This window comes from Panthera tigris, chromosome B4 (genome assembly GCF_018350195.1).
Source record: "Panthera tigris isolate Pti1 chromosome B4, P.tigris_Pti1_mat1.1, whole genome shotgun sequence".
In the NCBI taxonomy this organism is placed as follows: domain Eukaryota; kingdom Metazoa; phylum Chordata; class Mammalia; order Carnivora; family Felidae; genus Panthera; species Panthera tigris.
This window is the reverse complement of record NC_056666.1, coordinates 44154033-44298211: the sequence shown is the minus strand read 5'-3', so window position 1 is coordinate 44298211 and position 144179 is coordinate 44154033. Positions and strand designations below refer to the sequence as shown.

Below are 144179 nucleotides of genomic sequence, written 5' to 3'. Positions count from 1 at the left end.
TATATATATATATGTGTGTGTGTATATATATATATATATATATGTCTTTTAAGTCTTTTAAGAATATAATATGAGAGGAAAATAGCTGGGTAAGGTAGTCTATCAATTAGTTGTTTGAGAATAATTTTCTAAGCAGTGAAACTTGAATAATAATCTCAAAAATTTGTTCAGGGTTGTTTTGCTATGTATGTACGTACATGTGAGTAGGAGGAATTTATGTTAATAGCAGCTCCAGTGTGTTAGATGTAACCTTAATGATACGGATTTGTTTGCAGTCTTTGTTTAACAAATTATACTTTTTAAGTTTGAGTGAAACCAACAAAAAGGATATGAGTTATATCTATAAGATTTTGAGATTAAATTTAGTGTTAAAATGCAAATAATAAGTGAAAAGTGTCCTCAGAGACCGTGTCACTTGTATTATATTGATCTTATATATGTACGTTGCTTTCTCGAGGTCGCAAGATCAGAATTATTATGTTTTTCACTGCATACATATCTAGTTAGTATCCTGTTTTGTATATGTTTTATGAATTAAAACGTTGCAGGGCATTTCAGAGAATGATTTACCAAATCAATTTAGTTTCTTCTCTTCAGAAAGAGGTATCCACAAATTGTTATAAATTTGTTTTCACCGGAAATATCATTTTGAAGTTGAAAGTTCGTGTATGTGTTTCTTCACCAAAGTGATGTGATGCTCTACTATTTTTCTCTTCAACACTGATGTACTACTTTACTAAGGGTACTGTCTTCTTATGGTGTCCCTGGAGAAAATGGCAACGTGGTCTGGCAAAATCTCTTTTAATTTTGGAAAGCTGAATCATCTGTCTCATACTTTACCTCAATAGAAGCAAACCAAAAATATGACAGTCAAAGTACCTAATTGGATGTTTAAATATTTTGCTGATAAAGACAAAAATTGGCCTTAGGTACATGTTAAAGCATTTTAGCTATTTTCATAGTACTATAAGGACTAATTTCAAACATAGCCTTGACATGTTTTTGTCTCCCTCATTCAAAGTTGAAGGTTTGAACTGCTTTTTCCTGGTCATACCATAACAAAGTCAGTGACAGTGGTCTAAGTCTATTAATTTCAACATGTTTAGTCTACTTACCATTATTAAATATTTTTCAGTGTCTTCAAATGACACATAGAGAGGATAAACATGCACATTGATAGTGCATTTGTAATTTATGAAGGTAGATTTGAAGTGAAGCATTACCTCGAAATGCATTCTACTTTTAAAATTTTAAACGGTTGAAGGAGTTTCAGTTGAATTGACTTAATACTGTATAAAAATGGCTATTTTACCTGATGGATTAAAATATCCCATGTCCTGTCCTACGTGGGAGCTAGTAACCGTTTGGACAGAATTGAATTATCTCTATATTGGTCGGCTGAGAATCTGAGTCTTGTGATCCTATCTCTTCTTTCTCCATGTCCAATACTATAGCCCTAGGTTTTCTTTCTCCAAGGATACATTCTACGAATTGGTCTATAATCCCCCCTCCTCCTTTTGCTTTTGTTTTATGGACCTCTGCAAAGTCTGCATGCCTATTAGCTAATTTACAGAACAGGATCCATTCTGCATGGAACTATCAAGATGTAGATGGCAGTCTAAGTCAGACACGTTGGCTGATCATAGGAGCATGTTGATGTAGAACCACTCTTAACTATAGTAACGTCTAAGACAAAACAATTTTGAGGCTATTTCCCCTTTGTTTACTTCGTGAAATGATGAAGGTTTTAAGATTGTGTGATATTAGCCTTCCAATAAACTGTAAAATTACCTTAGCAGTTTGCTTAAAACCTAGGATAATTGTAGTAATAAGAGATTACAAGGACAACAACAACAAAATAGTTCTAAATATCCTGAAGAAAAAGTAACATTTATCTGATATTTATTAGTAATTTCTTTAATATTTTCAGTTAAACTATCCCTAGATATTAACTTTAGTATTAAAATCTTAAGAAAGATTTTATAATCTTTTTAATTAGATGTATAATAAATAGATATTAGATATAAATAGATATAAAATAGATATAAATAGATATAAAAAAGATTTTATAAATCTTTTTAATTAGATGTATAAATAAATAGAGATTAACCTTAGTATTAAAATCTTTAAAAATATTTTATGAATCTTTTTCATTAGATGTATAAATAAAGATATTAAATAGATATAAATAGATATAGATATAAGTAGATATAAAAATATTTTATAAATCTTTTTAATTAGATGTATAAATACATCTTCTCTGATGGATTTATAGGAGAATTTGACTGGCTTCCCGGTCACTTCATGGACAATGGAAAATTATACCTTCCTTTCCTTCATAATGACATTAAATAAAACCTAAAGGCCAAATGTCCTTTCCTTACAGTGAGTGTGAAATATCTACTAAAGTGTGATGTGAAACATTGGATATACTTTTACCGCTTTCCCACATATTTTTTTTTTTTTTTTGAATGCAAACTTTTTCTTTTAGAATTAACCTTAGGTCTGTTTCATAGTCCACATTCTCTGTGGTAAGACATGAATAAATGATTTAAACACAATGGTCAGGTAGAAAAACAGTAAGAAAACATTGGCATTGGAATTGTCCCCAGGAAGAGAGCTTGACCTTGGGTGAGAGGATTCTCCTCAGAGGAGCCCAATTCCGGATAGGACCACACCCGTGTGCGTCTACCTCTCAGATTGCTTTACCTACAGCGTCCTGAGTAACGTCTTCTGTCCTGAAGGGGAGATCTAGATGGTTCAGTACAACATTTGTGGCAGGTAGCAAGCCTATCCTTCCGTCACCATTTAATCAACACTTAGTGTGTCTACATTTTCCTGAATTTTATGGTTAACTGTTGAAGGTGAATAAAGCTGTTTCCTCAAGAATCTGAAAATCTAGTAGGAAAAACCCAATGAGAAAACATAATGGCCTGTAATGTAATGAGCGTCATTGTCTGTATTTATCCGCGTATCATATAGATTTACTACTTGTGAAAGTAATGTGGTCTGAATTCCCTTTGATATTTCATCTTTTATAGATTATCATCACAAGGACCGGATTGTCCCATGAAATAGGGGGAGGTTGCTGTACTTGGCAATTTTATTAACTGCATTTGGGGAAAAATATGCACAGAATCTTGCTGGCTTTCTGATTTAGAGAAATAACTGACGGTGTAACTGAACTGAGTTTGCTCTTCAGTGAGTCGCAGGGAAAGACTACACCAAGTGGAGGTGTCTCATAGAGGAAACTTTATTTGCAGCAAAGGAGATCACAGGGACTTACCTTCCAAAAGGGTGACTCCCCACGTAGGAGTCAGTGGGTTTCTTTTGTTTAGAGTTAAGATGAATATTCAAACAGGGGAGTTGTGTCATCAGCCATATGAAGGCAGGCATAAGATTGCCCAGGGGTACAGAGAGAACAGGCCTATACATGCATTCTATGTTGTGTTAATGAAGCTTGTGTTCCTTTTTGGGGGGAGCTTTTTAACGTTATAACGAGGCAGAAGTAACTGTGGACAGACACCCTGTGGTCTATCTACACTGCGCAGGTGTGAGTTGGTGGTCAGGCTCAAACTGGTTTAGGCTAGAGCTCTGGTTGTTTGCCTCTAAAAGCTGAGGTTAACAGTCCCATAAGAAGGGGGTCAGTGGGCAGCTTGCTGGTGACACTTTTCACCTCATTGACTCTATGGCTCATGGTGGTAGGTGAGGGTGGAGGTTAGGAGATAGGCAAGCGAAACAGTATTTATTCCAAAATGACATCTTTTGTAAAACATATGCCCCATAGTTTTATGTGCTCAGGAGCAACAGATTTTATTAAGGAAAGCATCTCAAAATTCCTCTTGTGTTAACTTCTTCATTTATACATTCCTAAACTATCTCTAAAGCATTTGCTTTATAGATATATTGCTGTATTTTATTGAGCCTCATAGAAAGACAATGTAAATTAGAAGAGAGACAATTATACATTTTATGACCTCTTAGAGTTTTAGACATCACTAATAGATAATATAGTGGATTTTTTTCGTGTGTTTTCCACAAAATTGAAAGTATTCTTTTCATTCCACAGAGGTTTTCCAGATGGATTGGAGGATGTGTAAGATACGGTCACATAGTGAAACACATTGGTGGAGATTTCAAGTAAATGTGATAGCATTTCTTAAGTTTACGGTGAAAATAAGGCTAAAATTCTTCCTATTTTTATTCAGTTGTACTATAATTTCACATTTCGTATATCCTAAGCAATTACAGAACACTGGCAAATGAGTCTTGCATCAAAAGGGGATGCAACTCATTGGAAAGAAGCAGTAATTTCAATTCATTTGTTCCGTTTTTCTCAGCATTAAATAGTACCTTTTAAGCATCCTATTGAGGTTAGAGTAGGAATACCAGATAAAACACAGGAGGTCCCGTTACATTTGTATTTTCAGATAAACAATGAAAATTTTTATAGTGTAAATATTCCTCTGAAAATTTTTTTATTTATCTGAAATTAAAGTATTCTGTATTTTTATTTGCTAAATTCAAAAACCCTATAGTGACGCTATACTACAGAGATTAAGGGGAAACGTTACAACCTTTGCCCTTAAGAGGTGTATTTACAACATAGTCACATATGACAAGTGTTATATAAAGATATGTGGGAAATTATCATCTTTGTCCTCTCCTGATTTATAATTCAGAATATTTACTGATGAAAAAGAACTTTAAAATATTATATATAGAAAATTCCTTTTGGGGCATGTAGGTGGCTCAGTTCGTTAAGCATCTGACTCTTGATTTTGTCCCAGGTCATGATCTCACAGTTCCTGAGATCTATCCCTGCCTAAGGCTCTGTGCTCACGGCTCAGAGCCTGCTTGGCATTCTCTGTCTTCCTGTCTCACTGCCATTCCCCTGCTCACTTGGGCATACTCTTTCTCTGAAAATAAATAAATAAACTTAAAAAAAAGAAAATTCCTTTAACATCTAGTAGATATTGCAAAAACAAACAAACAAAGAAATCTTACCTTAATATTATGTTACTAGCATTTTGTTCTGTGAAGAATAATGAAATGGTGTAATTCCAATGTCAAGACAAGTTTTGCTGAAAGAGTTGCTCTGATTACTAAAGTTAGCCAGCAAATACATCACAATAAAAAAAAATGGGGTATCTAGTCATCCTAGAAACTTTTAAGAGAAATAATTCATAATTATTCAAATTCAGAGTTCACTGTAGGTCTGGCTGGAACAAAAATTAATTTAAAGTTAAGTGGCTTCAGAAGGACCACATATGCTTAACTTCAAGAGTATGTTAAGGATCATTTATTCTTTTTTTGGCAAGTTTTTATTTAAATTCAAGTTAGTTAATATACAGTGTAGTATTGGTTTAAGGAGTAGAATTTAATGATTCGTCACTTACATATAGCACCCAGTGCTCATCCCAACAAATGCCCTCCTTAATACCCATCACTCATTTAGCCCAACCCTTACCCACCACCCCTCCAGCAACCCTTAGTTTGTTCTCTATATTTAAGAGTCTCTCATGGTTTGCCTCCCTCTCTTTTTATCTTTTTGTTTGTTTGTTTGTTTGTTTGTTTTTAGGTGCAAGGCAGTGGAGCAATGGATAATGTATCTGACTATGGATCAGAAGGATTATTCATTCTAATTTATTATATTCTAGATGGAGAAGCGTGCTAAATGGTAATTGACTAAAACACTGATATTTCAAAGCTACAAAACTTGGACGAGAATTTAACTATGTTGACTCCAGTACCTATTTTAGGACTCTATTCAAAGTTTTTTCTATTATATTATACATTTTTCAATTCAGTTCAATTTGGTCAGGTATACCTTAGATTTTCAATCAGAAGGTGAAGCAATTGTACTGTACGATTTAGGACTGCGTATAATTAGAACAAATGGGTTCTTACAGATGACATCCTTAACTGAATTTAGGTAGCAATTATTAAATATGAAAAGGTAAACAGGGAATAAAAACAAATTTGTTATCCATCTATGATTTTGGAATGACAAGAGAAAAAAATGTACTAACAGAAGAAAAATTGGATAATGATGCCTGTGCTGAGATGAAAATGAAGGATGATGAAGAAATGATATACTGATTTGTATTTTATTTAACAATTTAAATAGTTTTGTTGTTATATGTTCTTACAAATGTAGAGCATGTTTCTTATAGAAAATTAAAAAAAAAATGATTAGACCGCAGAGAAAATAAGCGCCAGGCATGATCTACTGCCTAGTGGCATCTACTAGCAACATTTTCAAGTATATTCCTCCATTCCTTTCTATCCTTGTATGCTTTTGTTTCCCATCTTTTATTTTCAGCTTTATCGAAACAATCGTTGGGGGGGGGCGTGAAAACATTTAAGTCCCATCTTTGCAAATTTCAATTATATAGTACACTGTTATCAACTATAGCCTCTGTATTACCAGATTAGTTCCTCCGACCTTATTCGTCTTATAGCTGAAAGTTTGTATCCTTTTAACAAGCTCTCCCTGTTTCCTCTACCCCCCAACCCTTGACAACCCATCTTCTACTTTCTGTTTTTATGCGTTTGATCTTCTTTTTTAGATTCTACATAAATGATGCCATGCAGTATTTGTCTTTGTCTGTCTGGCTTACTTCACTTAGCACAATGCCCCCATGGCCCCTCCATGTTGTGGCAAATGGCAGGATTTCTTTCTTTCTCATGGTTGAATAATATTTGTGCATGTGTGTATGTGTGTGTATCAAATCTTCTTTATCCATTTGTTGGCAGACACTGAGGGTGTTTCCATATCTTGGCTGTTGTTAATGATGCTGCAATGAACATGGGGAGGGCAGGTGTCTCTTTGAGATCTTGTTTTCATTTCCTTTGGATATATCTCTAGAAGTGGAATTGCTTGATCATAGGATAGTTCTATTAATTATTATATATTTAATTATATATCAATATCAACAATATATCTATTATTATTTATTATTTATATATTATGTAATAATTATTAATTATATACATAGAGAGAGAGAGAGAGAGGCAGAGAGAGAGAGAGATACTTAAGGCGGTTCCATGCTCTGCATGAAGCTTGATGCAGGTCATGATTTCATGACCCTAGGATCATGACCTGGTCCCACTTGCCTATGATCACCGGTGTAAATCATTATTTATGCTCCTATGAATTAAATAAGTATATTTACGTATATTATTTCTTCTTCTTTTTTTTCATCCTCTCCTTTCTTCCTCTTGTTGCTCATTTTTCTACCACTTTTCCTTTTCCTATGCCATGTAACTGCCCTGTAGTCTGCAACTTGATTTTTGTTTTTAAACAACAGAACATGTAGAACCTTCTTCTGGTTTATTCTTTAAAGAATTCTTTCTTTTATTAAAAAAAATTAATGTTTATCTATTTTTGAGAGAGAGAGAGACAGACAGACAGATTATAAGCAGGGGTGGGGCAGAGAGAGAGAGAGGGAGACACAGAATCTGAAGCAGGCTCCAGGCTCTAGCTGTCAGTGCAAAGCCTGACGCGGGGCTTGAACTCATGAACCCCGAGATCATGACCTGACCTAAAGTCAGATACTTAACTGGTTGAGCCACCCAGGTGCCCCAAGAATACTTTCTTAAAAATTCATGGTTATAGGGGCATCTGGGTGGCTCAGTCTGTTAAGCGTCCAACTTCAGCTCAGGTCATGATCTCATAGTCCAGGAGTTCGAGCCCCACGTCGGGTTCTGTGCTAACAGCTTAGAGCCTGGAGCCTGCTTCAGATTCTGTGTCTCCCTCCCTTTCTTCCCCTCTCCTGCTCATGCTCTGTCTCTCTCTGTCTCAAAAATAAATAAAAACATTAAAAAAATTTAAAAAAATGCATGGTTATATAACTACTCATGTGGAGAGGTGATTAATCATATCAAAAGGCTATAGTATAGTCAACTTTATTTCGTTCTAAATAGAATGAATATGGGGCGTCTGGGTGGCTCAGTCGGTTAAGCGGCCGACTTCGGCTCAGGTCATGATCTCGCGGTCCGTGAGTTCGAGCCCCGCGTCGGGCTCTGTGCTGACAGCTCAGAGCCTGGAGCCTGTTTCAGATTCTGTGTCTCCCTCTTTCTGACCCTCCCCTGTTCATGCTCTGTCTCTCCCTGTCTCAAAAATAAATAAAACGTTAAAAAAAAATTAAAAAAAAATAAATAGAATGAATAGATCCATGAATGGAATATTATATATGCCCACATGATATTTTTCATATTTGCTTATTATAAGTGATATTCAAACATTAATGATTAATACTTTCTCTTTTTTTCCACTTATATTTATCTGAATCCTGATCTAATGGAATACAATGAGAGTTTCATATTTAGAGTCAGAGAGTAAACAAAATAAAAATGAATCACAATATAGGCAGAAAGTTAATGTATGATATCTTTTGATTAAGTCTGAACTCTCTCCATCCTGAGATTTACTGAGATCTTTGAGCAAACAATAATGTTATAATATTCTCATTAGCCAACCTTGTATTTCATATACTAAAAGATAAAATGCAATATATTTTTAAGATTACTTGTAAGGCCATTTTGAACTGGACATAGAAGAATGGAAAGCATGACAACCGCCTGTGTCTAAGGTATCTTGTGTGGTTTCAACCAGACTGGCCTAAATATATATTCGTTTCTGTGAGGTTATAACACCAATGATGAGAAAGAGTCTTATGCCTATTTTTATTTATGTACAATATCGATTTCTACGCACTCCAGATATTTATTTTTTTCATCTGAGTTCAATAAATAGCACATGGTAGATTGTTAGTGGTTACCCAATTTTATTTCTATGAATAGAACTTGTTTTTACTTGAAAAAAAAGTGGCAGAGGCGCTTGGTACCAAAAAACCTTAAGCCAACCTGTCAATATCTTGATCTATAGATTTTATTATGTGGTCTAATTCTTCAATAGACATTTACTATAGGGTGTCATTTAAATCTCTCTTTAACAGATATCCATTATTTCCAATATTTCCTTCTTATCCCTCTAGCTGGCTCAACCCTGAGTTCCATGTACCTATGTCTTCCTTTAGTACATACCCAATTCTCATGAAAATTTTCACTGGGACTACTTATTTACAATTTTTTGTTATGACAGTGGCTTTTCCTAATTTATTTTCAGACCATTACTTGCACAAACCAGATGCTATTAAAAGGCTTGTACATAATTTAATGAAGTAGGAACAGTTTTTATGTTTGCAAAACTGTTAGAAATATATCCAGTTGCTTTCACATTTCCTTTGTGGTTTTTACCAAAGTAAGTTAGTATCTTACACTGTAAGTAGCCTCCCATTTAGGGTAGGTCCGTACTTTTCATCAACTCTAGGGTAGTGGCAGAACAAATCTCTTCATTCACTTACCACCATCTTTGTGGATTTCTTTTCAGCACGGGGCTCAAGGAATTATCCAGAAGGCTTGATCATGTCCAATGCTCCAGACTCTCAGCAGCCTCCAGGTATTTTTTTTTTTTTTCATTCAAAATCCTATACCATTTTAATGAAAATAAAATTTTCATCATCTTTGTCTATCATCATTGATGGTTATGATTATAACAGGGGCATAAAGGCCTTATATTTTCTTTAATATTTTTCAGATATACTGAAAGGATGCTTTTAAATAAAATTAACAGAAATAATGATGTAGTTCCCAGCTCAACCAAAAGCATAACCAATCATTTAAATAGTTTTAGCTGAGTGGGCTGTTCGATTGAAATGTGATTTGACTGCTTCTAATTTCAGTACTACTATAATCATTTTTCTAACAATTTTTGAAAATAGTCATGAATCTCTACATTAAGTTCTAATCTTATTTGCTTTAAAAGAATATAAATTAATGGTGGATGGGAGATAGGCTAGATGGGTGATGCGTATTAATGAGGGCACCTGTTGTGATGAGCCCTGGGTGTTGTGTGTAAGTGACGGACCTCTTAATTCTACTCCTGAAACCAATATTGCATTGTATGTTGACTAACTAAAATTTAAATACATTAAAAACAACTAATTATGTATTTTCTATGCTAAAAGAAATCACAGAGCAGACAGAGACAATTGTGGACTTGAACCTTCCTCTTCCTCCTCCTCCTCCTGCTCCAGAGGATGAATGGGGCCCAAATCCCGAGCCTACTCACATGAGTGGTACAGTATATATACCAGATTTTATGGATCTGTGTTTTCTCTTTCTTATCTTAAGGTACTTCTTCACCTGATTTTACTTTTCTCTGGCTGTTACTATTTTGGAATTTTACAATTTAGAGAAAATATAGAGATTAAAAGTTTTTCAAAATGTATATAGTAATTAATCAAAAGCATATTTTCTCACAAAGACATTTGAAAATTTCATACATTAAGGAGAATATTCAAATACAAAAGAAGCCATTTGTCCAAATTTTGAATTGTTTCCTGGCATGAAACGGAGAGACTTAAACATGATCAAGGTGCAAATTTGAAATGTGATCATGATTTAAAATTCAGCAGATTTATAAAACGACGAGAAAGGTAGAACCCTACTATATGATTGCATCCTTTTGATCATAATGAAACATTAGTAGAGCACGATCTCTCAGCTTCAGCACCACTGACATTTTGGGCTAAATGACTTTTTGTTGTGGGGGATGGTCCAGTAATTGTAGGATGGTTAGTAGCATCTCTGGCTTCTAATCACTAGACACCAGTCACACTGTTCCTCAGTAGCCCTTGCCCCTCAGTTATGACACCAAGAATGTCTCCAGACAGTTACAAATGCCTCTGGTCGATAACCGCCATTACATTATTCAGAAAGTTAAAGAAGTGATTTGGACAGTAGTTATTAACATAACCATTTTCTTTATGGCAGCGTTTCACCTCATTTCAGAAGTGCAATTCTTCAGAAATATAATCGTTTTTTTTTAAACTAGAGTCTATAAGTTTATTTCAGAAGAAATAAACATACCAACAAAAGACTATAAACCACGATGGCTAAAAGTTTGGTTTCTAAAATGTGGCGATGTAGCATCTTATTGTTGTGAAACTGAAGAAATTATAGATATTTGGCCTAAATCCAAAATAGTCCCCAAGACTTATTATAAAGTAATTCTTTCTAAGAAGAATGTACCACTAGTGAGAACGATCACAGAAAGAATTCTATTTGAATAACAGAAGATATTTAAAATAATTAACCATTTCTCCCATCTGATTATATTAATGAGAATAAGGTAATCTGAGCTGAAATTTTATACCTGTTATTTAAGGGTATTTAATACCTGTACATAAATTTTTCATCTGACCATGACTAAACCAAGATCATGCTCAGGTTTGATGGTTGACTGGGAGAACTCACATAGATACTCATACTTATAGCTAAGATTCATGACAATGGAAGGATACCAAGCCCAAACAGCAAAGGGAAAAGGTAGATGGAATAAAGAACGGGGGACACTAGACTCAAGCTTGCAAGGGTCTTTTCTCAGTAGAGTCACACAGGCCACGCAAATTCCCCCCGCACGTTGTGACAATGTGTGTCAAATGTTGCCATGCCAGGAAACTCATTAGACTTCATTAGACTTTTGGTGTTCAGGGTCGTTATTGGGGCTGATTACACAGGCAACCTCTGGCTGGCATGTAACAAAACTCCAGACTTTCAGAAGGAAAGCAGGAGATTATCATGAACTACATGGTGTGCATAAACAGTTCAGGAATAGTGAGCCACTCTTATCAATGACTGTTGTGGAAACCCTCTTGAAATCTAGGTTTCCAGAAGCAAGCCAAGGCCAACCTTACAAGCAGACCTTTCAAAGGATGGTAGTCAGGTCTGCTATGTTAATTCGTTTCTGCACTTCCTCTTAAGTAGCTTTTGTTCCTTTCTCATTCAGCCTAAAAGTTCATTGGACAATATGTTTCAGAAAATTTGGGATATTTTAAGAGCAATAGCCAATGGCTAATAGTGGTATTAATCTTTCAAACAATAGGAGCTCAGAATATCTCTGATTATCACTCACTCTGTTTCTTAGCTTCTTCTATTCCCTTTTTTCTGTATGGAATCATTCCTGTGGTCCTGGGAATCTTCAGCTTGCTGCTCTTGGCATTATGTGGATTCTTTGGTTATCAGTGTAAGTCTGATTTATTAGGGGAAAAGATTTCTCAGATTATCATATTGTTTTAAACCGTTTTCAGATAATAGTTTTTGGTGAATGTTTTAATGCCATAAGTAAAAAAAGAACAGATAAAAAATGACATGAAATTATCACAATTTTTACCATATGAAATAATTTAACTCTGTGAGCTCTCAGTAACTGCACCTGTTTTTCCAGGGAGGTGATATTATTGCAATTGCTGTAGGGATAGTAATAGCAATGATTATTATTGTTATTTGAAAACTACAACTAGCTAAGAAATAAGTTCAATGAATTTACAACTGTATTTACTTTGAAAAGAGAAAGTAATTTCTTCTGTAATTTGCTTAAATTGTCAGTGTCTCCAGCAGCCTAAATTAGATTGGCAGAATGTTTTTATCGCTACTAAAATTATTCACAACTGGTGATTTGAAAATAAGTGTTCCTCTTTGATAATATCAGTTCGAAACTCAAAATTCTGTAATTTTGATCAGGAAGTGAAATTCTACACATTAAATCAACCATTCATGATGCCAAAAGATTTATTCAAGACTATGTTTATTGTTTTCGTTGTCTGTTTTGAATTGTACCATTTTTCTATTAATAGAAACGTGCATTCAAACTTCTAAGGAAATTAGGTTGATATTTTAGATTTCGTCATAGACTTTAGAAATGATAGTGGATAAATGAAAGTGTATTTAGCCATAGATCTTTTTGAAGTCTTGGAAAATATTTATGGAGACCTTTATTAGGGAGGAAACTATAAAAATTATACCTTATAATTGAACACACTGCTACATCATAATTAAGAATGTGGTTTATATGTATTGGGAATTCTTGTTCTTAGACTTTCATACTGTTGAGGCATCAGCGACCAAGATGAAGAGCCTTAACGCATTGATTGAGTCTTTTCAAAGCAAAGCAGACAAATTTCTTCATGTCCAAAATGTTCTTGACCAAAATAAAGGTAATATGAAAGCTAGAACAAACTCTTTTTACAGAATGCTAGATTGTTCTTCTTGTTGCGGTCCCGAAATGGTTGGTTGCATCATGTAACAGGAGCCCTCTGACACAACAGCATGGCTGTTTTGACGACTTCTTGCCTCTTAGTTCCTCACATAATCTTCTGAAACTGAATGAGTCACATATTTATGAGACAAGACTTCCTATATTAATTAATTAGCTCATTCACTCATTTATTCATCCACATTTGTTCAATGCACACTAAATGCCAGCCACTAGGCTAGTGATCAGTATGAACCCTACCATTGGGAGGCTCAGGAGAAAGCATATAAACCAAAAATAAATCAAAATGTCCAGGTGTGCATAGAGGTGTGCAAGATGTTCGTGGAGCATAGAAATGGAAGAATTTAAATATCTGAAAAGTCATGGTGTTTTCATAGTTTCAAACTCCTAAGAATAAGAGTTGAAAATACTAGAGTTGTCATAAAGCGTCTTTTATGTTAAGTAATTGTAACATAAAATAGTCCATATTTACAATAAATAAGTATTTTACAAAGGCCATGCATTAGAATGTTAGTTTGTTTCCTGTGAGGTACCAAATCTATCTTGAATACTTAAATCAACCATGTGGGAGTCCTTTAGTGACAGGCTGTGATAAAGGACTGGTTTCTTTCTTTTTCTTTTTTTTTATTGAGATATGCTTAACATCTAACACTGTGTCTGTTTGAGATGTATGAAATGTTGGTTTAATGCATTTGTATACTGCAGTATGATTACTACAGTAGCATATCATGTAGCATAATTACCATTTCAATTCTGTATTGAGAACAATGAAGATTCAGTGCCTTAGGAGCTTTGAATTTCTTTTTTTTTATAAAATTTTTTTTTTTCAACGTTTATTGATTTTTGGGACAGAGAGAGACAGAGCATGAACGGGGGAGGGACAGAGAGAGAGGGAGACACAGAATCGGAAACAGGCTCCAGGCTCTGAGCCATCAGCCCAGAGCCTGACGCGGGGCTCAAACTCACGGACCGTGAGATCGTGACCTGGCTGAAGTCGGACGCTTAACCGACTGCGCCACCCAGGCGCCCCAGGAGCTTTGAATTTCTAATACAGTATTGTTGATTACGATCGCTAAGTTGTGCATTTTAAAAGGCTGGTTTCTAAGCGATTGATTATTTCAGCTAAAGGTAAAAGTAATTCAGAAGAAAGGGGAATTGACCAAAATTATTTATGTATTTTGCCGCGTGGTAATTTCATTATTGTGACTTGGTAATTTTCATTATTATAATTTCCTTATTGTGACTATATCTGATATAATGTGTCTTCTCGTCTATTACGAAGCCTTATTGTCCTATGTGGAAACCCTAGAGAGGCTGCAAAGCCAGGAGTATCTCCTTGAGGCTTTACATGAACTAAATCAGAAACAAGGTAATTTGGAAATGAAAAAATTCTGAGTTGATAATAATCCTTAATAACAGTCTTATTTATCTGAAAAGGGAAAGGTATGAAGCAATAAGGCCTTGTTTGTGGGTTCTGAGGGTCTGTGGGCTCTGAGTTGTAAATATTTTCTTTCCTGGGCACATACACCCCAATGTTTATAGCAGTGCTATTAACAAGGCCAAATTATGGAAAGATCCCAAATGTCCATTGACTGGTGAATGAGTAAAGAAGATATGAGGTATGTGTATGTATGTGTGTATGTGTACATACATACATGTGTGTGTGTGCGTGTATAAATATATACACGTGTGTATATATATACACAGGCACACACACACGTATGTATATACACACACACACGTATGTATATACGTGTGTGTGTTTATATATATATATATATATATATATATACTTCACAATGAAAACGAATGAAATATTGTCATTTGCAAAAATGTGGGTGGAACTAGAGGGTATGATGCTAGGCAAAATAAATCAGGCAGAGAGAGACAGGTATTGTATGATTTCACTCATGTGTGGAATTTGAGAAACTGAGCAGATGAACATAGGGGAAGGGAAGGAAAAATAAGAGAAAACCAGAGAGGGAGGCAAACCATAAGAGACTCTTAAACACAGAGAACAAACTGAGGGCTGCTGGAGGGGAGGTGATGGGTGGGGGATGGGCTAAACGGTGATGGGCATTAAGGAGAGAACTCTTTGGGATGAATGCTGGGTGTCCTAGGTAAGAGACGGATCACTGGGTTCTCCTCCTGAAGTCAAGACTACTCTGTATGTTAACCGACTTGAATTTTTAATAAAAAATATTTTCTTTCCTAGGAGTCAGGTGTGGGCATCCTCTGAAACACTGGGTTCAATCCAATGACCACTGCTACCACCAAACCATGGAAATGGTTTCTTGGTTAAACTGTTCCGATCTCTGTGTCTCTTTGAATGCTACATTTTTAAAGACAGAAGGGAGTAGGTTAAAGGTGAGATTGTATTTTCTTCTTTACTTCTGGGATATGAATATATAGTAGGCACCAGTCACAGGAAGTGTTCACCTGGCTCTAAAAACAGAGAAAGGAGTACTCTCTTGCTTCGTTTTTCACTCATCTTTTCCTGGCCTGCTCCACTTCAGCAAGCCGTTCTTTTTGGTTTCCTGTAGAAACGTTGCATTTGCTGCTCCCTCTGCATGCAATGTTCTTTTCTCATGTAACCATGGACTATTTCACCTCCTTCAAGTATGCATTCATTCAGTTACCACCTTCTCAATGACCTGCCCTGACACCCCCATTTAAATTTGCAACTTGTACATCAGTGTCCACCCCCAGTCTCCCACAGATGCCCTTCTCTGTACTCCTAGTCTAACCTGCTTTAATTTTTTCCCTTTCCTTTCCTTTCCTTTCCTTTCCTTTCCTTTCCTTTCCTTTCCTTCCCCTTTCTCTTCCCTTCCCTTCCCTTCCTTCCCCTCCCCTCCCCTCCCCTCTCCTCCTCTCTTCTCCTTCCCTTTCCTTTCTTCTTTCCTTGCCTTGCCTTGCCTTTCCACTTCTTATTTTAATTGCAGTATAGTTAACATACGGTGTTACAGTAGTTTCAGGTGCACAGCATAGTGATTCAACAATTTTATGTATTACCCAATGCTCATTATGATAAATGTACTCTTTTTTTTTTCAAATTAACTTTATTCTATTGAATCCAGGGGCTAAAATAAGGAAATCATTCTTTACCTTTTGATAAGCGTACCTCTAGAATCCCCATCACCCATTTCACCTCTCACCCCATCCCCCACTTCTCCTCTAGTAACCGTCAATTTGCTCCTTATAGTGAAGAGTCCATTTTTTGGTGTGTCTGTTTTTATTCTTTGTTCATTTGTTTTGTTTCGTACATTCCATATATGTTGGAAATAATATGGTGGCTGTCTTTCTCTTGTGGACTTATTTTACTTAGCATTACACCCTCTAGATCCATCCATGCTGCAAAAGTCAAGATTTTATTCTTTTATGGCTGAGTAACATCACGTGATTCATACCTACCACATCTTCTCTATGTATTCATCTATTAATGGACACTTGGACTGCTTCCATAGCTTGGCTATTGTAAATACTGCTGCAATAAAAATAGGGGTGCACATATCTTTTCAAATTAGTGTTTTTTGTATTCTTTGGGTAACCCAGTAGCGCAACTACTGGATCATAGGGTAGTTCTATTTTTAATGTTTTGAGGAACCTCCACCCTGTCCTCTACCGTGGCGGCACCACTTGCATTCCCCACTAACAGTGAAGGAAAGTTCCTTTTTCTCCACATCCTTCCCAACACCGTTTCTCGTGGTTTTGATTTTAACCATTCTGACAGATCTGAGATGATATCTCACTGTGGTCCTCTGCTCTAGTTTCTTTTATAGCTGGTGTCACCTTATGTATCACTTGTATGTATGTTTACCTCTGTCTGTACCCAATCGCCCAAAGCAGGAAGCGTTCTCATTTTTGTTCAATGATATGTCTCCTGTGGAAGAGTAGACACAGAGTTGGATTAAACAATAGAATGGGTAAATAGAAGAAATTCATTTTTGCTGTGTGGTGTCCTCTTGAATATAAGATTTTCAATTAGCAGTCTTTCTTTTTTTCTTTGTATGTAATTCCTGGTTTGAGAAAAGCACGGGCACTGCAGAACTGAAATATATTTTTTTATGTTTCTTTTATCATTGGATATATATATATATATATACATACATATATATACATACATATATATATATATGTATGTATATATATATATATATTTTCTTTTTGTGATTCTTTACTTCTCACCTGACCCAAATTCCATATTTTTGGTCTGTAATGTGCTTTTAGTATTAATAGCTTTATATTTTTTGCTTCCATGCAGAAAGTCATGGAATTAATTGCAGTAGGTCCTACTTGGCTTGGCCTGTCTTACAAGGAGGAGGACAATGAATGGAAGTGGGAGGATGGCTCCTCTCCTTCTCCTGGGCTGTAAGTTTCCAATATATAATTTAGTTCTCTTTTCCTTTCTCAATGGCTTTTGCTGAAAGAGCTTGAGGAAATAGAGATGACTGGGGACAAAATTTAGACTTTTTTTTCCCTTGCCTTTGTTATTTCATATTATACCGTCAGCAATATTATAAACCATAAAGTCACGTATTTTATAATTAATGTAAATATGCCTTTCTAATTATAGAATCTGATTAATTACAATTTTAGATAAGAAAAGTAATATGGACAAGAATATGATTATATGTAAACTTTAGGACCTCTATGTTGCTCTTTTGGGAAGAAGTATAGAATTGTCATTCCCTGGCCAAAGAATTTGAGTCCTTTTTATGGTTTTATTTTTTTTATTTTTCTTTATTTATTTTTTTTTCCTTTTTATGGTTTTAAGCACATACTGGTCAATTGTGATCGAGAAACTTTACATTCGATAGCTATTGAAAAAATATGTATATAAATCTACTTCAACACTGTATACAAATGTAATATTTCAAAGTTTTGATAATTTTGATAGCTGACTATTTTTATTTTGTCCTTTTATGTTATAGTCTTCTGATATTTAGTGAGACCATTTTTCCTACAACCTATAATAACACTTTTGACCATTTTATCATATTTATTTATTTTTTTTATTTTTGGAATGGTTTCTTATATAATAAGTGTCTAACCTCTCTTTCAGACATCTTACCAGATTTTCCCTTTAGTAATTTGCCCTTTAAGTTTATTTGCCTTTATTACATGAATGGGAAGTTAACATTTAGGTATACAGAGATTGTCTTTATTCATTTGAAATTTGTTTTGACATATAATGGAGAAAGCTGAAGCAGGTACATGTGTGTTTATGTATAATTATAATTATATCTGTTCCTAATATGTATATTTCAGTTAGGTAACTAATTGTCAGAGTACTGTTTAAATGATTATTTTTTCATCACTGAATTTAATGTCACATTTTTGATACACTAAAATGTAATATTTAAATAATTTAACTCATTTAATATGTCATTTAAATATTTCATAGTAAATGTTTTAATGTGTAAAAAACCATGAATATTTTTCTGGTCTTGCCTGTGCTATTGTTTCAAATTATGAGTCTATGCTTATTTTCATGGTTGACAATTTTATTTATTACTTTTTTTAATGTTTAGTTTTAAGAGAGAGAGGGAGAAAGAGTGTGAGCGGGAGAGGGGCAGAGAGAGAAGGAGACAGAATCTGAAGCAGGCTCCAGACTCTTACCTGTCAGCACAGAGCCTGACGCAGGGGTTCGAACTCAAGAACCATGAGATCATGACCTGAGCCCAGGTCAAGAGTTGGATTCTTAACCGACTTAGCCACCCAGGCGCCCCAGTTTTTATTACTTTTTCTGACTTTAAATATGAATTTTATTCTTCTTCCTTTGCCAAATGAAACATCATATTTGTTTTGAAATAACATTCTTTCATTTCGAACTATTCAGAAAGGCAAGATATATCTCTGGCATATTTTTATTCTAAGTGGGCAGATAGTTTTGCCTTATAAGCAATGTCATTTTCAAGTTAAAAATTATAAAAGATAAAGGGCTTTACTATTTCCATCTCAAAGTTGGCTTAAGTATGCTGTTTTTTTATGAAGGCTTTGATATTATTATATCAGGTTTCTTATGTGATCATGATCTCTTTATATAGTTAAATCACAGTCCCCCAATCACAATAAATTTCATCAGTCTTCTGGAGAACGATGAATGTTGTAAACATTATGACAACAAAAACATGTTTTAATAATTTTAGTAACCAGACTCAGGCTGACATGGGATGGCTTTGGTTGATCTTTATAGTTATTAGAATTTTGGGACTTGAATGTTTTCCTCTACTTCAAGCCTTGTACAATGTTTGGTACATAGAATACTCAATATGTATGGGATTAATGACTGGAAGAAAGTATATAATATTTCAGCAATTTATTTTTCCTACACAGTTCAGAATTCTTTTTTTTTTCTAATTTCGTTGGCAATATACATCTAATGTTTCAGTAGACAGACTTTACCTTTTTCCAGACAATATTAGACAACCAATTTTGCTGTAGAGTTGATGAGAGGTAGTTTTATTGACAATGACCTAAAATGCTCTAAAACTTTAGTTAGGGACTAAACTCAACCCGAGTATTAGATAGCATCTACTGTATGGCATTAAAGTCAGTGGTGATTTTGTAAATTGAAGTACACATTAGAGCAGAGAGAAGCATCCTGTAATATCACACACACAGACGCACACACACGTATATATACGTATATATACATTCTAAATTTTATTACTAATATCGGCTGACTATCTAATGTAATGTATTTACAAGCAAAATATCTCTCATCCAATTGCAGCTGTACATGCATAGCTGAATGGTTTCCATCATACCAATCTGTATTAAACCATAATTTTATATCCCAGGTCATATGTCCTTTCATGCTATTGCCATAGTTTTCCAGCCAGAGCGTTCTCTTTCTTTTTACACTGGTGTGTATTTTCCCACTTGTAAATAATTGTCACATCATGCCTATCTTATCTCTTCTGTAAATGCATGAGGTCTTTATGCAAGAGGGAGAGTGTCTTTACTGCCTTGAGTTCTTGACAGTGCTAAGTGTGGTGAATTTCACGTAGTAGTTCTTAAGCAATGCTATTTTGTATACACATAATGAGTATGGCCAGTGACCTGTGTTTTCTAAATTTCTCAGGGGTTTACCAGAGCCAAGTCTGGATTTCCAGGGAAAATGTGTGTATGTAAATGCACACACTCTTGGTACTGATAACTGCACCATACCCTCTTCATGCCTGTGTGAGAAGGCTGTCCACTAAAAATCAGAAGAAGAAAGTTATGAGAAAAGCTATGAGGGTCACATCTCAATAACATTCCAGACGCAAGACCTGGTTGTCTTTGTTCTATTGTTTTTTTCATGTTATTTGTAACCCTTTTATCTCATAGCAGAAACTGTCAAATGACTTTATGATAGACGAAGGCAAAGCCTAGAGCTTTAGCAGAAATATCAGAGTAGCACCAAAAAGTTACAAATTCAGAACCTGTTTGATTTCATGAGAATTGTATAAATGAACTAATAAACATTATTTGTCATGACTACTTAGTCTTTTTGGCTGTCTTTTACATTTCAGAGTCTATTTATTCATTTATAGTTGTGACCTTATGGAAATAAACCTTTAGAACAAATACAGTGGGAAATATAAGTATTAAATAATTTAACACATAGCATACAAAGGATGTGAAAACTATGGAGGAGTATCAATAGTAACAAAAACATAAAATTAAAAAAAAATAAAATAAATTTCTGAAGTCACCTATTTTCCCAAATTGCTTACAGAAGCCTTCCTAGCAGATTTAAATATCAATTTCACTATTATCTTCAATTCCTTGCTTCTCTTCTCAGTGAAAAGAGTATTTTCTGTTAAAGATTACTTTTGGGGGTGACCAGGTGATTCAGTCGGTTGTGTCTGACTCTTGATTTCAGTTCAGGGTCGTGGGATCGAGCCTGGCATTGCGCTCTGTGCTGAGGGTGGAGACTGCTTAAGATTCTCTCTTTTTCTTCCTCTGCCTCTTCCCTCACTCACTCTCTTTCTCTCTCTCTCAAATTAAAAATAATAATAATAATAAAAAAATTTAAAGAAAGGAATTGCAGGACAAATTTGGGTAAGATGAAAAGATCCACGTGGCCCTGAATATCTTAACACCTAAATAAAAACCCAGTTATTTCAAATCCTGCTTGTGCACATGCTGTTCTCTCTCACTCTAAATAAATACATACATAAATGAATAAATAAATAAATGAATGAATAAATAAATAAATATTACTCTTGAGAAGACTTTGGATCAACTTCTGACTACTCAAACTGTTTCAAGTTTTTATGCTATTAATTCTCATCACATACAGGTAACCACTTCCATTTAAAATATGTTATCCAAATGTCTATCGACAGATGAATGGATAAAGAAGATGTGGTGTATATATACAATGGAGGATTACTCAGCAGTCAAAAAGAATGAAATCTTGCCACTTGTAACAACGTGGACGGAACTAGAGTGTATTATGCTAAGTGGAATAAGTCAGTCAAAGAAAGACAAATATATGATACCACTCATATGTGAAATCTAAGATACAAACAAATGAACATAAGGGAAAGGAAGCAAAAATAATATAAAAACAGGGACGGGGACAAAACGTAAGTGACTCTTAAATATAGAGAACAAAGTGAGGATTGCTGGAGGGGTTGTGGGTGGGGGGGATGGGCTAAATGGGCAAAGGGCATTAAGGAGGACACTTGTTGGGATGAACACTGGGTGTTACATGTAGGGGATGAATCACTGGATTCTACTCCTGAAATAATTACTGCACTAATGCTAACTTGGATGTGAACTTTTAAAAATATGAAACAAATATATTACTTTCCAGGAGCACCTGCGTAGCTCTGTTGGTGAAGCATCCGACTCTTGATTTTGTCTCAGGTCATGATCTCATGCTTCTTGGGTTTGAGCCTTGCATTAGGTTCTGTGCTGACCGTGCGTTGCGGAACCTGCTTGGGAGTCTGTCCCCGTCTCTCTCTGCTCCTCCCGTGCTGGCTTTCTATCTCTTTCTTTCAAAATGGACGTGAACATACCTGTGCATCTCTTCCCATCTGCTTCTACTCATGTACCCTTTCAATTCACACCTTATATAGGTTTCTTTTCAAAGTAAATGTACTTGAGGGAAGAATCTATACGGATTATGTACTTTCTCACATTCCAATACTCACTCAGAACATTGTTGTTTGCCTTTTCTTTTTCTCCTCTTTATCAAGACTGCTTTTGTTTAAAACACTAATGGTCTATTTGTCGTTCATTGACTTTGATTTTTTTTTTTTTATATATGTTTCTGTGTTAGGCAGTCTGTTTAATGCATAAATCCAGTTTACTTCAATATTTATATGATTTGTCCTATGGACAGAATTTTTCCATGTTACTTATTTCCTGCTTCTTGACACTTTGCTGTCGTTGTCGTCGTCACCATCATCATCATCTTTGGATGTAGTATTATTTACTTTGAATGGCCCTGCTCTCTCTTGGTTTTCTTCCTACCACCCAGGTCCTGTAGTTTTAGTCTCCTTTATGGATCTCTAATTTCTCCCTCATCTTTTTCAGCTTTAAATTTTCATTAAAGAGCATTCATTCCATTTAAGACGACATTTGATATATTGACATAGGTGTGTTTTGTCTCAGTTGGTGGCTATATCCTCACTGGTTCTCCAACTCCCTTAACGCCTGCCTCATCCATCTTTGCTTTTGTATAAAATAAATGAAAACACCTGAGAATCGCTTATATGTTCATATGTAAATATATAGCTATTAGAGCTCATTCATTCTTGTGATGGGTGTAAGATCTGTGTTTAAAGTCTTTTTTTTTTTTGTCTTTGTCTTTGTTTTTGTTTTTGTTTTGTTTTGTTTGCACGTGGATGTCCAGTTGGTTTAGCATTATGTGGTGGGAAGACTACCCCTTCTCCTTCGAATTGCCTTTTTTCCTTTCTCAAAGATCAGTCAGCTGTACTTACGTGGACCTACTTCTGGGCTCTCTGTTTTGTCTGTTCCCTCACCCATACCACATTGTCTTGAGTATTAGCGTTTTCGTAAGTCTCGAAGTCAGAGAGTCTTGGTCCTCCACCTTTGTTTTCCTTCAGTAATGTGTTGGCTATTCTGAATCTACCTTTTGGGAGTTTTGTCTGTTTGTTCCATTAGTTCTTGAGAGAACTGGGTTGAAATCTTGCAGTGTTTTGTATACATCAGTTAAAACTTGGGCGTGTTATGTTTTTCAAATCTTATATATATCCTTACTAAATACTTTTTTTTTTTTTTTATCTGTGGTAAAGAAACCTTTTGCTGTAAGATAGATAGGAGGCCTGGGCTCAAATATCTTCTATTACACTCTTTATATATTTGCCATCTGGCATGTTTTTCATCTGTAAGTCTCAGTTTCCTGATTCATAAGATTGGGATGATAATAGCTGTAGCTCCTAGCTGTTTAAGGATTAAACAGGATCGTATGTTCGAAGCATTTAGAAGAATGGCTAGATCAGAGTAAGTGTTCCATTGGGGTTAGCTATTGTTACAGACGAGAAGAAAAATCTTAAGCTTCTTGTAAACAGTGTAACATTATATGACTTAAAAGTAGTCTTATTACAAATAATGATGATACGATGTAGAAATGTTGGCGATTGAAATGCATACTATTCATACATATAAGATTAACTTCTTTACCTCCTTAATCTATTTTCCTTTTTATGTCTTTAACCCTTTCCTTTTTTTTTTGTAAATTTTTTTAATGTTTTTAAATTATTTTTGAGAGAGAGAGAGTCAGAGCACAAGTGGGGGGAGGGGCAGAGAGAGAGGGAGACACAGAATCAGAAGCAGGCTTCAGGCTCTGAGCTGTCAGTACAGAGCCCCATGTGGAGCTCGAACTTATAAGCCGTGAGATTGTCACCTGAGCCAAAGTTGGACACTTAACTGACTGAGCTACCCAGGTGTCCCTCTTCCACACTGTTCTATTCCCTTCCTTTTTCATCCAATTCTCTACACACTTTCTTTACGATCTTCCTTTCTTTTTGCCTGTTCTACAAGTCAGGTTGACTTAATTGATTACAAGTAACAGAAACAGAATTCAATCTGGCTTGGAAAAGTGGGAAAACTTTTGGAAATATACTTGGTTATTATGTATAATTGAAGAAGAGTTTGAATAAACAAACCATAGGAAAGGTAGCGACAGAGCTTAGCCACAGGGAAAATGAGCTATGGAATTCAAGTCTACCAGCTGCCTGCACTGCTTTTCTCTGCCTTTCTCTTTCCTTTTATTCCTTTTTTTTCATGAAGATAGATTCCTTCCATATAATTGCTAACACTGACAACAACTACTCTCAGGCCTTCATCTTATAGCTTTTATTATAGGAGAGGTTCTTATCTAATTTTTACTAGAAAATATAATAAATAAGGTCTAGCTAGGGAGGACTAAGCCCTCAAAATATGGCCACCTTAGCTATAAGTGTATATTTTGAAGGGTCGGAAGTTTTCAGATGGAAGGATCCATGCTGGCTGACAAGAGCATAGATGCCCCTACAATTATTCACTAATTTTTCCTGCACAAACAAAGGTGCCACAAATCAAATATATTCCTCAAGAAAGCATAAAGATTTTTTTAAAAACCTGAACAAAATAATACCAAGCACATATTTAAAATTCACTCTTTGTCAAGTGCTATTATAAGTGATTTGTATGTGTTAATCAAATCTATTCTCAAACCAACAAGGTAGATGGCAATATTTCATATATTTCATAGAAGAAAGAAGAGGCTAAGCGAAGCTTTGCAAAGTCGTGGAACTTGTCAGTGACAGAGCTGGAATTTGAACTCTGACACCTTAATGTCAGAGTCCATGCTCCCAAACACACTAGCATACGTATCTTCTCACATACCTGCTCATCTAATGGCAGGTAAGATTATACTAGAAGCCTTGGAAAATAGTGAATAAAAAAATTAATGATTCCATATTCATACAAAATATTCTGGAATTCAGAAGACTATATAGGCATTTATATATATATATATATATACACACACACACACACACACACACGGTATATATATATATATATATATACACCTGATATATATATATATATATACATATATAAATATATATATATATATATATATATACACATCTTATATAAACTATACAGTTTTGTGGTAGAATTGCAGTGACAGCTAAAGAACATGTTCTTTGGGGAGTATATGTAAGGGACGCAACTCAGATTTAAGGCCGAACCAGAAGAGCAATTCCAGTGGATTTCTAGAATTACATCTTGATATATAGCAGAAGTCTCAGATTGCTTTTTGAATATGTTGCAAATCAGTTTCCAAGAGAAATAGTGTCTGAGACAGAGGTTATTGTATCAAAAATGCTCTTGGGACCAGCACTCTGTGGGAAAAAAAGACAGTATTGGATCCAATGAGCTGCAGTGAACTCACAACCAAGTTCAAGCTTTAGCCAACTTTATGGGAATCTATGAAGCTGGGAAGGTCCTTCAGAATAATCCCCAATGGGGGGTGAGTGCCAGGTCTTTACCTCTCTCGTATCACCCAGACAAGGGATGTAGCTATCCAGTAGGAAGGGTAGTGATCCCCGGTGAGGCAGATGTCTTTAGCTGAGGGCAATTCTTCTGGGTGGAAATCTCAGAGCTGTCATGCATCAACATTCCTGAAAGGGGAATCAGGGCACAGCACAGGATTCATGATAGAATAAAGAATTCAGAGCCAAAGCATAAGAGACTCTTAAAAACTGAGAACAAACTGAGGGTTGATGGGGGGTGGGAGGGAGGATAGGGTAGGTGATGGGCATTGGAGAGGGCATCTTTTGGGATGAGCACTGGGTGTTGTATGGAAACCAATTTGACAATAAATTTCATATATTAAATAAATAAATAAATAAATAAACATTAAGAATTCAGATCTGAAGGATTGAGTTAGAATTGGTCAGAAGTCAATTTTATGCATAAGAAGTTTTCAACAGAGAAAACAGCACATAGAAAGGAATACTCACTAAGTAATCACTCAACTTTTGACTGAAAGGAGATGGAATAAAGAGGGGTTCTTTTTTTTTCCTATTTGAATCGGGTGATTAGAATCATGGACTAAGTACAGTGATATGGCTGGACATCTAGTTGGCTGATAACTCCACTCAGTGGGGAATACAGAAGGAAGAAAAAGTTCCTGGAATTCCAGAATGACAAATGTTAGGTATAATAAATTTGGTATATCTGAAATATCCAGCTGGTAACATGCTCTAAAATCAGAGTCCAGTTGGTTTAATGAGAATAGAATGCTCAGACCCTTCCGTTTTATAAACTTCTCTTTTTAACTCAACAATAGAGCAAATGTAGCTTAAACAAAAATTCACATAAAATTAGTTCTGCAATTGTACTTTATTTTTACCTGTAAAAATAGCTTCTAAAAAATACTCCCAAATGAAATAGAAGGGAAAGTCCTCTCCTACAAATTCAGATTCATGTTGCTGTTAATGCCTCTCAGTCTGTGAATGGACCAGAGAGAAAGTAAATAAACACACACACACACACAACCAATAGCATGGAATTAGGAGAACATATGATGATGTAGTTCCTCCTAGGGCCTACCAAGGTGTTTCATTGTTCCAAAAATGTCTGTGGAAAAGATAGAAGAAAGAATGTTGGGGGATTGTGAGAGACTTATACCGACTTAGCCGTAAATCAAAAGACATTTTCTCTTCTGCATTTCATTTCTCTAGTCCCAGCCAGTGATATATTAAACGTTCTGATAAAGAAACTTACAATCTACTCTTCTTATAACCATTAAAAAAACCCATTCAGCAACAGTGTTACTGAAAATAGAACACAGCAACAAGTGGGAGAGTGGGTATGAAAAATTCGTGAGCATAGAAACATCATTTTGCCTATATTTACATAGTTTGCACACTTGGAATGGAGTGAAAAGCAATCACGTTTCAATCAGTTGGAGACCAAAATAAAAGCCACTATAACCGTCATATGTCACTTTCATTTCTCTGTGACGAGATGTCAAGATCACACCAGGCTATCTGCTTGTGCAACTGATAACTATTTTGCTGACATGTTGTGCAGGTATAATACAAATTTATATACGATACAAAAATACAAAGTCAGCAAAAAATAGCTGACAATCTCCTTTCATTAGTAAAGGTTAGTAAAGGAGATCCTGCTGGAGAAGAAGATCCAAGCAGCAGCAATATTGAAATGAGGCATATGGGTAAATGGAGCCACAGAAGAATGTATTGTTATATAGTCCTGTAGAAGAGAAGAAGGAGGAAAATTGATATCTTATGAACTTTTGGAATACAGTATTTCAAGAATGATGGAATGATAAATATGACGAATGCTAAAGAATATCCATTAGATTTAGCCGCAGGGATACGATTTGTGATCTTGGCTTTACCAGTTTTAATGAGACGGTAAAAGAACAAAAGTTAGGTCCATCCACATTGTTGCAAATGGCATGATCTCATTTTTGTTTTTAATGGCTTGTAAGTGAAGTAGGTCAGACTGAGTGAAAGATACGGTTTCACTGATACGTGGAATTTAAAAAAAGCCCCCCCAAAACAAACACCAAAACAAAACAAAAGAATAAATAAACAAAAAGCAGAAACAGAGGCGTAAACACACAGAACAAATTGATGGTTGCCAGAGGGGAGGGAGTTGGGGAGATGAGCAAAATGGTGTAAGGAGAGTGGGAGATACAAGCTTCCAGCTATGGAATGAGTAAGTTCCAGGGATAAAAGGCACAGCATAAGGAATATGGTGTTGAAATAGCATCGTTCGGTGAGAGCTTGTGGCTCCACTTATGGTGAGCACAGTATGTTGTATAGACTTGTGGAATCACTCTGTCAAATACCCGGCACTAATGCAGCATTGTATGTCAGCTACACTAAAAAAAAATGTTTTTAAAAAGAACAAAAGTTAGGTTATAGTGGCTTATGAGATGGAGAAAGGAGGTTTAGATAAGTCCCCCCCCCCCCCACCAGGATGTTTAAATATAAGGAGAGATTGATTGGGCAATACCTTGAGAAGGTGATGGGTTTGGGGTAGATTGACTTATTGGTCACCCAACATCCTCTCTAGTCAGCAGACTTCTAAACCAATATGGTCACAGTGGTGTCTTTATTTTTCTGTTGTGAGATAGTTCAGGGCTTAAATAGCTTCAAGGCTTTGGTAAGGAGACAATATCAATGACGTTGCAAAGTATGTGAACAAAAAATGGCTATTTTAGGTGGAAATTATAGATTGCATGTCAATATGGCTGACTAAATATTTAACTGAAAAACATTTGCAACACTTAGTAGTTTGTCTTCCCTTGGAATTTTAGAGAAAGAAATAGTTGTAACAGCATGGTCACATTCGTCCTCAATTCTGGACTTGTGCTTGCTTTTGTTTAATTGAAGAAATATTAAATGAATATGTCTGAGACCTTGGTTTAACTCAATGCCTATCATGGTATCTTGTAGATGATTCAAACTGTCTTATTTACTCCTACGTGATAAAGCCAAATATACAGCTTTCATTTCTGTTTCTCATTTTTCTCTTACAGCAAAGATCATAGCTGTAATTCACACAGTAAAATTAGTTCTTGATTGTATATGAAAGAAAGAAAGAAAGAAAGAAAGAAAGAAAGCCTAAAAAATAATGCATAAATGCCATGAAATTAAGACATAGTCAGATTGTCCAAGGATTTTTTTTTATATTAACCGAGTTATATTCAGGTGAACTCAAGGAACAATTTTATAACCCATGTTATATATTTGGCCTCTGCTTTTAAGGATCTATGAATATATATTAGTGAATAATAAGGTTGCTCTTCTCTATACGTTGGTTATGTGGAAGGTAAACTCATGGAAACTAGAAAATTGTAACTTCAAAAAGAAGACCCAAGTCAATGAGTAGATCCTCTCAGGCTCCATTTTGTTTACCTTTGTTTTACAAGGAAATATGGAAGATGTCTGGGAACTGAGGCTATCATACTGAACTAGCTGATTGTCATTAAACAAGTAACAACACTTCTGGGATCTTCTCAGTTACTTCCTCAAAAACATTGATTGAGGGGTCTCAGTCAGGAAGAAGGGAATGCAAAAAAGCCTAGTGCTGTGGGGACTAGACACACACTTAAAATAAAAAATACTTTTATGGACATATAAGATTCTTTAAAAATGGCCAATCTCAATGTGAAATTGAAGCTAAAATGGTAGTGGTGGGCTTTGTGGAACAGTAAAATTCTCAATATTTTAGTGTATCATTTGCCAAGGAAAACCCATACCATTCAATCTATTATCTCTCTCTCTCTCTCTCACCTATAGTTTACTATCTATCTATCTATCTATCTATCATCTATCATCTTTGTATCTACTTATCTATCATCTATCATGTATCCACAATTAGTATCATCTAAGAGCTAGGAACATGTCTGGCATTAAAAGCTGAGTAAAGGTGGTTTAAATTAAATTTATTATCTCTTACATTATTATGCTTTCCCCACTATATTCCTTACATCTAATACTTACTGTAATGTAAGCATAACACTATATTTAATTTCCTCTTTGTTTTGAACAAATTGAAGATGTCTCAATGATGCTAAACTCTTTGCCTTTCTTTTATCATTTTTATTTTATTTTTCTAAGCCCTAGAACATTCATGTTCTGTGCTAAAGGATAAAAAATCCTAGAACTTATGGTTCTGGAGATAGAACAGATTGACTAATTAAAATCATCCCACTAAAAGTGAATGTTTAATATGTAAGAAACATTTTTTTTATTCCTATGTGAGCTTTCAATTAAGAAAGGGAGATAAATAGGGAGCCAAAATCAAAGCTAGAGAGCCAGTGTTGTAGTTATTGATGGATTAAGACTCGAGTGGGGGCTATGAAGCAGTTTTCATAAGTTTTAGTTTAATGAGGGCTGAGAATACTTACCTAACTCTTAATAGGTAATGCACTGCATCAAAGTGATTGAAATATTTCTTATCACTAAGGAAGTCTTCTGATAATTGATTATGTACAGCCATAGCAGAATGTGAGGAAACATGAAAAAAATGCATTGAAAAGTGTTATTTTATATCCTCATGTAGTCTCTTGCTGATTCAGTGAGCCCATCTTAATTATGTTGTTAGAGAAATTTTACTAGACTCTTTCATCATGTTACCAAAAAGTGAAGGAAAAGATAAGGGTTTTATGTAGACAAATCCCAGCATTTGGCTTTCATTCCTTAAATATTCATTTAATATAAACTTGTTACGAGTTTGGTGTAGAGTCTAACTGGATGAAAGTGAAATAAGTAAGAAAACTTTTTATGAATAATAATAAGTGAAAATTTTACTGAGTTAAGCTTTTACTGTCATATTTTAAAATAACACACAAACTTATAAAAATATGAATAGTCGTTCTCATTCAAATGACATTTCCTTTTTTCTTTTCTTTTTCTTTTTTTCTTTTTTAATTTAAATTTTAGTTAACTTACAGTGCAATATTGGTTTCAGGAGTAGAATTCAGTTGATTCATCATTTACATACAACACCCAGTGTTCATCCCAACAGGTGCCCTCCTTAATACCCATCACCCATCTAGCCCATCTCCTACCATCTTCCTCCTTCGACCCTCAGTTTGTTATTCATTGTTAAGAGTGTCTTTTGGTTTGTTTCCCTCTCTTTTTCAAGTGAAATTTCAAATAACCTAAGAAAAGACAGTTTGTTTTATAATAATTGTACAATTTGGAAAATTATAGAATTTCATATTCCCTTCACACTATATACCAAAATATACCCAAAAAGGAAAATAAAATGAGAAATATAAACTGAAAAAAAAACAATGAAAATGCAGTAACCGAATCAGAATATGAAGGACTTTTTAAAGCAAAAAAAAGACTTTTTTTTAAAGCAAAAAAATGTTAAAGACTTTTTAAAGCAAAATCTTTTCGGGAAATTTGTGATGGTTTATAATTAAACTCTGACAAAGAATAAGTTTTAAAAAAGGAAGGCAAAGATAAACTGAAAAATATACTTATAAGCTACATGATAGACATGAGTTAATACTCTTAACATCTAAATATGTCTTGTACATACATAAAAAATAATGAAAATCTCAAAGTCATGTACAATTCACCCTTATCTGTGGGAGATAAGTACAAAATCCTATACATACTGTTTTCTCTACATATACTACCACTAATTAAGTTCAATTTATAAGTTAGACACAGTAAGAGATTAATTACAATAACTAATAATAAAATGGAAAAATTATAATAATATACTATAATAAAAGTTATGTGAATGTGGTCTCTCTCAAAATATCTTGTAGGGTACTCATCCTTCTTTCTTTTGTTTGTGTGTGTGTTTATGTTTGTTTTTTTGTTGTTGTTTTTACTTATTTTGAGATAGAGAAAGCACAAGTATGGGAGGGCAAAGAGAGAGGGAGAGAGAGAATCCCAAGCAGACTCCATGCTCAACATAGAATCTGATGCAGGGCTAGATCTCATGACCTTGAGATCATGACCTGAGCTGAAATCAAGAGTTGGACACTTAAGCAACTGAGCCACCCAGGAGCCCCTCATTCTTGTGCTGATGTGAGATGGGAAAATGCCTATGTGACGAGATGAAGTGAGGTGATTGAGGTAGGCACTGTGACTTAGTGTTAGGCTACTTCTGACAATGTCAGATGGAGGATCATCTGCTTCCAGACTGCAGTTGACCTTGGACAACTGAAACCACAGATGGGGCTTGGTGGGGGGGGGGGGTGACGACTGTATATACTTTCTGAGGCGCCGGGGAAATATTGTGAAGGGACAGACAGTGGCATAAAATGATATTCTAACAATGATAAGAATCTTGATAAGAATCTCACAATAGTGTAGTTTTTAATCTTTCTTTAAACATTTAAAAGAACTATATAACAATGGATATAGAGAAACAATGGAGGACTAAAAACTGGAGAGGATACATAATTCTAGAATGACACTTTCTGGTCAAGAAGAAGTAATAAAAGAAAAAGAGATTAATGTGTAACTTTAAAACCCTCTGCTTGGTAATATTGGCAAGTGTTTTTGTTATTCTGTCACTGAAATAAATGCTGGACAGGGACCAAATTTTTAGATGTTTTCTCTTACATTTTGCAACAATGGAGAAATAATACCTGTTTCAATCTGTATTTGAATTCAGATGAGACGTGATTCCACCAGATGTATAAGTAAAAGGGATTCTTTACCTCCTCCTAGATTCCATTCTAGAAAATTAACTGAAGTTGAACATAAAACCAATGAGTTCATGCTTGTTTGGGTAGAGAGAAGTCGTCAATGGTTGTTGGTAATAAAAATGCATTTTGTAACCCTAGTTAGCTGATTCAAAAAAGAAGCAGATAAATGCACGTGAAGCGGGGAGGGTGTTATAATATGTTAGACAAAATGACATTTAAAAAACAAAACAGGGGCACCTGGGTGGCTCAGTTGGTTTAGCATCTGACTTTGGCTCAGGTCATGATCTCGCAGTCCATGGGTTCGAGCCCTCTGTCAGACTCTGAGCTATCAGCATAGAGCCTGCTTCAGATTCTCTCACTCTCTGTCCCTCCCCTGCTTGTGCTCTCTCTTTCTCTCTCTCTCAAAAAGAAACATTAAAAAAAAAAACCACAAAAACCCTTTCCTGTCTCCCAAATCCACTCACTGAAGGTGCTGCATTGCATTCTCTTGACAGAAGAGGCCACTCTTGACCTAGGAACCCAAAAAATCAACCAACTACCACTCCACTCTTTAAAAAGTGTGTGTCACGTATTTTCAGATATTACAGGAAGAACATAGAAAATGAGAATTCAAACATTTAAGCTGATGAAAATTCTCCCACAAAAACCAAACATGAAACATAAGAAAACCGTAATACAACACTCTAACCTGATTTAAACACCCTAACAAACAAAAATTACACAATTGAATAAAAAATTCACAACTTTAGGAGCAAACTAACATAGAAAAAAGTGCCACAATTCTCCCTTTTCCCATTGTTATTCATGTATAATTATAGGGAATTTTATCATATAAATAACAGAGTTTATCGCTACAAGCTTCTTCCTCATAGCATCCTTTATTTTATTCTCTTTCAGTATCAGCGTCCCCAAATAAATATTTATTACACTGACTTTTTATCTGCATGTAAAGTTTTTCGGAAAACATACAATGTTGGATAACTTCTAATCTCAATAAATTTTCACTTCCCAGTTTTTATTTACATCTATCATATCAAAGGACACATTTGTGTTCTTCTGACCATTAAACTCTACCTAGTTTCTTCTTTTTATGTGTATTTTCACAGTATCCCTTACATCTGGATACTTTGTCACGTAATTGATGCTGGCTGAGCCCTTTATAAAATGTTAACAGAAGTACTACCTCTGATGATCATAGACTTCAGAAAAATTGACTTCAGGAAAAACGGACGGATAAAATAGAAAAAGTCCCAAATCAGATGGTGAAGATTACATCAACTTAAAAAATAAAAGTAAGAAGTAAGAATGTGGCTCTGAAGTTTGAGGAACTAATTGTAGTTTTGATTCCTGAAAGAATTTTCAATAAAGTTACAGCTGATAGGTGTTCTGTTTCTTTTGCTTTGACAACTAAGCAATTTTTAGTTTTTTTCTTAGATGGCTGTGACTATCTATGCTTTTAACAAAATTCAGTTTAATTGCAACTTACCCCCTGCAAAAGATAATAGGCATGTAGACCTATACTTGCTGTCATAAGAAAATTATTTCTTAGAAGAAGAAATTTCCAAATATAACCGAGTATAGAAGTGCGATGATTGAATTTTATTGGGTTTTTTGTAACATTGATGCCAAAAGAACAATCAAAGATTTCCAAAAGACAAAGAAAATAATTAAATAAAAAAATAATTACCGTTTTCATACCTGTTAACTGAATTCACTGATGTGACTGTAATTTAAAACGAGCAGTTTTTAGTTTGAATTGCAGATGGTTGAGTCTAGTGTTGAGGAGGGCTGCCGGTAAAAGTAGAAAAGATGGGGGCCCCTGGGTGGCTCAGCCGGTTAAGTGTCCGACTTCAGCTCAGGTCATGATCTCCTGGTTTGTGAGTTCGAGCCCCGCGTCGGGCTCTGTGCTGACCGCTCACAGCCTGGAGCCTGTTTCAGATTCTGTGTCTCCCTCTCTCTGACCCTCCCCCGTTCATGCTTTGTCTCTCTCTGTCTCAAAAATAAATAGAACATTAAAATTTTTTTAAATAAAAAAAGTAGAAAAGATGGAAATCCAACTGTATTAACCATTAAAGTTTTTCCATTGTGTTTATTTAAAAAATACTGGATTCTAATTGCTTGTATTTTATATCTTCCACAAACACTTCTCTCTTTTTTAAAAGCTTTTTTTATTTAAATTCCAGCTGGTCAACATACAGTATAATATTAGTTGCAGGTGTACAATATAGTGATAACACTTCCAAACATCACCTGGTGCTCTTTTTCTTCATTCACTTTAAAAATTATGACCGTTAGAAAAGTAAAAAAAAAAAAAAAAAAAAAAGATACTTACCTTGGTTATCCCTTAAGCATTATTTTGTGCTTTAATACCTGTGATACCTTTAATACCCACTTACTTATTCACTGAACTAACATTTAGTAAGTTAGTATATGCAGCTTATTACTGTGTTAGTCTTATGTTGCAAAGATAAGTAAGCATAGCTCATCAAGACACTTGTGGTCTTTGGGAAAATAAGGCATAGACACCACGGTGTAGTGTGATAAGATATGGGTTAAGGTGAGTCCAGGCTGTGTTAGCAGCATACGTCACACAAAGGCAGGCTGTGGAAAAGTATTGTGCAACTAATTTTCTGTGATATTGAAGACTTAACCACATGGAAGGGAGTAAAGAGTATTTCAGACAAGACACCGCATGTTCAAAGATGCCCTGTTTTCTGTCTCAATGTTTTTCATAGGCTCTGTCAAGTAACAACAGCAGAAGGATAAGATACTTGTGGATTCTCAGGGCATATGAGGCATTGGAAAGAGGTTGTGTAACTCCTGTACTCAGAAGCACTTAGAAGTGAAATGTGACCAATAAAGTCGAGTGTATGCAAAATCTGAATATATGTATAACAGAAGAGTAGATAGAGAAATCACTCTGAGCATGAGTTGGTGGGTGTGTGCCACAGCATGTCTGCTTACACCTGTAGGTACAGAGCAAGCACTACCACTGCCTAAGCTGTGATGTGTTAGAAACTCTGTGGCTTTCAGGGACGTGTGGCTCGGCCTGGGAGGTCACCATTGTCAAAGGGGCTGTTTACTGACTATGCAGTTGAAATAATGGCCTGAATGATGCGTGGATTGCGTAATGGAAAGGTCCAAAGCGAAGCTGTTTCTGTAAATATATTTCTTGACAACAGAAATCCTACAAAGAGCGAAATGAGGAAGTTTCAGGGCAATGGAGTCAATAAGACACTAGCAGAGAAAATGGGATGGAACTAAAGATGTTCACAAATATAAAAGAGGAAGGCTAGCCTTCCATTTTTATGAGCATACAAAATTTGGCCATGCATACATATGTGGAGGGGATCAGGAAGTTTAGGGATTGTGTCGATAGGGCTTGTGTCAAAATTCAATCACTTATTAAACATAATGTTAAATCTATGAATTAATGTTTTATCATTGATTTCATTTATAAGGACAATAAAATAAATATGAAATTTGGAATCACAAACTGGATTTTCCAGAAAGAAATTTAAATATACTGTGTGAGCCAGTGACTAAAGGTGACTTTACAAATCTGTTGAAAACATTGAATATCTTATTTCTCTGAGGAATGTTGTTTTCTTAAAAAAAAAAAATTAATGACACCAGTCAGATGGCCAAAAATTAGCAACTCAGGAAACAACAGATGTTGGTGAGGATGTGGAGAAAGGGGAATCCTATTGCATTGTTGGTAGGAATGCAAACTGGTGCAACCACTCTGGAAAACAGTGTGCAGTTCCTGAAAAAATTACAACTAGAACTACCCTATGATCCAGCAACTTCACTACTAGGAATTTATCCAAAGGATACAAAAATGCTGATTCAAAGGAGCACATGAAATGTGTATAGCAGTAGGCAAATTATAGAAAGAGTCAAAATGTCCATCAACTGATGAATGGATTAAGATGTGGTATACACACACACACACACACACACACACACACAATGGAATACTACTCAGCAATGAAAAAGAATCAAATCTTGCCATTTGCAACAATGTGGATGGAACTGGAGGGTATTATGTTAAGTGAAACAAGTCAGTTAGAGAAAGAAAGATACTATAGGATTTCACTCATGTGGAATTTGAGAAACTTAATAGATGAACATAGGGGAAGAGAAGGACAAATAAGATAAAAACAGGGAGGAAAGCAAACCATAAGAGACTCTTAAGTGCGGAGAGCATACTGAGGGTTGATGGGGGTGGAGGGGTGGGTTACGTGGGTGACAGGCATTAAGGAGGGCACTTTTTGGGATGCGCACCAAGTGTTACATGTGAGAGATGAATCACTGGGTCCTACTCCTGAAGCCAAGACCACACTGTATATTAGCCAACTTGAGAATAAATAAATAAATAAATAAATACCATTTAATTAAACATATGAGATCTATGTGTGCACGTGTTGTGGGTTTTCCTGTATGTATAAAATTTTATATGTTTTCATACTGGTTTTGGTAGTATTAAACCAGTATTAAAAAGACTAATTTCTTTTTCTTTTTCTTTTTTTTCCTGGTTGAAAGTGATATGTTCCAAAAGTAATTTGTATTGCTAATTAGCTTTTGCATTATAGAACCAGAGAAGTATGTCTTACAATTTGAAATTTGCTACATAAAGGTAAGATTTGTGGGGGATTAATCTATAAAAACGCTATTTACTAAGTTTTTGTATTTAAATGATGTGTTTAATGTTTAGTTTTTTGTTTTTTAGTTCTTGGTTTTTAGTTCTTTGTTTTAGTTCTTTTCATTTTTGGAAAATGGGTTTATCAAAACCCTTTAGTCTAACAGAAGTGAGCGTCTTTGGCATACCAGATACAAGATCAACTACAGATTCGCTGAGAAAGGAAAAGGAAATACAAGACTAAATTCCTAAAAGCTCTCACAGGCAAGGTTTTCTTGAAGATGTAGTTTCAAATCTTGCTAAATTCTAGAAAAATCCTGACTCAAGATTATATAAATTGGCATTTCAATTCTTTGGTGTGTGTAAACTTGGGGAATTTGGGAAAAGTCTTTGCGGTTTTAAAGAACTAATAATAAAAGATGAAGCCTAATGGAATGGTATGTGCCATTATAAATCCAGAAAAAAATTGCAAAGCACCCTATACTCTCATAATGAAAGGTAAATTTTTGCTTACCTTTAAATGATTGTACTAGGACCTAGTAAAGTGGGAAGTTTAACTCATGAATTATAATTCAATTGGAGATCTATTGATATTTCAATTAAATCTAGTCTTATTGGGAAATTTATTTGCTAATGCTTATTTGAAAAAGAAAAAAATGTAATTATTGAAATACATTTTGTTACAGAACTTAGACTTATAGACCTAACTATATATATACTTACTCATCTGAATGGTCAGATTTCAAAGACCTTTTGTGGAATTTTCTGTTTGTCATTTTTCTTCAGGAAATACTGCAGAGATCTTAGCAAGGTTTAAAATGGGGCTTACGTGAAAATAATGTGAAAATTGATGTGTTAGTTAATTTAATTTATACTGATGTATTTAGCAAAAAATTGCTAACTTAGAACCTTTGTATCTGGTCTAAGTCAGACTTAGCAAACAGGAAGCCATATAGGTTTGTCTTGTTTCTTTAAAAGCAGGCCTTCTGAACAGATAGATCCCAGGCTGGAGTCAAGAAGGCTCGATTCAACATCTTTGTCAGGGACTCAGACAATTTGTTTTCTAGACAACCGTGTGGGTCCACACTAGTCATTTGAAAGCTGTCCTTTACCGTTTTAAGACTCCAGGTTTTTGTAGGATGAATTCCCAAACTCTGGGGATGGGCATCTCATGTTAAACATGTGCAAATGTTTAAGTAATCTCTACCTCCATTACTAAATCAGTTCCCAAGAAATGCTTGTATGTTTCTTGATTTTCCCTATCCTCTTTCCTTGTCACCTCCTAAAGTTCAGTCATTTATTAAACCCTGTACTGCATCACTCCAAAATCTATTTTTATAAATATTATTAATTATAATTATTATTTGGTATGTTTTATATTCCCATCATGATGTCTCTTATTAAAACTCTTATCATGTATCTCTTGAATTGCCTCTGGTGCCTTGTAACTCTCACATCTTCCTAGCATTTCTTTTTTTTTTTTTTTAACGTTTATTTATTTTTGAGACAGAGAGAGACAGAGCATGAACGGGGGAGGGTCAGAGAGAGAGGGAGACACAGAATCCGAAACAGGCTGCAGGCTCTGAGCTGTCAGCACAGAGCCCGACGCCGGGCTCGAACTCACGGACCACGAGATCATGACCTGAGTGGAAGTCGGCCGCTTAACCGACTGAGCCACCCAGGCGCCCCTCTTCCTAGCATTTCTTAAAGGTCGGTTTCCTTTCTCTATAACAGGCAGTTGCATATTTAAAACTCTAAATCAGTCAATATCAGGTGATATATTTAACCCAATAAGCTTCCATTGCCTATGGATCATAACAAAGCTGCTTAAAGAGATACAGGGTTGTTCTTTATCCCTGCTCTCTCTCCAACTTCATTTCCTCTCACTGCCCTCCTAACATTGAATGCTGCCATGAGGACCATAATTGTTTATTTGTGATTTCATGTGGTTTTCTCTGGTCTGCTTTTCCCCTAAGTTATGTCATTAACGCGTAATACTTCTTTAGGACTCAAATCAGATACTCTCTCTCAAAATCAAATTGTTCTTAACCTCCTCCCTAGGTCAACCCACACCAGAATTTGATTTTGTGGTTCTCTTTCAAGTTGCACATCCCTGTCATTGCTCTTACACTATTGTAATTATTTCCATTTTTTTCCTCATGTCAAACCACTGTATTCCAGTGATTGTCTCTCTTCATTGTATAACAGAAATCTGGGTACCTTATAAAATCTTCATAATTATGTTTAGTGAATCAATTAATGCATATCAAACAACACACATTTGATTAAGTCTCGTACTTTTACTTCTTGTACCTCTCATAGGTCTGGAGGAAACGTTTGGTATAAATTATAAGTTGTTAGTCATAATTGGGTGATGAATTAATGAATGATATAATGACTAGTTATATTTGATATTTCAACCTCTGGCATGGTGATGTAGTTTAATATAATTTATCTTAAATCTTGCCAAGGGACATTTATTTTTACCAGAGGAAATCTGCAGATTAAATTATTTATTTAAAAAGAATAAAACTGAATGCAAGAACTGGGATGGAGGACTAGAGATGTTATGTGGGGAACGTTTGATTTTGTGCTAGGTATAATATGGGTGGGAATGTAATAACTCCTCAGAATAAGTAGTAACAAATATCATTAAATACCTGTTGATGATAAGACTATGATTTTTAGAAAATTTTCTGTGATGATAGAAATGCAATAATGTGGATATGAGAAAAAGATATATGCAATGCCAAGTTTCAGCAACCTAGTTCTGAAAGCTAAACTTGAGATAAACTCTAAGCTTGCAGGGTTTGTGACTGAGATAGAAACAACCCCACCATCCTTGCAAATCCTGTACGTTAATGAAGATATTTTTTCAGACGCATTTATAATGGAGAATCTGAATGACTCACTTAGAGGTCCATTTGCCCTTTCAATCAGAGCCCCAAGTGTCCTGCATTCTGAAAGTGTGTGACAAGATAAACGGACTTCAAATAGCCCAGATGTGAGAATTTCCTATTCAAACCTTAATTGACGCATTGATGGGAAATCTATTTTTTTTCCATGCTTGCTTCACTCTGGGATTTTCCAGGGCAATCTGTGAAGGTCACAGAAAATATGTATTCTTGTCCTGGATTTGGGTTGTCAAGTTTCTCCTTTTATAACCCCGCTATAGCAGGCCTCTATGAGAGTAACCTGGCCTTCCCCCAAAAGGATCCACAGCTTTCTGGCCAACAGAAGGGATGGTCATTATCTTCTTTTCTATTAGCCACCTCATTCAGGGGGAGATTACAAATGCTAGATGGGGTGCACTGGAGGCACAACTAATATATAATCAAATTATGGAGAATATTGGTGTTTTTCTTTCAATAATTCAGCATAAAAAATATCTGTAAAGCATAAAAATATTTCTTAAATATTCAAGTTATTGCCTGTAGAAAATTAGCTGAGTACATATACACACTCATATTTGGGTTTGTAAATCAATATAATTTAAAGTGAAACCCACAAACTTCATGACAAGGAGCATTTAATTTTGGATTTTATAATCAGTACAAGGTGTTTTTTACATACTAATATGTTGAATTATATCTCGTTCAGCTGTTATAAATAAATGCTTGCAAAGAAGTTTGCTGCACGATAAAGGCCAAACTTAATTCCTTATACACTTATGTGGATTGAATAAAAGCACCTTGATTTTTTAGTAAAAATCAGGATGCGTTGCTTCTGTAAAATGCTAATTTAAGCTTAATAATAGACAAAGAACTTAAAAAAATGAACAAACATTGCAAACAAAGTGTACCATCCTGGTTAAAGAGATTCTACTTAATAAATTATTTTATAGGATTTGGTATGAATCTGAAATAATAACATGGACTTGTAACTAATAATTAAAATAGCTAATATTTATTGAGAGCTTATCAAATCTGCAGGAAGAAAAATCAAACACTGAGAAAAGATGGATGAACACAATTGTTTAGCAATCAATTCCAGTTGAGTGCTAAGTGTTACAAGCATTATATTTTACACGTTCTTATTACCATTTTAGATTAGTAAACTAAAATCCTAGATACTAAGTAACTTTTCAAAGGTCACACATTATATGTTTCAAGGCCAGAATTAATTCCAAATCTTTTTGACTGAGAGCCCATTGATTGAATTATTAAATTATATTATCTGGATTATTACAATTACTTGTACAGTTGGCCCTTGGAAAACATGGGTTTGAACTAGATATGTCCACTTACACACATTTTTTTTGACAATACAGCATCATAAATGTATTTTTTCTTCTTTAAGGGATATGTGAGGTGAAGAGAAATTCCAGGGAGCTCACCGCCGTGTCATTCCTCAGGTCTTGAGGGCTGGGATCTGCCAGCTTTCTCATTACCTTTCTAAATCTTCTCATGTTGTCTTATTATATATAATGCCCAGGAGTTCTAGCTATATTTAGTGGGATGAATGAGGAAACGTCTATTTCTTTAAGAAATTTAGAACTAGATCTTTAGATTTTTCAGTTTCAAAATGAACACTAATTCTCACCTGCCACTCCCACCCCCACCCCCAGTTTTATAGAACTAGGTATCTCTGCATTAGATGTACCATTTATTGTCAAGTACTCTTATCTTGGACCACAGTCCCTGACTTTGCTTAGCTGTAGAGATGAATAACCAAAGAGTAACTTATGCAGAATTGAATGTGGCTAAATACTCAAAGAGGCAGCAAATAAAACCTAAGGGCACTAAAACTTCCATTTTGGTAACTGAGCAGGAAATAACCTATGCAGAACTAAACCTTCAAAATGCTTCTCAGGATCTTCAAGGGAATGATAAGAACTAACACTGCAAAGGTAAACCATTTAATAGACACAAGAGTATAACTATTCTAGCATGTGCAGTTGGGGTGCCAAGTTATGGGGTAAGCATAGAGAATAAGTTCACATATTTTTCATTTGGGAGGATCAGAGCTTAAAGTTGGAATACGGTATTCTGATTGAAATCTGAGGACTAACTTTGTTCAGGGGTTGTGATACTTCCTCATCTTTACCAACATCTCATGGAGCATTATGCAATGGCATATTTTGAGAAGATTACAATGGTGGATATGAGTTTGGATTCCAAGTTTATATATATGATATCTTTTGCATATGGGTTCTTTTTCTAAACAATTGTGTTCATCCATCTTTTCTCAGTGTTTGATTTTTCTTCCTGCAGATTTACCATCATCTCTGAAGAAGCTCAAGGCTGGGATCCTAGGAATCATCCGCCTTATCTTGATAGCCACTGTGGGTAACTGATAGCTGTTATTCCCTGTAAGTAATTTTTGAAAGATGATAAAGGAACTTTTCACTTTAATGATTGTCAGTGCCTCTAAATATTTCACAATATTACACAATAGAACTTATATTTTAATGTATTTTTTACACTAAAATTATTCTGAATTTTTCCTAGGTATAATAACAGAATGACCATTGAGAAAATCATATATATGAGAATATTATATATTATATAATATATATATATATATATATATATATATATATATATATAATGACTCAAAGACATGCTTTAGGGGACTGAAAGACCTTTGTGAAAAATACAAATTAATTTCTGAGATTGGCTAAAAATTATATTGTAAGGGATGGTGAAGTTTGGTCCTTTGGGCTTTTGAAATATTTTCCCTCCACATCTTCATTTCTTTATTAATTTTTCTTTGAAATATCTATTTTATTTCAGATCATTCTAATCTAAAACAATACATCAAATATCAAATTAAGAAACTAAAATTATTAAGACCTATTTAGATCAGTATTAATGTTTATGAGGATTACTTTAATTTTTTTAGGTACTGTAATACCAGAGCTGAATAATTCTTCCCTGGTAACAAGGATCTATAAACATATACAATGATTTTCAAAGTTCTGATATTAGTAAAGTTTATATTTTGTGTTCATCTTAGGGTAGACAAAATGATAAATATTTTTTGAGGGAATGTAAATTATAAAATTAGGCAATCCATGTTCATAAATACTGATTAGAGAAAACTATTTCCTCTTCACTAACAATGTGAAGAAATATTCATTTAAAATTATTATATCCATTGTTGCCAATTGGCTCAAATTTCTTCCTTCCCATTATAAGTGATAAAAAATTTACTATTCTAAAAATGTGGTTTTGTTCAATGACTTTCAGGACAAGAATAGATGGGTATTTTTGTTTGTTTCCTTTATATGGACACATAAAGTAGGGGATAAGAGACTAACCCTTCTCTGTGAGTGTGTGTGAATGTGTTTTGTTGTGTATTACCAGCTTATGAGTGTGCATAGCTACGTTATGTACATGTAATGTTTATAACTATTACAAATAGGTAAATTAATTTTCATTTCAAAAATTCAAACTGTTTTGGATAATAATTTATAATCTTTCCTCAGTGTATCATTGTAGTTATTGTCCAAAGGAGTGGTTAACATGTCCCAACAATTTTTATTACTTTAATTTTGAAGAAAAAAACACAACACACATGGAATGAGAGTTTGAAGGCCTGTGCTTCTAAGAGCTCTAACCTGCTCTACATCGATGATGAAGAGATAATAGTAAGATTTCAAATGTTTCCAGCATTTTGTTAAAAACTTGTTTCAGTCAATATTATATTTTTGGTGTATATTTGTAGTTTATTATTTAAAAGCCTATTAATATTCCATTATTTGACTTCATGATATTTTATTTATATATTTTTTACTATTGATGCATGTTTGATAATTTCCAGTTCTTCCTTTTTATAGAAAACCATGCTTCTGTAATTTTTTTTTTGTCTAAAATAAACTTTGCTATTTAATTGACCAGACATCAAAGAAACTAAACATGATTACGCAGACTGATGCAAAAGTGAATTGAAGCATGTAATTATGAATCAGATCATGAACAGGACTTCCCCTCTCCAGCAGTCCTGCTCCTGCTTCTTTGTATTCTCTTATCATTCCTCCTCCTCCTTCCTTTTCAACCACTGTCCTGACTTTTTGTCTCTTGGTTTGGTTTTGAACTTCATATACATGGAGTCATGCAGTATGCATTTTTGTTCCTCTTTTCATTCCCGTATGCTATTTCTTGGAATTCACCAATATTATCCCATTTATCTATAGTGTGTTAACTCTTCTAAACTGTGTGAATATAACATTTTAAAATACATTCTACTGATGTCTCTTGGGAGTGAGGATGTGAGTCTTATGCCCCCAAGAATACAAAGGTTTCCTGGGTCTAGTATTTTTATCATGGGATGTCTTTCGCTGGTCCTACCTTTCTCTGGTAGGATTAGTGATTTCCAAGGGCTAAGGGGAGGTAGGATAGGAAACAACTGTGTTGTACAGTGTTTCCTTCTGGGGTGATGAAATTTTCTAGAGTTGGATAGTGCTGATGTTTGCAAGCCGTGTGAATATATTAAAATTCATTGATTAATCACTTCAAATGGATGAATGTTATGCTGTGTAAATGAAACCTCAATAAAGCTGTTAAAAATAAACTCCTGAAATTGTGTTTGCATTTAATCTTTAATCTGTAAAGATTAGTCATTTTTACAATATTGCCTCTTCTGATTTGTATCGTGTTGGATCCTTCCATTAAATAGGTTTTCTTTAATTTCTTCCTATTATAGTTTGTATGTTTCTATACTGAAGTCTTACAGAAATATGAGTATTTCAGTTATGCTTCTGTAAATGGCATCCTTATTTTTAAATTTTTAGAAGTTTTGCTATTGTAAATAGAAATACAATTGAAGTTTACATGTTGGTATTATATAGAACGACTTTACTGATTTTATGTATTAATTCTACCATTTCAAATAAATGGTCTTCTGGATGTTTTATATACACAAGCTATTTCAGCTGTAAATAATCACAGTTTTATTTCTTCTTTCCAGGTGTAATTATGTATTTTTTTCTTGACTTATTTTCACAGGCTAGGGTTTTATTTCCAATGTTGAATAGAAGATACAGTAAATGTTCTATATGCAGTATTCCTTATGTTAGGGGTTAATATTTCAATATTTTATCTTCAAGTATGAGGTTTGTTTTAAGGTTTCTTTGTTTAAATCACACTTTTCTCATGTTAAAGCAATTCCATAATATTCCTTTTTTTTCTAACAGATTTTATAATCGGTTACATTTATATTATTTTTCCATCAATTGGAATGATTTTTTCTCTGTATAGTACTTATAAAGTAATTAAATTATTCTTTAAAATATTAAAGTCATCTTACACTTCTGAAATAAAACCACAAGGATAATTCTGTATTGTTCTTTTTTAAAAAATCAGTGCATATATTATACTAAACTAGTCACATTTACATAGAAATGTGCCATTTCCAGCTTCACAGAAAATTCTCTAACTATAGTTTACTTAAAATAGAAGTCAGTAACCAAAAATCTGAAGATCCTTATATAGTTTTAAATTTAGTAATATATTCCTAATTAACACGTCAGCCATAGAAATGAATATTCACAATGACTATTCACTATTTTTATATGAAGTACAAGGAAAACATAACAGCAAAAATCTGTCTTGTGAGATATAATAGTGTATATAAGAATTTTTTCTTCACCCATTCACAAAGAGATTAGACTGAGTTTTCATTGATAGCTATGTTTTGTTATCAAGGCTATATTGGGAAGCATATCTCTTTCCCTAGCGCCTGAAAGATTTTATATCCATATAGGTAAATCCTCAACTTTCTTTGTGCAAGAGTACTGCTCTAATATATATATTACATATATTATTACATATTATTATATATTATTATTCCACATATCATTCCATATATATTATCACATATATTACATATATATTATATTTATATTACATATAAATTTATATTACATATATAATATGCATATGTATATTACATATACATATGTATATATACATATATGTATGTATGTATATACATATACATATACATGTATTACATACATATTATATTACATATACATATGTATTTTAGATTACTATATATATTATTATATATATTATTATTACATATATTTTTACATATATATTATCACATGCATATTATTACATGTTACATATATTTATATTACATATAAATTTATATTACATATAAAATGTACATATGTACACTACATATACATATCTATATTATATATAAATATAATATACATGTAATATATATAAATATTTAATTGAAGTATAGTTGACATATATTAGTTTCAAGTGTTTGATATAGTGATTTGACAATTCTGTATATTACTCAATGCTCACGATGATAAGTGTAGTTACTCTCTGTCACCATACAAAGTTATTACAACATTATTGACTATATTCTCTATGCTGTACTTTTCATCCCTGTGACTTATTTATTTTGTAACTGGAATTTTTGTACCCCTTAATCTTCTTTACCTATTTTGTCCTATCTACCCCCACCAAGCAACCACCAGCTTGTTCTGTGCATTTCTGATTTCTTTTTGATTGTACAACTGTTTTATTTTAGATTCCACATCTAAGTAAAATGTATGGTGTGTTTGTCTTACTCTGACCTATTTCACTTAGCATAATATCCTCTAGGTGTATTGATGTTGTAAATGGCAAGATTTTATATATATATATATATATATATATATATATATATATACATGTAAAGGTTTTATATATATATATATATATATATATGTAAAGGTTTTATATATATATATATATGTAAAGGTTATATATATATATGTAAAGATTATATATATATAAAGATTACATATATATGTAAAGATTATATATATATATAAAGATTACATATATATATGTAAAGATTATATATATGTAAAGATTGTATGTATATAATCTTTACATATATATAATACATATAGCATATTATATATAATAATCTTTATATATATATATATATATATATATAACATTTTCTTTATTCATCTATTATAGACATCTATGCTGCCTCCATATTTAGGCTATTGTAAATGATGCCACAATAAACATACAGGTGCTTATATCTTTGGAATAAAAGTTTTCATTTTTTTTGGATAAATAACCAGAAGTTAATTTCTGGGTGTTATGGCATTTCTATCTTTAATTTTTTGAGGAACTGCATATTGTTTTCAATAGTGGCTGCAACAATATGATTATGTTATATTTTTAAGGGTCATTATTCACTACTAATGCCATCTGAGTTTACAGATTTTTTTTGTATGAAGGTTTATATAATGAATTCAGTTACTTTAATACATGTTTCAAATGAAAGAACAAGACAAAATCTCAGAAAAAGATCAAAATGAAATGGAGGTAAACAATCTACCTGATAAGAAGTTCAAAGTAATGGTGAAAGAGATGCTCACCAAGCTCTGGAGAAGAAAGGATGAGCACAGTCAAATTTCAAAAAATAAATGGAACATATAAAAAAATCAATCATAACTAAAACTTAAAAATACACTAGAAGGAATCAACAGAAAATTAGGTGATGTAGAAGAAGGGATCAGTGATCTGGAAGATGGGGTAGTGGAAATCATAGAAGCAGAAGAATTTTTAAAAATGAGAATAAGAAAATTCTGGACAACATAAAGTTTACTAATATTTGCATTGCAAGAATCCCAGAAGAAGAAAATAGAAAAAGCAAAAACACTTACTTGAATAAATAATAGCAGAAAACTATACTGACTTGGGGAGGCAAACAGACATCTGGGTCTAAGAAGCACAGAAAACTCCAAACAAGATGAATGCAAAGTGGTCCACAACAAGACACATACTAACTAAAATGGCAAAAATTAAATACAGAGAATCTTAAAAGCTGAAAGAGAAAATTAACTAGTTATATACAGGAGAAGCCCCATAAAACTGTCAGCTGAATTTTCAGCAGAAACTTTATAGGTCAGAAAGAATTGGCATTGTATACTCAAAATGCTGAAAAGGAAAAGCCTAAACCAAGAATTCTCCACTGGCAAGGTTATTCAGATTTGAGAAATAAAAGGTTTCACAGACCAACAAAAGTTAAAAAAGTTCATGACATCTAAACTGGACTTACAAGAATGTTAAAAAAACTTTTTAAGGAAAAAAAAAAGTCATAAATAGAAGTGTGAAAGTTATAAAAGAAGAAATCTCACTGGCAAAAACCAAGCATATATTAAAGGTCATGGATCAACCACTTATAAAGCTAATATGAAGATTAAAAGACCAAAGTGGAAATATCAACTAAACATAATTGGTTAAATGATACACAGTGTAAAAAGAAGTAATACATTGTGTCAAAGGCACAAAATATGTTGGGGGAGGGTAGTAAAAATGTAATACAGAATGTGTTTGAACCTAAGCAACTATTAACTTAAAATAGGCTGTTATGTACATGTGTTATATCTATGAACCTTACAGGACCACAAACCAAAATCTTACTATAGTCACACACACAAAATACAGAAAGGAGTCAGAACATAACACTAAAGAAAGTCATCAAAACACAAGAGAAGAAAGCAAAACACAACACACCCTCAAACCAAAAAATAAACAAGCAAACAAACAAACAAACAAAAAACCCAGAAAAAAAGTACAAAACAACCAGGAAACAATTAACAAAATGGCAGTAAGTTCATACCTATCAATAATTACTTTAAATGTAAATGAACTAAATGCTTCAATCAAAGGACTGAATAATGACTGACTGGATAAGAAACAAAACCCATCTATATGCCCTCTACAAGAAACTCATTTCAGACCTAAAGACACACACTGACTAACAGAGAAAAGATGGAAAAAAATACCCCATTGCACATGGAAATAAAAAGAAAGGTAAGGTAGCAGTACTTATATCAGACAAAATAGATTTTTTTTTAAATTTTGTTTTTTTAACGTTTATTTATTTTTGAGACAGAGACAGAGCATGAACGGGGGAGGGGCAGAGAGAGAGGGAGACATAGAATCGGAAGCAGGCTCCAGGCTCTGAGCCATCAGCCCAGAGCCCGACGTGGGGCTCGAACTCACAGACTGTGAGATCGTGACCTGAGCTGAAGTTGGACGCTTAACCGACTGAGCCACCCAGGCGCCCCAAGACAAAATAGATTTTAAACAAAAGTGTAACAAGAAAGGAAGAAGGGCATTACATAATGATAAAGGGAAAAATCCAACCGGAGGATAGAACGATTGTAAATATATATGCAGTCAACATAGGAGTACCTAAACAAATAAAGCAAATATTAAGAGACACAGGAGAGAAATTGACAGTAATGAAGTAATAGTAGGAGACTTTAACACCTCTCTTGAATCAGTAGGTAGACTATCAAAACAGAAAATCAATAAGGAAAGAGAGGCACATTAGACTAGATGAACTTAATACATATGTACAGAACATTACATCCCAAATCAGCAGAGTGCACATTCTTTTTAAGTGCACTTGGAACATTTTGCAGAATAGATTTCATGTCAGGTCACAGAACAAGTCTCATGAAATTAAAGAAGACTGAAATCATATCATGCATCTTTTCTGAGCATCAAGGTATGAATCGAGAAATCAATTACAAGAAAAAAATTTGCTAAAACTCAAACATGTGGAGGCTAAACAACATCTTACTAAACAAAAAATGGTTCGACGAAGAAATCAATGAGAAAATAAAAAATTCCTGGAGAAAAATGAAAATTAAACAATAATGTCTCAAAATCTCTGAGACACATCTAAATCAGTTTAAAGAGAAAAGTTAACAATGATACAGACCTATCTCAATAAATAAGAAAAAATCTAAAATAAACAGTCTATCTTTATATCTAAGGGAATTAGAAAAAGATATCTATCTATTTATATATGTACATAACACACATATCTATTAAATATACTAGAAGGAAATATATGAAAAAGTAATATATGAAGAAGATGAGAATGGAAATAATTGAAACATAGACTATAAACACCACAGAGATGATCAAGGAAACTAAGAGCTACTTCTTTGGAAAAATATAGAAAATTGGAAAATCTTTAGCTAGAATCATCAAGAAAAAAAGAGTGAGGGCCCAAATACATTCAGAAATGAAAGGGATAAATTACAACAGACACCTGAGAAATACAGAATATCGTGAGAGACTTAGGGTGAACAATTATATGCCAACAAACTGGATAACCTAGAAGAAGAAGATAACTTTCCAGAAATATACAATCTTTCATAACAGAATCAGGAAGAAAAATAAAATCTGAAAAACAATTAATAGTAAAGAAATTGAATTACTAATCAAACGACTCCCAACAAACACATATCCAGGACCAGATGGTTTCACAGGTGAATTCTACCAAACTTTTAACGAAGAATTAATACCTATTCTTCTCAAATTAGTTCTAAAATTGAAAACAAAGGAAAGCATCCAAATTCATTCTATGTGGCCAACGTTTCCCTGATATCAAAACTAGATAAGGACACCAAATTCAAAAATATAATATGCTCATATTCCCAGTGAACATGCAAAAATCCTCACCAACATATTAGCAAACTGAATTAAACAACACATTAAAAGGATCGCACACCATGATCAGGTGGGATTTATTACATGTATGCAAGAATGGTTCGATAACTGCAAATCAATCAACTTGATACATCACGTTAACTACATGAAAGATTAAAATCATATGATCATATGATTAAGATAAAGCACTTGACAAAATTCAACATCTGTTTATGATAAAAACTACAAAGAAAGTGTATAGAAAGGGAATGTACGGGGCGCCTGGGTGGCTCAGTCGGTTAAGCGTCCGACTTCGGCTCAGGTCATGATCTCGCGGTCCGTGAGTTCGAGCCCCGCGTCGGGCTCTGTGCTGACAGCTCAGAGCCTGGAGCCTGTTTCAGATTCTGTGTCTCCCTCTCTCTCTGCCCCTCCCCTATTCATGCTCTGTCTCTCCCTGTCTCAAAAATAAAATAAAAAATGTTAAAAAAAAAAAAAAAGAAAGGGAATGTACATCCACATAATAAAGGCCATATATTACAAGCCCACAACTAACATCATTCTCAACAGTGAAAAGCCAGAAACTTTTGCTTTAAGACCAAGATAAAGACAAGATATCTATTCTTATCATTTTTTATTCAACACAGTACTATAGGTCCTAGCCACAATAATCTGAAAAAACAAAACAAAACAAAAAAAGACATCCAAATTTATAAGGAAAAAGTAAAACTGTCACCATTTGCAGATGGCATGATACTGTAGATAGAAAAATCTAAAGATTCTACTAAATAACTATTAGAACTAATAAATGAAACCAGTTAAGTTGCAAGATACAAAATTTAAATGTAGAAATCTGTTGCATTTCTACACACTAATAACAAACTATCAAAAAGTGAAATTAAGAAAAAAATGCCATTTATAATTGCATCTACAAGAATAAAATACCTAGGAATAAATTTAAGTAAGCCCAATAAAGCCTTATATCTGAAATAAGACATTGATAAAAGAAATTAGAAGATGACATAAATAAATGGGAAGATATACTGTATTTATGGCAGGATGAATTAATATTGTAACTATATCCGTGCTCCCAAAACAACCTACAGATTCAATGCAATCTTTATCAAAATGCCAATAGAATTTTTCAAAGAACTAGAATACATTATCCTAAAATTGTTTGGAACTACAAAAGACTCAATATCCAAAGCCATCTTTAGAAACAAGAACAAAACTGAAGATATTATTTTCTTACATTTCAAACTATACTAGAAAGCTATAGTAATCAAAATAATATGGTACTGGCACAACAATAGACTTATATAAATCAATGGAACACAATGGAAAGCCCAGAAAGAAACATGTACTTATATGGTAAATTAATATGACAAAGGATGCAAAAATATACAATGGGTTAAAGACCATCTTCAATAAATGGTGCTGAAAAATTGGACAACTACATGCAAACAAACAAGCAAAAAGAATCTGGACAACTTTTTTACACTGTATATAAAAATAAACTCAAAGCTTAAAGACCTGAAGCCATAAAACACAAAAAAGGAAAACCCAGTAAATTCTTGGACAAAGGTCTTAAACTATTTTTTGGATCTGTCTTCTTAGGCAAGGGCAGCAAAAGCAAAAATAAACAAGTGGGGATATATATATACATATATGTATCTATCTATCTATCTATCTACACACACACATATATATATATATATATATATATATATATATATATATATAAATTAAAAATCTTTCACGCAGCAGAGGAAATCATAAACAAAAATGTGCAACCTACTGGTGGCACATGATACTTGCAAATGATATATCCACAAGGGATTAATATTCAAAATACACAAAGATTTCTTACAACTCAAACCCCCCCCCCAAACCCCCAAACAATTAAAAGATGGGCAGAGAAACTGAATAAACATTCTTTCAAAGAAGATGTATAGTGGTCAACAGACACATTAAAAGATACTCCACATCTCTAATCATCAGGGAAATGCAATTCAGAACCACAATGAGATATCACCTCACACTTGTTAAAATAGATAGAATCAAAATGACAATAAATAACAAGGGCTGGTGAGGATGTAGACAAAGACCCCTCATATGCTGCTGGTGGGAATGTAAATTACTGTAGCCAGAAGAGAAAAGAATATGGAGGTTACTCAAAAAATTAAAGTAAAAACACTTTAAGATACAAAAATTCCACTTCCAGGTGTTTTTTTCTGAATAAAATGAAACCATTAATTGAGGAGTTGTAGGCACCCTATTTTTACTGTGGCATTATTTACAATACCCAGGATATGTCAGACCAAGAAAGACAAACACTGTGTGATTTTACATATATATGGAATAGAAAAAGGAAAGCAAAGCAAAACAAAACAAAACAAAAACAGAAACGAGAAACCAACAATTAAGTGGTACAAGCACTCAGTTAAAAATAAATAAATCACAGGAGGAAGGAGGAAGTTGGTGGCAGAATAAAAGGAACTTAGGCTTGTCTTGTTCCAAAAACACAACTAGATAACTATCAGATCATCCTAAATATCCCAGCAAGTGACCTAAAAACTGACAGAACAAACTCAACAACTAAAGGGACAGAAGAGGCCACATCAAAGAAGGAAGTGCAGAGATGTGGTTTAGGGAAGAAAGGGATCATGAGTGCTGTGGAGGGAAGGGAGCCATGGTCACGGATAAGGGTGAGAGAGAGGTGCACACAGGAACACAAAGAGAACCTTTCCCCAAAGCCATGGCTTGGAAAACAAGAGGCTGAATTTCATGAGTTTTTGCAACTATGGGGCTTAATGTCTGGAGTTTTAAGGGTCCATGAGCTTGACTAGGATAGAGCCCTGAAGGCACCACCCTGCTCCTGGAGAGAAAGCAAGCAAACAACATGGGGGCAGATGGCATGGAAATAGCAATCTGAAGAACACCCGGGGCACAAGCGGGGGTGATTATTCACTCTTATCGGAGCACACCCCTGAGAGGCAGTGTTGACTGAAATGCCTCTCCTGGCAAAAAGGAGGGGGCCTATGCCATTTCCCTCTCCTGTATCTAGCATAAACACCCACCCACCTTCAGGAAGCATTGCAGTGAAACACTGGCTGCCTAACTTACTTACACCAAGCCCATCACCCCTGCGTCCTGGCAGGACTGGCCTTTTCAGTCAAGTTTATGTCAGTCCCAGAGTGGTGGACCCCTCCCCTAAAGACCAGCACAAACCCCTGCCCACACCTCTGACCAGAGAGTTCTTCAGGGTCTCAATTCTGGTGGAGTTTGTGTTGAAAGAAAGAGAGAGAGAGAAAGACAGAGAGAGGAAGGAAGGAAGGAAGGAAGGAAGGAAGGAAGGAAGGAAGGGAGAAGGGAGGGAGGGAGGAAGGAGGGAGGGAGGGAGGTAGGAGGGAGGGAGGGAGGGAGGTAGGAGGGAGAGAGGGAGGGAGAAAGGAGGCAGGGAGGGAGGAAGGAGGGAAGAAATGTCTTATACTTTGAGAATAATAGGTATTAACCCCTCTTTAAATATTTAATAGAGTTCACCTGTGAATCCATCTGGCCCTAGAATTTTGTTTGTTGGGAGTTTTTTGACTACTGATGATTTTTGTTGCTGGTTACCCATCCGTTCAAGTTTTCTATTTCTTCCTGATTCAGTTCTAGGAGCTTATATGTTTCTAGGAATTTATCCATTTCTTCCAGGTTGTCCGATTTGTTGGTTCATAGTTTTTCATAATCTCTTATAATTGTATTTCTGTGCTGTCGGTTGTTATTTCTCCTTTCTCATTTGTGATTTTATTTATTTGAGTCCTTTATCTTTTCTTTATGATAAGTTCCTGGGTGGCTCAGACGGTTGAGTACACACACAAACACACACACACACACACACGTACGCACACACACGCACACACGATGGAATATCATTCAATCAAAAAGAATGAAATCTTGCCATTTGCAACAATGTTGATGGAGCTACAGTGTATTATGCTAAGCAAAATAAGTCAGCCAGAGAAAGACAAATACCATATGATTTCACTCATAGGTGGAAATTAAATAAAACAAACAGTAAAGGGAAGAGGGTGGGGAGAGGGGCAAAGCAAGAAACAGGCTCTCAACTATGGAGAACAAACTGATGGTTGCCAGAGGGGAGGCGTGTGGGAGGATGGGTTAAATAGATGATGGGGATTAAGGAGTGCACTTGTGATGAGCACCGGGTGTTGCACGGAAGTGTTGAATCCCTATATTGTACACCTAAAACTAATGTTACACTGTTTGTTAACTAACTGGAATTTAAATAAACACTTAAAAAATAAGTAAGTCACCGGGGTATTAATTACAGCGTAGGGAATATAGTCAATAATATTTTTATAACTTAGTGTGCTGACATATGGTCATAAGATTTATAAGGGTGAACATTTCATTCTGTGTAGAGTTTGACTCACTGTGTTATACACTGGAACTAATATAATATTGTATGTCAACTATGCATCATTAACAGATAAAATTATCCCCCACTGTTGCAAAGGAAAAACTACAGACCAGTAGAAACCTACGTGTAAAAATCCTTGAAATTGCATTTTACAAGTACTTTTTGGGGGCACCCGGGTGGCTTAGTTGGTTAAGCCGCCAACACTTGATTTCAGCTCGGATCATGTTGTCACATTTTTTTTTAACATTTATTTATTGTTGAGAGACAGAGTGTGTGCAGGGAAGGGGAAGAGAGAGAGGAAGACACAGAATCTGAAGTAAGTTCCAGGCTCTGGGTTGTCAGCACAGAGCCCGATGTGGGACTTGAAATCATGAACTGTGAGATAGTGACCTGAGCCGAAGTCAGACACTCAACCGACTGAGCCACCCAGGTGCCCCCATGATGTCACGTTTCATGAGTTCAAGCCCCGTGTCAGGCTTGGTGCTGACAGCACAGAGCCTGCTTGGTTTTCTCTCTCTACCTCTCTGTCTCTACCTGCTTGTGCTGTCTCTGTCACTCTCTCAAAAATAAATAAATAAACATTTTTTAAAAAGTACTTTTTCTGCCCTCAGTAAATTTTTAAAAATTACCTTCATTTTTCCCCTATGGACTTAGACTCAGGCTTTTGTCAGTGAGAACAAATATATTGATTAAAATACAGACAACTAGTTATCATGAGAGGATGAATCAATGAATAATATGAATAATTATTTAATGTTTCAATTTCTGCCATGGTGTTATTGTTCAATATTGTTTGATATTTTCTCCTTTCCAGAAATTTCTCGTTTTCCGCAGAAACCTAATAACTCATTTATGCATGACAAAATTGAATGCAGGTATCTTAAAACTTAGGGCAGAAAACTTGAGAAGAAAAGTTTGGAAATTAATGACTTTGTGACAGTGACAAGAAAGCCGAAAATATAGCAAGTCTTCAGAATTAGTGTCAAATAACATTAAATACTGTTATGGGGATGATGGTTTTAGAATATTTTCAGTATAAGAGAAATGACATAGCAAGGGCATGAAAGAAAGAAGTATGTAATATTTAGCAACTTTGTCTAAAACGTAAACATCTAAGGTATTTCTCGCAAGGCCTAAGTCCTCAGTGTTTGTGATTCAGATGGAAGCAAGTGAACAGCCTGGGTAGTCAAGTTTCTGATCCCAATATCTTGTGGAACCTAAACATTTCTCAAGGGCATTTGCCAATGGACAAATTAAACGACACACTACAGGCTGCAAGTCTCTGCATTCTGGAGGCGTGTGATAATATAAATGGGCTTCAAAATAGCCCAAGGGTAAGAATTTCCTGTTCAAATTTGAAGTGACACATTGATGAGAAATCTACTTTTTTCCATTATTGCCTCCTTCTGAGGTCACACAGGGCCAACAGGCTGTGAAAACCACAGATATCATCTGTTTACAAGAGTAACCTGGTTCCCTCTGGAAGATGCATGAGTGTCTGGGCCACAGAAGGCATGTGTCACTACTGTCCTGTCTCTTTACTCCGTCACCCCAGTGAGTGGGAGATTATAAATGCTGGTGGGATGCATCTGAGGCACAGCTAATATATAATGAAATCACAGAGAACATTGGTATCTGTATTCCGACAATTCAGGGTAACAAACAAGAATGAATATGAAATACATTGGAGAGTTTTTTTAAATATTTAATCTTGCCTGTGGAGAAGTAATCAAGTACACACACAGACACATATACTTGGGTTTGTAAATTAATATAATGTCGAGTGAAATCCCATAAGCATCATCGCAAGAAACAGTTAATTTTGAATTTGTCATCAGTATAGATATAATTACATGTATGATTTGATATTTAGCCCAGCCTTTAAAAATAGATTCTTAAAGTGAATTCATCGCATCGTGAGAGTCAAACATTACACACTTACTTAGGTAAATGAAAGCAGTTTTGTTTTCATAAAAAGCAGGATGAGCTACCTTCCGTAAAATACTAATTTAAACTTAACTGTAAACAATCAAAAGACCTTTTAAAAATTAACCAAAACTCAAAAAAAAAAAAAAAAAAGAATCCATACTGAAAGGCACTACTGTGTAATGAATAATGTTTTATGCTCTAACAAATCAGTAGTTATAATGTGACTATGGTGTTAAAAATACTTAAAATAATTTTATTGAGAGTTTATAAAAGCCAGATTGAATAGTGAATGCTTTATAGGTGTTATATTTTTACATATTTTGCTCCAAGTTTACATTAGTAAACTAGGTAGTTAGACACAAAGTAACTTTTTAAAGGTCATACTTTGTAAATTTGAGAGACAGAAGTAGGTCCAGATCTCCCTGACTACAGAGCTCATTGGCTGAACTATTAATTTACATTTATTTCTATTTATTACACTTGCTTACACAATTAAAACTACCCTCACAACTTTTAACATTCACAAATCTTTCTGGAAGTTTGTACCAAAACAGTTCTTCCACAAATGATCTATACTGTTGTAATTTTATCATTTTATGGTTACACATATTACAATTAATGGCAGTTTCTGGTGTTAAAAAAGTTCTTGAAGAAAGTCATTTTTTAAAATTTTGTTTTCAGTATTGTTCAAGTTTTGGATAAGTTTAGTGTGTCACATTAACAGTTTTGAACATATACGTTTTTTCTTTTAAAATTTAATAATTTCTCAGAACTCCACAATAACCCCAAATAAAAGATCATTTGATAATAACACATCACCTTTTAATAAATAAGTATGTCATCAAATAAAAGTAATTTATTACAGGATAGTTCTATATGTGCTAAAACACAATTCCCCAATCAGAATACTCAACTTTTAACCAATAATGGATTTAAAACTTGTCAAAAACATTGGTGCAACATTTTCTTTCTAAGGCAGCATTTTAGTTTTAACCCAGTTATTCTAATAGTGTTGAAATGTTTCTGTGGAATCTGGCCTTATATTAATGAGGACAGTGTTATTCATGAATTCCTTTCTTCTTCACTAATCTATTGCTTTATGTTTTTCCAACCAATACTACTGTGTCAAACAGAATATCAGAATAAAACCCATTTATTCTATCATGACACACTCCTTTAAAGCTCTTAGGAAATTAGTACCAGATTTCACATTGTTCAACTGCAAAAGAGTAGTATCACTTACCCCGCACTCCACCCCGTGTGAGCAATCTTGTCCTTACATTACATACACTATTTATCAAGACCTTCAGTACAGTTTCATACAGCACTGTGCCTGTCACGACTCAGCTGCAGACATGAATAGCCAAGAAGTCACTTATGCAGAACTTAATCTGATGAAAGACTCAAAGAGACAGCAAATGAAACCCAAGGGCACTAAAAGTTCCATTTCAGTAACTGAGCAGGAACTGCTCTATGCAGAGTTAAATCTTCAAAATGCTTCTCAGGATCTTCAAGGGAATGACAAGAATTATCACTGCAAAGGTAAAACATTTAATATGCACACAGTATAACTGTTCTAGGATGTGCAGTTAAGGTGCAGGGGTGTAGAGAATGAGCCGGGAATGATCTCATAGTTTTCATTTGTGAATATCAGAGCTTGGAGTTGGATAATGGTATTCTAATTGAAATCTAAAGACTAACTTTACTCAGCTATTGTAATTTGTAGTCTTTGACCAAAAGCTCATGGAGTATTACCTTTACTTAAAATGCAATCGTATATTCTGGGAAAAGATTACGATGGTAGATATGGGCTTGGGGTCCAAGTGTTTATTTGTGACTCCCTGTGCATCTGTAGTTCTCTTATATGTAACTTTCCTAAATAATTATTTCCTTCCACCCTTTCTCAGTGTTTTCATTTCTCTTCTAAATATTTACTATTATTTCCAGGGAAGCTCATTGCTAGGATCCTGGGAATCATCTGCCTTGTCTTGATGTCCACTGTGGTAACAATAGTAGTTGTTACCCGTAAGTGTTTGAATGACTATTTGGGAACTTTTCATTTTAATGACTGTCAGTGCCTCAAAATGCCTCCTACTATTATGGAATAGAATTTCCATTTTAATGCATATGTGCTCTAAATGTGCAATGGTTATTCTGAATTTGTCAAAAATAAAAATAACAGAATAATTGCAGACAGCATTACACATGTGTTCAGATGTCATTACTCAAAGAGATGATCTAGGAGAAATGTTGTTGAGAAATACAAATTAATTCTTGAGATCGATTATGCCAAATACTGTAAGAGATGGTGAGGTTTGGTTTTGTAGGCTTTCGAAATATTTTCTCCCTAATCATTACTTTATTAATTTTGCTTAGTAATATAAATTTTATTACAGTTTTCTAATTCTAAACAATACAGAAAGTTTTAAATTGAGAAACTCAAATAATTACGATGTATTTGGTTTAATATTAAATTTTTATGAGGCTTCATTTAGTTTTTTCAGCTACTGAAATACCAGAGCAGAAAAATTTGTCCCTGACAACAAAGATCCAGAAAGGTACAAAGTGATTTTCAAAATTCTAATATTAACATAGTTTCTATTTTATCTCTACCTTTGGCTGGGCAACAATGGTACTGGAGTTTTTGGAGGAAAATTAATTACAAAACTGGGTAATAATGGTTCAGAAATGATGATTATACGAAAGTATTACTTCTTAGGCAACAATATGAAGAGATACTCATTTAAAATTCCCATACCCATTGTTGCCAATTTCCTCAAATTTTCTTCTGGTATAACATGATGAGAGATAAATCATTTTACTATTCTAAAAAAGTGGCTTTGTTCAGTGATCTCAGGACATGCTGAGATGGATATTTTTGTGTGTTTGCTTTATATGGACACATAAGTTGGGGAATGAGAAGCTGACCATTCTCTCTGTGTGTACATGAGCATATTTTGTTTTATTTATATGGGTCTGTGAGGGTGCATAAATATGTATGCATGTATATCCATATACAAGTATGTAAATTTACTAGAATTTGTTAGTGTTCAAAATGCTTTTGGGTAATATCTCATAATCTTTCTCCAGCACATCACTGTGGTTGTCCCAAAGAGTGGTTTGTGTATTCCAACAATTGCTATTACATTAGCACTGAGAGAAAATCATGGAATGAGAGTTTTATGTCCTGTGCTTCTAAGAACTCTAACCTGCTGTACATAGATGATGAAGAAGAAATGGTAAGATTTCAAATATTCCAGATTTTATTAATAGCTTGTCAGTTAATATAATATTTGTAGAGTTCATTCATAGCTTTGTACATATTTATAGTTTATTTTAAAGTCTGTTAGTATTACCTTGTTTGACTCTATGATATTTTATTTATATTTTTATATTTTAAGGTACGCTTGATAATTTCCACTTCTTGCTTTTCATAGAAAATTGTGCTTCTATAAATGCTCTTTTGCCAGAAATAAACTTTGCTATTTAATTTTACCACACATCAGGCCTTTGTCAGCCCTGCCAATTTCAATATTATGAAATATCTTCGCTTATTTTTGGACTTTATGTCAATGGAATCATGCGGTATGAATTTTTATGTGTGTTTCCCTTCGTCCTCATGTGTGTGTAATCCATCTATGCTATCGCATTTGTCTATAGTTTGTGAATTTTCACTGCTGTCTTATATGAATATGATATTTTAAAATCTATTCTCAGATACAAATTTAGTTTACTTTTAATATGTGGTGAGGGCACTATGAAGAATTATTTTATGGAAAGCCTTTTTGGGGCACCTAGTTGACTCAGTCAGTAGAGCATGCGACTCTTGATTTTGGGGTTCTAAGTCCAAGACCTACACTGTGTATAGGGATTACATAAAAATAAAGCCTTAAAAAAAGAAAAGCCTTTACTGTATCTTTTTTACATATTACTTTGTAATTATAATAATATATATGAGGCATAACTATATAGTATATAATATGTTTAGGCAAGTCAATATTATATTTATCACAATAAAATAATAATGTAGAAATATAACACTATCATGGTATTTATGAGTAATCATAACACATTTTCCTCTAAGCATTAGAATGAAATTTCACCTTCACAGGTATGTGTGTATTTCAATTTATTAGATTATTCCAACATTTTTCTAGCTTATTGCGTGAATACATGTTGTACCAAATGGGTTCTTGATCCAAAACGCAGTAGTCTGACAAAATTAATATAATAAGCTCTGAATGTTTCATAACAGTACCATTTTTTGGGCTGTAACTCATTAGGATCGTTTCTTTTGTGTTAGTGAGAAGTGCTCAAGTGTGTCTCTTGTCCATTTCTTCTAGATGTTGTCTTCTTTTCCCTTTTTAGAAGTCCTTGTCATATTTTAGATAAGAGCTCTTTTTTGAGTTTTAAGATGCAAATGGATCTTTGACTCTTGTGACTTGCATGTTTACTCTTTTAATGACCAAAATTTATTAATGTCACTATAATTCAATTTATCATTTTGGGCATTGGTGCTTGTTTGGGACCCATTTCAGAAATTAGTTAGAGTTCATGAATATAATTTCCTATATGACTTTCTAGGATTTATTGATTTATTAACTTTTAACTAAGGTTTATGATCCATTTGTGATGCTGTATTTGTGATGCTGTGAGATAAAAGTGAAGGTTATACTTTTCTACATCACTACGTAATTGATGGAACAAAATTTATAGCAAAGTAGATTCTTTTCTTTACATTTAATTTTTATATGGAGAGTTATATATGTAAGTATATAAGCTCTAATATGCTTTATAAGATAGTAATCTATTATATATCTTTATAAAATTATATATACATATATCACAACTACACAGTCTATCACAACCCACAGCAGCTTAAGTAAAATGTAGAGCCTTACTTTTCTTTATGTCCCTCTACTGTGTCCCATTTACAATAGAATTGTCTTAAATATTTCTGTATTTACGCTGAGAATCACATGGATGTTATAATTTTGCTTCAACTGATAAGTTTGCTTCAAATATCAAACAATTTAGAAAACACAAGAGATGAAGGAAAGTCCGTCCATTAAGCCTACTGGTAGTTTTATTCTTTCTTTTGTTCCCTCTTTCTTCCTGATGATCCAGGACTCCTTTTATCATTTAACTTCTGTTAAGATAATTCCCTTTAGCAGTTCTTTCAGAGCAGATCTGGTGGTGGTACATTTTCTTAGTTTTCCTTTATTGGAGAATCTCTTGATTTCCCCTGCAAGCCTGAGTTATATTTTTATTGGATAGTCAATGGCTTTGGATTGGAATAATGCAATTAGTATCAAAAACTTTTCTGTCTTTCCAGCATGCCTTTTCCCCGTTATTTTGACTGGAGAGAAAAAATATTGGGGGGATTTTTGTGTGTACCTGTTGTGTCTGTGGTTTGCTGGCCTCTCAGGCACCAGTCTGGGATATGTGAGGTGAAGAGAAATTCCAGGGAGCTGACCTCCCTGTCATTCCTCGGTTTTCCAGGGCTGGGATCTGCCAGCTTTCTCATAACCTTTCTAAATCTTCTTATGTTGTCTTATTATGTATAATGTCCAGGGGTTCTAGCTATATTTAGTGGGATGAATAGGGAAAAGTCTATCCTGTATATTTTTCCAAAACAGGAAGTCTGGTCTGTGGTGGTTTTAATTTGAATGTTCCTAAGACAAACAGTTTTGAGCATCTTTTCCTGTACTCATTTGCCAATCTTCTATGTTTCTTGGTGATGTAATTCATGAAATATTTGATTATATTTAATTTTTATTATTTACATTTTGAGAATTCTTTATGTAACCTGGCGGCAAGTCTTTTATTAGATGTATGATTTGCAGTTATGTCCTTCAAGTCTGTGATTTTTCTTTGTCTTCAAAAAGCAGAAGTCATTTATTTTGATGAAGTATACTTCATCAATTTGTTCTTTGGATCATGTTTCTGGAGTTCTGTCTAAAAAGTCTATCTAAAAACTAAAAGAAGTGTATAGTTTGCACTTAGGTTTACAATCAGTTTGGAGCATTTTTGTATGGAGTTTAGGGCATGTAATTATTAATATTATTTGATAGTCAGTTATTTCCACAGCGTTTGTTGACAAGACTATACTTTCTCCAGTGAATGACTATGCATCTTTGTTGAAATCTGCATTCCCTATATGTGTGGGTATAAATTTTCACCTTCTAATCTGTTTCATTAATCTAGTTATGTATTATTTTTAATTTTTTTTTTAATTTTTTTTTCAACGTGTTTTTTTTATTTATTTTTGGGACAGAGAGAGACAGAGCATGAACGGGGGAGGGGCAGAGAGAGAGGGAGACACAGAATCGGAAACAGGCTCCAGGCTCCGAGCCGTCAGCCCAGAGCCTGACGCGGGGCTCGAACTCATGGACCACGAGATCGTGACCTGGTTGAAGTTGGACGCTTAACCGACTGCGCCACCCAGGCGCCCCTATTTTTAATTTTTTTAACGTTTATTTATTATTGAGAGACAGAGAGAGGCAGAGCATGAGCATTGGTGGGGGCGGTGGGGCGGGCCGAGAGAGGAGGAGACACAGAATCTGAAACAGGCTCCAGGCTCTGAGCTGTTAGCACAGAGCCTGATGTGGGACTCGAACCCACAAACTGTGAGATCATGACCCCAGCCGAAGTCGGACGCTTAACCAACTGAGCCACCAAGGCGCCCCTAGTTATGTATTTTTATTTCAATTTCCTGTTTAAAAAGCTATTTTTTAAAAAATACATATATATTAATTTTGCTTTGTTGTCTTGACTACTCTAGATATTTGAGTGGTATTTTCTCTTATTTTTATGTTTTTAAAAGTTATTTTTTCAAATAAGAATATTAGTTTTATCAAATGCCTTCTGCAACAGAGAAGTTATATTTTTTTGAAATTTATTAAATTTCAGTTAGTTAACATATAGTGTAATATTAGATTCAGATGTAGAATTTAGTGATTCATCACTTACAATATGCAGTGCTCATCACAAGTACCTTCCTTAATACCCATCACCCATTTAACCTATCTCCTCCCCCACGCCCCTCCAGTAATCATCACTCTGTTCTCTATTTAAGAGTCTGTTTTCTAGTTTGTCTCTCCTCTTTCTCCCCTAAATTCATCTGTTTTGTTTCTTAAATTCCACATGAGTAAAAGCATACAGTATATGGTAAGTGTCTTTCTCAGTATGACTTAGCATAATACTCTCTAGCTCCATCCACATCATTACAAACGGCAAAAATTCATTCATTTTTTATGTTTTGGCTGAGTAGTATTCCATTATATACATGTAACACCTCTTCTTTATCCATTCATCAGTCGATAGACACTTGGGCACTTTCCATAATTTGGCTATTGTTGATAATGCTGCTATAAACATTGGGTTGCATGTATTCCTTCATATCTGGATTTTTTTAACCTTTGGGTAAATACTTAGAGATGCAATTGTTGGATCGTAGGGTAGTTATCTTTTTAACTTTTTCAGGAACCTCCATATTGTTTTCCAGAGTGTCTGCACCAGTTTGCATTTCCACCAACAGTGCTAGAGCGTCCCCCTTTCTATGCATCCACACTAACATTTGTTGTTTCCTGTGTGGTTCATTTTAGCTGTTCTACCTGGTGTGAGGTGATATCTCATTGTAATATTCCCCGATGGTGAGTGATGTTGAGCATTTTTTCATGTGTCTATTAGCTAGCCATCTGTATGTCTTCTGTGAAAAAAAGTCTATTCATGTTTTCTGCCCATTTTTTCACTTGATTATTTGTTTTTTGGGTGTTCAGTTTTATAAGTTCTCTATAGATTTTGGATACTCAGCCTTTATCAGATGTAATTTGCAAATATCTTCTCTTATTCCAAAGATTGACTTTTAGTTTGGTCGATTGCTTCCTTCTCTATGCAGAAGCTTTTTTACCTTGATGAATTCCCAATAGTTCATTTTTGATTTTGTTTCCTATGCCTCAGGAGATATATCTAATAAGTTGCTATGACTGATGTGAAAGAGGTTATTGACTGTGTTCTCCTCTAGGATTTTGATAGTTTCCGGTCTCACATTTAGACCTTCTATCCATTTTGAATTTATTTTTTTTGTATGGTGTAAGAAACTCATCCTGGTTTTTTTTTTTTTTTTGCATGTTTCTGTCCAGTTTTCTCAACACCATTTGTTGAAGAGACCATCCTCTTTCCATTGGATATTTTTTCCTGCTTTATCAAAGATTAGTTGACCATATAATTGTGGGTCATTTCTGAGTTTTCTATTCTGTTCTATTGATCTGTCTATTTTTGTGCCAATGCCATACTCTCTTGATCACTATGGCTTTGTAATACATCTTAAAGACCAAAATTGTGATGCCTCCAGCTTTGCTTTTCTTTTTCAAGATTGATTTGGCTATTCAGGGTCTTTTGTGGTTCCATACAAATTTTAAGATTGGTCTACCTCTTTGAAAACTGCTATTGGTATTTTGATAAGGATTGTATTAAATGTGTATATCGCTTTGGACAGTATAGACATTTTAATAATATTTTTTCTCCCAATCCATGATCATGGAATGTTTTTTTCATTTATTTGTGTCACCTTCTAATTTCTTTCATTACTGTTTCAGAGTTTTTAAGTACAGATCTTTCACCTGGTTGGTTACGTTTATTCCTAAGTATCTTATGGTTTGGGGTGCAATTCTATATGGGATTGATTCTTTAATTTCTCTTTCTGATGCTTTAGTTTTGGTGTATAGAAATGCAACAGAATTCTGTACATTGATTTTGTATCCTGCAACTTAATGAATTCATGTATTAGTTCCAGCAACTTTTTGGTGGGGTCTTTTGGGTTTTCTGTATAGGGTATCATGTCATCTAGAAGTAGTGAAAATTTGACTTCTCTCTTGCTGATTTGGATCCTTCTTATTTCTTTCTGTTGTCTGATTGCTGAGGCTAGGACTTCCAGTACTATGTTAAATAACAATGGTGAGAGTGGACATTCCCTGTGTTATTCCTGACTGTAGAGGAAGAGCTCCCAGTTTTTCCCCACTGACGATAATATCAGCTGTGGGTTTTTTGTATATGGCCTTTATTATGTTGAGGCATATTCCCTCTATCCCTGCTTTGTTGATGGTTATTATGTTGAGTCATCATGGCTGGATGTTGTATTTTGTCAAATGCTTTTTCTGCATCTATTGGAAGGATCATAAGGTTCTTAGCCTTTCTTTTATTAATGTGCTGTATCACATTGATTGATTTACAAATAATGTACCACTACTGTAGTCCAGGAATACATCTTACCTGATCATAGTAAATGATTATTCTAATGTACTATTGGATTCAACAGGCTAGTAGTTTGTTGAGAATTTTTGCATTCATGTTCATCTAAGATATCGGTCCATTGTTCTCTTTATTGGTGGGGTGTTTGTCCGGTTTTAGAATCAAGGTAATGCTGGCCTCATAGAATGAGTTTGGAGGTGTTCCTTCCATTTCTATTTTTTGGAATGATTTGAGAAAAATAAGCATCAACTCTTCTTTAAATGTTTGATAGAATTTTTAAACATATTTACATATTTTCATAATATTCTCATATAATTTTACTGAAGTATTATATACATACAGATGAAAACACATGTCATTCATGCCAACAGATGGCAGAATTTTCAAGTGTCACTGTCACATGGAATGAGGAAATGAATTTTACCAGCACTGCAAAATACCCCCTTTATGTCCTTTTCTTCATTAAAGAGCACATTATATAAATGAAATCATACTATGTGTATACTTTATATTTGGCTTTTTTAGGTGAAGCTGAACTCGTGAGACCCATCCCTATAATTGCATGAATTTGTAATTTCTCGACACTTCCTTGCTGTTCTATTGTCTGATTCTGCTACAACGTATTTATCCATTCTATTGATGATGCCCTTGGAATTTGGGGTATTGTTCCATTTGAGGCTACCACGAGTTCTTCTACTATTCATATTTTAGCATCAACTTTCAAATATATATATGTTTATCATTTCTTCCTTCCTTCTATGACTTTAATTAACTTCCATATCCATCTACATCTATATCTAATCTATATCTATATCATGTCATTATACATATCATATCTTTTTTTTTTTTTTTTTAGAAAATTTTTTTTTAACGTTTATTTATTTTTGAGACAGAGAGAGACAGAGCATGAACGGGGGAGGGTCAGAGAGAGGGAGACACAGAATCTGAAACAGGCTCCAGGCTCTGAGCTGTCAGCACAGAGCCTGACGCGGGACTTGAACTCATGGACCGCGAGATCATGACCTGAGCTGAAGTCGGCCGCTTAACCGACTGAGCCACCCAGGCGCCCCTATACATATCATATCTTCATAACCATTTATCTGTTGGAAGACACTTCGTTTGTTTTCATATCTTGGCTACTGTAAGTAAAGTTGTATTGAGCATGGCTGTGCAGAGATCCCTTTGAGATACTGATTTCAGTTCCTTTTAATATATACCAAGAGTGAGATTACTGGATCATTTGATAGTTCTATTTTTAATTTTTTGAAAAACCACTATACTATTTTCCATTGTGGCTGCACCAATTTACACTCCCACCTGAATTTTTCCCATTCTTCACATTCTACCAATATCTTTCCTCTTTGTGATAAAAGTCATCTGAACAGATGTGAGGTGATTATCTCATTACTTTATGCTCACTGATTTGTATTTCCCTGATGAGTCATTTGTTGGGCACCTTTTCATGTATCTACTGGCCGTTTATATGTCTACAGAAAAACGTCTACTCAGATCCATTCCCCATTTTAAAAATTGGATTAGTTTCTTTTTTGTTATATTGTTGGAAAGGTTCTTTTTATATGTTGGAAATTAGTCCCTTGTCAGATGTATGGTTTGCAATTACATTCTCTCATTCAATACATTGTATTTTCAGCTTATTGATTGTTCCCTTTGTCGTGCAAAAGCTCTTTATTTCAATGTAGCCTCACTTTTTATTTTATTTTTTGGTGCCTGTGCTTGTGGTGACATATTCTAGACATTATTGCCTGGACCACTGTCAAGGATCATTTTCCTTTTGTCTGTACCAGTGATTGCATACTTTCATACATTTTTATGTTATGATTTTTTTGGTTGCTGTTTCAGTTGGAAGAATTCCCTTTAGCATTTCTATGGGATAGAGGTCTAGTACTTATGATGCATGGCTTTAACAGATCACCAGGGGAGTCATGTTGCTGTAATCCTGTGACTGCCACCTACGGCCAGAGTAGAAACTGATCCAATCCACCATCCCCTGGGATGGTGGGAAGTTCTTTATCTCTCCTGTATTTTGGAATGATAGCTTTGCTGAGTAAGGTATTCTTGGTTGACAGTTATTTTTTGCCTTTGATCACTTTGAAAATAGTATCCCAAATTCTGGGGAAGAGGCAGAGTAAGAAGGTCCTAAACTCACCTCATCTCATGGACAAAACTAGATAACACCCACATAACTGTAAATAACCTAGAAAATGACCCAAAGACTTACAGAACAGACTCTGAACAGCTGAATGTAGAAAAGAGGACACATCCAAGAGTGTAGAAAGTCCAAAGATCCAGTCACAAGCTAGGCAGACCCTCAGGACCGTGCATGAGAAGAGGGGATGCCAAGGGTGTGGAGAGAGGAGAAGAAAAGGCCCTCACACAAAGCACCCCAGACATGGGGAACACACTCAGAGAAGATGAATTTCCATTACATTTGGCTTCAAAAACCAGAGGGGTCTTATTTTGTGAGTTCTTATAATCAACCTGGCTTAACACCTGGAAATTTATTTATTTTTTATTTTGGATTTATTATTTATTATTTTGGATTTATTTTAAATCCAAGTTAGTTAACTTTTAGTGAAAAATATATATATATATTTCACTAAAATTGAAATATATATATATTTCACTAAAATTGAAATATATATATATATAAAATCAGCATTTTTGTATCCTTTGGATAGATACCTACTAGTGAAATTGCAGGGTTGTAGGGTAGCTCTATTTTTTGTTTTTGTTTTTGTTTTTGTTTTTTGAGGAAACTCCATACTGTTTTCCAGAGTGCCTGCCACCAGCAGTGCCAAAGGAGTCCCCTTTCTTTGCATACTCACCAACAGCTGTTGTTTCCTGAGTTGTTAATTCTAGCCATTCTGACAAGCGTGAGGTGGTATCTCATTGTGGCTTTGATTTGTATTTCCCTGATGATGAGTGATGTTGAGTATCTTTTCATGTGTCTGTTTGCCATCTGGATGTCTTCTTTGGAAAAGTGTCTGCTCATGTCTTTTGCCTATTTCTTCACTGGATTACTTGTTTTTGGGAGGTGTTGAATTTGGTAAGTTCTTTAAAATTTTGGATACTAGCCCTTTATCTGATATGTCATTTGCAAATATTTTCTCCCATTCTATCAGTTTCCTTTTATTTTTGTTGATGGTTTTCTTTGCTGTGCAGAAGTTTTTATTTTGATGAGGTCCCAATAGTTCATTTTTGCTCTTGTTTCCCTTGCCTCTGGGGACATGTATAGTAGGAAATTGCTGTGGATAAGGTCAAAGAGGTTGCTGTCTGTTTTCTCCTCTAGGGTTTTGATGGTTTCTTGTCTTACATTTAGTTCTTTCATTTATTTTGTGTTTATTTTTATGTATGGTGTAAGAAAGTGGTCCAGATTCATTCTTCTGCATGTCGCTATCCAGTTTTCCCAATACCATTTGCTGAAGAGACTTTTTTCCATTGGATATTCTTTCCTTCTTTGTCAAAGATTAGTTGGCCGTACATTTGTGGGTCCATTTCTGGGTTGTCTATTCTGTTTCATTGATCTCAGTGTCTGTTTTTGTGCCAGTACCATACCATCTTGATAATTACAGCTTTGTAATTCAGCTTGAAGTGTGGAATTGTGGTGCCTCCAGCTTTGGTTTTCTTTTTCAGGATTACTTTGGCTACTTGGGGTCTTTTGTGGTTCCATACAAATTTTAGAACTGTTTGTTCTAGCTCTGTGAAGAATGCTGGTATTATTTTGATAGGGATTGCATTGAATGTGTCGATTGCTTTGGGTATTATCAACATTTTAACAATATTTGTTTTCCTAATCCATTTGCATGGAATATTTTTCCATTTCTTTGTGTCTTCTTCAATTTCTTTCATAAACTTTCTATAGTTTTCAGCATACAGATCTTTTACCTCTTTCGTTAGGTTTATTCCTGGATATTTTATGGCTTTCGGGGCAATTATAAATGGGATCAATTCCTTGATTTCTCTTTCTGCTGCTTCATTAAGGGTGTATAGAAGTGCAACTGATTTCTGTACATTGATTTTTATAACCTGCAACTTTGCTGAATTACTGAATCTGTTCTAGCAGGTTTTGGGTTGAGTCTTTGGGTTTTCCACACAGAGTATCCTGTTGTCTGTAAAGAGTGAAGGTTTGACTTCTTCCTTGCTGATTTGGATGGCTTTTATTTCTTCTTGTTGTCTGATCACTGAGGTTAGAACTTCCAACACTACGTCGAACAGTGGTGGTGATAGTAGACATTCCTGTTGTATTCCTGACTTTAGGAGGAAGGCTCTCGGTTTTTCCCCACTGAGGATGATATTAGCTGTGAGTCTCTCATATATGACCTTTATGGCCTTGAGGTATGTCCTTTTTATTCTTACTCCCTTGAGAGTTTTCCTCGAGGAAGGGTGCTGCCTTTTGTCTCATGCTTTTCTGCTCCTATTGAGAGGACTGGGTTGTTCTGAATCTTTCTTTGATTAATGTGAACACCTGCATCTTTAAAACCGAGTAGTTGTAGCTCTGGGAGAGCCCAGAGAGCATAGAACACTTATTCTTCACCCTTAAAGAGACAGCACAACAAAAACATGAATTGAAAAACACCTGGGATATACAAGAAAGAGATATATTTACTAATCTCAGAGCGTGTGCTGGAGGGCAGGGATCTTTAGGATTCTTTTCCAAGAACAAAGGAGCTGTCTGGTGCCATCTCCCTCTCTTGCTCTCTAGCATAGTGACCAAGACACCTGGGAGAATCAGTGCTTTACCAATGATCTCCACCCAACTTGATAACACAGTATGTTACTTCTGTGCTACCCTGGAAACACACCTATTCTGCCAAGCCCCTCCCCAGGTCTCTTCCCACAGCAGACCTGAGTAAGCCTTGTTAATACCATGTTCCTTGCCTCACATTCTCCTTTGAATCTGCCCCTTTCAATATGCCCTTGGCCAGAGCCCATCCAAAGTGGTGTCACAAGCCTGGTAGTAGGCAAGTGGCCACAACAGGGGCCAGCACCACTCCAGAGGTTTCCCGCCCTGGAAGACAAGGGAATGTACCACACATCCAGGTCCAAATGTGGCCCAGTAGAGGGCTGGGTCTGATATCTAGTCTGACTGCATGCACTGCTCACAAAACTTCTCCTAGAACAACATAGGGATGATGCCCTGCCATTCTGTGCTACCGAATCTTTGGCAAATGCCTGGTCTGACTCAACTCAAGCTCAAGGAAGCCCCAGGATGTCCCACTAATAACACTGGAACCAAACTCTGCTCCCAACAGACTCAGAGAATCATTGCAGATGACTGGAGTGAAAGCAATAGCAGCTCAGGCACAACAGTGGGGCTCGCACAACACACAGGAGACACCCCTGTAATGCCAGGTTCTTCTGAACAAGTGACATTGCATAGCAGGGCTCTACAGGAGCTCTTCTTCATAAAGCTGCTACTTTCAAGAACAGGGATGTAGCTGCCTTTCCTAACACACAGAAATAGACACAGAGTTAGGCAAAATGTGGAGAGAGAGGAATGTTTCAGTGAAAGAATAGGACAAAATCACAGCAAAATATGCAAACGAAACATTGATAAGTAGTATGTTTGATAGAGAATTTAAAGCAATGGCCATAAAGATACTCACTGAATTTGAGAAAAGAGTGGAAGACCTCGGCGAGACCCTCAACGGAGAAAGAAAAAATACACAATAACTGAAATTAAAAGTAAACCAGAAGGAGTAAATAGTTGACTAAAGGAAGTAGAACACATCAGCAACCTGGAGTACAGAGTAATGGAAAGCAACCCAACTGATCCTGAGAAAGAAGAAAATAATAACAATAAATGAAAATAGAACAAGGAAGTTTGGAGACACCATCAAATGTAATAACATTTGCTTTATAGAGATCCTAGAAGGAGAAGAGAGAGAAAAGGTGGTAGAATATTTATTTGAAGAAATAATAGGTGAAGTAAGTTACCTTAAGGAGATCTACACCAAGACACATAGCAATTAAAATGACAAAAAGTAGGGTCAAGAGAGAATATTGAAAGCATCACGAGAAAGGAAAACAGTTACATACAACAGAGACACCATAAGGCTATTGGCTGCTTTTTCACCAGAAACTTTGCTGGCCAGAAGGGAACCGCATGATACATGTAGAGTGCTGAATGAAAAAAAAATTTGCAATGAGGAATACTTTTTCCAACAAGGCTATCATTCAGAACAGAAGGAGAGATAGAGTTTCCCAGATAAACAAAAGTTAAAGGAATTTACGACCACTAAACCATCCCTTCAAGAAATGTTAACAAGGACTTTTTGAGTGGAAAGGTAAGACCAGAAGGAGGACTAAGAAAAACAGGAAGCACAAAAGCACTAAAATTAAGTATATCCATAAAAATCTGGCAAGGGATTCACAAAATAAAAGGATATAAAGTATGACACCATACACCTAAAATGTGTGGTGGGAGAGCAGTAAGAATGGGTTCAAAAGAGACTATCAACATAACATAGACTGCTATAATATGCAGAAGATGTTAACATAAACCTAATGGTAACCAGAAATAAAAAACCAGTAATAGATATGTAAGAATAAAGATAAAGGAATCCAAATATGTCATTAAAGAAAGCTAGGAAACCATGAGAGAAAAGAGCAATAGAAGAAAGGAACGGAATAGAATGGCAAAAACAACCATAAAATAGGTAACAAAATGACAATAATTACATACCTGTCAATAAGTACGTTGAATGTAAATGAACTAAATGCTCCATCAAAAGACACAGGGTGATGGAACGGATAAAAAAGCGAGACCCATGTATATGTGCCTTCAAGACACTCACTTCAGAGCTAAAAACACATGAAAATGAAAGTGAAAGGATGGAAAAGCATTTATCATGCAAATGGAAGCTAAAAGAAAGCCAGGGTAGCAATACTCATTTCAGACAAGATAGACTTTAAAACAGATTGTAACAAGAGACAAAGAATGACACTCTATAATCATCCAACAAAAAGATAAAACAATTATAAATATTTATGCAACCAACATGGGAGCACCCAAATACATAAAGAAATTAGTAGCAAACTACAAGGAAGTAACTGATAGAAATACAATAATAGTAAGGGACTTCAACTCCCCACTTATACCAATGCATACATCATCCAAACAGAATATCAACAAGGAAACAGTGGCTTTGAATGACACACTGGAACAGATGGATTTAACAGGTATATTCAGAACATTCCACCCTAAAAGAGCAGAACACACATTCTTTTCAAGTGCAGATGGACCATTCTCCAGAATAGGCCACAAAGCAAGACTCAGCAAACTGAAAAACACTGAAGTCATACCATGCATCTTTTCTGACCACAATGCTCTAAAATTAGAAATCAGCCACAAGAAAAAAAATATGGAATGAACACAAACACATGAAAGTTAAATTTCATGCTACTAAACAGTAAATGGGACAACTAAGAAATCAAAGAGGAAATAAAAAAATAAATAGAGGCAAATGAAACTGAAAACACAACAGTGTAAAGTGTTTGGGATACAGCAAAAGCTCTTTTTTTAAAAAAAAATTTTTTTTTCAAAGTTTTTTATTTATTTTTGGGACAGAGAGAGAGAGACAGAGCATGAACGGGGGAGGGGCAGAGAGAGAGGGAGACACAGAATTGGAAACAGGCTCCAGGCTCCGAGCCATCAGCCCAGAGCCCGACGCGGGGCTCGAACTCACGGACCGCGAGATCGTGACCTGGCTGAAGTCGGACGCTTAACCGACTGCGCCACCCAGGCGCCCCCAGCAAAAGCTCTTTAACAGGAAAGTTTATTGCAATACAGGCCCACATCAAGAAGAAGAAAAATCACAAATAAACATTGAAAACTTACACTTAAGGAGCTAGAAAAAGAAACAAAAACAAAGGAAAAACCAGAAGAGGAATGTAAATAATAAAGATTAGAGCAGAAATAAATGATATAGAAAGTAAACAAAGAATAGAACAGATCAATGAAATCCAGAGCTTGTTCTTTGAAAAGATTAAAAAAAAAAACTTGATAATCTTCTAACCAGATTCACTGAGAGAGAGAGAGAGAGAGAGGAATCAAATAAAATTAGAACTGAAAGAGGAGAAATAACTACTGACACCACAGAAATACAAAGGATTGTAAAAGAACATTATATGTCAACAAACTGGACAGCTAAAAAAATGGATGAATTCCTAGAAACATATAACCTCCCAAAACTGAACATGAAGAAATAGAAAATTGAACAGACTGATTACCAACAATGAAATTGAAGAGTAACAAAAGACTTCCAGGACCAGATGGCTTCACAGGTGAATTTACCAAACACTTAAAGAAGAGTTAATGCTTATTCTTCTCTAACCATTCTAAAAAATAGAAGTGGAAGGAGAGCTTCCAGATTCATTCCATGAGGCTAGCATTACCCTGGCACCAAAACCAGATAAAGACACTAGAAAAACAACAACAACAAAAACAAAACCCAGAACTACAGCCTATTATCTCTGATGAACCCAGATGCAAAAATCCTCAATAAAATATTAGCAAACTAGATCCAACAATACACTAAAAAAATTATTCACACTAATCAAGTGGAATTTATTGCTGGAATGCAAATATTCAGTATTTTTAAATCAATCAGTGTGATGCATTACATCAACGAGAGAAAAAATAAAACCCATATCATCACTTTAATAGCTGGAGAAAAACCACTTGACAAGTACAACATCCATTTTTGTTAAAAATCCTTAACAAAGTAGGTTTACAGGGAACATACCTCAATATAATAAAGGCCATATATGAAAATCCACAGGGGGCATCATCCTCAATGGTGAAAAACTAAAAGTTTTCCTCCTAAGGTCAGGAATAAGAAAAGGTTGCCCACTCTCACAATCTTATTCAAAATAGTACTGGAAATCCTAGCCACGGCAATCAGACAACACAAAGAAATAAAAGATATCCAATTGGTAAGGAAGAAGTAAAACTATTTGCAGATGACATCATACCTCTATTTAGAAAACCCACGAGACTCCACCAAAAAATTGTTAGACCTGATACGTGGATTCAGTAAAATGGCAGGACACAAAAATCAATATACAGAAATCTGTTGCATTTCTATACACCAACAATGAAGTAGCAGAAAAAAAAATTAAGAAAACAATCTCAGTCAGTTGGGCATCCAACTTCGGCTCAGGTCATGATCTTGCAATGGGTGGGTTGGAGCCCCGCGTCGGCTCTGAGCTCAGAGCCTCAAGCCTCCTTCACATTCTGTGTCTCCTCTCTCTGCCCTTCCCATGCTCATGCTCTGTCTCACTCTGTCTCTCAATAATAAATAAACATAGAAAAAAATTAAAAAAAAGAAAACAATCTCATTTGAAAGTGCACGAAAAATTACCTAGGAATAAGTTAAACCAAGAAGGTGAAAGACATGTACTCTGAAACTGTAAATCATTGATGAAGGAAATGAAAGACAACACAAATGGAAAATCATTCTAAGCTCATGAATTGGAAGAACAAATGTTGTTGAAATGTGCATGCTATCCAGAGAAATCTACAGATTTAACGTAATCCATATAAAAATACCAACAGCATTTTTTCACAGAACCAGAACAAAGGATCCTAAAATTTGTATGGAACCACAAAAGATGCCCAATAACCAAAGCAATCTTGAAAAAGAAGAGCATCACTGGAGGTATCAAAATTCCAAATTTCAAGATGCACTACAAAGCTGTCATAATCAAAATAGTGTGATACTGGCACAAAAATAGATGCAGAGATCAATGGAACAGAATAGAGAGCCCAGAAATAAACCCAGAAGTATATGGTCAATTCATCTTTGACAAAAGAGGCAAGAATATGCAATGGGAAAAAGTCTCCTAAACAAACAGTGCTGGGAAAACTGGACAGCTACATGCAAAACAACGCTAACTAATGTGGATGTAAATTTTAAAAAATAAAAAATAAAATTAAAATTAAAAAGAAAAAAACAATGAAATTTGACCACTTTCTTGCACCATACAGAAAAATAAACTCAAAATGGATTGAGGACCTACATGTGAGAGCTGAAACCATAAAAATCCTAGAAGAGAGGGGAGCCTGGGTGGCTCAGTCGGTTAAGCATCCGACTTCAGCTCAGGTCACGATCTCTCAGTCCGCGAGTTTGAGCCCCCCGTCCGGCTCTGGGCTGATGGCTCAGAGCCTGGATCCTGCTTCCGATTCTGTGTTTCCCTCTCTCTCTGCCCCTCCCCCGTTCATGGTGTGTCTCTCTCTGTCTCAAAAATAAATAAACGTTAAAAAAAAATCCTAGAAGAGGGCAGAGGCAGTAATTTCACTGATACTGTCCACAGCATCATTTTTGTAGATATGCTTCCCAAAGCAAAGTAAACTATTTGGATTAAATCAAAATAAAAAAGCTTCTGCATAACAAAGGAAATAACCAAATTGAAACACAGCATACTATATGGGAGAAGATATTTGCAAATGACATATCCAACAAAGGGTTGGTTAGTATCCAAAATACATGAAGAACATATACAACTCAACACCAAAAAAAAAAAAAAAAAAAGCAAAAAACCAATAAAACCCTCCAAATACTCCAATTAAAGTATGGGTAGAAGACATGAACAGACATTTCTCCAAAGAAGAAACACAGATGGCCAATAGATACATGAAAAGATGCTCGACAGCACTGATCATCAAGGAGATGCAAATCATAACTACTATGAGATATCATGTCACATCTGTCAAAATGGCTAAAATAAAAAAAAAAAACACAAGAAACAGCAAGTGTTGGCAAGGATGTGGAGATAAAGGAACGCTTGTGCATGACTGTGAATGAAAAGTGATGCAGCCTACTGTGGAAACATTATTGATATTCCTTAAAAAAATTAAAAATAGAACTCTCCTATGATCTATAATTCCACTACTGAATATTTATTCACAGAATATAAAAACATTAATTTGAAAAGGTATAGACACCATTGCAATGTGTTTATTGCAATGGAATATTTCTCAGGCATAAAAAGTAATGAATCTTGTTATTTGAAAAAACTTGGAAGGATCTAAAGAGTATAATGCAAAGTGAAATAAGACAGTCAGAGAAAGACAAAGACCGTATGATTTTACATATATGTGGAATTTAAGAAGCAAAACATGTGAACCAGGAAACAAAGAGACAAACCAAAAACAAACTCTCACTATGGAGAACTTACCAGAAGGGAAGTAAGTAAACGGGATTAAGACTATACTTATGATGAGCAATGAGAAACATATAGAGATGTTTAATCACTTTATTACATACCTGAAACTAATAAAACACTATAGTATGTTAGCTGTACTGCAAGTAAAAAGAAGAAAGAAGAAAAAGAAAACATTCTACCCTCTCTGGGCTTGTGCATGGGAGAAGGTTTGGCTGAGGTGACCCTTCTTGGCATGCTGGCACTCAAACCCCTCCAAGCAGTATTGGAGCCATAGTGCTAGGAACAAGTGCAAATGGAACTTCCACGGTGTAGGGTACTGGGCAGTTTCACTTGCTGTCACACTGGAACTGATGGCTACGGTGGAGGCATGTGCCGATATCCGAGGGATACTGTAATTACATCTCAGGGGATAGATAGTCACTGTGACTCTGGCTGGTGAAGCAAATGCCTCAGTGACACAAGTTCTGGGATTATGAGGTTCAGGGATGCTTGGGCACAGAGGCAGGGTGTAGTAGTCTAGGGACAAGGTGGCAGTCTGGGAATGCTTGAAACTTTTGCATATGCATTAATGATAATAGCTTATTCAATTTACGCCATTTCAATTTACGGATGATTTCATAAAAGCGCTCTACTTTCAGATAGGGACGGAAACCTGTATGTACTTCTGAAACAGTGCTGAAGCCAGCTAATACTGGTTTCTGACCACTAATTATGCATATCTTTTTCAACACCGTGCTCATGATTTCACATTGGTGACTTGAACCTTTCACAGTGACTGTGCACCACAGAAATCAACAAGTGCTAACAAAATAAGGTTTTCTTTCCTCTCTGATGTGCTCAATTACCAGCACAAGGTTGTATCCATATATGGTATAGACCCAACCATACACGGCTTTAATTGTGGTTTTAAATAATCTTACCTCTTAAAAAATTGAGAGAAGCAAACACACACAGAGACTTTTAAATTTACCCACATATTTACCATTTCTATTGATCTTCTTTCCTTCTTGTGGACACCATCCCTTCTCATCTACTTGTAGCTTGAAAAACATTTACGGAGAACAGGTCTGCTAAGAAACTCTGTTAGGTCGTCATGCACCTTCTGTTTTGAAAGACTGTTTTGCTGAATTTGGAACGTTTCTGTGACAAGCTTTCTTTGTCATGTTTTGCTTTGTTGTGGGTTTTTTTTTTTTTTGAGGGGTTTTGGTTTGTGTCTTGTTTTTTTGTTTTTCCAGCACATTCAGCTCTTTGGTTTTGACCTTCCCTGTTTTTATTCTTCATGGTTTCTGATGAGAACTTCTCTATTAATCATATTATTAGTTGTAATTAAATGTAATTAGTAGTTTTTTCCTTGCTGCTTTCAAGATCCCCTCTTTCTGTTTGTTTGCTTTTTATTTTATTTTTAATTGTGGTAAAAAAAGTAATAGAAAATTTACCATATTACCCATTTATATAAAAAATAAACTTTATTTCTGAGAGAAATTTTAGGGTCATATCAAAGCTGAGAGAAGGCACACAGGTTTCCTATATACCCCTACTGTCTACACATGCATAGACTATCCCATTGTTATTATCTCCCACCTTAGGGTTACACTTGCTACAACTGATGAAAGTACATTGACACATCTTTATCACCGAAAGACTATAGTTTAAATTAAGGTTTACTCTTGATTATGTACATTTTATGAGATTGGAGAGATGTGTAAAGACTTTATCATCCATTACATATTTATATAATATAGGCTCACTGCCCTAAAAATCCTCTGTCCTTCATCTATTATCAATCCTTCCCTTCTTGCTCAGCTCTGGCAACCACTGATCTTTTTACTGTTTCCATAGTTTTATTTTATTTTTTTTCCAGGACATCATATAGTTGGAATCACACAATGTCTCACATCTTATCCACTACACTTTAACAGTTTCATGCATCTTACCCAACTCTAAGCATACAGTTCATGAGTGCTAACTGTATTCACATCGTTGTCCAACAGATGTCTAGAACTTTCACCTTGCAAAACTGGAACTCCATACTCAATGGACATAATGAACTTCTCTACTTTCCCCTGAACCCTTAGCAATCACCATTCTACTTGCTGTTTCCATCAGTTTGACTGCTTTAGATACTTCCTAGAAGTGGAATCGTATTCTTGTGTGTGTGTGTGACTGGCTTATTTCACTCAGCATGATGTCCTGGAATTTCAACCATGTTGTAGCATGTGATAGGATTTCCTTCCTTTTTAAGGCTGAATAATAATATTACACTGCTCTGTGTATACTGTGGTTTTTTTTTTCTCCTTTCTTCCATCAGTGGACATTTGGGCTGCTTCTACTGGTTGACTTTTGTGAATAATGCTGCAGTGAGATGGGTGTGCAGGTATCTCTTTGAGATCTTGTTTTCAATTCTTTTAGAAAATTTCCTACACGTGGGATTGCTGATTCATAGGGCAATTCTATTCTTAATTTTTGGAGGGAGCTTTATACTGTTTTACATAATAGCTGACCAATTTGCTTTCCCAATGACAATGTGCCAGGGTCCTCTTTTTCCACCTCCTTTTTTCCTAAATAGTATCCATCCTAGTAAGTATGAGGTGATATCTCATTATGGTTTTGATTTGAATTTTTCTGACAATCAGTGATATTGAACACTTTTACATATGCTTTTTGACCATTTGTATATTTTCTAATGTCTATTTAATTCCTTTAACCATTTCTTTTAAAAAATTTTTTTAATGTTTTATTTATTTTTGAGGCAGAGAGAGACAGAGCATGAACGGGGGAGGGGCAGAGAGAGAGGGAGACACAGAATCCGAAGCAGGCTCCAGGCTCTGAGCCATCAGCCCAGAGCCCGACGTGGGGCTCGAACTCACGGATTGTGAGATCCGTGACCTGAGCCGAAGTCGGACGCCCAACCGACTAAGCCACCCAGGCACCCCTACCCATTTCTTATTTGGGTTATTGGGTTTTTGTTTTTATTAGTGACATTGTATTCCTTATATATTTTGGATATAAATCTTTGTTTTGATATATGATTTGCAAGCATTTTTCCACTCTATCTTTCATTCTGTGGATCATGTCCTTTGATGCAAAGAAATGTTTTAATTTGATGTAGCCCATTTGTCTACAATGGTCTTTTCCTTTGTAGTCTGTGCTTTTGGTGTCATATCCAAGAAGTCATTGTCAAATAAAATTTTATGTACTTCCCCCCATGTTTTCTCCAAGGAATTTGATAGTTTTACATCTTATGTTTGTGTGTTTAGTCCATTTTTAAAAAAATTATTAAAAATTTTATTAAAATTTTTTTAATGTTTATTTATTTTCGAGAGAGAGAGAGTGTGAGCAGGGGAGGGGCAAAGAGAGAAGGAGACACAGAATCTGAAGCGGGCTCCAGGCTCTGAGCTGTCAGCACAGAGCCCTACATGGGGCTCAAATTCGCGAACTGTGAGATCATGACCTGAGCTGAAGTCAGATGCTTAACCGATTGAGCCAAGCAGGTGCTTTGTGTTTAGCCCGATTTTTTAAAAAAGTTTATTTATTTATTTTGTGTGTGTGGGAGAGAGAGTGCACACAAAATTGGGGGAGGGGCAGACAGAGAGGGAGAGAGAATCCCAAGCAGGCTCTTGCACTGTCAGTGTGGAGCCCGATGTGGGTTCGAACTCATGAACTACGAGATCGTGACCAGAGATGGGGTCAGATGCTTAAACTGACTGAGCCACCCAGGTGTCCCGATGTTTAGTCCATGTTGAATGAACTTTGATGGGGCATAAACCTAAGCATCCACCTTCATTCTTTTGTGTGTGGGTAGTCAGTTTCCTGGCACCATGTGTGAACGATACTACCCTTTCCATATTGAATGGTCTTCTCACCCTTATCAAAAATGATTAGCCTGACCACATATGGGTTTGTGTCTAGATGTATTTTTAAGTTATTGTTTCCATGGGGGATTAAGGGCCTGGGGCTTCCTATTGTTTTGTGTTGCTGGTGTCATTCCCCCTCTAATCTGAACACAGATCAGATCTGGATCTAATCTGTGGATTTTGTGGTAGATAATGTGGTTTAAGTCTCCTGGAGGTGGGAGATATGCCACCCATTCCCTGATTTTCACACTGACTTAAGTCACCTCATAATCCACCCTGTTCCCTCAGGCTTATTTTTTTGTCTGTGTTCGCAAGTGACACTTAATGGTCACTTAATGGTCATTCCATTATCATGTCGTGAGATGTGGGTTTCTTGTGCTCATTCTGTTAGTAGTTTGCTGAGCCACTGGGTTCCACAAATATTTTTAAAATGCTATTTAAGAAGTTATTCTTTCACTGTGTGTTAATATTGCTTTTCTGTTTGTTTGTTTGTTTGTTTTTTTCTTCTGCTTTTATCCGCCTTTGATTTTATTCAGACCCATGCTGGTTTTCTGATTATTGAAGATCTCTGAACTCTGTTATTTTTTTTCTTTCATTCTATGGGATGAATAAATTCTGTTACCCCTTCTTCAGTTTCATCAAGTTTTTCTTTTGCATCTCCAATTTTCTATAGAGCCAATTGAGTGAAATTTTCATTTCAGGTATTTATAAACTCAGAATTTCTCTGTGTTTTTTTCACATAGTTTCATTTTTCTACTGATATTTCCTAGTTGTTATGTTGCTGCCATATTTTCATTTAATTATTTGAACATAGTTTCCTTTATAACTTACAAATATTCATAAATGTTACTTTAAAATACTTTTTTTTTCCAGTAATTCTAACATCTTTCCCAGGAAAAGTTTCTATTGACTTTAGTATGGAAGACATTTTCTGGTTTCTTTGCACGTTTTAAATTTTTTTTAGGTACACATTTCTGATAATGTAGTTTAGTAAACATGCATTGTATTTCATTTTTCTTAGATTTCTTATTTTTGGAGCTTGCATAGCTTTTACTGCAAAATCAGTTTTTCCTAATTCTTATCGTTTATTTGTTTGTTTGTTTATTTGTAGCCTATTTTCCTAGGGATTGCCCTTGTGATTTTGCAGCTTAGATGTCAACCACTAATTTTTTAAAGGTTGTGTTCAAATACTGCAAATCAGTAAGGCTTCCACCCTCTTCCATGTGATGGATGTGCAGGTGTATGTGTATGTGTGTGGGGAGGGGTGGGGGGTGTGTGTGGGAGGGGAGTGCTCATAACTTTACTGTCAATTCTCAAGTCTCAACTTTCGCTTTTATCTGGGTCTCCTCTACATGTGGGCGCATTTTCCCCATCAGCTAAAAGTGTGTAGAGAGCTAATATCATCTCTTCTGTTGTACTTTTCCCTTCAATATCTTCCCATTTTACTTACTGGGGGCCTTGAGCTCAGATAAAGGAAAGTGTGAGTTTCCCTCATTCATTATCAAGCAAACTCACCACTTTGAGCGGAAAAAGCAATGGTTATTTCATCCCCTTCCCCACTCTTACTCATGTCTGCCCTTGAGGCAACTGCACCATGATTTTTTCAGTCTTCCCAAATTGTAAATAGTACAATTCTTTAAAAAAAATTTTTTTTAATGTTTATTTTTAAGAGACAGAGCTCGAGTGGGGAAGGGTCAGAGGGAGATACAGAATCTGAAACAGGCTCCAGGCTCTGAGCTGTCAGCACAGAGCTCAATGCGGGGCTTGAGCTCATGAACCGTGAGATCGTGACCTGAGACGAAGTCAGACGCTCAACCCACTGAGTCACCCGGGTGCCCCATAAATAGTACAATTCTTTTTTTTTTATTAAATTTTTTTTAATGTTTATTTATTTTTGAGAGGGTGAGAGAGAGGCAGAGCATGAGCAGGGGAGGGGCAGAGAGAGGGAGACACAGAACAAGAAGCAGGCTCCAGGCTCCGAGCTGTCAGCACAGAGCCTGACGCGGGGCTCGAACTCATGGACCGGGAGAACATGACCTGGGCTGAAGCTGGATGCTCAACTGACTGAGCCACCCAGGCGCCCCAATAGTACAATTCTTTTTGATCACTGCACTAGGGTGGGTAGGTGGAGAGGCATGGGAGCAGTCCTAGGCAAGAAGATTACAAAGGTACTTCTTACTTGAATCTCTAGGAGTTTTTAAAATAATAAATATTTCACAAGTTATTATTATTAACCTCAGGACAATTGTCAGAACCCCAAATTATTATCCATGGCAGTGTGTCTTATTCACTTAGTCCTACTAAGATATCTTTTTTTTTTTTTTATTTTTTAATATATGAAATTTACTGTCAAATTGGTTTCCATACAACACCCAGTGCTCATCCCAAAAGGTGCCCTCCTCAATACCCATCACCCACCCTGCCCTCCCTCCCACCCCCCATCAACCCTCAATTTGTTCTCAGTTTTTAACAGTCTCTTATGCTTTGGCTCTCTCCCACTCTAACCTCTTTTTTTTTTTTTTTTTTTTCCTTCCCCTCCCCCATGGGTTTCTGTTATGTTTCTCAGGATCCACATAAGAGTGAAACCATATGGTATCTGTCTTTCTCTGTATGGCTTATTTCACTTAGCATCACACTCTCCAGCTCCATCCATGTTGCTACAAAAGGCCATATTTCATTTTTTCTCATTGCCACGTAGTATTCCATTGTGTATATAAACCACAATTTCTTTATCCATTCATCAGTTGATGGACATTTAGGCTCTTTCCATAATTTGGCTATTGTTGAGAGTGCCGCTATAAACATTGGGGTACAGGTGCCCCTATGCATCAGTACTCCTGTATCCCTTGGATAAATTCCTAGCAGTGCTATTGCTGGGTCATAGGGTAGGTCTATTTTTAATTTTCTGAGGAACCTCCACACTGCTTTCCAGAGCGGCTGCACCAATTTGCATTCCCACCAACAGTGCAAGAGGGTTCCTGTTTCTCCACATCCTCTCCAGCATCTATAGTCTCCTGATTTCTTCATTTTGGCCACTCTGACTGGCGTGAGGTGATATCTGAGTGTGGTTTTGATTTGTATTTCCCTGATAAGGAGCGACGTTGAACATCTTTTCATGTGCCTGTTGGCCATCCGGATGTCTTCTTTAGAGAAGTGTCTATTCATGTTTTCTGCCCATTTCTTCACTGGGTTATTTGTTTTTCGGGTGTGGAGTTTGATGAGCTCTTTATAGATTTTGGATACTAGCCCTTTGTCCGATGTGTCATTTGCAAATATCTTTTCCCATTCCGTTGGTTGCCTTTTAGTTTTGTTGGTTGTTTCCTTTGCTGTGCAGAAGCTTTTTATCTTCATAAGGTCCCAGTAATTCACTTTTGCTTTTAATTCCCTTGCCTTTGGGGATGTGCCGAGTAAGAGATTGCTACGGCTGAGGTCAGAGAGGTCTTTTCCTGCTTTCTCCTCTAAGGTTTTGATGGTTTCCTGTCTCACATTCAGGTCCTTTATCCATTTTGAGTTTATTTTTGTGAATGGTGTGAGAAAGTGGTCTAGTTTCAACCTTCTGCATGTTGCTGTCCAGTTCTCCCAGCACCATTTGTTAAAGAGACTGTCTTTTTTCCATTGGATGTTCTTTCCTGCTTTGTCAAAGATGAGTTGGCCATACGTTTGTGGGTCTAGTTCTGGGGTTTCTATTCTATTCCATTGGTCTATGTGTCTGTTTTTATGCCAATACCATGCTGACTTGATGATGACAGCTTTGTAGTAGAGGCTAAAGTCTGGGATTGTGATGCCTCCTGCTTTGGTCTTCTTCTTCAAAATTACTTTGGCTATTCGGGGCCTTTTGTGGTTCCATATGAATTTTAGGATTGCTTGTTCTAGTTTCGAGAAGAATGCTGGTGCAATTTTGATTGGGATTGCATTGAATGTGTAGATAGCTTTGGGTAGTATTGACATTTTGACAATATTTATTCTTCCAATCCATGAGCAGGGAATGTCTTTCCATTTCTTTATATCTTCTTCAATTACCTGCATAAGCTTTCTATAGTTTTCAGCATACAGATCTTTTACATCTTTGGTTAGATTTATTCCTAGGTATTTTATGCTTCTTGGTGCAATTGTGAATGGGATCAGTTTCTTCATTTGTCTTTCTGTTGCTTCATTGTTAGTGTATAAGAATGCAACTGATTTCTGCACATTGATTTTGTATCCTGCAACTTTGCTGAATTCATGTATCAGTTCTAGCAGACTTTTGGTGGAGTCTATCAGATTTTCCATGTATAATATCATGTCATCTGCAAAAAGCGAAAGCTTGACTTCGTCTTTGCCAATTTTGATGCCTTTGATTTCCTTTTGTTGTCTGATTGCTGATGCTAGAACTTCCAGCACTATATTAAACAACAGCGGTGACAGTGGGCATCCCTGTCGTGTTCCTGATCTCAGGGAAAAAGCTCTCAGTTTTTCCCCGTTGAGGATGATGTTAGCTGTGGGCTTTTCATAAATGGCCTTTATGATCTTTAAGTATGTTCCTTCTATCCCGACTTTCTCAAGGGTTTTTATTAAGAAAGGGTGCTGGATTTTGTCAAAGGCCTTTTCTGCATCGATTGACAGGATCATATGGTTCTTCTCTTTTTTTTTTGTTAATGTGATGTATCACGTTGATCGATTTGCGAATGTTGAACCAGCCCTGCATCCCAGGAATGAATCCCACTTGATCATGGTGAATAATTCTTTTTATATGCTGTTGAATTCGATTTGCTAGTATCTTATTAAGAATTTTTGCATCCATATTCATCAGGGATATTGGCCTGTAGTTCTCTTTTTTTACTGGGTCTCTGTCTGGTTTAGGAATCAAAGTAATACTGGCTTCATAGAATGAGTCTGGAAGTTTTCCTTCCCTTTCTATTTCTTGGAATAGCTTGAGAAGGATAGGTATTATCTCTGCTTTAAATGTCTGTTAGAACTCCCCTGGGAAGCCATCTGGTCCTGGACTCTTATTTGTTGGGAGATTTTTGATAACCGATTCAATTTCTTCGCTGGTTATGGGTCTGTTCAAGCTTTCTATTTCCTCCTGATTGAGTTTTGGAAGAGTGTGGGTGTTTAGAAATTTGTCCATTTCTTCCAGGTTGTCCAATTTGCTGGCATATAATTTTTCATAGTATTCCCTGATAATTGTTTGTATCTCTGAGGGATTGGTTGTAATCATTCCATTTTCATTCATGATTTTATCTATTTGGGTCATCTCCCTTTTCTTTTTGAGAAGCCTGGCTAGAGGTTTGTCAATTTTGTTTATTTTTTCAAAAAACCAACTCTTGGTTTCGTTGATCTGCTCTACAGTTTTTTTAGATTCTATATTGTTTATTTCTGCTCTGATCTTTATTATTTCTCTTCTTCTGCTGGGTTTAGGCTGCCTTTGCTGTTCTGCTTCTATTTCCTTTAGGTGTGCTGTTAGATTTTGTATTTGGGATTTTTCTTGTTTCTTGAGATAGGCCTGGATTGCAATGTATTTTCCTCTCAGGACTGCCTTCGCTGCATCCCAGAGCGTTTGGATTGTTGTATTTTCATTTTCGTTTGTTTCCATATATGTTTTAATTTCTTCTCTAATTGCCTGGTTGACCCACTCATTCGTTAGTAGGGTGTTCTTTAACCTCCATGCTTTTGGAGGTTTTCCAGACTTTTTCCTGTGGTTGATTTCAAGCTTCATAGCATTGTGGTCTGAAAGTATGCATGGTATAATTTCAATTCTTGTAAACTTATGAAGGGCTGTTTTGTGACCCAGTATATGATCTATCTTGGAGAATGTTCCATGTGCACTCGAGAAGAAAGTATATTCTGTTGCTTTGGGATGCAGAGTTCTAAATATATCTGTCAAGTCCATCTGATCCAATGTATCATTCAGGGCCCTTGTTTCTTTATTGACTGTGTGTCTAGATGATCTATCCATTTCTGTAAGTGGGGTGTTAAAGTCCCCTGCAATGACCACATTCTTATCAATAAGGTTGCTTATGTTTATGAGTAATTGTTTTATATATCTGGGGGCTCGGGTATTTGGCGCATAGACATTTATAATAGTTAGCTCTTCCTGGTGGATAGACCCTGTGATTATTATATAATGCCCTTCTTCATCTCTTGTTACAGCCTTTAATTTAAAGTCTAGTTTGTCTGATATAAGTATGGCTACTCCAGCTTTCTTTTGGCTTCCAGGAGCATGATAAATAGTTCTCCATCCCCTCACTCTCAATCTAAAGGTGTCCTCAGATCTAAAATGAGTCTCTTGTAGACAGCAAATAGATGGGTCTTGTTTTTTTATCCATTCTGATACCCTATGTCTTTTAGTTGGCGCATTTAATCCATTTACATTCAGTGTTATTATAGAAAGATATGGGTTTAGAGTCATTGTGATGTCTGTATGTTTTATGCTTGTAGTGATGTCTCTGGTACTTTGTCTCACAGGATCCCCCTTAGGATCTCTTGTAGGGCTGGTTTCGTGGTGACGAATTCCTTCAGTTTTTGTTTGTTTGGGAAGACCTTTATCTCTCCTTCTATTCTAAATGACAGACTTGCTGGATAAAGGATTCTCGGCTGCATATTTTTTCTGTTTAGCACACTGTAGATATCGTGCCAAGCCTTTCTGGCCTGCCAAGTTTCAAAGGAGAGATCAGTCACGAGTCTTATAGGTCTCCCTTTATAAGTGAGGGCACGTTTATCCCTTGCTGCTTTCAGAATTTTCTCTTTATCCTTGTATTTTGCCAGTTTCACTATGATATGTCGTGCAGAAGATCGATTCAAGTTACGTCTGAAGGGAGTTCTCTGTGCCTCTTGGATTTCAATGCCTTTTTCCTTCCCCAGTTCAGGGAAGTTCTCAGCTATAATTTGTTCAAGTACCCCTTCAGCACCTTTCCCTCTCTCTTCCTCCTCTGGGATACCAATTATGCGTATATTATTTTTTTTTAGTGTATCACTTAGTTCTCTAATTTTCCCCTCATACTCCTGGATTTTTTTATCTCTCTTTCTTTCAGCTTCCTCTTTCTCCATAACTTTATCTTCTAGTTCACCTATTCTCTCCTCTGCCTCTTCAAGCCGAGCCATCGTGGATTCCATTTTGTTTTGCATTTCGTTTAAAGCGTTTTTCAACTCCTCGTGACTGTTCCTTAGTCCCTCAATCTTTGTGGCAAGAGATTCTCTGCTGTCCTGTATACTGTTTTCAAGCCCAGCGATTAATTTTATGACTATTATTCTAAATTCACTTTCTGTTATATTATTTAAATCCTTTTTGATCAGTTCATTAGCTGTTGTTATTTCCTGGAGATTCTTCTGAGGGGAATTCTTCCGTTTGGTCATTTTGGATAGTCCCTGGAGTGGTGAGGACCCGCAGGGCACTTCCCCTGTGCTGTGGTGTATAACTGGAGTTGGTGGGCGGGGCCGCAGTCCGACCCGATGTCTGCCCCCAGCCCACTGCTGGGGACACAGTCAGACTGGTGTGTGCCTTCTCTTCCACTCTCCTAGGGGCGGGATTCACTGTGGGGTGGCGTGTCCCGTCTGGGCTACTTGCACACTGCCAGGCTTGTGTTGCTGGGGATCTGGCGTATTAGCTGGGGTAGGTAGGCAAGGTGCACAGGGGGTGGAGGGGCAGGCTTAGCTCGCTTCTCCTTAGGTGATCCACTCCAGGAGGAGCCCTGTGGCAGCGGGAGGGAGTCAGATCCGCTGCCGGAGGTTTGGCTCCGCAGAAGCACAGAGTTGGGTGTTTGCGCGGAGCGAGCAAGTTCCCTGGCAGGAACTGGTTCCCTTTGGGATTTTGGCTGGGGGATGGGCGGGGGAGATGGCGCTGGCGCCTTTGTTCCCCGCCAAGCTGAGCTCTGCCGTCTGGGGGCTCAGCAGCTCTCCCTCCCTTTGTCCTCCAGCCTTCCCGCTTTCCGAGCAGAGCTATTAACTTATGACCTCCCAGACGCTAAGTCGCGCTTGCTGTCGGAACACAGTCTGTCGGGCCCCACCGCTTTTGCCAGCCAGACTCGGGGGCTCTGCTTGGCCGGCGAGCCGCCCCTCCGCCCCGGCTCCCTCCCGCCAGTCCGTGGAGCGCGCACCGCCTCGCCGCCCTTCCTACCCTCTTCCGTGGGCCTCTGGTCTGCGCTTGACTCCGGAGACTCCCTTCTGCTAATCCTCTGGCGGTTTTCTGGGTTCTTTAGGCAGGTGTAGGTGGAATCTAAGTGATCGGCAGGACGCGTTGTGAGCCCCGCGTCCTCCTACGCCGCCATCTTCCGGAACCTCCCTACTAAGATATCTTTACAATGGGTTCAGTGCATAGCACTGTATTACAATTTGAAAGATTCTATAAAGTCACAAAGAATGAGCTTGACTTGTTACTACAAACTTCACATGAGTATAAGAGCTTTGATGTAACTTCTAATAAAATTTGTTCTCTCATAGTATATGTTGGACTTCTTCATTCGTTCTTCATGGTGTAGAGTCTCCCAGACAAAAAATAATAGTTCATGGCTGTGGCCCAAAGGCTTAACTTTCCTTTCCAAACCGTAAGTTTCTTCACAACTCCTTTATTTTACGCCTCAAAGAATTTGTCATAGGAAAAAAAAAACAGCTTTAATGGAACAACTTTATTTATTTATTTATTTATTTATTTATTTATTTTTAATGTTTATTTTTGACACAGAGAAAGACAGAGCGTGAACAGGGGAGGGTCAGAGAGAGGGAGACACAGAATCTGAAGCAGGCTCCAGGCTCCCAGCTGGCAGCACAGAGCCCGACGGGGGGCTGGAACTCACGGAGTGTGAGATCATGACCTGAGCTGAAGTCGGATGCTTAACTGACTGAGCCACCCAGGCGCCCCTTAATGGAACAACTTTAGAAACACCATTGTTGAAGTGTTTCCATAGAAAAATAATATGGAAAATATTCAGATTTAGTTACATAACTCTTAGTCCAAATGGATTGCATGCTCATTAAGATTTAAAATTATGTATTACCAAGATTAATTAGATATTATTTTCTATATTTCAGGTTGTCAGTATCTTCAGAATGGGACCACAATTGTACATTTTTATACGTTCAGGCCAAAAAAATTTTAATTGAATCCTGCTTAGAAATAAAAACATATATTTGTAAGCACCAGGCACGTCAACCTACCTAAATCTGATATAATGCTGCTTCACCATCTATAAAGAACATATTTCTCATTTCTTCAAGCCATATGATTATTTTCTTAGAGTTATTTTTTTTAAGATTTTATTTTTTACAACAGTTTTGGGTTCACAGCAAAATTAAGAGAATCGTACAGAGATTTCCCATAACCCTCCAGTATGCACATATGCATGCCGTCTCCCATCATCAACATCACTCATTACAATGCTTTACTTGTTACCAAGGATTCATCTTCATTGATATATCATAATCACCCAAGGTCCAAAGAGTACCTGAGGTTTTACCCTTAGGGTGGTAGAATTATTTTTAAATCTTTATTTATATTAACATAAAAAATATATACTCAGGAACATATCATCTATTTCTTAAACTTTTGTTATTTATTAAAATAAATTACATATACATTATAAATGATAATATCAAGCATTATTATGATAAAGCCCTTGGTAGGGTGAAAAAGCCCACTCATATTTCCAAATTAATTGATTTGTTCTAGCCCTAAAGGGGCTGCATGTGAAGGCTGAACGACCCAGAGTGGCAAGGTTATCAGTCAGTGTTGAGGCAGGAGACAGAAACCAGGAGAAGTTTGATATAAAGAATTATTAACTATATGGGAAAGCCTAGCATGAGGGGATGAAACAAAGTTATAAGAATACCTTAGGCTTAAAGGAAAGTACCGAAAGGAGGGATCACTGGGAAGCCAGGTCCGCTCTCTGAAGATGGGATTTAGATGTCATCGAGGACAATGTGGGTGCACACAGCTTCATGGCCGACATGCTCACTGGATTGACCTGGGGCAGAGCAGCTCCACGGTCCCCTGGCTGAACTTGGTGAGGAAGGATCTCGGTCTGAGACTGGCAGGCAGGAAGAACCCCCTGCCAGAGTGTTAGCAGGTAGAGGCTGGAAGAGGAAACTTTAACTGGCACTGGCCACAGACACTCGTGGAGGCTGAATACACAGGACTTCCTGCAAACAGGCAGCTGGCAACTAAGCCATAGTGGCCAAAGGAGAGGAAACACCAAGGAACCAGGAAGAAGAGCCCTTTCTGCTGCAGTGTCTCTCGATGGCCTTTTACCAACAGAAGTCAACCTCCTGTGAGATGGCAAGAGAGAAAATTGATAGGATCTTGCACCGTTATCTGAGAAAAGAGCACTGAGGGATAGATTTGGAGCTGAGAGTACTAAATTGATAACCAAGCACTCAGGGTATCATGCAACAATCCCAGGGTTGCCGTCTAAGAGCCATTCAGATCTGCCCACTTCCTCAGAGAATGGAACCAAGCTGTACCTTCTGAATCCATTTTAGTGCAGCACTAATCAAAGATTAGGTTCATTTTTGGGGAGAGGTTGCTTTTTCAATGAATAATAACCAGTGTCCTTTGGTACTTCTTCTTGTCTACTATTTTCCTCACCAGGATTTCAGATATTTTGGAAGGTATCTTGTTTTATTAAATTATCTGTGCCCTCACTCTATCGTTCTGTGCCAGCAAATTTAAAAATATACTTTGGCAGGGGCACCTGGGTGGCTCAATCAGTTGAACGTCCAACTTCGGCTCAGGTCATGATCTCACAGTTCGTGAGTTTGAGCCCCGCGTCAGGCTCTGTGCTGACAGCACAGAGCCCACTTTGGATCCTCTGTCCCCCTCTCTCTGCCCTTGCTTTGTTTCCACTCTCCCAGTAAATAAATAAATAAATAAATAAATAAATACTTTGGCATGAAAAATAAAATAGTAAATGATGAAGAAAACAAGAATTAAAAATGGACAGATATTTGTGTGGGTAAAACAGCTAATTATTGCCATATCACAGGACAAACTTTAGTAATTTGATAGTGATTCAGAGATTTTTCTACTGTAATTCAGTGACAAGAGGAAGAGAGATAAAACTCAAAGTCGCAAAATAAATTCGCATTTCATATGCTTTGATCTCTTGAATATAGACATATTCTTTATATTTATTTCCCATGTTCATACAGAGGAAATAGATGGATATTCAAAGTTAATTTCATATAATATGTAAGTGGCAGATGTACTAATTGCTAAACTTGTGTTACAAACAACCCAAATTTCACTGGCATCTAAAAATAAGCCTTTATGTCTCGTTCACCCATTTGTGGTTTGGCTGCATTTTAGTTGATGAGCTTGGGTTGCATGGACTTGACTGCAAACCACAGATGCAGCTCAGAACCTTTTGTATTGTTTATTCTTAGAACAGTGGGCTATGTGGTATACGACCTTTTAAAGCAGAGATTAGCAGCTGTCAGAGGGGCCAGCAGAAATGTGCTTCTTGCTGCCTGCACTCTGAGCTCAGAAGGTATCACTTTCCCACTCACAATATATTATGAAAACAAGTCCTATGGTCAAACCTGTCATTAATTGTCTGCAAAGTATACTGTTTTCAAAGTGGTCAGTTAGAGGAAACGTAAGTTCACTGAAAAATAACCCAATTTACCATAATAACCACAGGAATACTTTTCTCATTGTGTTTCATGAGATAGATATCTTTGTTTGTAATAAAATAAACATGAGAAATACACACACACACACACACACACAAATAGAACGTTCCTAACTTCCATCTAGATTTTTCTTTCCTCTGTACCAAAAATTCTTGTAAGGTGGTTTTGTATAACGGGAAACATCAGCAGGCAGATGTTTTCACCAGGGGCCTTGATCAACTTACAAATGTGGAATAAGCAGTAAGGTGTAAAGTTTAAAAACATCAGCAATGAAACCAGGTCATTTCAATGTAATTCTGAATGCACACTCTTAGTTCTATGAGTCAGAAAACTGATCTGTCTCGCTTGCCTCTCCCATAAAATATGACGCAAATAGTATCTTATTCATAGAGTTGCTTGAAGATTATTTGAAAAGCACCTTTTGACACCTAAGTATTCACTAAATCTTGGTCATTTTCACTTAAAAACTTGATGCTTCAGTTCCATCACCTGTGATATGGTAACTGTATATGTAGCCAACGCCAAGGGCTGAGGAATAAATTACATAATGCCTAAATATCCTTAAAATATAGCCAAGCCACAATAGGTTCTTCCTATATGTGATCTCTTTATATTTTGCTTTTCCAAATAGGTCACAGAGGCCGATTTCTAAGAAAACCCAAGCTCTAAAACTGTCTTCTTCCTTCCACTCATCCAAAGCTCTATTGTTACAATATATTTGTTTAGCTGGGTATTAGAAATATAATCTGACTTAGGAGTTTGATCATATATATCAAAGATATTTTCAGTTTAAAAATGGTTTTTGAGAAGGGCACCTGGGTGTCTCAGCCGGTTGGGCATCCGGCTTCGGCACAGGTCATGATCTCATGGTTCCTGAGTTCGAGGCCCGCGTCAGGCTCTGTGCTGACAGCTCAGAGCCCGGAGCCTGCTTTGGATTCTGTGTCTCCCTCTTTCTCTGCCCCTTCCCTGCTTGTGCTCTGTCTCTCTTTCTCTCAAAAATAAATAATAAAACATCAAAGAAATGGTTTTTGAGAAATTTCATACACATCATCTATGGACACTAAATGAGTAATTTGGGGGGGGGACATGTGTTTCCATTTTTGAAATCAGGTTGCATTTCCTGTTCTGTCTCGTTGGCTAAAAGCCCAGTCTCCTCACCCACTACCAACACCTCACACTGTCTCGTTGGGAATTGAAGAAATTTTGAAATGCATTGTCAAGGCTTGGCGAGCAAACTTGTTCAGCTGCTAGATTTGGGGAACCTACAGGGGCCCAGGGAAAGAAGAGGCTCAAGTGCCCTTTTCCTTTCAATGTTGGAGTATCCCACCCACACCTACGCATCTCTTACCATGGAGAATGGAGAAAAGTAAGAGAGGAGCTGCTTAATGTATTTCTGATGTAGAATCCCTCCCAATTTTCTCCCCAAATACATATCTAAATATATGCATAATAAGATGCCCAAAGTTTTATATGTACCCATAATAAGCTAGGAGAATTACTCAGTAAAGTGAGCTTGGGTTAGGGGGTCCACCGAAACCCCTGGGGAAGAGGTCAACTGCGCTGGCTTACAGTCAGACCTGTCCTCCTAAAGATGTCCCTGTAGGGTGCAGGGGGTGGGTTTGGTGTAAGGGTGCTAGCCTCTACTGGAGATGCTGGATTGCTGTCTGAAGTTTGGCCATGCTGGTGGGTGGGGGAAAAAGGCATCACCCAGCTCTGTCATCCCCGGCTAGCGGAACCACTGTTCAGACAGCCCTCACGGGCAAGCAAACCATCTCCCTTCCTGTGTCCCAGGCTTCTGTCAGATCCTTGCCCACGACCCTTCTGTGCCCAGTTCTTCCACACACTGTGGTGCCACAGTTCTCCTGTGTTTTATCTTTGGTGTATGACTGGGGTTCAAAACTCCAGATCTTAAAGGATGCGGCAAGGCATAGAACCCATTCCCCTCCTCCAGGGGAGAACCTCACAGCACTGCCCCTGGCGCTGGTCTGTCTCCGAAAAGCAGTTGCATGGCTGGGCAGATGCCTGGAGTTTATGGTGAGGCACAGGAAAAAAGCTGCGATCACTTCCCCTATCCTTTTCCTGTACCTCTGTGTCCTGCTGTTGAATGCCCACTCAAAGGCGCCAGCTGGGTCTTTTATCCTTGGAGAGGATAAGTCTCCCCGTGCAACCCAAGGGATGGCCATCCCACCCTGTCCACGGTACATTCCGGGCCTCCTTTTCTTCTACCCAGGAGCAATGCTACCCCCCGGCCCCGACTCTACTCCGGCGAATGACACAGACTTCCAAAAACTCAAAATTTCACCTTAACTCTTCGCAAAAACTTGGAAGAGTCAGTTCCTCATAATTCTCCTACCAGTGGTTTGGGAAGAGTGCTTTTCTTACATGAACCCAATGCATTGCTCTCTCCCTCCTTCTCTCTTACTCCTCTCTGCGTAAAGGGCTCTGACCCTCTGCAGCAAGGCTGATTTTCTCTCTCCCCAGTTCCCCTGCTCCGCGTACCTGCCACATTCTCTACCTTGAATTATGCAGCTTGTTCTCTTATCGATTGCCTTGTGATCAATTTCCGAGGCGTTCAGAGTGATTTGATGTTGATCTAGCTGTGCTTGAGGCATGAGACAAGCCTAAGGTCCCCCCCTACTACTATGGTATTTTTAACTCTGAAAAATACCATATCTATCCATTCATGAGATCATGGGCATTTGGGCTCTTTCTATAATTTGGCTATTGGAGATCATGCTGTCATGCTGCCTGAGTAAGGTATTTCTGGTTGACAGGTTTTTGGGTTTTTTTTCTTTCCCTTTGCTTTTATTTATTTTTTTTTAATTTTTTTAACCTTTATTTATTTTTGAGACAGAGAGAGAGAGAGAGCATGAACGGGGGAGGGGCAGAGAGAGAGGGAGACACAGAATCGGAAGCAGGCTCCAGGCTCTGAGCCATCAGCCCAGAGCCCGACGCGGGGCTCAAACTCACGGACTGCGAGATCGTGACCTGAGCTGAAGTCGGACGCTTAACCGACTGAGCCATCCAGGCGCCCCTCTTTGCTCACTTTAAAAATATCATCCCAGGGGCACCTGGGACGTTGGTTAGGCGTCTGACTTCAGGTCAGGTCATGATCTCACGGTTCGTGAGTTGGAGCCCTGCATCAGGCTCTGTGCTGACAGCTCAGAGACTGGAGCCTGCTTCAGATTCTGTCTCCTTCTCTCTCGGCCCCTCTCCCACTCTCACTCTGTCTCTCTGTCTCTCTCTCTCAATAATAGATCAATATTAAAAAATTGAAAAAAAAATAGCATCCCATTCTCTCTTGTCTTAATCGTGGGAAGAAGATCTTGCTGAGAGGATCCTTTTTGGTGTCTGATGTGACACGCTGACCTCAGAGGCCTCAAAGCAGTGTTGGAGCTGTCGTCCAAGATTAGGCACCGATGGACCTACCATTGTGCCTGGGTCATGGCGCACAAGTTCATTTGCTGTGGCTGGGGCACTGGGGTCTAGGATAGAGACATGGGCAGATACTCTATGCAAACTGAACCAGGGTCTCAGGGGCACACAACTGTGGCTCTGGTTGGTGAAGGGAATATAACAGAGACACAGACCCTAGAATGACAACTTTCAGCAGGGGCTTAGGCAGGAGAAGCAGAGTATAGAAGTGACATATGCTGGGGAGGGTGAGGCAAAGTTTCAACTCTGTCCCAAGCAGCAGTCACAAGATAGCAGCACCGTGATCCAGTGGTAGTTTCTTAAAACCACATCTCATGACCCAGGGACCCGGGCGCGGAGCTTTAGCAGCCCAGCCCCCAGTGACAGTTCAGGCTGGGACCTGGGAGCTGAAAGTGTGTCTTGGGATGGAGCAGTACAGCACCAGCAATGAGGTTTCAGAACCCTGATATGGGACCTAAGCGATGGGGCTGTAGGCAGTGGTAGGTTGGCCATAGAGATGATGAGCCTTGAGCTGCCATAGATGGAATGAAGGGTCCAGGCAGCAGCAACCTGGTGCGAGCCATGGCAGTTCAGAGTCTAGGCTTCAAGTAGGGGTGGGGTTCAGAGCAGCAGGAGCGCCCTTTACAACGAAGACCCAGCGTCATGACATGGAACCCAGTGGGTGGGGCTTACGGAAGTAGCTGCAGGTACCCATACTGGGAGCCAAAGCATTCTTGGAACCTGGGGACGGGGCTCAAGACAGCACAAGCTTTCCCACTAATGTTGAGACGGAGCCCCAACCTGGGACCGGGAGTGGAAGAACTCAGACGCAGCTCTAGTCTTCTATCTGGCGAGGTGCTATGGCACCCAGTCCCCAAATGCCTCAGCTGGCGCCCCTGAAGGCAAGTCTCACCAGGGCAACAGCTCCAGCCTCTGGGAGTAGCTGCAGAGGGGGCTCTCTGGGCTGCTCCATCAAGTGGGATCAGTATCAGTGGGGGACCTCTGTTGCAAAAACTGCAGATGGCCACAAAGCTAAACTTTGCTGGGTTCTCTTGCCCCCCTAATCTCCATGAGGTGACTTCCCCTGAGGGGATCCCTCCTGGTGCCAAGCGGCTCCCAACTAGCTGGCTGGGTGGTGTGGGCAAAATGCTTCCTTAAGTTCCAAGGAGCCACCCTGAATTTTCGAGTTCTGCCCAGTTTTTGCTGCTCTTTGTTGTGCAGAGCTTTCCCTGAACCTTCTGAAGTGGTTTCGTTACTGTTCTTACTGTTTTCTGTAGGGCAGATGAGCGTTGGTACCTCCTAGCCTTTCGTCTTGTGGATGGGACTCTTTACTCATATATCATGAAGTGGTTGCCATCTACTTCAAATTAATTCGGACAAAGTACATTAAATGAGGGGTACCTTATAATATAATAAATAACACATAAAAATAAATAATATAATAAATAACACATAAAAATACGTTAAGCACAAACATTGCAATTTGTCCTCCCCCTGTTACATCTATGCCTCAGCTTTCCAACCGTTTGCATTATGTCACTTTGCTTTTATGAAAGACCTGGATTAGTACCATTTTTTTTTTTTTTTTTTTTTTTTTTTTTTTGGTGAACAACAGAAATGGGAAGGGGGGTTTTGCTTTTCTGAAAAAAGAGATGAAAAGTGAAAAATGTGTTCAGTGCTGGTTTTGCTGTTATAGAGGCAGCTCACACCCCAAGCAGTGAGTCTGGTCCTGTCAGACCAGCTACTCAGCATCTCACTGTCAAGGGTAGCTTTAAACTGTGGTTTTCAGCGTCTGTACTTCATCTCAATTTATTTTGTGCATCCATTAGCAAGATATTTCTTAAGGTATCCAAAAAAAAAAAAAACCATGAGAGGTTGTTTTTTGGGTCAGGGAATGCTCAACAACTCTACCATAGAAGTTAATGGTAATTGTTTCTTTAATTTACATCATTTCAGCTTAGGAAAGATTTCATAGAAACACTCAGAGCAGGAAACTTGTCCTTCTAACAATGTTGTACTGAACCCTGGTTTCTGAACACCAATTATGCATATCTTTATGTTCTCTACATTCACGATTTCACATTGGAGACTTGAAATGAGCCATTCGTGATGATTTTGCACCACAAAAATTGACAAATACAAAAAAAAGAGTTTTCTTTTCCCTCCTGTGTGCCCCTATACTAGCATAAGATTGTATAGTATAATCCAACCATACGGTGTTATAATGATGATTTTAAATAACATCATTTCATAGATCACTTACAAGAGGAAAATACACTGATTTAAAAAATTTTTTTTAATGTTTATTTATTTTTGAGACAGAGAGAGACAAAGCATGAACGGGGGAGGGTCAGAGAGAGGGAGACACAGAATCCGAAACAGGCTCCAGGCTCTGAGCTGTCAGCACAGAGCCCGATGCCGGGCTCAAACCCACAGACCGCGAGATCATGACCTGAGCTGAAGTCGGCTGCTTAACCGACTGAGCCACCCAGGCGCCCCAATACACAGATTTTAAAATTTACTGACATATTTATCATTCTGGCGATCGTTATTACTTCTTGTGGAAATGAGTTAACTCTAGCATCGTTTACTTTTAGATTGAAGAACATTTTTGGATGGTGGGTCTACTAAGAAGAAATTCTGTTAGGTGTTGTGTTTGATGTGGGGTCTTTATGCACCTTCTTGTTTGAAAGACTGTTTTGCTGAATTTATAATTCTGGTTTGGCATGTCTTTTTTGGTTTTTTTGTTTGTTTGTTTTGTTCTGGGTTTTGTGTGTTTGGGGGAGCTGATTTGTTTGTTTTTGTTTTTGTTTTTACAGTACTTTCAGCTCTGTGGCTAAATACTTTTTTCTTTCTTTCTTTTTTTTTGCTTGTTTCAAGTTTTTGTTTAAAATAACTTATGGTGTGGGGCGCCTGGGTGGCGCAGTCGGTTAAGCGTCCGACTTCAGCCAGGTCACGATCTCGCGGTCCGTGAGTTCGAGCCCCGCGTCAGGCTCTGGGCTGATGGCTCGGAGCCTGGAGCCTGTTTCCGATTCTGTGTCTCCCTCTCTCTCTGCCCCTCCCCCGTTCATGCTCTGTCTCTCTCTGTCCCAAAAATAAATAAAAAAACGTTGAAAAAAAAATAAAAAAAAAATAACTTATGGTGTGATACTGGTTTCAGGAATAGAATTCAGTGATTCATCACTTAACATACAACACCCAGTGCTCATCACAACAAGTGCAGTACTTTCAGCTCTGATTTTGACCTTCACTGTCCTTTATTCTTCATTGTGTCTGGTGAAAACTCATCTGTTAATCATATTATTATTTTTCTAAGCGTAATGAGTAGTTTTCTCTTGCTTTTGTCAAGATCACCTCTTTTTGTTTGTCTTTTATTTTATTTTTTAAGTTGTGGCAAAAACAAAACCCACATAACATAAAATTTACCACATTACCCATGTGAAAAAAAATAGACTGCTTTCTTAGAGCAGTTTTAGGTTCACAGCAGAACTCAGACAAAGCACAGAGATTTCCTGTGTTCCCCTACTGTCTAAGTGTCTATGCACGAGTCGTGGATGGAGTCTCTCACTGTCATTATCTCTCAGTGTAGTGATTCATTTGCTACAATTGATAACCGTATGTTGACAAATCTCTATCATCCAAAGACCATAGTTTACATTAAGGTTTACTATTAATATTGTGAATTTGATGAGTTTGCAGAAGTATGTAATGACATGTATTAACCATTATGGAGTTATATAGCATAGTTTCGCTGTCTTGAAAATCCTCTGTGCTCCATCTAGCCATCCTTCCTTCTCCCTAAACCTTGTCAACCACTGATCCTATTTCCTGTCTCCATAGTTGTGTTTTTTCCAGACTGTTGTAGTGGGAATCATAAACTATCTCACATCTTACAGAACACTTACTATATCATGTGTCTCAACTGACTTTCAGCGCACAGTTTAGAGAGCTAACTATATTCAGTCGCTGCCTAACAGATCTCTAGAACTTTTTCACCTTATAAAATTAGAAATACATGCTCACTGAACAATTATTACCCTTCGCCACTTTCCCCTCAGCCCTGAGCGATCACCATTCTACTTTCTGTATCTGTAAGTTTGGCTACTTTCAATAGTGGAATCATACACTTCTATTTTATTTATTGATTGATTGATTGATTGCATGTGTGTGCCTGCCTTATTTCACTTAGAACAATGCCCTGGCATTTCATACACATTGTAGCAGGTGATAGGATCTCCTTCCTTTTTAAGCCTGAATAATATGTTGTTATGTGTGTACTATGCTTTCTTTCTCCATCCATCCATTAGCAGGCAGTAGGCTGCTTCTATCACTTGGCTCTTGTGAATAATGCTTCCTTGAGCATGGGTGTGCAGATATCTCTTTAAAATCTTGCTTTTAATGTTTTTTATATATTTTCCTATAGGTGGAACTAGTGATTCACATGGTAATTCAATTTTTAATTTTTTGAAGAAGGTTCATACAGTTTTTCATATGGCTGATCAATTTACATTCCCAACGACAGCGTGCAAGGATCTTCTATTTCCACCTCCTCACCGACACTTTCTTTTTTTTTTTTTTAATAGTATCCATCCTCATGAGTATGAAGTAATATCGCCTTGTGGTTTTTGCTTTGTGTTTCTCTGGTAGTTAGTGATGTTGAGTACGTTTTCATATGGTTTAGCGCCATTTATATATTTTCTTTGGAAAAAGTATTCTATACTTTTGCCCATTTTTCCATTGGGTTATTTGGTTTTTGTTGTTGTTACTGGCTTATAGGATTCCTTATATATTTTGGATACTGTATATATGTATGTTTGTATGTATGTTTGTATTTATTTCCAGTTAATTAACATACAGTATAATATTAGTTTCAGTAGAAGAATTTTGTGATTCATCACTTACATACAACATCCAGTGGTCATCACAAGTGCCCTTCTTAATACCCATCACCCATTTAACCCATCACCCTGCCCACCACCCCTCCAGCAATCCTTAGTCTGTTCTCTAAAGTTAAGAGTCTGTTTGATGGTCTTCTCCCCCCGCCCCCGCAATGTTCATCTGTTTTGTTACTTAAATTCCACATATGAATGAAATCATGTGGTATTTATATTTCCAATTGACATATTTTGCTTAGCATAGTACACTCTAGTTCCATCCATGTCATTGTAAATGGCAAGATTTCATTCATGTTGGTTGTTGAGTAATATTCCATTTTATATACATACCACATCTTCTTTGCCTATTTGTCAGTTGATGGATATTTGAACTCTTTCCCTAATTAGGCCATTGTTGATAGTGCCGCTATAAACATTGAAGTGCACGTACCCCTTCAAATCAGTGTTTTTTTAATTATTTGGATAAATACCTACTAGTGTAATTGCTGGGTTGTAAGGTAGTTCTATTTTTAACTTTCTGCTGTTTTCCAGAGTGGATGCACCAGTTTGCATTCCCACCAACAGTTTAAGACGGCTCCCCTTTCTCTGCATCCTCGCCAACATCTACTGATTTCTGTATTGTTAATTTTAGCCATTCTGACAGATGTGAGATCATATCTCATTGGAATTTTGATTTGTATTTTCCTAATTATAAGTTCCATTGTGCACCTTTTAATACGTCTGTTAGTCATTTGTGTGTCTCCTTTGGAAAAATGTCTATTCATGTCTTCTGCTTGTTTCTTCACTAGACTATTTGTTTTTCGGGTGTTGAGTTTGATGAGTTCTTTATAGATTTTGAATACTAACCCTTTATCAGAGATGTCATTTTCAACTATCTCTCCCATTCCAAAGGCTGCCTGTTAATTTTGTTGGTTACTCCCTTCACTGTACAGAAGAAGCCTTTATCTTGATGAAGTCTCAGTAATTCATTTTTGCTTTTGTTTCCCTTGCCTGCAGAGATGTGTCTAGCAAGAATTTGTTGTGGCCTTAGTCAACAAGGTTGCTGCCTGTGTTCTTCTATAGAATTTTTATGGTTTTCTGTCTCACACTTAGGACACGAATCCATTTTGAATTTGTTTTTGTTTATGGTGTAAGAAAGTGGTCCAGTTTCATTCTTCTGCATGTTGCTGTCCAGTTTTCCCAATACCACTGGTGGAAAAGGTTGTCTTTTTTTCATTGGGTAGTCTTCCCTGCTTTGAAGAAGTTGATCATATAGTGATGGGTCGATTTCTGGGTTTTCTGTTCTGTTCCATTGATTTATGTGCCTGTTTTTATGCCAGTCCATACTGTCTTGATCACTACAGCTTTATAATATAACTTCAAGTCCAAAATTGTTATGTCTCTAGCTTTGCTTTGCTTTTTCAAGATTATTTTTATGATTAGAGGTCTTTGTGGTCCCCCACAAATTTTAGGGTTGTTTGTCCTATTTCTGTGAAAAATTCTGATGGTATTTTGATAGGAATTACATTAAATCTGTAGATTACTTTGGTTTGGGTACTATAGAGATTTTAATATTTCTTTTTCCAATTCATAAGCATGGAATGTTTATCCATTTTTTTGGGGGGGGTGTCATCTTCAATTTCTTTCATATGTATTCTATATATGATATATATATATATATATATAGTTTTCAGAGTAGAGACCTTTTACCTTTTTGGTTAGGTTTATTCCTAGTTATTTTATTGTTTTGGGTGCAATTGTAAATGGGATCTATTTCTTCAGTTTTCTTTCTGCTGCTTCATTACTGGTGTATAAAAATGCAGCAGATTTCTGTAGGGTGATTTTGTCTCCTGCTACTTTGCTGAATACATGTATCAGTTCTAGCAGTTTTTTGGTGCAGTCCTTCTGAGTTTCTACCTACAGTGTCATGATGTCGGCCAATAGTGAACGTTTGACTTTTTCCTTGCTGACTTGGATGTCTTCTATTTCTTTTTGTTGTCCGAATTCTGAGTTAGGACTTTTCAGTACTATGTTAAACGACAATCGTGAGAGTGCACCCGGCCACAGAGTAAAAGCTGTCAGTTTTTCCCATTGAGGATGATATTAGTTATGGTTCTTTCATACAGAGCCTTAATGATGTTGAGGTATGCTCCCTCTACAGCTATTTGTGAGGTCTTTTATTGAGAATGGCTAGTATACTTTGTCGAATGCTTTTTCTGCATCTATTGAGAGAATCCTAAGGTTCTCATCCTTACTTTTATTAACGTGGTGTATCATGTGATGGATTTGAAACCACCCTTACAGCCCAGGAATAAATGTTGATTGTGGTGAGTGATTCTTTTAATGTACTGTTGGATTCAATTTTCCAGTATTTTGATGAGAATTTTTTGCATTCATGTTCGTCAGGGATATTGACCTGTAATTCGCTTTTTTAGCGCAGTCTTTGTCGGGTTTTGGAATCATGGTAATCTTGGCCTTGTAGAATGACTTTGGAAGCTCTCCTTCCGTGTATATTCTTTGGAACAGCTTGAGAAGAATAGGTAGATATTAACTCTTCTTTAAATGTTTGGCAGAATTTCCTTGGGAAGGCATCTGTCCCTGAACTTTTGTTTATTGTGACATTTTTTTAATACTAATTTAATATCTTTGCTGGTTATGGATGTGTTCAAATTTTCTATTTCTTCCTGTTTCAGTTTTGGTAGTTTATATTTCTAGGAATGTATCCATTTCTTTAAGATTGCCCAATTTGTTGGCATATAGCTTTTCATAATATTCTTTTATAATTATTTGTATTTCTGTGGTGATGGTTGCTGCTGGAAGCCGAGCTATCCCAACCTGAGTGGCAGGGCCCCGGCTGTGGATGGATTGGTGACTGCAGGGCGGGCCACTGACAGTGAAGCTTCTTGTACTCCTGTTTTTAGGTAATTTGGCCTTAAGTACTTGGGGTATTGTCTGTTGGGGAATTGCCCTCGACAGGCCCCCTGGGAAAAGAACCATTAAGGAAGAAAATAAGGTTCCGCAAGAAATTGTGCGGCCTTACGTTTAGCCCTTGCCATCCCCTATGGAGACTCCTCTACTTACAGGAAGGATAGCTTCATACCTTGGCCAGCAAAGATGGCCTGTAAAGGAGACACATATGGATTTGAAAGCCTCACTCCGGCAACTAAGGAGTGTATCTCTGGACACAGGTGACTTCAACCCCTAGGCCCACCTGGCCCCCCAGAGGCATTCCAGATGATGACTGAACCTAGTCGGTTAAGGTACAGAATGGTTCATTGGTTCCTAGGTGCATTGTCCCTCTGAGAACGTGTGAGGCATGGGTTTCTAAGGCTTTTTCGGCCCCTTCCTGGCACCTCGGACCGAGGCAAACACATTGTTCTTTTGGCCTCATGTGGTTAGGAGGTCATGTCCCTGTAACTGTTCCACTTGAGGTGTTGAGACATGGAGGGCCTTTCACAAGAACAGCAAAGCAAATGCTTTGTAGATTATAGATATACGCAGATGCATCATGGGATAATGTAAGAAATTAATCAATAATCCAAAGGTATGTGGGAACATTAGAGGAAAATCGCCATGTTATTTCTTGAAGGTTGTTTACACATAGGAACATTTTCAAAATTAGGTAATGTTAGAAAAACATAGATGACATATGTTACAAGGAAATCACTAGCATATGTAATGAAATGTTTGCTGCAATAAATTGGCCAGTTCAACACTCTGCTGTTGTCTGTGTCCATTTTTATTTTAGTTTTAGTTTTTTATTTTCTAGTTTTTTATTTTAGTTTTGTTTTCTTTTCACTGACGCCGTTCTTCCTTCTGGAACCCCTGGTTGCTGGAACTGGCCTCCGGCAGGTTGCAATCTTTCCTCTCTCATTTATGATTTTGTTTACTTTGTCCCTTTCTCTTTTCTTTTTAATAAGTCTGGTTAGGGGCTTATCCATTTTATTAATCCTTTCTTATAACGAGCTCCTGGTTTCATTGGTCTGTTCTACAGTTTGTTTGTTTGTTTGTTTGTTTTCTTGCTTGCTTGTTTTTTTCTATATCCTGTTTCAGTTCTAATCTTTATTATTTCCCTTCTCCTGCTGGCTTTAGGCTTCATTTCTCGTTCTTTTTCTAGCTCATTTAGATTAAGGTTAGGTTATTTGAGATTTTTCTTGCCCTGATGTTTCTTGCCCCTGAAGTAGACTTGTATTGCTCTATACTTCCCTATTATGCCTGTTTTTGTTGCGTCTCAAAGGCTTTTGGACTGCCATGTTTTCATTGTCATTCGTTTCCATGTATATTTTTATTTATCCTTTAATATCTGGGTTGACCCATTCATTCTTTGGTAGGATATTCTTTCACCTCCATCTATTTGTGATCTTTCTAAATTTTTCTTGTGATTAGCTTCAAGTGTCATAGGGCTGTGGTCTGAAAATATGCATGGTGTGGTCTTAATCTTTCTGTAGTGGTTGAGTCAGTACTCATATTACAATACAACCATACTGTAATCCAGTATGTGACCTCTTCTAGAGAATGTTCCATGTGCATTTGAATAGGATGCATATTCTGTTACTTTAGGATAAAATGTTCAGAATATATCCGTGAAGTTAATCTGGTCCAGTGTGTCATCAAAGCCGTTGTTTCCTTGTTGATTTACTGCTTAGATCTGTCCATTGTTGTATGAGGTGTTAAAGTCCCCTGCTATTTTTGTATCATTAGCAATGAGTTCCTTCATGTTTGTTACTAGTTATTTTATATATTTGAGTGCTTCCATGTTTATGTGGGGCATCAACATTTACAATTGTTAGATCTTCTTTTTGGATAGACCTGTTTATTATGATATGGTGCTCTTCTCTCTTGTCTTTGGTTTAAAATCTAATATGTCTGGTACAAGTATGGCTACTTTAGCTGTCTTTTGACATCCATTGGTATGGTAATTGGTTCTCCATCCCTGCACTTTTCATCTACAGATGTCTTTAGCTCTAAAATGAGTCTCTTGGAGGCTCCAAGGTGGCTCAGTCAGTTGGACATCCAATTCTTGGTTTTAGCTCAGGTCACCATCTCACAGTTCATGAGATTGAGCCTCACATCCAGCTCTGCACCAACAGCATGAAGCCTTCTTGGGATTCCCTCTCTCTCTCTGCCATTTCTCTCTCTCTCTTGCTCTCTTTCTCTTTCTTTCTCAAAATAAATAAAAATAAAATAAAATAAAATAAAATAAAATAAAATAAAATAAAATAAAATAACTAAAGTAAAATTCTCTTGTAGGCAGCATGGAGATGGGTCTTGGTTTTTGTATCCATTCTTCTACCCTGCGTCTTGTGATTGGAGAATTTAGTCCATTTACATTCAGAGTGATTATTGATAGATATGAATTTAATGCCATTTTATTACCTGCTAAGTCATTGTGTCTGGAAATTTTTTCTGTTCCTTTCTAGTTTTGTCACTCTTGGTCTTTCTCTCCCACTCAAAGAGTCCCTTTTAATATTTCTTGGTGGGCTGATTTAGTGGTCACAAAATCCTTTAGTTTTTGTTTATCTGGGGAACTCTTCATTTCTTCTTCTTTTTTGAATTTTAGTTTTTAAAATGTACATCCGAATTAGTTAGCATATAGTGCAACAATGATTTTAAGAGTAGATTCCTTAATGCCCCTTACCCATTTAGCCCATCCCGCCTCCCACAACCCCTCCAGTAACCCTGTTTGTTCTCCACATTTAAGAGTCTCTTATGTTTTGTCCCCCTCTCTGTTTTTACATTATTTTTGTTTCCCTTCCCTTATGTTCATCTGTTTTGTCTCTTAAAGTCCTCACATGAGGGAAGTCATATATTTGTCATTCTCTGACTAATTTCGCTTAGCATAATACCCTCCATGGAACCGATTTCTGTGCTTTGATTTCATATCCTGAAACTTTGCTGAATTCATGAATCAGTTATACAAATTTTTTGGTGGAATATTTTGGGTTTTCCATATATAGTATCATGTCATCTGCGAAGAGTGAAAGTTTGACCTCCTCCTGACTGATTTGGATGCCTTTTATTTCTTTGTGTTGCCTGATTGCAGAGGCTAAGACTTCCAATACTATGGTGAATAACAGTGGTGAGAGTGGACATCCCTGTCTTGTTCCTGACCTTAGGGGGAATGCTCTCAGTTTTTCCCCATTGAGGATATTAGCGTTGGGTCGTTCATATATAGCTTTTATGATCTCGAGGTATGATCCTTCTATCCCTACTTTATTGAGGGTTTTGATCAGGAAAGGATGCTGTATTTTGTCAAATGCTTTCTCTGCATCTATTGAGAGGATCATGTTGTTCTTGTCTTTTTTTTTATTGATGTGATGAATCACATTAAGTGTTTTGCAGATATTAAACCAACCCTACATCCCCAGGTATAAATCCCACTTGGTCATGGTGAATAATTTTTTAATGTATTGTTGGATCCAGTTGGCTAATATCTTGTGGAGGTTTTTTGCATCCATGTTCATCAGGGAAATTGGTGTATAGTTCTCCTTTTTAGTGGGGTCTCTGTCAGGTTTTGGAATCAATATAATTCTGGATTCATAGAAAGAGTTTGGAAATTTTCCTCCCATTTCTATTTTTTAGGAACAGCTTCAAAAGAATAGGTGTTAACTCTTCCTTAAATGTTTGGTAGAACTCCCCTGGAAAGCCATCTGGCCCTGGACTCTTGTTTTTTGGGAGATTTTTGATTACTAATTAAATTTCTTTATTGGTTATGGGTCTGTTCAAATTTTCTATTTCTTCCTGTTTCAGTTTTGGGAGTGTATATGTTTCTAGGAATTTGTCCATTTCTTCCAGATTGCCCATTTTATTGGCATATAATTGCTCACAATATTCTCTTATTATTGTTTTTATTTCTGCTGTGTTGGTTGTGACCTCTCCTCTTTCATTCTTGATTTTACTTATTTGGGTCCTTTCCTTTATCTTTTTTTTAAAACTTTTTTTAGCAAAGGAAACAATCAGCAAAACTATAAGGGAACTGATGGAATGGGAGAAGATATTTGCAAACGACATATCAGATAAAGGGTTAGTATCCAAAATCTATAGAGAACTTATCAAACTCAACAACCAAAAAACCAAATAATCCAGTGAAGAAATGGGCAAAAGACATGAATAGACACTTCTCCAAAGAAGACATCCAGATGGCCAACCGACACATGAAACAATGCTCAACATCACTCATCATCAGGGAAATACAGATCAAAACCACAATAAGATATCACCTCACACCTGTCAGAGTGGCTAACATTAACAACTCAGTCAACAACAGATGTTGGCAAGGATGCGGAGAAAGGGGATCTCTTTTGCATTGTTGGTGGGAATGCAAGCTGGTGTAGCCACTCTGAAAAACAGTATGGATGTTCCTCAAAAATTAAAAATAGGATTACCCTATGACCCAGCAACTGTGTTACTAGGTATTTACCCAAGGCATCCAGGTATGCTGTTTCGAAGGGACACATGCATCCCCATGTTTATAGCAGCACTATCAACAATAGCCAAAGTATGGAAAGAGCTCAAATGTCCATTGATGAATGAATGGATAAAGAAGATGCGGTATATATATATATATATATACACACACACACAATGGAGTATTACTCGGCAATCAAAAGGAATGAAATCTTGTCATTTGCAACTATGTGGATGGAACTGGAGGGTATTATGCTAAGCGAAATTAGTCAGAGAAAGACAAGTATCATATGACTTCACTCTTGTGAGGACTTTAGGAGACAAAACAGATGAACATAAGGGAAGGGAAAAATAATATAAAAACATAGAGAGGGACAAAATACAAGAGACTTTTAAATATGGAGAACAAACAGAGGGTTACTGGAGGGGGTGTGGGAGGGGAGACGGGCTAAATGGGTAAGGCGCATTAAGGAATCTACTCTTGAAATCATTGTTGCACTATATGCTAACTAATTTGGATGTAAATTAAAAAAAATAATGGGGAAAAAAAGCAATTTTGGAACAAACTAAGTTATTTCAGTATATTCATCTAAATAATTTATTTAAAATTTGACAACTAGCAATAGTAAACTCCTTCAGATATGAGACCATGGGATTCAGAATTATATTGCTGTTATAAATACATAGGAAACCTTCAAGGAAATCAATTATTCAAACAATTTATTTCAATAAAAACAAAACTATAAATGTTTGTAGCTTTAGAAAAAGTGTCTTCCAGCATTTACAATGGGTTGGGGAGGTGAGATATCTATTTATATATATTTAAATCTTTCCATTATATAAAATAATAATGCAGGTCTGCTAGTAAGAAGTGAATTCAGGACAGAGTCATGGAGAAGTCAGGGATATAAAGATCCAAATGACAGTTTTCTCTGCCTAACCTTCTGAGAATATACATTAGGTTATGAACACAGTGAGCTTGTTTTCTGGATCCCAGAGTTAAACAGTACCCATTTCAGTACTAAATTCAGAGGAAGATGGCACCCTTTTAAAATTTACTGAGCAGGGGGCACCTGGGTGGCTCAGTCGGTTGAGCATCCAACTTCAGCTCAGGTCACGATCTCATGGTCCGTGAGTTCGAGCCCCGTGTTGGGCTCTGGGCTGACGGCTCGGAGCCCGGAGCTGGCTTCCGATTCTGTGTCTCCCTCTCTCTCTGCCCCTCCCCCGTTCATGCTCTGTCTCTGTCTGTCTCAAAAATAAATCAACGTTAAAAACATTTAAAATTTACTGAGCAGAAAATGTTTTCGTTGCAGGCACTCGGTTCCAAGGAGAAGGCAGGAAGGACTGAGTTGTGTTTGCCAAATCTCATGTAACAAATTTAGTAATGAAAATTTTGTCTTCTAGTAAATAAAGAATGTAAAGTTGGAGATAACAGACATTAGCTCTAAAAACTGTTGCTCTGCCCTCCATTTCATGATGGTCTTCCCATAATTACAAGCACTGGTTTTTTTTTGTTTTTGTTTTTGTTTTTGTTTTTGTTTTTGTTTTTGTTTGTTTTTTGTGCCTCTTACTAATGAACCATTTAAAACTTTAACTTGTGGAGGCACCTGGGTGGTTCAGTCGGCTAAGCGACTGACTTCGGCTCAGGTCATGATCTCATGGTTGGTGAGTTTGAGCCCGGTGTCGGGCTCTGTGCTGACAGCTCAGAGCCTGGAGCCTGCTTCGGATTCTGTGTCTCCCCCTCTCTCTGTTCCTCCTCTGTTCACGCCGTGTCTGTCTCTCAAAAATAAGAAACATTGAAGAAAAATGTTTAAAAAATTAGCTTGTGCTCCCCCAAGTGCTCTGGTTGGATAAGAACAATAATCTGATCTGACAGGGGAACTAAAGTAATTTTTAAAAGAGATGAATGTGATAATATCAAAAGTTATGACCCAGCCTACTAGGATCTTACAAGGGGAGGGAAACATTTGGCAGACAAATATGTGAAGAAATAATGGCTGAAACGATTTCAAATTTGTTGAAAAAACACCAAGTTAAATTCAGGAAGCCCAACAAAATCGAAATAAGGTAAACAAAAATGAAATCACAAGTGAGTACGTTGTAGTCACATTTCTGAAAGAGATAAGAAGAAAATCTTGAGAGGAATGAGGTAATAACAGCACTTTGTATGACAAAAGAAATAATGACATTTATAAGATAAGAGAATATTCATCTCCAGAAGAAAACCTGCTGACCCAGAACTCGATATCATTAATCATCTTCCAGAATGAAAATGGATTAAGACATTCTTAAAAAGCAACTCGGAACATCCACCACCAGCAGGCCTGCATTGCAAGAAGTGATAAAGGAGAGAAATTCTTCAGGCTTAAAGATTATAGTACCAGATGGAACTCTGGGTATTTGGAAAGGTAAGAAAGGCATGAAAAGTTGTAAATATCTAAGTAAATATGAAAGACAATCTTCTGTTAATTTCTCTGCAGCTTGCCTATTCAAAGCAAAGTTTGCAACAGTGTCTCCCAGTGTTTACAATGGGTCGGGGAGGTGATCGATATTTTTTTAAGTGTCATTGATGGTATCTGAGCTTCTGAGTATAATTTTTCTATATGAAGCTTTATATAATGAACTCAATTTCTTTAATATCTGGTGGGTGTGCCCTGGTTTCTTTATTTGTATTTCAGTTTGCCAGTTTGCCTTTTCTAGGAATTTTCTATTTCACATAAATGATAAAATCTACCAGTAAAAACAATAATGTATTCCCAAGGTTAATCAAGATATAAATATTTGATCTTTATTTTTTCTTTGATGGTCTTATCTGTTTTATCTTTTCATGAGTATATCTTTTTCTGATGCTCACTACTGCAGTTTTGTTCTTTTTCATAATTTTCTACTCTTTATTGTTTTCCTTCATCTATTTCATTTGGATTTAATTTCACCTAATTTTTGCTTTCATGGATTTAGTTTCTTATGATATATGCTCAGATTTCTGCTCTGTCTCTTTTTGTAATATACATACTAGAGATAATATTTCATAAGACAAAATTTTGCTGTTATATTTCTCTTGTAATTCATATAAAAAGTTTAAACATTTATTGTGATCATATATTTGCTCATATGTTAATTAGAAATATATTAATGAGTTAAACCACACAAGGATTTTCAAATTGTTTGGGGCACCTGGGTGGCTCAGTTGGTTGGGCATCCGACCTCGGCTCAGGTCATGATCACATGGTTTGTGAGTTCGAGCCTTTCATCAGGCTCTGTGCTGACAGCTCAGAACCTGGAGCCTGCTTCGGATTCTGGGTCTCCCTCTCTCTCTCTGCCCCTTCCCTGCTCACGCTCTGTCTCTCTGCCTCTCAAAAATAATAAATAGACATTAAAAAAATTAAACAAATCAACAAACAAGCAAAAAGCAAATTGTTGGTTATTGACTTCTATTTTAGGTGAACCATAGCTAGAGAATTTTCTATGAAACTGGAAATGGTCTATATTTGTGTCAGACATGGCTAGTGTGACTGTGGAACCAATATTAAAGTTTTATTTATTTCTAATTATTAAAAACTAAATGTAAATATTCAGGCACACGTGCCTAGTTGCCAAGATTGTCTAGTGTCGAATGCGGTAACATCACAAGTTAATATATGAATATATTCTACATTAATATACTTGGAAATGTGAGTTTATTTTGTATTTTGGAAAATTTTTGGAAAGGTTCCGTGTGATTTTAAAAATACGAGTATTCTATACTACTAAATAGCGTTTCTGTATGTGTGCACATAAGTATTACTTGTCTAGTTTATGTCTTGCAATAGCCTTACTGATATATCTGCTTGTTTGATAAGCAGGGAGATAGAGTTGTCTAAATCTCTATTTATGATTGTTTATCTTCCCTCTTTTCAAATCTATCTTGAACTTGTATTTTTTTTTAAGTTTATTTATTCATTTTGAAAGCCCAAATCAGGGAGGGGCAGAGAGCCAAGGGGTAGAGAGAATCCCAAGCAGGCTCCGCATTGTCAGAGCACAGCCCAATAAGGGGCTCAGCTTCACGAACCATGATATGATAACCTGAGCCAAAATCAAGAATCCACTACTGAACCAACTGAATCATCCAGGTGTCCCAAACTTGTATCATTAAGTATATACAGGTTTTATGAAACATTGCTAATGCTTTGCATACTCGATCTATCCTTATGAAATACGCCCAGTATTTGTAACAGTGGTTCTTGTCTTGTATTGTGACAGTACATTAGCGAGAGTAGTTTTATGCTGTCTTATGTGGCATGATTTTTTTACATGTTTATATTTTCATGGTTCTGTTTACTTCTGTTGAGGAAGAATTCATTAAAACAACAGTTATTTAAATACAAACACTCTTGGAATTGAAGTTAAAATTACTCTATTTATATTAACATTGCAATTACATAAGTTTTACTTATATATTTCATCTCGTGTAAGTTGTATCGACATAAGTAATTGTTAAGTATTAGATGATTATCATTTAATTTGAGATAAACACTACCGCTGCTTTGAACTCTACTTTTTCTTTGTTTTCTTATCTTTCACAATAAATAACTTATTTTAACTTTCTTCTGTAAGAACTTGGTAATTTAATATGCTTTTAAAATATCCTTTTACATTGCCCTACACTTTACAGCATCCATTTTTTTATTCAGTAGAGTCTAAGAAATTAGTACCTTTACCCATTCTCAAACAGTGAAAAGACCTATATACCCTCACTTGTATTTACTTGAAATGCTGTATTTGCTCAATGAATACTAATATGGATATATATTTATAATTACAAACATTATCATCTTTATTTTATCCACGCAAGAACCATTTAGATATATCCACATAACTTATTTTCTTCAACTCGTCTTTCCTTTTGGTGTATGCAAGTTTCACTTAGAATAGATGTTTTATCATTAGAATATCCTTAAATATTTTCTTTAGTTAGAGTGAGTTAGCAATTAAATATTTCCTTTTGAAAACAATCTTTGAAATGAATTCACTTTGCTATGGTATAATAAAGATACTTTCACATTTTATTGATTTCCATTTATCCATTCCTTTTAGGTCACTAGGTAATTTCCATTATTAGAAATCATAGGTTAAATATTTATATACATTTATGTGATAAAAAGTAAATTTTCATTACCTTTATTATTTGAAGTAATGTTTACCTGGCATAGATTTTATTAAAGTTACATGCCAAAAATGTGAGCCCATAGTTTTACATGTAACAAAGGACTTTAGATCTACATAACTAGATAGATAGATAAAATGATTTAATTGAAAACAGCAATGTGTAGAACCATAGGAATAATAAATATAAGTTTCTCAAATTTTAAGTGACATTAGTGAATTTTACATTATTTGACATCATTAATTAATCCTTTATTTGTTGTAATCCTATTATGTGGCTAATAGAGAAAAATAGATTGATAGTTTAGTTTATGGAAATATAATAAAATATAATTAATTGAAATGCTCGTATGGTTAGCCAGCTTTAGTAATTGTTATAAAAGTTTCAAATATTTGTTCATATTTCAGTGACATATATATGGTTTTAAATTCCATTTTCTAGATTTTAGAGAACTAGTTTGTCCAAACTCAGTCTCCTAAAGATTATGGTGAAATTGAATATCCTTAGGCAGTATAAATAAACATCTCCCCTTTCCTTGGTACGAGATAAGAACTGATGATATAAATTCTATGGTCTGTACTAAGATGGTGGAGTAGGAGGATTCTGAGCTGACCTCCTTCTATGACACACAGCAGATCTGCAACTACATTTGGAGAATGACCTAAGAACCAGAAGAACAGCTCCACACAGTTAAGATATGAAGGAAAAGTCACATCAAGAGGGTAGGAAAGGGGGCGCCTGGGTGGCGCAGTCGGTTAAGCGTCCGACTTCAGCCAGGTCACGATCTCGTGGTCTATGAGTTCGAGCCCCGCATCAGGCTCTGGGCTGATGGCTCGGAGCCTGGAGCCTGTTTCCGATTCTGTGTCTCCCTCTCTCTCTGCCCCTCCCCCGTTCATGCTCTGTCTCTCTCTGTCCCAAATATAAAAAAAAAAAAAAAAAAAAAAAAAAAAAAAAGAGGGTAGGAAAGACAACACATGTGGCCTAATCTTGATCCTTACCCCCAGTGTGGTGATCCACAACTTGGAGAGATCTACAGGCACTGAGAACCTTTAGGAAAGTGAGGGGAGAAAGCTCTGCACTGATCATCCCCCTACCCTGAGGATCTGCAGTGGGATGGTGAGCCCCCATCACATCTGGCTTTGAAATTTAGCTGGGTTTACCCTAAAATATTACAGGAAAGCAAGACTTTGCTCTCAAAGGGTCCATGAAAAATTCACTTGCATTGAGTCCCAGCTCACAGGCAGTAGTTTGAAAACGGCTTGGCACAGGGGTGCCTGGGTGGCTCAGTCAGTTAAGCATCCGACTTCTGCTCAGGTCATGATCTCGCAGTGAGTTCGAATCCCATGTCAGGCTCTGTGCTGACAGCTCAGAACCTGGAACCTGCTCCAGATTCTGTGTCTCCCTCTCTCTCTCTGCCTCTCCCTTGCTTGTGCTCTCTCTCTCTCTCAAAAGTAAATAAACGTTAAAAAAAATTAAAAAGAAAAAGAAAACTGCTTGGCACATACATGAAGATTTATTGGTGAATTCTACCAAACTTTTATTTTTTATTTTATTTTTTTTAATATGAAATTTATTGTCAAATTGGTTTCCATACAACACCCAGTGCTAACAGGTGTCCTCCTCAATGCCTATCACCCACCTTCCCTCCCTCCCACCCTCCATCAACCTTCAGTTTATTCTCAGTTTTTCAGAGTCTCTTATGGTTTGGCTCCCTCCCTCTCCAACTTTTTTTTTTCCTTCCCCTCCCCCATGGTCTTCTGTTAAGTTTCTCAGGATCCACATAAAAGTGAAAACATATGGTATCTGCCTTTCTCTGTATGACTTATTTCACTTAGCATAACACTCTTCAGTTCTATCCGCATCCCCAAAGGCAAGGGAATTAAAAGCAAAAATGAACTATTGGGACCTCATGAAGATAAAAACTTCTGCACTGCAAAGGAAACCAATGGAATGTGAAAAAGATATTTGCAAATGACATAACAGATAAAGGGCTAGTATCCAAAATCTATAAAGAACTCGCCAAACTCCACACCCAAAACACAAGTAATCCAGTGAAGAAATGGGCAGAAAACATGAATAGACACTTCTCTAAAGAAGACATCCAGATGGCCAACAGGCACATGAAAAGATGCTCAACATCGCTCCTCATCAGGGAAATAGAAATCAAAACCACACTCAGATATCACCTCACACCAGTCAGAGTGGCTAAAATGAACAGATCAGGAGACTAGATGCTGGAGAGGATGTGGAGAAACGGGAACCCCTTTGCACTTTTGGTGGGAATGCAAACTGGTGTAGCCGCTCTGGAAAACAGTGTGGAGGTTCCTCAAAAAGTTAAAAATAGATCTACCCTATGACCCAGCAATAGCACTGCTAGGAATTTACCCAAGGGATACGGGAGTGCTGATGCATAGGGGCACTTGTACCCAATGTTTATAGCAGCACTTCAACAATAGCCAGTGGAAAGAGCCTAAATGTCCACCAACTGATGAATGGATAAAGCAACTGTGGTTTATATACACAACGGAATACTACTTGGCAATGAGAAAGAATGAAATATGGCCTTTTCTACCAAACTTTTAAACAAGACTTAAACCACTTGTCAAATTAGTCCCAAAATTTAAGACAAATGAAAAATTCAAAATTACCTCTGCATGGACAACATTACCTTGATATCTAAACAAAGCAAGGACACAACACACACACACACACACAAAGAATATTTTAGGCCAATATTGCTGATGCGCATTCAAAAATTCTCACCAAAATATTAGCAAGCAGAATTCCACCATACATCATACGGCATGATCAAGTGGGGTTTTTTCCATATATTCAAGAATGGTTCAGTATCTGCAAATCAAACAACTTGACACACCATATTAACTGACTGAAAGATCAAAATCATGTGGTAATCTCAATAGATGCAGAGAAAGCATTTAACTAAATTCAACATTGATTTATGGTAAAAACTCCCAACAAAGAGTGTAGAGAGGGACTACACCTCCACAGAATAAAGGTCATATATTACAAGCCCACAGCTAACAACATTTTCAGTAATGGAAAGCCAAAAGCTTTTCCTGTCAGATCAGGATCAAGACAAGGAAGTCCACTCATATCCCTTTTATTCAACATAGTACTGGAGGTCCTAGGCACAGAAATCTGAAAAGAAAAAGAAATAAAAGACACCCAAATTGATAAGGAAAATGCAAAATAGCCACTATTTGCAAATGACATGATTCTCTAGATAAAAAACTGAGAGACTCCACCAAAAAAAACCGGTTAGAACTAATTAATTAAATCAGATAAGTTGTAGGGTACAAAATTAATATACAGAAATCATTAGATTTCTATGCGCTAGTAAAAAAAAACTGTGAGAAAGAGAAATTAAGAAAACAATTGCATTTATAATTGCATTTATAAGAATACATTATTTAAGAATACATTTAACCAAGGAGGTAAAATTCCTATACTCCAAACCCATAGGCCATAGATAGAAGAAATTTGAATTGATACAAATAAATAAATGGGAAAATATATACTATGTTTATGGAGTGGAAGATTTAATATTGTGAAAATGTCCATATTATGCAAAATGACCTATAGATTCAATGTAATCCTTTATGAAAACTGTCGCGACTGATGCAACAAACACCGAGGTCAGGGTCCTGAGGGTAGGGGAATGCAAGAAAAAAAGACAGAAGAGAAAGTTTGGGAACAGGAGGGTCCCCTGGGCTGATGGCCCAAGTGACGGCTTTATTGTTGCTGTACACAATCTTTTATAATATAAGACTCTTATGGATCAGGTCATTCTAAGAATAAACAGGTTTCACATGATCACTGCCAGCCAAAACATTTAGTTCTGTGTACCTTGTGAACTTTCTGAACAGGTCACAAGACCTTGTTGATAGATTGCTAGCAAAACACAGTTCCCATGTTTGTTTCTATCTGACTCGGGGTAGAAAAAGGGAGGTAGCATTACTGCCAACACCTGCAGACCACAGACTTCAGGAATTAACTTTCTCAGCCTTGACAAGGCTTTCGTATGCCCTTGAAAGTGGGGGAATGGGAGGGGGAACCACCGGGTTGGCTAAGTCAACAGGGAACGTTGCTCGACCCGGTCTCAGCCTGGCGCTGGGGCCCGGCCCCCCACAGAAAACACCAATAACATTTTCACAGAACTAGAATAAATTACCTAAAAGTTTGTATAGAACTACAAGAAACTGTGAATATTCAAAACAATCATTAGAAAGACGAACAAAACTGGAAGAGACATGGCCTTACATTTCAAACTATACTACAAAGCTCTAGCAATCAAATCAGTATGGCACAACAATGGACACATAGAACAAAGAATGAAACAGAAAGCCCAGAAATAAGCCTTTGTCCATATGGTCAATTAATATATGACAAAGAAGGCAAGAAGAGACAAAGGGGGAAAGAGAGTCTTCAGTAAATGGTAATTAAAAAACCCTGGAAAACTATGTGTTAAAGAACAAAACTGGACTGTTTCTTTACAACATACACAAAAATAAATGTAAAATGAATTAAAGACATAGATGTAAGACCTGAAACCATAAAACTCCTAAAGAAAGTGTAGGTAATAAACTGTTGGAGGTAGGTGTCATCTTTATTCTTTTGGGTCTGTCTTCATAGAAATGGCGACAAAATGAAAAATAATACATCAAACTACAAAGATTTTGCCCAGCCAAGGAAACTACCTACAAAACAAAAAGGCAGCCTACTGAATGGGAGATGATATTTGCAGATGATATATCTGACAAGAGGTTAAAGTCTAAAATATATGAAGAATTTCTACAGCTCAACACCAAAGGAACCTATACAAGTGATTAAAAATGGACTGAGGACCTGAATAGATATTCTTTGAAAGAAGATAAACAGATAGGCAATAGACACATAAAAAGATGCTTAACATTACTAATGATCTAGAAAATGCAAATCAAAACCACAATGAGAGGTGCGCCTCGGTGATTCACTTGGTTATGCATCCAACTTCAGGTCATGGTCTCCTGGTTGGTGGGTTCAAGCCCTGCGTTGGGCTCTGTGCTGACAGCTCAGAGCCTGGAGCCTGCTTCGGATTCTGTGTCTTCCTCTCTCTCCACCCCTACCCCTGCCTTCTCAAAAATAAACATTAAAAAAATAAAAAAGTACTTTCTCTGTCCTACTCCAATATTTTGAGTTAAGTGAAATTTTTAAACATTTGTTCATTATCCTCTACATAGTTAGACTTAGGCTTTTTTTCATTTCCAACAAATATTCCCATTAAAATACAGACACCTAGTTATCATTGGAAGAGGAATAAATAAATAAAATGAATAATTATTTAATATTCAAATATCTCATACAGTGCTATTGTTCAATATTGTCTAATATTTTATCTTTCCCACAGGATTTGTTTTTTTTTTAGCAGTAACTTAAACTTGTTTACAAATAATAAAAATAGAATGTAGCTATATTAAAAGCTAAGGTAGAAAATTGATAAGATAAATTCAGAAATTGATGTCTTTATGACAGTTACAATAAAATGGAAAATGTAGTCAGTCTTCTCTATTACTGTCAAATATAATTAAATATCTGTCGATAGGATGATGATTTTAGAATATTTTTGGTATAGTGGAAATGACATAATAAGGACAGAAGAAAAAGTACATAGTGTCAAGATGTAGCAAAATTGTCTGAAAGTAAAACTTAAACATCTAAGATATTTTACACAAGGCCTAAGTCCTCAGTGTTTGTCATTCAGAGGGAAGCAAGTGAACAGCCTGGGTGGTTAAGTCTCTGACCCCAGTATCTCGGGGAACATAAAATTTGTCAGAGGTATTTGCTGAGGGACAAACTAAATGACACACTGCCAGCTCAAAGCCTCTGCATTCTGGAGGTGTGTGAGGAGATAAAGTGTCTTCAAAATAGCCCAAGGGTAAGAATTTCCTGTTCAAATTTGAAGTGACACATTGATAAGAAATCTACTTTTTCCATTATTGCCTCACTCTGAGCTCTTACAGGGCTGGCAGGCTGTGAAGACCACAGATATTTTTCTGTTTACAAGAGGAACCTGGTTCCCTCTGGACGATGCGTGACTGGCCAACAGAAGGTATGTGTCACCACGGTCCTGCCTTTCTAGGAGTCACCCCAGTGAGTGGGAGATTATAAATGGTGATGGGATGCACCTGAGGCACAGCTAATACACAATGAAATCACAGAGAACATTGGTATCTGCATTCCAACAATTCGGGGTAACAAACAAGAATGAGCATGAAATTTGTTGGAGATCTTACAATATTCAAATTCTTGCCTGTGGAGAAGTCATTAAGAGCATATTCATATGCATAATTGGGTTTGTAAATCAATATAATTTCGGGTGAGATCAAATAAGCATCATGACGAAGGACATTTAATTTGGATTTGTCATCAATTGTCATCAATGATATATTACATATTATTTGATATTTACCCAGCCTTTAAAAATAGATTCTTAAAATGAATCCATTATATCATATAGGTCAAATGTAATTCCTCATACATTTACTTCAATAAATGAAAGCAGTTTGATCTTTTATAAAATGCAAAATGAGGTACCTTCTGTAAAAATGCTAACTTAAACTTAACTATAAACAATCCAAAGACTTTTTATTAAATTGAACAAAACTTGGCCAAGAAACATACTCAATACTGAAAGACACTCCTGTCTAATGAATTATGTTACATGGTCTAAATGATATGAATCACTAATGATAAACAATTATTGTGTTAAAAATAATTAATATAACTAATATGTTATTGAGATCTTAGAACAGTCAGATTGAGTTTAAGTGCTTTATATGCATCTCATTCTACATATTTTAATTCCTATTTTAGATTAGTAAATTAGATAGCTAGACACGAAATAATTAAAATTTTTTTTAGCAATTTTTTATATTTGAGAGACATAGAGAGAGCGCGAGTGGGGGAAGAGCAGAGAGAGGGGGAGACACAGAATCTGTGGCAGGCTCCAGGCTCTGAGCTGTCAGCACAGAACCCAGTGCACGGCTCCAACCCATGAACCATTAGATCATGACCTCAGCCGAAGTTGGACGCTTAACTGACCAAGCCACCCAGGTGCCTCATCATGAAAGAATTTTTAAAGGTGATACTTTGCACTTTGAGAGCCAGGAGTAATTCCAGAGTTCACTGACTGCAGAGCTCATTGACTGAAGTGTGAAATTACATTTACGTGATTTATTAGTATAACTGTACAACTAGAGTCTACCCTCACTGCCTTTGAAATAAGATCTTTCTAGAGGTTTGTAACAATTGTGTTCCTCCATAAATGATCTACCCTTTTATTTATCATAAAGGTTTCATATCTTTGACATTAAATCAGTTGTCACTGTTTGATGTTCATTAAGTCTTCTTTTAAAAATGTTTTTTTGTTTTTTGTTTTTTTTCTGTTTCCACTGTTGTTCCTGCTTTGGATAACTTATTGTGCCATGTAACATTTTTCAACATATGAAATATTTCTTCTAAAATTTAACAATTCTCAGAACTAACCAGATGTTCAAAATAAAATATCATTTTGATAGTACTGCATTACTTTTTAGAAACACAATTTAAAACCACAAATAAAAGTCATTTGCAACAGGAAATTCTTACATGTGCTAAAAATAATATTCTCCCTTCTTAGAGCACTTAATTTTTAACCAATAATGGCTTAAACATTGTCAAAAAATGGTGCAACACTTTTGTTTCTAATACAGCATTTTAATTTTAACCTGGTTATTCTCATAGTGTTGAAATATGTCTGTGGAAACTGTCCTTACATTCATGAGGACATTATTATTCATGAATTCCTTTCTTCTTCACTAATTTAGTGTTTTACATGTTTTCCAATCAGTATTATTGTGCTATTATTGTAAATAAAAAAAACATTTATTCTATCATGAAACACTTATTTCAAGTTCTGTGGAAGTTAGTACCAGATTTTACATTATTCAACTGCAAATGAGTGGCATCCCTCACCCTGCACCCCACCCGGTGTCACTGTACTAGCAATGTCATCAGCACATGACACACACTCTTGATCAAGACCTTCAGGGCAGTTTCATCCACATTTTACCTGACACTACTCAGCTGCAGACATGGACAACCAAGGCGTGACTTATGCGGAACTCCATCATGCTAAGGGCTCAAAGAGACAGCAAGTGAAACCTAAGGGCATGAAGAGTTCCATTTCAGTAACTGAGAAGGAGATAACCTATGCAGAATTGAATCTTCAAAATGCTTCTCGGGACCTTCAAGGGAATGGCAAGAATTCTCCCTGCAAAGGTAAAACATTTAATACAAGCAGGTATATCTGTTTTAGGATGTGAAGGTAGGGTGCAGGTGTGTGGGGAAAGAGTAGGATTTCACATAGTTTTCATTTGTGAGGACCAGAGCTGGAGGTGGGAATATGGTATTGAAATTGAATGCATTGGTATATTCTGAGAGAAGATTCCAATGATAGTGATGGGTTTGAGGTGCAGGTTATTGTATGTGATTCCCTGTGCATCGTCGGTTCTCTTGCTTGTATATCTCCTAAATGATTGTTTCCAGGCATCCTTTCTCAGTGTTTGCCTTTCTCTTCCTACTACTCACCTTCATGTCCAGAGAAGCTCATTGCCGGTATCTTGGGAACCCTCTGCCTCGTCTTGATGTCCACTGTGGTAACAATAGCTGTTATTCCCTGTAAGTACGTGTTTGAATGACTAAAAGGGAATATTTTACCTTACTGATCATTAGTTCCTCGACATATTGTGTAACACTTTGAATTTATTATCTCATTTTAATGCATGTGTGCTCTAAGTGTGGAATGATTATTTAGATTTTATCTAAAGTAGACATAAGAGAATAAATTTAGGGAGAATTAAACATATATTTGGATTTAATAACTCAAAGGCAAGTCACACAAGAGACTTTATGGTGAAATACTCATTAATTCTTGAGATTGCTTAAAGCAAATATTGTAAGAGATGGTGAGGTTTGGTTCTTTAATCTTTTGAAGTATTTCCCTCCTCATGTTTATTACTTTATTAAATTTGTCTGGTAAAATAGCACACCCAATTTTAAAGTAGGAAACTCAAATTATTATGATTTATTTCATTGAATATTATGTTTTTTGAGAATTGCTTTAATGTTCTAGCTACTGAAGGACCAGAGCAGAACAAAACATCCCTGGAAACAAGGATCCACAAAGGTACAACATCCATTGCAAAGTTCTGATATTAGTTTCGTGTGTATTTTAACTCTATCTTCAACTAGGCAAAGAGGATAATAGATTCTTTTGGGAAAAGTGAATTAGGAAATCGCCTAATGAACTTTCAGAAATAATGATTATAGGAGAGTATTACTTCTCAGGCAACAACACTAAGAAATACTCATTTAAAATTACCGTACCCGTTGTTAACAATTGCCTCACATTCCCTCCTCCTATGACATGATAAAAGATAAATCATTCCATAAAGGTGGTTTTGTTCAGTGACTCTCAGGACATGTAGAGATGGACATTTTTGTGTTTGCTTTATATGGGCACATAAATTAGGGGATGAAAGCCTGACTCTTCTCTGAGTGTGCGTGTGTGTGTGTTTTGCTTTAATTTTACCAGCTTGTGAGGGTCTATGAATATGTTATGTACACATATGTGTATACATATACAGTATGTAAATTTCCATTTTGTAATAGTCAAAGATTTTTGGATAATATCTTATAATCTCTCTCCAGCGTGTCTCTGTTGTCATTGTCCAAAAGAGTGGGTTACGTATTCCAACAATTGCTATTACATTAGCACTGAGGGAAAATCATGGAACGAGAGTTTGATGTCTTGTGCTTCTAAGAACTCTAACCTGCTCTACTATGATGATGAAGAGGACGAGGTAAGTTTTCAAGATGTTTCCAGATTCTATTAAAAGCTTGTGAGTTAATATTATGCTTGTAGAGTTCATCCATAGTTACATATGTATTTATAGTTTATTCATTTTAAAGTCTAATATTCCATGGTTTGACTCTATGACACATTATTTATATTTTTATACTTTTAATGTACATTTGATAATTTCTAGGTCTTACTTTTCATAGAAACCCGTGTTTCTAGAAACGCTCTTTTTCCTGAAATAGACTTTACATTTAATTTTACAACACATCAAGGAAACTAGGCATATGATTGTGCACATGATTACAAAATAGTTAGAATCACACAGTTACAAATTACATCATGAGACAGAAGTTTAGAGCCTTTTTCAGGCCTGCCCATTTTCATTTTATTACACATAGCGACATATTATATAATATATTTATGTAAAATAAATGTATGGTTTTCATAATAAAATAATAATTTATAATGTAACATAATTGTATTCGTGTATAATCATGCTACATTTCTCTGTAAGCATTAGTATGGAATTGCACAGTCATAGATATGTGTATATTTCACTATACTAAATTATCCCTACATTTTTCTATTTTATTGTGTAAAATACATTGTACCAAATAGGCCTTTGATCCAAAACTCCGCAGTCTCAGAAAAATGAATTAAAAGTTCTGATGGGTAGAAACAGTACCATTTTCCTGGGTTGCAAATCTCAAGGCTATTCTCTTTTGTGAGAATGAGAAGTGTTGGGTTGTGTCTCTTGCCCATTTCTCCAGGATGGTGTCTTCTTTTCACTTCTTAGAAGTCTTTGTCATATTTCAGATATGATCTCTTTTTTGAGCTTTTAAGATGCAAATACCTGTATCTGCATTTTCACTCTCATACTGGAGTCTTTAATGATCAGAATTTTTATTTATTTATTTATTTATTTATTTATTTATTTATTTTAAATATAATTTATTGCCAAATTGGCTTACATACAATACCCAATGCTCATCCCAGCAAGTGCCCTCCTCAATGCCCACCACCCATTTTCCTCTATCCCCCACCCCACTATCCACCCTTAGTTTGTTCTCTGTATTTAAGAGTGTCTTGTGGGTTGCCTCCTTCCCTCTCTGTTTGTAACTATTTTTTTCCTCTTCCCTTACACCAAGGTCTATTCTTAAGTTTCTCAACATCCACATATGAGTGAAAACATGATACCTGTCCTTCTCTGACTGAATTATTTCACTCAGCATTGTACCTTAAGCCGTATAGTTTCTTTGGTCAATTTTCTTTTCTTTTCTTTTTCCCCACCTCCTTCTTCATTTTCCTTTCTCTCCCTCTGGAATGAATAGAACTTTAATGTTACCATGGTCCTACTTAGCATTTTGTGTGTTACAATGATTATTACGGACCTATTTGAGGAGTTAGCGAAAGTTCATGAATATAATTTCCTCTATTATATTCCTGCATTTACCTTTTTCTTTATTTACTTATGTTTTAACTTTTAATTATGGTTTATTATCCAAATAGAATTTATTTTTTGTGATGCTATACTTCTGATGCTGAGATAAAAGTGAAGGTTATATTTTTCTACATCATTACCTCTGTGATGGAGCATCATTTATAGCAAAGTAGGTCTTTTCTTCATCAATAATTTTATATACATAAAAAGTTATATATGTATAAATATTCTCTAATCTCCTTTAGATAAATAATATAGATATTATATATCTTTATATAGAGAAGTATATATTCATAGATCACAGTCTATACAGTCCATCACAACCCACAGCAGTTTGAGTAAAATGTAGAGATTTACTTGCCTTTATGACCCCTTACCATGTCCCAATTATACTCTAAGTGTTCTATTTCTCCACTTACTTTGAGAATCACATGGAATTTATAATTTTGCTTCAACTGATAATTTTGCTTCAAATATCAAACAATTTCAAAAACCCAGGAGGTGAAGGAAAGTCCATTAACCTAGTAAGAATTTTATTCTTAGTTTTCTTCTCTCTTTCTTCCTTATGATCCAAAATGCCTTATTTTACCATTTATTCCCTTTAGGAGTTCTTTCAGAGTGGGTCTGGTGGTGATACATTTTCTTAGTTTTCCTTTATCAGACAAAGTCTTGATTAGGATGCCTATTGATATTTTTGGTGGATAGTCAATGGTTTTTTATTAGAATCACCCAGTTAGTGTCTAAAACTTTTCTGTCTTTCTAGCATGCCTCTTATCTGTCATTTTAACCATAGAGAAAAAATATTTTGGAGACTTGGGTGTGTATCTGTTGGTGTCTGTGGTTTGCTAGGCTCTCTGACACCAGTCTATGTGAGGTAGAGGGAAATTCCAGGGAGCTCACCACCACTTCATTCCTCGGGTCTCCAGGGCTGGGATCTGTCGTCTTTCTCGTTATCTTTCTGACTCTATGTTGTCTTATGAATAATACCCAGGGATTGTAGTTGTATTGGTGGGAGGAATAGGGAAAAGTCTATCCAGTCTATCTTTCCAGAACAGAAAGTCTGGTCTGGGGTGGTTTTCATTTGAATGCTCCTAAGACTAATGGTGTTGAGCATCTTTTCCTGTACTCATTGGCCATGTCCACATGGTGTTTGGTGAAGTATCTATAGAAATATTTTGGTAATATTTTTACTTTGTTTCATTGTATTTTGAGAACTCTTTACGTACCCTGGAGGCAAGCCTTTTATTAGATGCATGATTTATACATGTTTCTTCACGAGTTTATGACTTTCTTTTCTCTTCAAAGAGCAGACATTATCTTGATGAACTACTCTTCATCAAGTTCTTCTTTTATGGATTGTGTTCTTGGTATTTTGTGTAAAATATCTCTGCCCAACTGTAGGTCATGCACTTTTTATAATACGTCTTGAAAGATTTTGTTCTCGGGGCGCCTGGGTGTCTCAGTCCGTTAAGTGTCTGACTTCAGCTCAGGTCATGATCTCCCGGTCCGTGAGTTCAAGCCCCGCGTGGACTCTGGGTTGATGGCTCAGAGCCTGGAGCCTGCTTCCGATTGTGTGTCTCCCTCTCTCTCTGCCCCTCCCCTGTTCATGCTCTGTCTCTCTCTGTCTCAAAAATAAAGAAACGTTAAAAAAATTTTTTTTTCGAAAGATTTTGTTTTCAATTCTGTGTAATTAATTTTGAGCATTTTAAATATGGTATAAAGTATATAATTATTAATAGTATTTAATACTCCATTGTTTCCACAGCCTTTATTGAAAAGACTATACTATACCAATGAATGTGCATTTTTTGGAAATCTGCATTTCGTATTGTGTGGGTACAAATTTTGCACTTTCTCATGTGTTTAATTAATGCCCTTATGTTTTTTTTTAATGTTAGTTTCATAATTTAAATACCTTCCCGGGGGTGACTGGGTGGCTCAGTTATTTGGGCGTCCGACATTGGCTCAGGTCATGATCTCGCGGTTCATGGGTTCGAGCCCCGCTTCAGGCTCTGTGCTGACTGTTAGAGCTTGGAGGTTGCATCGGATTCTGTGTCTCCCTCTCTCTGCTCCTCCCCCACTAACTCTCTCTTTCTCTCTCTCTCTCTCTCTCTCTTTGTCTCTCACACTCACACACAAATAAAGCTTAATTTTTTTAAAAAAGACTTTCCTTTTTATTTTAAATGTTTATGTATTTATTTTGAGACAGTGAGAATGCAAATGGGTGGGAGGGGCAGGGGCTCAGCACAGAGCCTGCCTTGGGGCTCCATCTCAGGAACAATTCAATCATGACCTAGGCAGGAGCACAACTGACTGATCTACCCAGTTGCCCCCTAAATTGTCCTTTGTTAAATGGTAAGTTTATACAAGTTCATTTTCAGAGTTATCTTATCTATTCAGGATCTTCCTGGATGTTTCCTGTTCATTTGTATCTTTCTAAAGTTTTTAAAAAATGTTTACATTTATTTATTTATTTTGTGTGAGAGGGAAGTGGACAGGAGAGGGACAGAGAGAGGGAAAGGAAGAGAGAGAAAATTCCAAGCAGGTTCCCGCTGTCAACACAGAGCCCGATGCAGGGCTGCAACTCACAAATTGAGATCATGACCTGAGCCAAAATCAAGAGTTGGATGTTCAACCAATGGAACCACCCAGGTGCCCCTTTCTAAAGGCTTTTTAAAAATGAGAATAAATATTAGTTTTTTCAGGTGCCTTCTTCATCAGAGGAATCACATTTCAATATATTTGCGTTTCTTCATAATATTCTCCTCTGATAGTTTTTATTGTGGTATAATGTACATACAGATGGATCACAGCTATACATGCCAATAGACGGGCTGAGTTTTCAGTGTGACCATTGCATGGAATGAGAAAATGAATATTACCAGCATTGCAAAATGCCACTAACAAGTTCTTTTCTGCATTCTAAAGACGGTTTATATACATGGAATCATACGGTATGCATATTGTATTTTTGGCATTTTCAGGTGAAGGTAAACTTGTGTGATTCATCCCTATAGCTGCACCAGTTGTAAATTGTCCACATGTCTTTGTTGTTCTGTTGCCGGATTCTACTACAATGTATTCACCGATTCTATTGCTGACGTTCTTGGATATTTGGGTATTGATCCATTTGGGGCTTCTTTGATTTATTCTACTATACATCTTTTACAGTCAGGTTTTAGCTAAACGTATGTGTATCATTTCTTCCTTCTATAACCTTAAGTGGCCCTTCTCTTCTTGCTTCTTGAGAGGGAAGCAACTTAGACCATGCATTTATAATGTTCTTCCTTTGTAGCGTAATTGACGAAGGTCAAAATTGTCTCTACCCGACTTTAGTTTCATCCTAAAAGTTATGATGTATTCTCAGTTTATTATCAACCAGTACAAGGTAATTTCTGTCATCCGGCACAAGATATTTTCAAAGATTTCATCTTTGAAAGGTAAATTTTCCGGAAGTCTATCACTTTCCACGTGTTGGAAATTTCCTGGATTTCTTTCCATTGTTTCTTCTCATTGATTTCTTTGTCTTCAGAGAAAATACTTTGAATATTTCCATCCTCAAAATTTTTGATCCCTATCGATGACCTGGAACTCTTCCTATGTACGTCAGTTACGTAAAGCTAGTTCCTAGTATTTTGACAGTCTTCCTTAGTCTTCCTGATTTTGTGAATAGCTGGTCTTACTGAAGGAAAAGGTTTCAGTCTTCAACTAAACTCATTGAGTTGTCTATTTATCCTTCTAATTCTGTCATTTCTATTCCATATGTTTAAGGATTCTGTTGTTAGGTGAATAATGTATGTTTATAATTGTTTTATCTTCCTCATATTGACAGCCTTAACATTTTGAAATGTTTCTTTTAATTTCTACTAATATTTCTTGTTTTAACACTTACTTTGTCATTAGAATATTGGCTTTGTTATTGGCCATTTCTGATTACTCCTTGTAGGGTCTATTTTTTTGGTATCCTTTTATTTTCTCCCAATTTTGCCTTTGAATCTACCATGTGTCCAACAGGGAGCATATAGATGGATGCTACTCTTTTATTCAGGACACTTTCTATTTTATAATTGGAATATTTATTGAATTCACATGAATGCAATTACTGGGATAGTTGGATTTAAGTATACCATTCGCTATTTACTCTGTATTTATGTCTTGTGTTCTTTTTCCATTTTACCTGATATCGTTTGTATTAAACATATATTAGAGTTCCATTTTAATTCCTCTATTGATGTCTTAGCTATATTCTTAAGCTTTTTCCTTAGTAGGAGTGGTAGGTATTACAAATCTTTTGCTTGTTTTTATGGAGATGAAATTGACGTCTAACCTTGTATCCATTTAAGGTCTACAATGTATTCCTTTGATAAGTTTATGTATTGCCATATGACTACTGTGGCCATGTTAGGCAACACCTTTGTCTTGTCACATGTTTATCATTCTTTGTGTGTGTTGAGGACAGCTAAGAATTAGTCTCAGCAACTTCAAAGTTTATAAAACAGTAATGTTGTCTGTAATCACTACATTGTATATTAGACCTCCAGCAATTGTTATCTGCTAGTTATAACTTTGTATTCTTTAAGAAACTTTTTTAATGTTTATTTTTTGAGAAAGAGAGACAGACAGACAGACAGGAGCGCCTGAGGGTCAGAGAGAGAGACACACACACACAGAATGTGAAGAAAGCTCCAGGCTCTGAGCGGTCAGCACAGAACCCGACATGAGACTCAAACTCAGAAACCGTGAGATCATGACCTGAGCCAAAGTTGGGTGCTTAATTGACTAAGCCACCCAGGAGCCCCGTTAATTTGTATTCTTAAATATCTTCTGAAACCCCCCAACCCACAACTCCTGATAAACACACTCTACTCTTTGTTTTTACCAGTTCAGTTTTTTAGATTTCATATGTAAGACAATACAATATTGGTCTCTCTCTGTCTGAGTTTTGTCACTCAACATAATGCCTTCAAGGCCCTTCCATTTGCCCACAAATGGCAAGATTTTCTTCTGTTACCTGCTTAAATAATATTTCAGTGTTTGTGTGTGTATGTGTGCGTATATGGGTATGTACGTGTATATACACCACACTTTCTTTAATTATATGTCAGTTGGCAGATACCTAGGTTCCTTTCATTTCTCGGCTATTGGGAATAATGTTGCAACGAGCATGGGTGTGCAGATAGACCTTTGAGGAACCGATCAGTGCCTTTATTTATTTTGAAAAATGTTTAATGTTTATTTATTTTTGAGTGGAGGGGGAGGGTCAGAGAGACAGGGAGACACAGTATCCAAAGCACATTCCAGGCTTGGAGCTTCAGCACAGAGCCCAATAGGGGACTTGAACCCACAAACAAGATTATGACCAAAGCCAAAGTCGAACACTCAACCTAAGGAGCCGCCCAGGTGCCCCACTGATCAGTTCCTTTAAATACGTATGTAAAAGTGACATTACTGAAAAACTGCCATACTATTTTCCTTTGTGGCAGCACCAGTTTACATTTCCCCCAAAGGATTTCATTTTCTTCACATCCTCACCACATTAATTCTCTCTTATCTTTTGGAAAGAGCCTCTTACTGGTGTGAGGTGATATTTCATTGTGGTTTCGATTTGTACTACCCTGATCAGTGATTTGGAGCACCTTTCATGTACCTATTGGCCATTTGCATGTCTTCAGAAAAATGTATACTGAGGCCCTTGGCCCATTTTTATATTAGATTTCTTTCTTTGCTTTTATTGCATTGTTTGTGTTCTTTATATACATGTGATATTAGCCCCTTATCTGATATTGGATTTCAGATATTTTCTTCTGTCCATGATCTCTCAATTATTTGATTCTTTCCTTTGCTGGGCAGAAGGTCTTTCATTTAAAGCAGTCCTGTTTTTTTATTTTAGTTTTTGTTGCCTGTGATTTTGAGGGCTTATCCCTGAGTTCACTACCTAACCATTACCTAAGTCAAGGATCTTTTCCCTTTTGTCTCTCCCAGTGATTTTATATTTTTTATATTTTTTATGTGACCAATTTTTGCCTCTTAGTTTCAGCTTAATGAATTCTCTTTAACATTTGCATAGGGCAGGTCTAATTTCTTCTGACACCTGACTTTAACCACCACAGGCTTCATCCTGCTGCTTTCCCCTGACTGCAATATGGGGCAAGTGTCGATACATTGACACACCGCCCTCTAGGATGCTGGGAAAGTCTTTATCTTTTCTTCATTTCTAAATGACAGATTTGCTGAGTAACGTATTCTTGGTTGAGTGTTTCCTTCCCTTTGACCACTTTCAAAATGTCATCCCGCTTTCTTCTGTCATTCTATGGGAAGAAGATCTTGTGAGGTGTTCCTTTTTGGTGTCTGGCATGGCATGCTGACCTCAGAGCCCTCAAAGCACTTTTGAAGCTGTTGCCCAAGACCAGGCACACATGGAACTACCATAGCAACTGGGTCTTGGTACATAAGTTCACTTGTTGTGGCTGTGGCACTAGGGAGGTGACATGTGTAGATATTCCATGGCAACTATACCTGGGTCTCAGGGGCTCACTGTTGTAACTCTGACTGGCACAGGAATATAGCAGTTACACAGGCCCTGGATGACAAGGTACAGTGGTGGCTTGGAGCCAGTGGTCAGCGTGTGGTAGCACCATATAGTGAGGAGGGTGAGTCAAAAGTTCAAGTCTGTCCCAAGTGGCAGTCACTAGAGAGCAGCAGAATGATCCATCGTGGTTTGTTAAAGCCATGTATCAGGACCCAGGGATCTGGACACAGACCTCTAGCCACATGGCCTCGAATGACAGCGTAAGTGGTCATGTGGAAACTGAAAGTGTCTTGGGATGCAGCAGTATAGTAGCAGCAATGAAGCATCAGAGCCCTACAGTGGGACTGAAGAGATGGGGCTCAAGACAGTGGTGACTTGGCCTACCATTGATGGGTCAGAGTCTTGAGCCATCATAGGCGGAGAAAAGTCTTCGGGTGTTAGCTATGGCAGTTCAGAGTCAAGGCCTGGGAGGTTTGGGGGTTCCGAATAGCAGGAGCATCCTTTACAATGAAGACACAAGGTCATAAAATGGAACATGGTGAGTGGGGCTCAGGGCAGCAACATATGCATGACTAGTTGCAGCTAAGGCACATATTAAGACGTTGGGGTCAGGAAACAGCCCCAGTAGTGTGAGACAAAGCCCCAACTAGGACAGGAGTGGGCAAAAATCAGAGGCAGCTCTAGTCTCCTACAGATGAGGAGCTATGGCAACCAATCCCTAAGAGAAGAGCCCCTCAAGGCAACCCTCACTGTTGCAACAGCTCCAGCCTCTGAGAATAGGTGTAGAGGGGGCACTCTGGGCTGGTGCATGAAGTGGGATCAGCATTGGTGAGGCACCTCTGCTGCAAAAGCTGAACACATGCACATAGTTGAAGCTTGCTGGGTTCTCCTGCTCCCCTTCTCTCCATGAGGTGACTTCCCCTGAGGGGATTCCTCCAGGTGCCAAGTGGCTCTCAGCTGGAGGGTTGGGTGAGGCAGGCCAAATGCTTCCTTTACTTTCCACGGGACCATCCTGGATTTTTGATCAGCACCTGATTTTTGCGACTTCTTTGTTGTCTAGAGCTTTCCCTGAGCCGTGTTTAGCTTGAAGTTGTTGGTTTATTGTTCCGATTGATTTTGTGGGCAGATGAGCATTATGGCCTCCTCGGTCTCCTTCTTGCTGATGGCCCTCTTTATATGTGTATCATTAACTGATTGTCATCTATGTCACATTAATCCTGACTAATTTCCAATAAAATATATTAAATTAGCACTAACATAGCTCCGTTCCCACCACGTGTTACGGGTATGCTTCAACTTTCCAAAAGTTTCATGACTTCACTCTGCTTTTGTGAAAGAACTACATTAGTACCAGTTCTTGCTGAAGAAGAGAAATCTGAAGGGGACTTTTGTTTTTAGGAGAAAAGGCGAAAAGTGGAAATTGTGCTCAGTACTGGTTTTACTGTTAGTGTCAGCTCATACCCCAAGCAGGAAGATTCGTCCTGTCAAGTTCATTTCTCAGAAACTATATACTCTGTACATCAGTATCAAGCAGAAGTTTGAACTGTATTTTTGAGTGTCTGTGCTTCATCTCAATTTATTTTGTGCATCCACTCACAAGGTGTGTTTTGAGGTGTCAGAAAAGCCTAAGGAGGGTATCTTTTGTGATTTGGGTTTTTGGGCGCTGGTTATTTTTTGCATCAGGGAAAGCTCAACAATCTTCCCATGTGAATTAACGATACTTGCTTTTTCAATTTATACCACCTCGGCTTAGGAAAGGTTTCATAAGGAACAATCTACTTTCAGAGAGAACGAGAAACATGTACTTCTAACAGTGCTGTCCTGGGGAAAGCTAGCCCTGGTTTCTGAACATAAATGGTTCACATCTTTACCTTCTCTGCTTTCATGGTTTCGTATTGGGTCCCTGAAATGAAGCATTTGTGGAGACGGTACCACGAAAAGGAACACATGCTAAAAACAATAAGGTTTATGCTATAGATCCCACCATACAGTGACTGCTATAATTATGGCCTCAAATATCTTATCTTTTAAAGCTACTCAGAAAGGAAAATACACACAGATTGTAAATTTTACCAACATATTTATCATTCCTGCTGATCTCTATTCTTTCTTGTGGATATGCATTACCATCTAGCATCATTTACTTGCAACTTGAAAGACATTGTTGAAAAGCAGGTGTCCTAAGTAGAAACCCTGTTTGGTTTTGTGTTTGATGTGGGGTCTTTATGCATCTTCTTCTGTGAAAGTCTGTTTTGCTGAATTTATAATTCTTGTTTGACAGGTGTTTTTTTTTTTTTTTTCATGTGTGTGTGCAGGGAGTGGGTTTGCTTCGTTGTTTTTTTTTTTTTTCAGTATTTTTCTGGTGAAAACTCCTCTTTTAATCACATTCCTATTTTCCTAAATATAATTAGTTGTTTTTCCCTTGCTTTTTGTCAAGATCACTTCTTTCTGTTTGTTTGCCTTTCATTTTATTTTTCAGCTGTTGCAAAATAAAACCCCACATAACGTAAAATCTACCGCATTACCCATGTTCAAAAAATCGACTACTTTCTTAGAGCGGTTTTAGGTTCATAGCAAAACTCAGACATAGCACAGATATATGCTGTATTCCCCTACTGTCTATGTGTCAGTGCACAAGCAGTTCATGGACTCTCTCATTTTCAAAAGCCCTCAGCGGGGTGGTTCTAGGTTTACTCTTGATGCTGTGCATTTTAGGAGTTTAGAGAAGTATAGAATGACATGTATCATCCATTATGGAGTTATACAGAAGCGTTTCACTTCCTTCAAAATCCTCTGTGCTCCCCCTATCCATCCTTCCTTCCCCCTAAACCCTGTCAACCACTGATCTACTTACTGTGTGTATAATTTTGCTTTTTCAAAATTGTCATATAGTGGGAATCTTACACTATCTCGCATCTTACACTTGCCTTTAACTAGATGATGCACCTTACCAATTTAAGCACACAGGTTAGGAGTGCTATCACTTTGTTGCCCAAAAGTTATCTAGAACTTTCTGCTTGTAAAACTGGAACTCAACTCACTGAACAATAATTCCCTTTCTCCACTTTCCCCTCAACCCTGAGCAATCACTATTCTACTTGCTCTGTCTATCACTTTTACTACTTTGGATACTTCATATAAGTGGAATCATACAGTTTTATTTTTTACTTCGTATGTATGACTGGCCTATTTCACTTAGCATAATGTCCTGGAGTTTCATCCATATTGTAGTAGGTGATAGGATTTCCTTCCTTTTTCTGGCTGAATAATATTACAGTGTTATGTGTATACTACGCTTTCTTTCTCCATTCATCCATCAGTCTATCACATGGCTGTTATGAATAATGCTGCACTGAGCATGGGTGTTCACCTATCATCGAGATCTTGCTTTCAATTCTTTTAGTTTCCTCCATGTGGGATTGCTGATCCATGTGGGAATTGCATTTTTAATTTCTTGAAGAAGCTCCATACACTTCTTCATAACGGTTGACCGATTTACATTCCCAACAACAGTGTGTGAGTCTCCTCCTTTTCAACCTCCACACTGAAACATTTTTTTAAAAAATATGTATTTATTTATTTTGAGAGAGGGAGAGAGAGAGAGAGAGAGGAGAGCGAGCACAGGAGGTGTAGAGGGAGGGAGGGAGGGAGGGAGGGAGGGAGCAACTGAAGCCAGCTTTGCGCCATCAACACAGAGCCCAATGTGGGGCTCAAATCCAAAAACTGTGAGACAATGACATGAGCCAAAACCAAGAGTCAGATGGTAACCAGCTGAGCCTCCCTGTCGTCCCAACACATTTTTTTTATGGCATCCATCCTAATGAGTATGAGGAGACAACTCATGGTGATTTGATTTTCATTTCTTTGATCATTAGCGATATTGAGCATCTTTTCATATGATTTTTCACCATTTGTATGTTTCCTTGGAAATATGCCTGTTTAATTTCTTTTCCCATTTTTTCTTTGTGTTTTCGGTGTTTGTTGTTGTCGTTAGTGACTTGTAGATTCCTTATATATTTTAGATATGATTCCCTTGTTTGATATATGATTTGCAAGTGTTTTTTCCACTCTGTCTTTTCATTGTTGATCATTCCCTTTAATGCACAGTAATGTTTTAGGTTGATATCGCCCATTTGTCTACAATGGACTTTTCCTTTGTGCTCTGTGGTTTTGGTGCCATAGCCAAGAAATCGTTGTCAAATACAATGTTGTTTATATTTCCCCATTTTTTCTCTGAGGAACTTTATAGGTTTGCAACTTATATTTATGTCTTTAGTCCATTTTGAGTTAATTTTAGTGTGTGGTATAAATGTAAACATCCAGCTTCATTCTTCTGCATGTGGGTAGTCAGTGTCCAAACACCCTTTTTGAATGATTCTCTCTTTCCCTACTGAATGGTCCTGGTACCTTTATCAAAACTGATTAGACTGATCATACATGGTTTGTGTCTGGATATTTTTAAGGGATTGTTTCCATGGGGGGTTTAGGGTCTGTCTCTTTCTGTTCCTTCATCTTGCTGCTTGTGTCCCGTTACAGTCGGAACTAGTGTGCAGGGCAGGGGTATGGATTCTGTCCTAGATAATGTGGCGTAAGGCTGATGGAGGTGGAAGACGCGTCACCCATCCCTGATTTTCACGCTGACTTAAGTCACTTCACAATCCACTCTCTTCCCTCAAGACTATTTCTTTGTATTTGCCAGTGTTTTTGGTCATTTCATTATGATGTCATGAGACGTGGATTTGTACGTGCTCATTCTGTTAGCAGTTTGCTAAGTTTCTGGTGTCTATAAATATTTTAAATGATATTAGTAAGTTGTTCATTCATTGCACTTTATGATTGTTGTCCTGTTTTTTTCTGCCTCTGCTGTTCTCATATACTACTTAGACCTATGCTGGCTTTCATGATACTGTTTTGAAAGTCTCTGAATTGTGTAAATTCTTCTCTTTTTTCTGTCTCATCCAAAGATATAAAAAAATTTTGTTACTCCTCCAAGTTCATCAGTTCTTTTCTATCGCATCCCAGATTTTCTGTAGAGGAAATTTAGTGAATTTTCCATTTCAAGTATGTATTTGTTCACTCAGATTCTCTGTGGTTTCTTCATATAGTTTTATTTCTCTATTGATCTTTCCTACTTGCTATATTTCTGCCATCACGTGTTCATGTAATTATTTCAACTAAGTTTTCTGTGTAGTTTACATATATTTATAAATATGACTTTTAAATATTTTTTGTAGTATGTACAATAAATATGACTCTTAAATACTTTTTTTTGTAATATGTAGAACAACTTATCCCAGTAGAAGTTTCTATTGACCTATGCTTTCCCTTTGTTGGAAGACATTTTCCAATTTCTCATCATATTTTTTAACTTTTAGATAGACACTTTTTAAAATATCATTTAAAACATGCATTATTTAATTTTTCCTAGATTTATTATTTTTAATTTTTTTCTTATGTTTTATTTATTTTTGAGACAGAGAGTATGCGTGTGTGTGTGTGTGTGTGAGAGAGAGAGAGAGAGAGAGAGCAGGGGAAGGACAGAGAGAGAGGGAGACACAGAATCTGAAACAGGCTCCAGGCTCTGAGCTGTCAGCACAGAGCCCCACGCGGGGCTTAAACTCACCAACTGGGAGATCATGACTCGAGCCGAAGCTGGATGCTTCACCGACGAGCCACCCAAGAACCCCTAGATTTACTATTTTTTTGTGTGCAAAAACTTTATGGCAGAATCTTCTCCACCAAAGTCTCCCTGCTGATAGTTTTGTTCAATTTTTCCCAATTCTTATTGCTTACTTTATGACCATGTGACTTTGTAGCTTTGATGTTAATTACTAGGTTTTTTTTTTAGAAAGGATGTGTTCAAACACTGCAGGTCAGTAGGCTTCCACCTTCCACAATGTGAGGTCTGCACCCGTGTGTCTGAGTGTGGGAGGAGACTGTTCATAACTTTACTATCAATTCTCTGACCTCCTGTGCTCTTACGTTCTCCTGGGTTCCTCTTAGTCTCCTCTCCATCTGCGCATATTTTCTCCATCAGCTAAGAGTGTTAGAGAGACAATGTCAACTCTTCCGTTATATTCTCACATCCAGTATCTTTCCATTATATTTATGGGGCTCACAGTTCTTGACACAAACACCGCAAGCTCTGACCAGGACAAGAATGGATTTTCTTCATCATTACCGAGCAAAATCAGCACTTGGAGCTGAAACATCAATGGTTACCTGTCCCCGTCCCCAGTGCTGATCAGGTCTCCCAGCACCATTGCTCTTTGCAGCTTCTCCCAGTTGTAACAGCTGCAGTCTTCTTATCACTGAGCCAGGGGTGGGCAGGTGGGGAGGCACGGGAGCATCCTAGGCGAGAAGGTGACAAATGTGCTTCTGACTTGAATCTCCAGGATTTTTTCCAACGTACATATTTCATAGGTTATTAACCTGTGATCCATTTTCTAAACTCTGAAATTGTTTTCACGGTCAGTTTGTCCTCTTCACTTAGTCCTACTAAGATAATTTTATACTTTAGTGTCCAGTGCATAACATTATATTATAATTTGAAAGCTTCTATAAAGGAAGAAAAGATGAACTTTTATTTGTTTTTACAGAATTAATTGAGTATAAGAGCTTGTATTTGACTTCTAATGAAATTTATTTTCTCATAGTTTTTGTCGAAATTACACTCTTATACTATATGGATTAGAGGCTCCCAGAGAAGCCATCATAGTTCATCTGTGCAGCCAAAAGCCTTAACATTTTCTTCCAAAGTGTAAGTTTCTTGACAACTTTGTATTTTATGCCTTACAAGGATTAATCTTTGAAAGAAACAGAGCAATATGTGTAGAATAAGATAAACAGAGTTGTTGATGTTTTTCCATAGAAGAATAGTATGGGAAATATTCGGATTGAGATATGTAACTATTAGTCAAAGTTAATGGTTTATTCAACAAAATACCCCGGTATATATTGTCAAGATTAATGAGGTATACTTCTTTCTATTTCAGGTTGTCAGTATCTTCAGAGAGTGACAAGAAATGTCCATATTTCTCTTTTTATTTTAAAACATTTGGTTTTGCACACTGCTTTGGAATAAGACTGTATGTTTGTAAGCACCAGGCATTTTAGTTGCTTCATTTTGGCATAATGCTATTTCATCATTTATAAAGAATACATCTCTCATTACTTCAAAAACCATCCAATCATTTTCTCTGCATATTTTTAAGAGATGGTTTTTAGTGTAATTTTAGGTTCACAACAAGATTAAGAGGAAGGTACAGAGATTTCCTATATGGTCCCTGTCTGCACACATCCATGGACTCTCCCATTATCACCATCACTCACTAGAAGGTTTCATTTCTTACCAAGGATGAGTCTTCATTGGGGCGCCTGGGTGGCACAGTCGGTTAAGCGTCCAACTTCGTCTCAGGTCATGATCTCACGGTTTGTGGGTTTGAGACCCGCGTTAGGTTCTGTGCTGACAGCTGGGAACCTGGAGCCTGCTGCAGATTCTGTGTCTCCCTCTCTCTGACCCTCCCCCAATCAGGCTCTGTCTCTGTCTTTATCTCTCCAAAATAAATAAACATAAAAAAATTTTAAAGAATGAATCCACATCAATGCATATATATCACCCAAAGGCCAAAGTGTACCTGAGACTTCACCATTGGTGTCACAGAACTGTTTCTCCAATTTAATTATATTAATGTAAAAAAAATACTCAGGTATATATTACTCATTTCTTAAGCTTTTGCTATTTAGTAAAACAAATTACATATAAGTTACAAATCATAATATTATTGTAAAATTCTGAATGAACTGAGTAATTCCACTTACATTTCCAACTTAATTGATTTCTCCTAGCCCTTAAAAGGCCGCAAATGAGGACTGAGCAACCCAGGGTGACAAAGGTATGAGTCAGAATTAAGGCAGGAGACAGAAACAAGGGAAAGTTGAGGTAAACAATTACTATCTGCTTGGAAGGGAAAGTTTACAAAGAGGAAAGCTTACTAAAACAAAGAAAATTACAAATGATATCATAGAATTAAAGGACGGATCACTGAAGCCAGGTTTACTCTCTGAAGATGGGATTCAGATGCCATTGAAGATGATGTGGCTACACACAGCTTCACGGCTGACATGCTCACTGAAATGGCCTGGGATGGAGCAGCTCCACACTCCACGGGCTGAACCTGGTGAGGAAGGATCTCAGGCTGTGACTGGCAAACAGGAGCAACTCCCTGTTAGAGCATCAGGAGAAAAGACCAGAAGGCAGGAAACTGACAGATTGGCTCTAAGAACTTGCTGGAGGACGAATACACAGGACTTTTTGCAAGCATGCACCTGGCAACAAAGCCATAATGGCCAAAGGAGAGAAAATATCATGAAACCAGGAAGAAGAGCCCTTTCTGCTGCACTGTCTCTCCATTGTCTCTTACCGACAAAAGTCAATTTTATGTGAGATGACCAGAGAGAAAATGGATAGGATCTTACGCCGTTATCTGAGAACAGGGCGCTGAGGGTGGATTTGGAGCTGTGCGTACTAAATGAACGGCCCCTCGGGATTATCATAGAACAACCACAGAGTTGGTGTATAAGAGCCATTCAGATCGGCCCCACTTCCTCCGAGAATGGAACCAAAGTGTACTCTCCCAATCTGTCTTAGTGCCACATGATCAAAGGTTACACTCATTTCAAGGTAGAGATTGGTTTCTAATTGGATAATAACCAGTGTCTTATATGTTGTTTTCCTCACCTGGGTTCAGATATTTTGGAAGAGATTTAGTTTTTTTAATGTTTTTATGCACACACTTCTGTCAGTCTTTACAACAATGCAAAAAATAAAATGCTAAATGGAGAAAACAAAAAATTAAAATCGACAGATATTTTCATGGGTCCAACAGCTAGTTATTGCCAGGATTCAAGATAACCTTGAGTAATTTGATAATGACTCAGAGATATTTCCAGCCCAAATCAATTATAAGAAGGAGAGAGTTTAAACTCGATTATTACTTGCAAAAGAAATTCATATTTCATATATACTTTTGTTTGTGGAGATAGACATATTCTTTATTTTCTCTGTACATAATCCTTATGCTCTTCTAGAAAAATTATATGAACATTCAAATGAATTGAATAATTGTTAATGGTAGCTGTAACTAATTACTAAAGTCGTGTTTCATACAACCCAAGATTACAATGACATTGAAAATTAAGCATTTATTTTTCTTTCACCTGTTTGTGGTTGGGCTATGATAGGGTTGATTGAGGCTGGGCGTGCATGCACTTGACTGCAGACTACATACAGATTCAGCTCAGATCTCTTTATAGATTTCATTCTTAGAGGACCAGGCTACATGGTATATGATCTTTTATACCAGAGGTAACAGCTAGCAGAAATGGGTTTCTTATTGCCCGGTCTCTGAATTCATAAGATATCACATTCCCACTCACATTATATTGTGAAAACAAGTGATCACATCCTTACATTATATTGTGAAAACAAATCACATGGGCCAACTTCTCATGGTTGTCTGTAGAGTATACTCTTTTCGAAGTGGTCAGAGGGAAGAAATGTAGATTCACCTAATCTAACATTGTAGCCATAGGGATTTTTTTTTTATTACATTTCATGAGATAGATAAGCTTGTAACAGAAAATTACTGGGAAATAGATTTAAAATTTAGTACTCTCTTCCCTTCCCATCTGGATTTTGGCTTCTGTGCCCAAAATCCTTGTCAAGCAGTTTTGTACAGTGCCAAACATGGGAGTATAGATGCTTTCACCATGGTCCTTGATCAAATAAGGTATAAGCAGAATGAAATAAAGTCTAAGGACATTGGCAGTGAAACTGGTCACTTTATGTAATTTCTAACTGCACACTCTTAGCCCTGGGGCTCAGTTACAGAACTGCTCTGGCTCAGGTTCCTCTGAAGGAAAATATGATAAAAAGAGGATCTTATTCATAGTTACTTGAAGATTATTTGAACAGTACTTCTTGGCCCATAAGTATTCACTATCACTCAGGTATTTCGGCTTAAGATCTTGATGATTTTTTGCCATCATCTATGTTGTGATAATCTGAATTATAACACTTTCATAGGCTGTTCTGAGGAACAAATAATAATAAATAATATAATGCCTACAGATCCTTAAAATAAAGCCCAAGCACATGAAGGTCTTGCTGTCTGTGATCTCTTCATATTTTGCTTTTCCCAATGTTCAATAAAGGCCATTTTCCAATAAAACTAAAGCTCTATAATTGTCTTCTTCTTTCCAGCCAGTGAAAGAGCCAGGCATCAGAAATGTAATTTGACAACGATTTTGATCACATGCATTAAAGAAATTTGCACTTAAAAAAGATGAGAAATTCAATACGCATCATGTATGTGCACTAGAGTAATTTTTTTCTGTATATGTGTTTCCTGTTTTGAAATCAAGTTGCAATTACTGTTGTTTCCTTTATTGGTCAAGAACCTCAGTCTCCTCACAAAGTGTGTTATCTGGGCATATGCAAAGAATGTCTCTTTTGGAATTGAAGAATTTGAAAGGGATTGTTAAACTGTGACATGCTAACCTGTTTGATTCCTAGATTCGGGGATCCTTCAGTGTCCAAGGGGAAGAAGGGACCGAAATGTCCTTTCCCTTCCAATGTTGGAGTATCCCATCCACACATATGCATCTATTACCACTAAGAATGGAGAAATTTAAGAGATGCTGCTAAATACATTCTAATGTAGAACACCTCCCATTTTCTTCCAAAGCATGTTTAACATGTCTAAATACATACATAAAACAGTGTACCCATAAGAAACCATGGGAATTATTCTTGAGTTTGGGTTAGGGGATCCACAAAAACCACTGGTGATATATAAATATGGAACATTATTAAGGAGTGCTAATCAAGAATAGATTCAGAATAGAAAGAGTCACAGAGAAGTCAGGGATATGAAGATCAAATTGGTTATTTTCTCTGTGTCTACCTTTGGGAGAATATCCATAGGTATGGAGCATAATGGACTTGTTATTTTGGATGCCAGAATTAAATTACCCATTTAGTAATAAATTCAGAGGAAGATGGTGCCCTTTTAAAAGCGACTTTTGTTGGAACAGAGCAGAAAATGTATTCTTTGCAGGCAGCCATTGCCAAGGAGAATGCAGGAAGGACTGAGCTGTGTATCCCTAATCTCTTGCACCAAAGGTACTAATCTGAAAATTCTGTTTTCTGGTAATTAATGCATGCAGTTGGAGAGAAAACTAGAGGAGCACCTGGGTGGCTCAGTCGGTTTAGTGTCTGACACTTGATTTTGGCTCAGTTCACTATCTCATGGATCATGATATCGAGTAGCTCATCAGGCTCTGCGCTGACAGCACAGGGCCTGCTTGGGATTCTCTCTCTCTTCCTTTCTCTCTCTCCCTCTCCCTCTGCCTCTCCCCCCTCCAGCATAATTATATTCATTTTAAAAAATAATCCTTGATAACAAATTCACTTTGCCATCATATTTCAAACATATTTTCACTTTTTTTGACTTCCAATTCATCCATCTCTCTTAGGTCACTTGGTTTGCCATTATTAGAAACAGTTAAATATATACCTTTATATCATAAAAAGTAAATTCTAACTACCCATATTATTTTGAGTAATTTTGAGTGTGTTGTCTTTTATACTGCTAGGCATAGACCTTCATTAGTGTTAAATGCCAAAAATGGGTACCCACATTGCTACATGCAACAAAGAACATTATCAATTACGTAATGAAAAGCATAAATGTGTACAAATACAGGAATAATAGATATAAGACATTCAACTTCAGAAGACATTAGTGAATTTTAAATTATTTGGCATCATTAATGAATGTTTTGTTTGAGTCCTACCTATACATAGAAAGAAACAGTGAAGCAAAATGAGGACATAGAAGACTATGTTCCAAATGCCAGAATAAGATAAAATCTCAGAAAAAGATTGAAATAACACGGAGATAAGCAACGTACCTGATAACCAGTTCAAAGGAAGGATCATAAACATGTTCACCAAACCCAAGAAAAGGGTAGATGAACACAGTGAGAACTTCAACAAAGAAATGGAAAGTAGAAAAAAGAACCAATCAGACTTGAAGAGTACAATGATGGAAGTTTAAAAATACACTAGAATGAATCTATAGCAGATTAGGTGATGCAGAAAGGATCATCTACCTGGAAGACAAGGTAGTAGAAATCATGCAAACAGAGCAACCACAAAGAATTAATTATATTTTATTTTATTTTTATTTACTTCTGTTGTTTAGAGAGAAAAAGAATGCATGAATAGGCAGAGGGACAGGTGAGAGAGAGAGAGAGAGAGAGAGAGAGAGAGAGGAAGAGAATCTGAAGCAGGTTCCATGCTCAGTGCAGAGCCAGATGTGGGGCTCGATCCCTTGACACTGGGATCATGACCTGAGTTCAAATCACGAGTTAGAGTCTCAACTGACTGAGCTACCCCAGTGCCTCAATTCTACAAAACTTTTAAAGTGAGTTAATACATCTTCTTCTTAAATTAGTCAAAACTGATGACAGTGGAAAGTTTCCAAATCCATTCCATATGGACAGCATTACCCTGAAATCAAAACCAAACAAGGACACAACACACACACACACACACACACACACACCACATTATACGCCAATATCCCTGATCAACATGCAACAATCCTCACCCAAATATTAACAAACTGAATTCCACAATACAAGAAAAGGATCTTACACCATGATTACATGGGTTTATTCCACTTATGCAAGGATGGTTCAAGACCTGCAAACCCATCAACTTGACACACCACATTAACTGACTGAAAATCAAACTCATATGATAGTCTCAATAGATGCAGAGAA

At 36.5% G+C, this 144179-nt stretch overlaps 2 protein-coding genes across 2 annotated transcripts; both read left to right on the top strand.

The window, feature by feature from the left end:
* The first annotated feature begins 58076 nt into the window (after positions 1-58076).
* Positions 58077-121083, top strand: LOC102957149 (NKG2-A/NKG2-B type II integral membrane protein-like). Its single transcript, XM_042991758.1, has 7 exons — positions 58077-58263; positions 58669-58746; positions 59217-59279; positions 59812-59960; positions 89433-89536; positions 119477-119565; positions 120995-121083. Exons 1-6 carry the CDS (start codon positions 58077-58079, stop codon positions 119490-119492), a joined length of 597 nt encoding a protein of 198 aa, XP_042847692.1. The 3' UTR covers positions 119493-119565; positions 120995-121083.
* A 256-nt stretch (positions 121084-121339) lies between these two features.
* On the top strand, positions 121340-138747 carry LOC102956888 (NKG2-A/NKG2-B type II integral membrane protein-like). The gene is made up of 6 exons (XM_042991759.1): positions 121340-121775; positions 122097-122174; positions 122629-122682; positions 123207-123358; positions 137984-138087; positions 138323-138747. The coding sequence occupies exons 1-6, from the start codon at positions 121589-121591 to the stop codon at positions 138441-138443; spliced, it is 696 nt and encodes a 231-aa protein (XP_042847693.1). The 5' UTR covers positions 121340-121588; the 3' UTR covers positions 138444-138747.
* The last annotated feature ends 5432 nt before the right edge of the window (positions 138748-144179 follow it).

What these genes read in the sequence shown, in the direction of transcription:
- LOC102956888 (XM_042991759.1), top strand. Translation starts at nt 121,589, where the DNA reads ATGGACAACCAAGGCGTGACTTATGCGGAACTCCATCATGCTAAGGGC. An exon ending in AACAATAGCTGTTATTCCCT is followed by an intron (nt 122,175 to 122,628) that starts GTAAGTACGTGT and finishes TTAATGTTCTAG; the next exon opens with CTACTGAAGGACCAGAGCAG. An exon ending in GGAAACAAGGATCCACAAAG is followed by an intron (nt 122,683 to 123,206) that starts GTACAACATCCA and finishes ATCTCTCTCCAG; the next exon opens with CGTGTCTCTGTTGTCATTGT.
- LOC102957149 (XM_042991758.1), top strand. Translation starts at nt 58,077, where the DNA reads ATGAATAGCCAAGAAGTCACTTATGCAGAACTTAATCTGATGAAAGAC. An exon ending in GACAACAAAGATCCAGAAAG is followed by an intron (nt 59,280 to 59,811) that starts GTACAAAGTGAT and finishes ATCTTTCTCCAG; the next exon opens with CACATCACTGTGGTTGTCCC. An exon ending in TAGATGATGAAGAAGAAATG is followed by an intron (nt 59,961 to 89,432) that starts GTAAGATTTCAA and finishes GTTCTCTCATAG; the next exon opens with TATATGTTGGACTTCTTCAT.